This window comes from Crocuta crocuta, unplaced genomic scaffold (genome assembly GCF_008692635.1).
Source record: "Crocuta crocuta isolate KB4526 unplaced genomic scaffold, BGI_CrCroc_1.0 scaffold204, whole genome shotgun sequence".
Lineage (NCBI taxonomy): Eukaryota > Metazoa > Chordata > Mammalia > Carnivora > Hyaenidae > Crocuta > Crocuta crocuta.
Window position 1 is genome coordinate 906,551 of NW_027529603.1, and position 143,282 is coordinate 1,049,832.

General features: G+C 43.2%; 4 protein-coding genes across 10 annotated transcripts in view; 2 read left to right on the forward strand and 2 right to left on the reverse strand.

Moving 5' to 3' along the window:
- BAG1 (BAG cochaperone 1) overlaps positions 1–2,977 on the reverse strand; it is a 13,582-nt gene extending 10,605 nt beyond the window's left edge. Inside the window, exons 1-2 of one of the 2 annotated variants that reach the window (XM_077761867.1) lie at positions 2,834–2,964; positions 1,254–1,382 (exon numbers count right to left, since the gene is read on the reverse strand). In XM_077761867.1, the coding sequence (XP_077617993.1) occupies positions 1,254–1,382; positions 2,834–2,870 (166 nt within the window). In that variant the 5' untranslated portion in view covers positions 2,871–2,964. Of the gene's footprint in view, positions 1–1,253; positions 1,383–2,833 lie in introns of both variants that reach the window. The other variant, XM_077761868.1, reaches the window with a different exon arrangement.
- A 118-nt stretch (positions 2,978–3,095) lies between these two features.
- CHMP5 (charged multivesicular body protein 5) lies at positions 3,096–19,512 on the forward strand. Its single transcript, XM_077761869.1, has 8 exons — positions 3,096–3,310; positions 4,075–4,179; positions 5,577–5,623; positions 8,458–8,551; positions 8,737–8,808; positions 13,447–13,555; positions 16,077–16,189; positions 18,428–19,512. The coding sequence occupies exons 1-8, from the start codon at positions 3,242–3,244 to the stop codon at positions 18,476–18,478; spliced, it is 660 nt and encodes a 219-aa protein (XP_077617995.1). The 5' UTR covers positions 3,096–3,241; the 3' UTR covers positions 18,479–19,512.
- A 7,975-nt stretch (positions 19,513–27,487) lies between these two features.
- On the forward strand, positions 27,488–97,815 carry NFX1 (nuclear transcription factor, X-box binding 1). 5 transcript variants are annotated; one of them, XM_077761870.1, is made up of 24 exons: positions 27,488–27,576; positions 32,060–33,058; positions 44,321–44,479; positions 46,254–46,331; positions 50,785–50,890; positions 54,661–54,732; positions 56,454–56,593; positions 60,461–60,560; positions 60,644–60,861; positions 66,044–66,141; positions 69,495–69,525; positions 74,089–74,168; positions 75,310–75,418; positions 79,126–79,245; positions 81,416–81,495; positions 85,547–85,777; positions 86,827–86,900; positions 87,731–87,832; positions 88,321–88,362; positions 93,444–93,542; positions 94,364–94,430; positions 95,309–95,454; positions 96,197–96,301; positions 97,529–97,815. In XM_077761870.1, the coding sequence occupies exons 1-24, from the start codon at positions 27,552–27,554 to the stop codon at positions 97,599–97,601; spliced, it is 3,354 nt and encodes a 1,117-aa protein (XP_077617996.1). In that variant the 5' UTR covers positions 27,488–27,551; the 3' UTR covers positions 97,602–97,815. The 5 variants fall into 5 exon arrangements, with proteins under 5 accessions (XP_077617996.1, XP_077617997.1, XP_077618000.1 ...); XM_077761872.1 differs by lacking the exon at positions 27,488–27,576 and adding an exon at positions 27,611–27,628; XM_077761871.1 differs by lacking the exon at positions 96,197–96,301.
- Positions 97,816–109,371: 11,556 nt separating this feature from the next.
- On the reverse strand, positions 109,372–123,516 carry AQP7 (aquaporin 7). 2 transcript variants are annotated; one of them, XM_077761877.1, is made up of 8 exons: positions 123,239–123,516; positions 122,075–122,125; positions 118,159–118,276; positions 111,361–111,484; positions 110,794–110,931; positions 110,466–110,581; positions 110,069–110,286; positions 109,372–109,708 (listed from the first exon to the last, which is right to left on the reverse strand). In XM_077761877.1, exons 2-8 carry the CDS (start codon positions 122,098–122,100, stop codon positions 109,432–109,434), a joined length of 1,017 nt encoding a protein of 338 aa, XP_077618003.1. In that variant the 5' UTR covers positions 122,101–122,125; positions 123,239–123,516; the 3' UTR covers positions 109,372–109,431. The 2 variants fall into 2 exon arrangements, with proteins under 2 accessions (XP_077618003.1, XP_077618002.1); XM_077761876.1 differs by having other exon boundaries at positions 110,466–110,584.
- Between the last annotated feature and the right edge of the window lie 19,766 nt (positions 123,517–143,282).

A 143,282-nucleotide genomic window follows, 5' to 3' on the forward strand; every position in this document is an offset into this window, starting at 1 on the left:
GGCTTAGTTGGTTGGGCGTCCGACTTTCACTTAGGTCATGATCTCGCGGTTCGTGGGTTTGAGCCCCGTGTCGGGCTCTGTGCTGACTGCCAGCTCAGAGCCTGGAGCCTGTTTCAGTCTGTGACTCCCTCTCTCTGAGGCCCTCCCCTGCTCACGCTGTCTCTCTCTGTCTCTCTCCTAGAAATAAATAAAACATTTATAAAAAAAAATAAAATAAAAATAAAAAATAAAAATATATATAAGATACATTCTAAAATGAGTTTTATTCAGAAGAACATAGAACATTTTCTTCTTTGTGCTTTCCTCTATTTTGAAACATGGATTTCTTTTTTTTCTTTTGAGAGAGAGAGAGCAGGAGAGAAGGGCAGAGGGAGAGAGAGACAGAATCTTAAGCAGGCTCCATGCTTAGTGTGGAGCCCGACACAGGACTCAATCCCAACCCAGGATATGACCTGAGCCAAAATCAAGAGGACACGCAACCAACTGAGTCACGTAGGCACCCCTGAAACGTGGATTTCTATTGCCTTTTATAATTCCATGATAAAATGTTTAAAAAAAAAAAAAAGACAAGGAGTTGCGCTATGAAGTATAAATAAAAATGCTTCCCATTACTAAATTCTTTAAGACTGGCACCAAATGGGATATATCTAGCCCTATCAGATACCACAAATATGGGATTCCTCAGGAATGGGAAGAGAGAACGGGGATAGGATGGGGAGGTGGGTCCTGGCAGAAATCAGTATCATCTACTGGGTCTGCCATATCCAGACCCCTCGTAATTTTGTTCAACATCTTCTCTATGTCAGCACGATGCTGAGTGTTGGACACAGCAGTGTGTTCCCTCAATGTTAGTTATTCTAACAGGGAAATCAGATATTCAGCAACCATGAAAACAATTATTTAATAGTAACTTTGATAAAAGTTATACGCAGAAGTGATCAGAATTGCCACATGTGCACATGATGGGAAGAGGATCTAGTTTAGCCAGGGAACACTGCCCGTGTGCTTTCACCAAAAATGGTAAGATTTCTGCCATCCTCATGAGACTTCAACTCTAACACCTGTCCAAACGTTTCAAAGTGTCCAGTACATAGTAGGGCTTCAGTAAAATACATGTCGAAGGAATGGATGACTCAACAAGCAAATAAGAATTATCCCAGTTTGAAAACTATGAGTTACCTTTAGGTAAGGTTAAGCAGTTTTAAGTAGGCCCGTTAGCCATAAGGAATCAAAGCTGGAAGAGAAATGCCTACCCTTAAATATAAGTTTCTGGAAAGGCAGTGGGACCCCTGTGGCTTCCTCAACAACCTGGGCCAGGTCTTGAACAATTGGCTCACTCCAGCCCTGTTGCGGGGTAACATGAAGATCAAGCTTCTCATTGCCTGGGGACAGAGAAGAGTGTTTGATGAAGAAAACTCTTTCACATAAACCAAAAAAGAGCGACACTGTATTATATTTATTTACTCAGTCTTCAAGGCCCAGTTCATTTGCCACCTTCCGCAAATAGCCTATCTGTCCCCCCCATCTGCTCAGCTTTGTCTGGTAACCTTCTCAAGGATTTTTGTGTCCTCTTTGATAATAACTAGCAATCTAGTGATACCAGCTAGCATTTTAAGCACTTAATATGCATAAAGGACTGACTAGGCTCATTTCATACATTATCTTATTTAATCCTCAGAACAACCCCATTTAGGAGGTACTACCTATTAATTCCCATTTTACAGATAAGCAAACTAAGTTCAGGACCTAAATTAAAAGACCTGCCTATTGAGACCCAACTGTGAAGTCAGAGCTTGACTTCACATTTATCTGATTTCCAAGGCCATGCTTTTCATCACAAGCCATCTGCTTCCTGTGGCCTGACTACCCTGTACTCTGTACTGTACTGTTCCTGTCTCTTTTGCTGTAATGGGTGAGGGATTATTTTTCCTCCAGGTCTCTTCCACTGGGCACACCTGGGCACAAACATGGCTGGTGCTCAGCAAATAAACAATGAGTGAGTAAACTCAAACAGCAGAAAACTTCTTTTTGAACCACAAGTGCCAGTTCTTTTCCAGGTATGTGGGCAGTAAGGAGATAGCCCATGTCCAGGGCATATGCCAAGCCTTGAGCCTGCACAACAGCCACATGAAGTCAGCAGGACAGGTGTTACCAATTCTACTTCACAGGGAAGAAACCAGATGCCTGGTCACTCAAAACTGAAGGATCTAGAATACTGGTCTCCAGATTCTGAGGCCCTGGGGTCATCCCAAGGTCACTCAAAACTGAAGGATCTAGAATACTGGTCTCTAGATTCTGAGGCCCTGGGGTCTCCCTAGTCCTGAGGCAACTTCATAGATTCAGCTCTTGGGTGGACTTAGTTTGTTTAGAGCCGTGTCACCTCCAACAGTAGACAGACTCAAAGGGTTCCCAGAGCGTATGCTTGTATGCCCACTCAAACAAGGGACATAAGTTTAAACTCAGCACATACACAGGTGTCCAGACACACAGCAGTTATATATGACATGGCCAGACACAATCCTGCTACAAAGACTCACAAGAACTGCCCAGCACACACTGGCACATATAACCAGGACGACGATGTGAAGCACATACATGGACGATAAAACAAAAGGCAAATGTCTGAGACAAAATACACTGGCCCCTGGAAAGGTGTGCAGATACAAGACCCGCGCAAAAAGCCGGTCCCAAACACAAGACCTCACACTTCCAGACGTAGGACCAACACAAGAACACACGCCTTTGGAGGACACGTCGCCAGACCCCCACCGGACTTTGGTAGCCCTGCACGGAGCCCACCCGGCACGGAGCCCACCCGGCTGTCTGCGCTCACTGTGGGTGACGGTCACGCTGAGGCCTCCTGCCGCCATTTCCTCGCTCCCGGCCACCTCTTCGCTTTGGGCCACGTCTTCACTCTTGGCCACCTCTTCGCTCCGGGCCACCTCTTCGCTCCGGGCCACCTCTTCACTTCGGGCCACCTCTTNCGCCCCACTCACGTGGAGCCACGCCCCACGCCCTTCAAGTAGGCCACGCCCCTGCTGACTCTCTGCCCCCTCCAACCTTCCCGAGCTCTCCTTCCCCGGAAGGCCCAGCTGAAAATCCGGAAATAGGATGAGGAAACTCCAATAGGCACATTGCGCTTGCGCAAGGAGGGGCCGGAAGTCAAGGCGGAGGCAGAGGTGATTCCGCTTCCGTTTCTAGTTTTCCTCCAGTGTTTGGGTTTTCTTCGCGGCTGCCCAAGATGAACCGATTCTTCGGAAAAGCGAAACCCAAGGCTCCGCCGCCCAGCCTGACTGACTGCATTGGCACGGTGGGCACTCGACCACGCATAACTAGACTGAGGGATTCTGACTTTCCCGACCCCGCCCACCCTCGGCTCCCGGCTCCTACTCCATTCCATTCCTGGTTCCGGACACCTCGGCCCTCACCACCACACCTTCATTCCTGTTACCCAGGTCATTCCTGACGCCACAAACCAGGGACCCCTAAGCCATCAGTGTCTCGCCCTATTTGCACCCAACCCTTTCTGAGGCCCACTGCCGTGTTTACTTGCTCTTTCCTTCTCTTCCTACCCCAACCAGCCGTAGGCCCGCATCCTTCCCACTTCAGTCCTAACCTTTACCCCTCTTTTATCCTTCATCCCTCTCCCACGTCAGGACCCTCAACGTGATATCCTAGGTCCACATATCCGTACCCCGTATGATCTTCATAACAACAAGTTCAGAACTCTGGCCTCTCACATTAAGCCACCACCCTTTATCTAAGCAAATAGCATTAGCGCTCAGCACTAGACTATTTCACACATCTTCTGGTTGAGTTCCCAGCCTGACTAGTCTCCAGTTATAGGGGAATGTCAACTCAACCCAGTGAGTCTCAAATATTTTTCTACTCAAACACACTTGAAAGGGGCCCTGGATTATGAGAAGCTGAGGGGTGGAATATAGTTTATAAAGCTCCCCAGTGTTTCTGACTGGAAATGTCCCCCTGGTTCAGAACCACTGTTTCCCACCCTTCCTTCCTCTCCTGCTTCTTCTCATGTAAGTATATTGTGATAACTACCACTGTTTCCTTAAGGTGGACAGCAGGGCAGAATCTATTGACAAGAAGATTTCTCGACTGGATGCTGAGCTAGTGAAGTATAAGGATCAGATCAAGAAGATGAGAGAGGGTCCTGCCAAGGTAAGGGTGATGGCAGCTACAGAAGGCACTGTGACAGCCTAATTTGAGCACCTGTGGAAATAGGGCCCAGTAGTAGGGGCTGGTGAGGGATACAGAAGAGAGACTAACACTCTGGTAAGGAGAAAATATGTGACATTGTATCCTATCTATCTATCCTATCCTATCCGGATAGGAGAGGAGGGCTGGGGGTTAGCCTGGTGGAGAGAAGATGCTGACCACATGTCCAGAATCACATACATGAGAATTAACATGTTCTACTGAGAAGGTGGCAGTCTGGAGAGTAGAGCTGGGACGTGCTCAGAACAGTGAGTTGCCATGCTGGTCAGGTTAGGTGTATATAATAGACTGGTTGAGGAATGCCATGCTGGGAAAAAGTACTGAACTCAAGGCATCTGGAGACCAGTGTTCTGTCTAGCTGTGACCATCATAAAGTCACTTAATATCTTATTTTCCTCTTCTATTGGTAGAAACATAAATTACTATATTTAAGTGCATGGACTGTGGATATAGAACTATCTACTTTTTTTCCCGTTTCTGTAACTTATTAACTATTTGAGCTAGGATAAGTTATTTAGTGTCCCTGAACCTCAGTTTCCCTATCTATAAAATGGGGATAATATCTACTTTATAGCATGAGTATTAAATGGGGTAATTCATGTGACCTACATAACAGTGTGTCTGGTACATAGAAACATTATTTGTGACATAATATCTGCTTTTCCTTCTTCATTGGAGGAGACAAATAAAAAGATTTATGGAACAGTATAGAAAGGGAAGTGACAAGAGGCTTTTCTCAGCCGTCTTAGTTGGATGGCATGGAATGAAGAGTGACCAGAGGCAGGAAAGCACATCTGGACTTGAGATGAAAGCCTAAACCATGGTGGCAGTCATGAGAATGACAGGGAGTAATCAATTTGAAAGTGAGTTCTGAAAATCAGTAACAAGATGACTGCATGTAGAGACAACAGAGAGAAGAAAGGTAAGGTTGATTTAAAGCTTCTTATTCTAGAGAAGTAAGGGATTGGTGGGACCATTGTTAGTAATTTCCAAGGTGAGAACAGGTTGAGGAGTTTGGGCATGTTGAGTTTGAATGGATAGCAGGATGTCCAAGTTGGGAATCTCCACAAGGCAACTGGATATACAAAACAGGCACTATTGGGGGTGGCCATGGAGATAATATGCACTAGGAAAAGGGAATATAGTTCAGTACCCTGAAATGTGGGATGCAAAGACAGACAAACTGAGGCTTAAAGACTGTGCTTGGGAGGTGAGGAAGAGTCCAGGAGCCACCATGTCTGCAACTTTGAAGAAGAGAGTAAGTATGTAAGTCTGAGGATATGGGAGATTTTACTGTATGTTTTCTACTTCTTTTCATTAAAATCTGTTTTTCTCCCCAGAATATGGTCAAACAGAAAGCCTTGAGGGTTTTAAAGCAAAAGCGGATGTAAGTTATAAGTGTAACCTCCTTTCCTCCAGCAGGTTTAACTAAAAGGGGAATGGTCTTTTAGTCTTCAGTTTTTCATACTATTTTATAAACATTCTTGATTCAGTTACAGATTTCATTTACGTATCCAGTAATCTGGGCTTTTCTCCCCCTGCATGTTCAGTATCTGTTGCGGCACTGTCCATGCAGACAGAACTTTTTGCTACAAGAGATGTTCTATATATGTGCTGTTCGGTACAGTAGCTCTTAGCTGCATGTGGCTGTTGAGTGTTTGAAATGTGGCTACTGTGACCAAGGAATGGGAAGTTTTCATTTTATTTAATTTTAACAATTTAGGTAGCCATACGTGGCTAAGTGGCTTCTGTATTGGACTGCCCAGATCTATAGGGTTCTCCCATTATTTATTTAATTAGAGTATGCCTTTTTATTTCTTTTTTGGTTATAAAATTGAGAATCCTGAATATTTGTTCCCTCCCACTAGAATAGACTTAAGGATCCTGAATTATTTTAGGTGACTGTGTCTCTGTATTTGAGCAGAAGCCAGATAGCATCTTTGATGCTTACCCTTGTGGGCTGTCCAGCTGACCCTGACCTTCTGCAGGGCTGCAGGGGTCAGATGTATTTAGCTAATAAGGAACCAGAAAGGTTGTTGATATCTCTGTTTTTATTTTTAAAGTGCCTTTTTATCAGATAACACCTTCGTCCTTTTAGATTAGACAAAATTGGAAAAAAATTATAATGCCTAACTTGGTGAGAGTTTGGTAAAAACTATTCCCTTCCTAGTAGGTAACCTGTAGTATTTAAGTAATACATATTCATTATAGATGCTTAGAAAATTCATAAACATGAACAGAAAAAAAGAACACTTACCTAGATTCCTACTACCAGAATTAACCATTTTTAGAATGCTAATTTCTTAGAGTTTCTTTTCTCTGCTTGTGCATGCATGGTATATGTGCATATCGCTTTTTAGAAGAAAAAATGTATTGTGTATATATAGGTTGTCCTTCTCCACTTCACGTTACATCCTGAGCATTTCTCTCCTTTTAAAGGTTCTCTGAAAATGCTATACTTTTTAACGGGGTGGTGATATTCTACCATCATTTGCCCGCACCATGAATTGACCAATTTTCTGCTGGTTGGATAGATAGATGGTTTCCCGATATTGTATAAAGACCATAATGACATAAGTCTTTGAAGTAGTATTTTACTTTGAGGTAAAACTTTATTTAAAAAAAAAAGGGCATCTCGGCAGCTCAGTTGTTTAAGCATCTGATCTCATGGTTTGTGGGTTCGAGCCCAGCATCAGGTTTTGTGCTGACAGCTCAGATCCTGGAGCCTGCTTCAGATCTGTGTCCCCCTCTCTTTGCCCCTCCCCCACTCATGCTCTGTCTCTGTCTCTGTCTCTCTTTCTCTCAAAAATAAATAAACATTAAAAAAGGGTTTTTTATTTTTTTTTAATTTTTTTTTTTATTTCTAGGAGAGAGAGAGAGAGAGACAGTGTGAGCAGGGGAGGGTCAGAGAGAGAGGGAGTCACAGACTGAAACAGGCTCCAGGCTCTGAGCTGGCTGTCAGCACAGAGCCCGACGCGGGGCTCGAATCCACGAACCGCGAGATCATGACCTAAGCGAAAGTCGGTCGCTTAACCAACTAAGCCACCCAGGCGCCCCAAAAAAGGGTTTTTTATTTTTTTTTAATTTTTTTTTAAAATGTTTTATTTATTTCTAGCAGAGAGAGAGAGAGCGTGAACAGGGGAGGGTCAGAGAGAAAGGGAGTCACAGACTGAAACAGGCTCCAGGCTCCGAGCTGGCAGTCAGCACAGAGCCCGTCGCGGGGCTCGAACCCACGAACCGCGAGATCATGACCTGAGCGAAAGTCAGACGCTTAACCGACTAAGCCACCCAGGCGCCCCCAAAAAAGGGTTTTTTAAAACATATTTTGAGCACCGGGCATTATATCAGGCCAGGTGGATTACCTAATTATGGATACAAAATTAATAAAATACAATAACCCATCCTCAAGGAGTTCAGTCTACTAGAAAAACAGTTTAGTTATATGTACGCAGAGCCTTAAAAATAATCTTCCCTTGGGGCGCCTGGGTTGCTTAGTCGGTTAAGCATCCGACTTTCGCTTAGGTCGTGATCTCGCGGTTCATGGGTTGGAGCCCCGCCTCGGGCTCTGTGCTGACTGACAGCTCAGAGCCTGGAGCCTATTTTAGAATCTGTGTCTCCCTCTCTCTCTCCTAGAAATAAAATAAAAAATATATATATATTTATTAAAAAAAAAATAGTCTTCCCTTTTGCCCCAAGGTTCTCCTTCTGGGAATGTATAATAAATCATTTGAAATGTCATAATGACACATTAAAGACTATATAGTAACATAGAAAACAGCAAAGGCTATAATATTAAGTGGAAAATTAGTCTTATAACTAAGATACAAAGACAAAAGACTGGAGGCATACATCATGATACTTGAGTTAGAGTGATTAAATGGTTTTTGCCAATTTCTCTGTGTATTTAATTTTTTATAATTTTTTTAAAGTTTATTTATTTACTTAGAGAGAAACACAGAGCATGAGTAGAGGAAAGGCAGAGAGAAAGAGGGAGAGAATCCAAAGCAAGCTCTGTGCAGCCAGCACAGAGCCTGACATGAGGCTCAATCCTATGATCTTGGGATCATGACCTGAGCTGAAACCAAGAGTCGGACACTAAACTGAGCCACCCAGATGCCCCTGAAGTTTTTTAAAAGAAATTCTTATTTAGTGTTATAGATACTTTGTTCCTGAGGATTTCTTTATGGCTCACATTTACCATTCTTAATTGATTCTGAAAAGGTATGAGCAGCAGCGGGACAATCTTGCCCAACAGTCATTTAACATGGAACAAGCCAATTACACCATCCAGTCTTTGAAGGACACCAAGACCACGGTACTTCCATAGGACCTTTTCCTGTGATTTTTTTTTTTTTTTTTTTTTTTTTTTTTTTTTTTTTTTTTTTTTTTTTCTCTTTTTTTTTTAAANTTACTGTTGTGTTCTTTTCCCATAGTATTTAAAAGACCATTTCACTAACATGGCTTCTTAAACCATTGTATTCTCTCTTAACCTTTTTTTAGGTTGATGCTATGAAACTGGGAGTAAAGGAAATGAAGAAAGCATACAAGCAAGTGAAAATTGACCAGATTGAGGTGAGATATATATATATATATATACACACACACACAATATACTAGTATACTAGTTTCTGTAAAAATGTAGTATACTAGCTTTGGAAAAGATCTAAATGAATGTGAATGTGATGGGAAGAACACAGAAGACAGACTGAATCTTGGGCTTGCCATTTACTAATAGAGTAATGTTGAGGTAGGGTACCAAATGTCTCCATTTCCTTGTTAACGCCAGGATCCTAATGCCACATATGGTTATTATGAGGATGAAATCAATGAGCTGGTCTGTCTACATACATGATTCCTGGAATATAATAGGCACTCAGTGAAACCCCCCCCAGTTTCCTGTTACTTCTGACTCACTGAATGATTTTGAGTCTGTTTCTACAGTTGTAAAGTAGTGATATTGCTACCCATCTCCCAGGATGGTCACAAGTATTAATGAGGCTAAATAAGTCTGGTGCTTACCACACTTTTTGGTGTGTGTTAGCTGATTCCCTTTGCTAGTAATTCTCTTTAGATTTTTAATAATAATGTCATTAGGCTTTTAAAATTAACACGTCTTTTGAGATTGTGCTTTGGCTGGGAGGTGAGCCCTAAGCACTTGGCTCCTCTTACTTCTGTCAGGTGAACAGCCCAGATGGTGAGCAGGGATAGCAGAGGGAGTGAGTGGTGAGTGGCCAGAGGAAAGAGGCTACCTTTCTGCAAGTACAATGTGGTTTTCACTTCTATCCTTGAGTAGAATGTCTCTTTGTATGAGGGGCAGGGACTTGGTTTTGTTCAGTTACATCCCATGCCTTGAACAATGCCTGGCCATAGTTGGTGCTCAGAAAGTTTCTGATTGATGAGCAAATGACCAAGAGACTATTAAAGTAGCTAAAGCAGTTGCCCGATTTAAGCAATATTTGTTGGTTGAGTACTTATGATCTTCCTAGCATCTTACTACATCTGAAGAGGTATTCTCTGAGAGTGCTGATCCTCAGTACAAATAAGGATATTCCTCCTTTTTTCAAGCACCTCTCATTACACTGCCTGTGGCTTTCTTCTAGTCCTCCACCAGTCTCTGCTTACAGAGTTAACACTGCTTACAGTGACCTCTTCCAGGATATTTACTGAAAAAAATGTTCCACGTATGTTTGTCTTATTCGTATAATGCTGTTTGGTAATATAATGAAACTGAATTTTATTTTCTGTTTCCTTTGTTTTATTTATTTATTTTTTAATTTTTTAAAAAATATTTATTTTTGAGAGAGAGATAGAGACAGCATGAGCAGGGGAGGGTCAGAGAGAGAGGGAGACACAGAATCTGAAGCAGACTCCAGGCTCTGAACTAACTGTCAGCACAGAGCCTGATGCAGAGCTCGAACCCACAAACCATGAGATCATGACCTGAGCTGAAGTCAGACGCTTAACCAACTGAGCCACCCAGGCGTCCCTGTTTCCTTTGTTTTAATTAGAGTTCTTTACAATAAACAAAACAGAAACTATAATTTTTCGGTTGTTTTGTTTTGTTTTGTTCTGTCTCTCCATCTTTTACCTGTAGTTATCTGTCTGGTTCCCTATCTAATTATCCTTTTCCTGTCTTTTAGTAGATTTGCCCACATGGGAGGTAGAGAGCTCCTTTCTTTCCCTTTTGGTGTCTATATCTGTCTGTGTCTGTCTCTGACTGGACTATATATTTTAAATTTCATTTGTTTTCCTAAAATACTTTATAAAACATTCTCACTGTTTGTTAACTCTCATTCTTTTGTATTTTGCCTGTGTGTTTGTGTGTTCCTTTGTTTTTAGTGTTCCTATTTTTCAGTTTCTGCACATCAAATCTAGTGCTTGTATTTGTTTATATTACTTTTGTGTTGTTTATCTGATATTAAACTTGTTGATTTTTTGTGTGCTGATTTGTGTGTGTCTTTCATAAAGTCTATTGCCAGGAATCCTATTCATAAGTGATTTGGGGAGACTTGTCTTAATACGTGATAGCATGGCAGAGCTTTACCTAATTACTTACTCTGTGCTTTCACTCTCTTTTTATTTTAGTTTCAGCTAGCACTTCTCTGTACAACAGAATATTACATGTGTGCAACATGGTATCTTGGCACTTAAAAATACATAAAAGCATAGGGTTTTCTTTTTTAAAAAAGTGTTTTTCGGGCCACTTGGGTGGTTCAGTCAGATGAACGTCCAACTCTTAATTTTGGCTTAGGTCATGATCCCAGAAGCATGGGTTCAAGTCCTGTGTCAGGCTCCATGTTGAGCATGGAGGCTGCTTAAAATTCCCTCTCTCTCTCCCTCTACCACTTTCCCCTGGTTGTGTTCTCTCTCTCTCTCTCTCTCATCCTTTCTCCCTGCCTCCTTCTCTCTCAAGTTAAAAAAAAAAAGTGTTTTGGGGGGTGTCTGGGTGGCTCAGTCAGTTACGTGTACGACTCTTGATCTTAGCTGAGGTCTTGATCTCATGGTCATGAGTTTGAGCCCCATATTGGGCTCCACACTGGGTGTGAAGCCTACTTAAAAAAAAAAAAAAAAAAAAAAAAAGAAGTGTTTTTCATTTTACTTCTGTCTCCCTCACCTTTTTTTTTTTTTTTAAATTTTTTTTAATGTTTATTCTTGAGAGAGAGAGAGCACAAACAGAGGAGGGGCAGAGAGAGAGGGAGACACAGAATCTGAAGCAGGCTCCAAGCTCTGAGCTGTAAGCACAGAGGCTCGAACCCACAAACAGTGAACTGAGCTGGAGTCAGACACCGAACCTACTGAGGCACACAGGTGCCCCTGTTTCCCTCACCTTTTTTTTTTTTTTNACTAAGCCACCCAGGCACCCCTCCCTCACCTTTAAATGGAAAAACAAACCTCTAATTTGTGGACCAGGAGGAGTTTTTCAAATGTTTTGTGGGGCACCTAGGTGCCTCAGTCAGTTAAGCGTCCAACTTTGGCTCAGATCATGATCTCACGGTTCGTGAGTTTTGAGCCCCGCTTCGGGTTCTATGCTGACAGCTCAGAGCCTGGAGCCTGCTTCAGATTCTGTGTCTCCCTCTTTTTCTGCCCCTCCCCCACTCATGCTCTGTTTCTCTCTGTCTTAATAATAAAAATTAAAAAACATTAAACCTCAAATGTTTTGCATTGCTTTAAACATTCTGAAGGATAAATGGTGCCAATTTGGACTTTCTGTATTATCAACACTACTCTCTGCCTTCTCTGGAATTTTCAGCATATGATGAGCATATTGTTGCCCTGCATATCCTTAACACAATGGAAGATATGTAGTATTAAGTGCTTAGTGTTTCACATGTATTACTGCAATAAATCCTTTGAGGTATGTCTATTAATAATCTTATTTTCTGGACAAGGAAGTTAAGGCTTAGAGACTTTATTTCTCATTGAGTAAGGCAAGATTTGAGCTCCAGAGTCTGTGCTCCTAGCCATTATATTAGCTGCCCTTTATTATGCTGTAGCACTTTTCAGATTGCTTTTTACATTATTTCTGGCCTTGTAGTCTTCTAGTTAATCACAGGTAGATCATTCACAGATGACTTACACTCTCAGTCAGTTATTTTCACCAGCCTGGTCTCGGATATCAAGCCTATCCTGATAACATTTCTTTTTCTCCATCCAGGGTCAGCTCAGTACAACTTTTTGTACCACCCAATTGTTTCCACTGTTGTCTTTTTTCCCTACACAGCAGTCTTTGGCTGATTTAAGATTAATTTGCTTGTCTCTATTATTTCCTTTTCTCCATAAACTAGAAAAATGTTGATAGTGTAGATGCTGAATTTAATGTTTTAGGTAAACTTTCTGTAATGACAGAGACTAATGGGCATCTATTCTTGTAGTAGGACTTTAGATTTCCATGAAGCACCTAAAATTCAAATGCAAGATCACCAATTTAATTTTTTTTTTTTTTTTAAGGTTGTTATTGTTGTTGCTGTTGTTGTTATCGTTATCTCTATACCTAGCTAGCATTGGGGCTCAAGCCCATGACCCCAAGATCAAGAGTTGCACACTCTTCAGACTGAGCCAGCCAGGTGCCCCAATTTAATTCTTCCTTAATTTTGCTTTAAAATGTTTTTTTAATGTTTATTTTTGGGAAAGAGAAAGAGAGCGATAGAGTGTGAGCAAGGGAGGGACAGAGAAAGAGGGAGACACAGAATCTGAAGCAGGCTCCAGGCTCTGAGCTGTCAGCACAGAGCTTGATGCAGGGCTCAAACCCACAAACTGCGAGATCATGACCTGAGCCGAAGTTGGAAGCTCAACTGACTGAGCTACCCAGGCGCCCCCATTCTTCCTTAATTTTGAGTTCACATTTTGCCACCAAAAAGGAGGATTATGTGGGTCATTGGCATTCACAGTTATTATTATGAGAATCTTCAGTTTTGTGATTTTTAAATACTTCATTAAGCTCTCTCATACTTTTAATTGGAAGGGGCATTCAGAAGTTATTGAGACTTGTCCTTTAGAGGAGCACCTGGTCATGTGTTGACTAAAAACAGTCACTAGGCAAGGACTGGGTTAAGGGAAGGGAACTAACAACTGTTGAAAACTGGTATGTGGTTGTCATTTTATGTAATTATCTTTTTCAAAATCACTTCTGAAATTCAGAGGAGAGAGCGGGGTGGAGGTTAGAGGAAAATAGTAAAAAATTAATGAAAACTGTCATAACATTTCTACAAGGATTTACAAGACCAGCTAGAAGATATGATGGAAGATGCCAGTGAAATCCAAGAAGCACTGAGCCGCAGTTATGGCACCCCAGAATTAGACGAAGATGACCTGGAAGCAGGTATGTTATGAGAAAAGCAATTGAGGAGAAAAAAAGTCTTAGAGTCTGAAAGGAGCAACTACCTGGGATGATCTTCCAAATGCTAGAGAAAATTCTAGTGAGGGTTCTGTGAGTGTTAGTTTATGTACAGCCTCTGGGCAAAGAGCTTGTGAAGCTGGCATGTCAGATTTGCATGCTCCACTACCAACTCTGGTACAGATAAACTCTGGAGGAAAGTCTAGGCAAAGGTGTCTGCTCACCTGGTGCCTGGTATCTAAGCACTGCCTTTTCCCACCATTTTCATTTTGATTTTGCTCTTCCTATTTTTGGGAGCCCTCTCCCTCAGAACAACAAAGCGGATCAAGAAACAGTCACTGGCAAATACTTCGTGTGCATCTGCCATAAGCAAGGTACTGTGTTAGGTGCTAGGAATCCAATATTGAAGAAGGCAAATATGGTCCCTGTATTTATGAAGCTTCTGTCACCAGGAGTAAGACACTACTTGTTTCAAGTAATTAATTACAAGAGCACACAAACTGTTGGGAAGGAGAAGCGTGGGGTACTGTGGAGCACATAGCTGGGAGCACATAGCTATCTTATTTGGGAGTAGGGACAGACATGGGTCCTGAAGGATGAGTAGAAGTTAATAGGAAAATATGGGAGGGGTTGTTGCATGGCCTCAAGGAGAGGAGCCTTTACCCAAAGAAAATAAAAACACTAATTTGAAAAAAAGTACATGCACCCCTATGTTTATTGCACCACTGTTTTTAATAGCCAAGATATGGAAGCAACCCAAGTGTCCATCCATAGATGAATGGATAAAGAAGATGTGGATATATACATACGCATGTGTGTGCATACACACACACACACACACACACACACACACACACGCACGCACACACACACACACGCACGCACACACACACACACGCACGCACACACACACACACGAATATTATTCAGCCATAAAAAAGAATGAAATCTTGCCATTTGCAACAACATGGTTGGATCTACAGGGTATGATACTAAGTGAAACAGAGAAAGAAATACCATGTGATTTCACTTAACATGTGGACTTTAAGAAACAAAATTAAAAAAACAGTAACAGACTATTAACTGTAGAGAACAAGCTGCTTGAGGAGAGGTAGGTGGGGGACAGGAGAAATTGGTGATGGGGTTAAGAGTACACATACCATGATGAGCACTGAGTAATGTACAAAATTGTTAAATCACTGTATTGTACATCTGAAACAATATAACACTGTGTGTTAATTATCCTGGAATTTAAAAAATAAACAAAAATTAAAGAAAAGATGATAGCGACTGAGACTAAGGTGGTAGTAGCAGAAACAGAAAAGTGGATGTGGAAGGAGGGGAGGTCAAGAATGTCTGTCGGGGGCACCTGGGTGGTGTAGTCAATTAAGCGTCCAACTCTTGATCTTGAATTAGGTCATGATCTTGCAGTTTGTGAGTTCGAGCCCTGCATCAGTCCCCACACTGATGGTGCGGAACCTGCTTGAGATTCTGTCTCTCCTTCTCTTGCCTCTCCCCCACTTGTTCTTTCTCAAAATAAATCAAACATTAAAAAAAAAAAAAAAAAAGAATGTCTGTCAGTGTCTAGCATGAGTAACTAACTAGATGGCAGAACCACCTCACACTGGATTTTCTGTCACATGATTCCTGTCTCAGTTCTCCTCCTCCTCCTCTTTCTTCTACTCCTTCTTCTCCTTTCTCCTCCTTTCTTTCTCCCCCCTCCCTTCCCCTCAGCCCTTCCCCGTTATCCCCCATTCTGTTTTTGCCTAGAACCTTTTATTTTCACATTCATTTATTTTATTTCCCATCCTGAGTTTCCCCTGCTGTGTCTCTATCTGCTTTTGTCATTCTTTCTGGTCACTTCCAACTCACTTTACCATAGACTTATTTTTAAAGCTTGATTTCATGTGATGGTCACTCAGTATTCAACAATTTCATGCCTCCTTTCACTGCCTTCTCTCAAGTTCATCAATAACTGAAAGAAAATTCTTTTACATTTGTTATTGTCCAGATTTTCTAATTTGAATTGGCCAACTGATAGCTATATATAGACTCTCATGAAGACTAGGGCCTTGTAAACTTGTGGGGAATGGTTGTTTTACTTTGATTTGTGTTTTTCATAGATTTTACCACATCCGTTCCCTTGAAAATGTCTTAAGATGGTGATCTTTTATTTTGAAAATAGATACTAATCATCCTTTCCCCAGGCACCTGGGTGGCTCAGTTGGTTAAATGTCCAACTTCAGTTCAGGTCATGATCTCAGGGTTTGTGAGTTTGAGCCCCGCATCTGGCTCACTGCTGTCAGCCCACAGCGTGTGTCAGATCTTCTGTCCCTCTCTCTCTTCCCCTCCCCTGCTTGCATTCTGTCAAAAATAAAAAATTTTTAAAAACCCTTTTCCCTTTGTTTTGGAATTTATGTCTCATAATAATTTGGCTAACTTTCTTAACATTAGCTGCCAATTTTCTTCCATAACGTTTTTGAAATGTCAACTGTTTCAATCTCAGAGTTGGATGCACTGGGTGATGAGCTTCTGGCTGACGAAGACAGTTCTTACTTGGATGAAGCAGCATCTGCACCTGCAATTCCAGAAGGCGTTCCCACTGACACAAAGAATAAGGTGAAACCTTTTTCTCTTTATATTTGCTATGCAAAATGAGAAAGGTTTTATGCTTGATCACCAGTTTGGGAATCTACAAGGCAGTCTTAAGTTCAAACAGAAAAAGTCCATCCTAGTCCTTGTTTTGGGACACCTTGAAAACCTAGTTTTCTTGCATTGGACTGTGGACAGGCTGTGTACATAGTGTCACTGAGGCCCAGGAATTATCCTTGTGAGTTTGCACTGGGTGCCATTTATAGGTTTCAGACAGTATTTCCTGGAAAAGCATTACCAGCACGTGCATGAACCATGCTGGGCAGCAGTGTGAAAGAAAGTTATTATATCTTCTGTACACACTTCTTAATTGTAGGGTAGACTTTTTTTTTTCTTTCTTTTTGAGCAGCAGGCAAAAGTTTATTAGGGTCTAAGATTAGAAAGGAAGAATAGTAATGAAAGCTCTCTTTACAGAGAGGGGACATTCAAAAGTGAGTGCCCCAGGTGGGTTTTTTAAAATAGGGAGTAATAATTTCAGTATAAAACTTGATGTAGAAAGATTCTCATTAACAAGGTAAAGAATCAGGATACCTGGGTTTAAGTCTCAGCCACTAACTCACTATGAGACCTTGGCAAATCACTTAACTGTTTTGAACTTTTCTGATCCTTGCATCTGTAAAATTCAGGTAATTACAATTATTTCACATAATTGTCTAAGACCAAGTTAGATTTTGTATGTAAAAGGACTTCACAAACTGAAAGCCCTGTCCGAAGCTCATGGTTTTCATTATTCTAAACAGGTAAAATTTTGTTGCTTATGAAGTCCTGTTCACTCCATCTTAGTTCCTGGTGTAATGTGTCATTTTTTTCTCTTGCCATTTTTCCTGTTTGCCTTACCTCCTTGGTGTTTGTCTCTGAGTGTACACATTGAATGTGCACAATCCTTGAGTGAGAGCCAGTTTCACCTCTGCCTTTATTTACTGTATGACTTGGAGCAAATTAGAAATCCTTGTTTTCTCTCAGAATCTCATCAGTTTTTCCTACATGTGAAATGTGGGGGACAAAAGGTGGAGAGTAGATCATTTCTCAGGTCCCTTATAGGTAATTTCTATGAATGTGTATCTTCCCCCTACTGTCCCCTCTCTACTTCCTTGAGTCCAGGGTAATCTAACTTTTTCTACTGCTCATTCCACCCCACCCCTGCCTCTGGTCATTTCAAGGCTCCAGGTTTATAGGTTGCTTTTTTTCAGCATACCTAAAATTATTTTTTTTTAATTTTTTAAGTTTATTTATTCATTTTGAGAGAGACAGAGCGTGCAGGGTAAGGACAGAGAGAGAGGAAAAGAGAGAATCCCAAGCAGGCTCTGCACTGTCAGAGCAGAGCCCAATGTAGGGCTCAAACTCATGAAATATGAGATCATGACCTGAGCCGAAACCAAGAGTCAGACATTTAACCGACTGAGCCATCCAGGCACCCCTGAGATAATTTTTTTAAATGTTTTATTTATTTTTTAGAGACAGTGCATGTGTAAGCAAGGAGAGGGAGAGAGAGGGGGAGACAGAGGATCCAAAGCAGGCTCTACACTGACAGCAGTGAGTCTGATGTGGGGCTCGAACTCATGAATCATGAGATCATGACCTGAGCTGAAGTCAGACACTAAACAAATTGAGCCACCCAGGTGCCCCTACCTGAAATGATTTTTATCAATGCTATCTACTGCAAGTTACCTTTTCAGTACCCTGCAGCATCTATGTTATTTCTACTTTTAGAAGGTCACAGATTCCTGAGTTAAATATGCCATTGAGATATGGTTTCTTAATTGATACTAGTATCACTGTTTCCAAGTTTATAGTAAAGTATAATGTGGAAGTGCCCTGTCCTAGGGCACTGCTCCTTTAAGGATTGGGAAGCTACAAAGGATAATGGTCCACTTTAGGAATCAGAGTGAAAATGCGAATCTGGAGGCAAGGACTGACTCCTCAGCCTTTCCTCCCAGACCCCTCCTAGGTTTACTCTTTAGCGTCTCTTGCTCTTTCCCTCTTCCTTTACCCTGCAAAGGACCACCTCTTTTGAGCTTTTCCAATCTTTTCTTGGCTTATCACTTCCCCCTTTATCTTTCATGAAAATGCTTTCTAATCTTCTCAGTGGGATTTTGGTGTTCACTGATTAAACACTTGGAAATGATTTTTGACTACTAAATATTTGTGATCGTTTGTTTTACCGATTGAAAAACAGTGGCACTATACATTGCTTTCTTTTCACAGGATGGAGTCCTGGTGGATGAATTTGGATTGCCACAGATCCCTGCTTCATAGACTTGCATCATTCAAGTACATTGTGTAAAATAAACACATATTGTGGGACTAGGAAATATTCCTCTTTCCAAATTTACCATAACAGATTTATGTTTCTTTCCTTTCTTCGAAGGAAAGGTCAATTACATTGCTCTTTTATTTTTTCCGTTAAGAAACTCATTGTTTGGGGGATGCTTTCTTCATACTAAATTTTTATGTCTTTTTTCTTATGAAAGACTAATGTACTTAAAAGTATCAGTGGCTATGTATGACTTGTTTTCATTTATTAATAATAATTTGAAAGAAAACGAAGGAAATGGAATCTTTACATTCTAAGATAGTGTAACTTCACATCTCAAATTGATGATAAATTGATAAGATAAAGATGAGATTATTGGGACCGCTCATACTATGATCCAAAACCATTTTCTATTGTGGTATTGTAGGTTGGTTAAAGTGATAGCCTTTTTGATGGGTTTTATTGTGTCTTGTGAGTAAATCATTACTATGTCTGATATTGGAATGGAATTATCACTACTGTATCGTGACTGGATATTTTGATTCTGTGGTTCCCTCAGTATTACAGCCTGACTTGTAATCAATAATGACTATTTCTTGATATTTAATGTGTATAGGACATTTATTTATACTCAATAAATATTTTTCAAAAGGATATAATTTTAATATCACTTCAGCCTAAAACCTCTCATACAGGAATAATACAATTTTAATGTTGATTCAGCCTAAAAATCCAACTTAACTGCTAGCATCAGAGGAAGGAATAAAGAAGAATCCAGGCCTGGGCCCTCATCTATGGTGTAATAACTACTACGTAGCCTACTCACTTCACTAAACTTCTATTTCCTTATTAGTAAAATCATGCCCACTTCACAAGGCTTTTGTGAGGAATCATTGAGGTAATGGTCATGAGTACAGTTGACCCTTAAAACAATACAAGTTTGAACACGATCCACTTCTACATGGATTTTTTGCAGTACAGTATTGTAAATGTATTTTCTCTTTATTATTTTCTTAATAAAATTTTCTTTTTCCTAGCTTTATTGTAAGAATACAGTTTATAATATATGTACAAAATATGAGTTAATTGTTTATGTTACTGGTAAGGGTTTTGGTCAACAGTAGGCTATTAGTAGTAGTTAAGTTTTGGGGGAGTTAAAAGTTACATGCAGATTTTCGACTGAGCCCTATTCCCCATGTTGTTGAAGGGTTAACTGTACTTTACAACTTGCTATTCTTATATGAGGGATTATTAACAACAAAAATAGAGGCTTTCATTCTTTTCTTGGAAGGTGCCAGGAGTCCAAACTCCTGCCCAATTGCAGGGTCTTTAATGATTCATTTGTGCAGACTAATCTCACCCTCTCAAGAAGCCTTTGTACTAGTCATCATGACCTTCTGGAAAGCTTCCTTGGCCTCTCTATAATTTCTTACTCAGCTCTTTAAATATTTCTTCCATTATAGTTTCTTTTTTTATTTTTTTAATGTTTTATTTATTTCTGGGAGAGGGAGAGAGAGAGACAGCGTGAGCAGGGGAGGTTCAGAGAGAGGGGGAGACACAGAATCTGAAGCAGGCTCCAGGCTCTGAGCTAGCTGTCAGCACAGAGCCTGATGCAGGGCTTGAACCCATGAACTGTGAGATCGTGACCTGAGCCTAAATCAGACATTTAACCGACTGAGCCACCCAGACACCCCTCTAAGACTCATTTCTGAAATCCTCATCTCTCTGAAACACTAGCTATAATGCTGGTGTTCTTTTATCACTTTTATTTACTGAGCTCAACTATTCTTAAGGCTTTAACAACTACTAAAGCTATACTTCTATCCCAGATCTTGCCCCTGAGTTTCAGAATCCTATTCATATCCAGCTTTTTGCCTAACAATTATTTGGATGTTCCAGAAGCCCCAAAACACGTCACATTCAAGTGGCCAAGATAGCCATTACCTTTCCCTGAGACTTGAATCTTCTCCTCCTATTTTCCCTGTCTCAGGTAATGGAACCATTATCCTCCATCATTCAAAACAGAAAGCTCTTAGGGCACCTGGGTGGCTCAGTTGGGTAAGCGTCCGACTTTGGCTCAGGTCATGATCTCACGGTTTGTGAGTTTGAGCCCCGCGTCAGGCCGCATGCCGACAGCTCAGACCCTGGAGCGTATTTCAGATTCTGTCTCCCTCTCTCTCTCTCTGCCCTTCCCCCACTGGCGCTGTCTCTCAAAAATAAACATTAAAAAAAAAAACCCAGAAAGCTCCTGAGTTACATTAATGCCTGCATTTTGCCTCACCCTACACATTCAGTTAATCATCAAGCCCTGCTTTTAACTCTACATGTTTCTCAAATCCAACCCCTCCTCTCCTTTTCTCTTTCAATTCTCCTTAACCTAGACATCCATCCTATAGTCTTTTGGAATTAATGACTTGCTTTCTCTTCATGCAGTTTTGCTTCTTTGAGTCCATTCATCATAGCTATACTTATCTTTCTAAAATACAAATCTGGCCTAGTCAGTACTTAAACTCTTTCATGGTTCCCTGACACCTCCAGCAAGGCATACAAAGCTGCCTGTGACTTAGTCCCTGCCTCTCTATAATGGTTTTTGGCTTAGTTCTTTCAGAACAACATTCTTTCTTTTACAGAACTGCCTCCCCAATTATAACTGTGTGATTATTGCAGAAATACCAATTAGAGACCAGGCTGTGACTGTTGAAGTTCTTCCCTTGAATTTATTAAATGGGAACTAGGGGAAATGCTTTCTTCCCCCAACCCCTAAATTCTTTGTCAGTATGGGAAGCTTGAGATATTGAGCCTGGAGGGGAGCCAGATGAGAGACCAAATGAAAGAATCCTTATGGCACTGAGCCAGACTTCTGATCCTTGAGATTCCCAGAGTGCTCCAAGTCTCTGCAACTCTTCCTTTAATTCTATGAACTCTCTGAGAATTCTGCCAATAAACCCCTTTTTCTGCTTAAACTAGTTGGAGTTGCGTTCCTGTCACTTGCCAATAAGAATCCCAGAAATTTCTCTGCAGCCTCTCTCTTTGCTTTGTCCCACTTTTCAATGTTCAATGCTGTAATAATTGCTTCCACCACCCTCCCTTCCCCCATGCACCGTAAAGTCATGATTCCCTGCCTCTGACCATACAGTTTCCTTTTCCTGGAGATTCCTTAATACTTGTATCATTATGCTAATTCTTGCTGTACTGGGAAAAGAACAAAAGCCAGGCCTTGGTCTGTGTCAATCTTGGTGAATTTAAGGAAAGTGGAGAAGATGAATTGTGTGGCAAAGTGCCAGGCACAGCATAGCCTATGGTGATCACTCCACCAGTACCTGGCCCCAGTCAGCATCTGTATTCATCATCTCACCTGTTAACCATTAGAAGCTGAATTGAGTACTGGTTGTCTCCTTAGGTTATAATCTATCAGCCCTAGGAGTTTAGCAAGGGCGAAGGAGATTGGAATGATCTGATAAGAACGTAAAAGTTTGGCACTTCAACCTGTATTATCTGTATCCCATAGCTTTCCTTTTATATTTTCCTAGCCCATAGATTTTAATATAATAAATCTGAATATGGTGTGGGCACTTGGATTTTTAAAAGTTCCCCAGGTAGTTATATGTAGCCAGAGCTAAGAACCACTGCCCTAGGATGCCTAATCAGTTTGAATCTGTTTTCATGGACAGTCTGGGCTGTTGCCATCAATTTCTGCAATGGAAAGATACTCAATGACTGCCCTCAGGCAGAGTTTTCATCCAGGGAATAAGCTGGGAAGTATTCTCTCCTCTTCTATTTTGGGGGAGAATTTGTGAAGGATTGGTGTCAATTCTTTGAATGTATGGTAGAATTCACCAATGAAGCCATCTGGGCCTGGGTTTTGTTGGAAGCTTTTTTTTTTTTTTTTTTACTAATTAAATCTCTACTTGCTATATAGTTCTATTCAGATTTTCTATTTTTCTTGAGTCCATTTTGGTAATTTGTATACTTCTAGCAATTTTCCCATGTCATCTAAGTAATCTAATTTGGTAGTACAAAGCTGTTCAGTATATGTGCTGCCGAAGCGAGCACAGTACAAAGCTGTTCATAGTATTCCCTTGTAATTCTTTTTCTTTCTTCTTCTTGGGGCGGGGGGGAGGGGGGAGGGATGGAGCAGACGGAGAGGGAGAGAATTTTTTTTTTAATGTTTATTCTTTTTTGAGAGAGAGAGGAGACAAGAGGCTATGAAGCAGGCTCTGTGCTGGCACCAGAGACCCTGATGTGGGGCTCGAACCCACCAACTGTGAGATCATTACTTAAGCCGAAGTTGGATGCTCAATCAACTGAGCCACCCAGGCACCTCACTTTTTATTTCTTTCAGGTTGATAGTAATGTTCCCTCTTTGGTTCCTAATTATAATAATTCTAAGTTTTTTCTTTTTTCTTGTCTGGTTAAAAGACAATTTTTTTCTTTTTGTTTAGTGAATCGCTTTGTTGTGGGTTTTTTTATTTTCCTATTTTTTTTTCTTTCTGCTCTAACCTTTATTGTTTCCTTCTACTTGTTTTGGTTTAGTTTGTTTCCTTCTGCTTGTTTTTCTAGTTTCTTAAGGTAGAAGATTAAGCTAGTGATTTGAGATCTGTCTCTTTTTTTATTAATAAACTTTATTTTTTGGCACAGTTTTAGATTCACAGCAGAATTGAGAAGGTACAGAGAATTCCCACACATGCACAGTCTCCCTGATTATTGACATTCTGCACCAAAGTGGTATATTTGTTACAATCTATGACCTACATTGACACATTAGTATCACCCAAGGTCCATAGTTTACATAGAGTTTACTTTTGGTGAACATTCTATGGGTTTTGACAATGTATCCACTTTTGTATCATAGAGAATAGTTGCACTGCCCTAAAAGTTCTCTGTTCTCTGCCTGTTCTTCTCTCCCGTCCCCTAAGCCCTAGCAACTGTCCCCAGTTTTGTGTTTTCCAAAATGTCGTACAGTTGCAATCATACAGAATATAGCCTTTCAGATTGGTTTCTGTCACTTAGTGATATGCATTTATGTTTCCTCCATGTGTTATTCATGGCTTGACACCTCATTTCTTGTTAATATGGAGTAATATTCCAGTGTCTGGACTTTATTTTTTAATGTTTTGAGAGAGAGCAAGCAAGCAGGAAAGGGGCAGATAGAGAATCCCAAGGAGGCCTTCCTTACATGGGGCTTGAACCCATGAACCGTGAGATCATGACCTGCGTGGAAACAAACTCAGTTAACCAACTGAGCCACACAGATGCCTCAGGACTTTTTTTTTCTTTTAACAAGATATGCACTTTTTATTTTTATTTTTATTTAATTTTTTAATGTTTTATTTATTTCTAGGAGAGAGAGAGAGAGACAGCGTGAGCAGGGAAGGGTCAGAGAGAGAGGGAGACACAGACTCTGAAAACAGGCTCCAGGCTCTGAGCTGGCAGTCAGCACAGAGCCCGACGCGGGGCTCGAACCCACGAACCGCGAGATCATGACCTAAGCGAAAGTCAGACGCTTAACCGACTAAGCCACCCAGGCGCCCCAAGATATGCACTTTTTAATGTTTATTTTTTAGAGAGAGAGAGAGAGAGAACAGGGGAGGAGCAGAGAGAGAGAGGAGACAAAGAACCTGAAGCAGGTTCCATGGTTTTAAGCTGTCCACACAGAGCCTGATGTGGGGCTTGAACCCACAAACTGTGAGATCATGCCCTGAGTCAAAGTCAGATGCTTAACAGACTTAGCCACCCAGGCGCCCCGCCTCTGGACTTTTTTTTAATGCAAGTACTGATAGCTATAAATTTCCACCGGAGTACTGCTTTTATTGCTTGTCATACGTTTTGGTATGTTGTATGAAATAGTTTGTATAGGAAGGCAGGATAATTGTTTGCTTATTTACTTCATTTACAAGTTTTGGAAAATAATGAACATTTTCCCTAGTATGCCAGTTGTGAATTATTGCCGTTCAGTTCCAAATTTATCCTTTTTGCGTGCTCTGTGAAATGATTTGGACCTTTTTAGATATTCATCCAGGGGCATCTGGGTGGCTCAGTCAGTTAAGCATCTGATTTCAGCTCAGGTCATGATCTCATGTTTCATGAGCTCAAGCCCCACGTCAAGCTGGAGGCTGCTTCCGATTCTGTGTCTCCCTCTCTCTTCTGCCCCACCCCTAATCACACTCTGTCTCTAACTTTCAAAAATTAAAAAAAAAATTTAAAAAAAGAACATTTAAAAAAATAAATAAATATTTATCCAAGGGGTGCCCAGATGGCTCAGTCAGTTGAGCATCCAACTTTGGCTTAGGTCATGATCTCGTGGTTCGTGAGTTTAAGCCTGACATCAGTCTCACTGCTTTCAATTCAGAACCCACTTGGGATCCTCTGTCCCCCTCTCTCTGCCCCCACCCCCTGCTGTGCTCTCTAAAAAAAATAAACATTAAAAAAATATATCCTTTATCAGCTGGCAGGTATTAAGATTTGTCAGTAGAGGGCACCAGAGAGACACTGCAGGAGGAAAAGGTTTTTTTCCCTGTTTCTAGAGTTTGAGTTAGGCTTCTGTGATATAGGCAGCGTCTCCAGTGTTTTGGTTCCTGCAACTTACAGGGCTTCTTCAGCCCCTAGCCTTTTCAGTTTATGGTGGCCAACAGCCAGAAACTGCTCTTGGCATCGCCTCAGGTGGTTTGTAGTAGAGTGCCTCTTCTGAGACACCTCCCCATGATTGACTATTCCCTAGCATCCTACAAGGTAAATTTCTAGCAGCTTCTGCCATTGTAGCCCCACACCGCTTGCTTGCCATCTAGTGAGCCACAGGATTTATTTTAGAGTTCTCTTCACTTCTTTATTAGTCTGTTCCTTATTACTCCAATCTTCTGGCAGAGTTGATAAGTCTTTAAATAAATAAAACCTTCTCTGTTCAAATGACTGTGTGATTCCTCTCTGAACTGGACCCAGACTGAAACATCATGTAATTTCCAGAGGTGACAATATGGTTTGTTTGATGAGCTGATGTGTCAAAATTAAGGATTTGTGTTCAGTAAACTACAAAATTAATAGTAGAAGAGAAAACAATGGAAATGTCTAAAACTGATAAGGAATTGATATCTACAATATACAAGAAACGCCAGCAAGAAAAATAGAGCAATCCCAATAGAAAAATTGGCAGGGGGGGTGCCTGGGTGGCTCAGTTGGTTAAATGTCCAACTTCAGCTCTGGTCATGAGCTCCGGGTTAGTGAGTTCGAGCCCTGACTCAGGCTAGCTGCTGCCAGCGTGGAGCCTGCTTCAGTCTGTACCTCTCTTTCTGCTCCTCCCCCACTTGCAGTCTCTATCTTTCCAAAAAAAAAAAAAAAGACGGGCAATGGATGTACGTTAAAAAGAAGAAACTCAAAAGATCATTAAGATATGTTTAGACTCACTAGTAATCAGAAATCCAAGTTAAAACTACAATAAGATATCACGTCACACCTGTCGGTATGGAAAAAGTTTGGAAGCTGGACACTGGTTATATTTCAAACATACCTCAGATCTGTCCTCTCCATCTCATTTGCTGTCACTGTAGCCCAAGGCCACCATCATCTTCTACATTAGTGTAATACAAAAATGTAACTGATCTGCCCATTTCTATTCTTGCTCCCCCCACAATTCACTCTTTCCTTGGGTGGAAGAGAAATCTAAGTGTAGAAATCTAAGTGTAGATCCCACTTCTTTGCTTAGAACCCTTCAATAACTTCCTACTGCGCTTGGAATAAAATCAATTATCACGGCCTGCAGGTGATCTGAGTGATCTCCTTACCTAACTCTTCAATTTCATGCTGTGCCACTCTCCCTGCTTACTCTTCTCCAGCAGATACTTCAACATCTTGAACATTTCTTCATAGCCTTTGCACATACTATTCCTTCTCTCTGAATCTTCATATAGCTAACTAGCTCCTTATCTTTCCTTCTACTCAAAGAAGGCTGGCCACCTTTTCTGTAGCAGATCCCATTAAGTCTCTATCACTGTTACCCTGCTTATTTCTTTCATAATGCTAACATAATTTAAAATTATTTTACAAATTATTAATTTATAAATTATTTCGTTTCTAAACTCCTCTTCTAGACAATGCACTTCATGACGGTGGGGACCATGTTTGTCTTTTTCACCATTTACCTTCAGCACTTAAAGCACTGCCTGAAAGTATGCATTAAAACACATGAATAGGGCTCCTGGATAGCTTAGTGGGTTTAGAGCCCCACTCTTGATTTCAGCTAAGGTCATGATCCCAGAGTCAGCTCCACACTGGTTAAGACCCTCTCTTTCCCTCTGTTCCTCTCCCCCGCTAGCGCACTCCCTCTCTAAGATAACATTTAAAAATCGTTTCTTGTCCTTTTGGCTTCAGATTCTCTATCTCTCTCCCTGCCCCCCCACCCCCCGGCCGCCTCGTCTATCAAAAATAAACATTAAAAAACTTTTAATGCTGTCACTTTACAAATTATCAGCGCCTCCAAACTTTCCCTCTCATGTTCAGTATCATCTGTATTTGTTTTATTGTCATCTGCCGGTTCAAGTCCTTTACCATTTCTAACACATGGTTTATCTTTTTTTTTGGCTTATCGCTCTCTGCTTTGTAAGAGTTCTCTGTATATTAGCCTTGTTATCGTTTGTTTTGCACCTATTTCCCCGTACATTCCCTTGCAACTACTTAGCAGGGTTTGCTTTTTTAACTCCAAACCTGAACTACTCTAGGTAAGAAGGTGACGTCTGAGTAAACTCCAGCAGGCAACGTGAAGTTGGTTGGGTGCCAGGGCAACAGAGCATGGTGGCAAGAGAGCACCGCGAATCTCAACAAGAAAAACAATGACTACGCAAATTCTTCCCCCTCCCACACCCGGCGCGATCCCGGCTACCTACACCCAGGCCAGTAGGCCGGCGCCCGGCGCTTGTGTCTGACGTCACGGACGTACCGCACAGTTCACTCAGGCAGCGCAACCTCCGTGGCTGTCCACCCGGCGCGCAGATGCGAATAGTCTTGCGGCGGCGGAAGTTGAGGGCACGTGACCGGGTGACAGCCCTCTCTAGGTTGCAGGGCTCGCTTTAGGTGTTGCGGCACAGGATGGCGGAGGCGCCTCCTGTCTCAGGTACTGTCCCGGCCCGCGTGGGACGTGGCCCCTCTCAGGGAGCGGAAATTGGGTCAGTGACGAGTCCTAGGGCTCCGGCCATTCATATCGCGAGAGTGGCGCGTACTAGGGTTGGGGATAGTGGCTCGTAAGGGCCAAGCCACGCGTGTCGTGGGTACTGGGACCTCGCCGGTTCTCAACTGGGTTGTGAAGTCCCCACAGCTGGGTCTCCGGGGAGAGCGGGTTTGTCCCCGCGCCGAGCGAAACTCTGTGGGCGTCCCACCTTCAGCCCGGCCCTACTGCGGCAGAGGCCGCACTGATCTCCAACAGGCGGGCGGCGGCCAAGTCACCGCCCGTGACGATGGCGGGCTCTCCATGCGTGGCGGGTTGGCCCTTCCTGGGGCAGCAGAGCGGGCTAGAGCCGGACTTCAGTGGTTTCCAATCTGAGACTGATACGAACTCGCAGTGTGACTGAGTCTCCGTTTCCTCATCTATCAGTTGGGAGTGAATATGTTAATTCCTGTGAAGGCTTCCACTCTGTACTGTACCTGTTCGGCAATTGTTAGCTCACTTCTCCTGGAGTTAGCTGTATGTGTAAAACACCCTCATTTGGTTGTTAATGTAACATCCATTTCCATTTCCGTCAAGGTTTACTTTAGGTCTTTGTTGTCCAAACTTTACATCGCGACTCAATGCACACATGTGTAAATACAAAAGCGAACCAAAAGTTTTAGAAAGTAATGTTTTTCCTTACTATCTGCAGTATGCTCTATTTTCTGTTTTACTTGAAAAAATACTTGTCATAAGTCACTACATTAATTTGATTTCAGGACCCACTCTTAATGAAAAACAGGACAGCAATTCGCAGCATGTGGTTTGGAGTCTTAGTTCAAGACTCAACTGATTTGAGTCTTGGTTCTGCCACTTAACCAATGTTGGGGCACAAGGAAGAAAATGTATGTATTTGTGTACTGGGTGGCAGGTAAAATGTACTTGTTACTGTGGGTCTTGGTAAAAAAAAAAAAAAAATTTGTTATTTTCCAAATCCTAGTCCTGATTTAGGTATTGAGTCATCTTGGAGGGTGGGAACCATTTTAGGCTGGTGTTTTGTTATTCTCCCACACGCTTTTTCCCCCAGATCCTCAACTGGATCTATTGATCTTCCCATCCTCAGGCTCACTTCTGGCCCATTTGTACACCCTTCAGTGTTTGAGGCAAGAATGGGTGGGATTTGTTGTGAGTTACAGTTTTGGCCTCCTGTATTGTGCCCCAGGTTACCACCTCCTCCACAGCTACTATGGCATAGTCCAAAGAACTATTCCATGTTCTTATTTTAGCATCATCTCTAGCCCACACCCCCATCTCCACTCAGCATTTAGTTCTCTTGCCCATTTCTGCCCTCAAATAGCAGAACAGTTAGGGAATATATTTCTGCCCATTAGAAGACTCTCCAATGCCAACTTTGTTTCTGGACTTCATAATCTATTGGATTTTCCCCTTACTCTTCTTCACTCATCTGCTGGACAGTTAGTATTATGCTATGTTATCTTGGAATGTAAGGTACCACTTGTATCCTATTTACCAACTAACTTCTAGCTACTTAAAGTACTGAGGAAAAAAGGGAGGTGGGGTTCTCAGTTCATTGTGTCTTGAGTGCAGTTTACTGATTCCTGTGCCCTTTTTCCCTTCCTCCTGTCTCTGAAGGGTCTGAGACATTACCTTATGTCTAATGGAACACATATGTTTGTGAATACGTACTGCCCTATCTAGACTCTGTAGTTGCATCAGTTCCTTACAGCTTAACATGGAACACCTTCATCCCATCCTTTACCAAGCTGTTCTGGACAACTTTACTGACTTTTCTTCTGCCCCTCTCCCACTTTATTTCTTCAAGAAGGCGAGGACTATACCATACCCATTTGGTCTAATCTTCCCATTCTCACCTTTATGTTTTCTCTTGTTTGTGGAACATCTCCTTTGCTACCTTATGAATTTGTCTGATCCTCTCTTTGTGTTGTATGGCCCTCCACCCCACCCCCCGAATTGCCTGTGTGAAAGCCATCAGGACAAATCCTGGATTGAGTGAAAGATTACCCTATGACCTTTATGATCTCATTCAGTTCTTGAGTATATGTTTCTATGGTACCTGCTGCCCAAACTCTGACAGTGTAGTGTAAGGGTGTAGTCTCTAGGGCCATATAGCCACGGGTAGAATCTTGATCTGGTTTGTAATACCTCTATGGCCTTTGGCAAGTAACTTCCTCAGTCTCAGTTTTCTCATCAAGAATGTAAGGATTAAATGAGTCAACAGATGCAAAGTGCTTAGAATAGTGCCTGGCACATGTTAATTACCTAATTAATGTTAGGGTATGTTATTAAACCTGAAACCCACAGGCTCTGTAGTGCACCCATCTGTGGTCAGGTCTGTGTGTTTTAGAATCTGTAGCCCTAAAAGCAACAATAAAGCACTATTTTAGCCACTATGTATATGTTACTAACTTGCTTTACTCTTCATAGCAACTCTTGGATGTAGGAATTATTACTGTCTCCATTCCTTATAAGAAAATTGGGATTAAGTTACTTGCATACAGACATAAGTGATGGGCAGGTACATAAACCCATGTCTTCCAGGTCTTGTTGATTCATAGTACAGTTGACCCTTGAACTATGTAGGGGATAGGGATGGCAACCCCCTGTCCCCCTGCACATTGGAAAATTCACATATATCTTATGACTCCCCAGAAACTGAACTTCTAACAGCCTACTGTTGACCAGAAACCTTACCAATGACATAAACATTTAATTAACACAGATTTTGCATGATATATGTATTATTTACTCTTACATACTCTTACAATAAAGAAAATATGAAGAAAATGAGGAAGAGAAAATACATCTACAGTACTTTACTGTAAACAATTCACATGTAAGTGGACTTCTGTAGTTCAAAACTGTTGTTCAAGTGTCAACTGTATGATTTATATGCTACACATCATTCTGGCTTTTTTTTTTTTATGTTTATTTTTGAGAGAGAGAGAAGACAGAGTATGAGTGGGGGAGGGGTAGAGAGAGAGGGAGACAGAATCTGAAACAGGCTCCAGGCTCTGAGCTGTGAGCACAAAGCCTGACATGGCACTCAAACCCACAAATTGTAAGATCCTGACCTGAGCCAGCGTCAGATGCTCAACCTGACTGAGCCACCTAGGCACCCCTCATTCTAGCTTTTCTACTAACTAGTTTTGTATCTTTAGGCAGATCATTTAGTCTTTGGACTTCAGGGACAAAGAAGCATCTTGAGGGGGGAAAAATGAATGGGTTAAAGAGACATATGCTTAATTGTTGAGACTCAGATTCTGGACCATATTATAAAGGTTATGTATGCAAAACCTAAAATATATTCCTGGAGGGAAGAGATGGCAACTAATGTACTCACTATGTTAAGTACTATCAATATGAAATCTTGCTTAAATTTCACAGTAGCCCTTTGAAATAGTACTATCATCTTTTGTCATGGATGAAGAAATAAAGGCTAAAAGCAATATCCCTAAACTTATACCATCAATTGGAGGACCAGACTTCAAACTGATTTTGGCTGACTCCAAAGCCTGTTTACTTGATATTACACAATGCTATCTTAGAGTTTCGAAAGACCACGTGGAACCTGCTGATTGGTTCTCACCCCTGAACTGTATGCTGACCTGAAATTTTTTTATAAAACAAACACATGTATAAATAATGCCTATCGGGGTGCCTGGCTGGCACAGTCGGCACAACATGCAACTCTTGATCTTGGGGTGAGAATTCAAGCCCCACATAAGGCAGAGAGCTTACATTTAAAAAATAATAATAGGGGTGCCTGGTGGCTCAGTCGGTTAAGTGTCCAACTTCGGCTCAGGTCATGATCTCACGGTTCATGGGTTTGAGCCCCACATCAGGCTCTGTGCTGACAGCTCAGAGCCTGGAGCCTGTTTTAGATACTGTGTCTCCTTCTCTCTCTGCCCCTCCTCCCCTCACACTCTCTCTCACTCTGTCTCTCAAAAATAAATAAATGTAAAAAAATAAAAATAATAAGGGTACCTGGGTGGCTCATTCAGTTAAGCATCTAACTTTTGATTTCGGTCATGATCTCACAGTTGTGGATTGAGCTCCACATCTGTGGAACCTGCTTAAGATTCTCTCTCTCCCTCTGTCCTTCGCCTCTTGTGTGTGCACTCATTTTCTCTCTCTCTCTCTTTCAATAATAATAATAATAATAATGCCTGACCACTCAGATGAGCAGTTTTACTTAGCAATTCTTAGTAGTGGCTAATAGTGAAGCTGCTGGACATGAATGGTCAATCTTCCACAAGCACCTTGAACCTGTCACATTCACAGGAAAAGTAGGCCTTATTAAGGGCCTGTTTTATACAATCCTTAGGGAAATAACTTTTAGATATGGCCTAGAGACTTCAGGCTTCATGGTTGACAATTTCTTTACTGGCATGTCTATTTTCTTACGTCCTAGGTACTTTTAAATTCAATACGGATGCTGCTGAGTTCATTCCTCAGGAGAGAAAAAATCCTGGTCTAAATTGTGGGAGTCAAAGGAGACTAGATTCTAACAGGATTAGTAGAAGAAATTACAGTTCACCACCTCCTTGTCACCTTTCCAGGCAAGTCTCTTATGATGACATCTCTGGTGTTCAGCACAATTATCCTTTGGGAAGCAAACCTAAGAGTCAACAGACTTCTTTCCAGTCCTCTACTTCTAACAAATTACTCAAGAGCCATGGCCTTCAGAATCAACCCTGGCAGAAACTGAGGAGTGAAAAGCAACATATCAAGGTCAAGAAAGTACAGAATCTCACTGACCATACCTCAGATGCAGCTAGCTTAGAAAATGTGGCCAGGTCAGAGAGTGGGACAAACCCCAGAGAGCACAGCCCTTCTGAGAGTGAGAAGGAAATTGTTGGTGCTGATCCCAGAGGAGCAAAACCCAAAAAAGCAGCCCAATTTGCATACAGCTATGGTAGAGGACCAAAAGTCAAGGGAAAACTCAAATGTGAGTGGGGTAACAGAATGACTCCAAAATCTGAGGATGCTGGACTTGAAAATACCAAACCTTTGGGGGTTATCCACCCTGAATCTTTGGATACATCCTTTAGGAAAGGAGTATTGGATGGGTATGGGGCCAGACGCAGCGAGCAAAGAAGATACCCACAGAAAAGGCCTCCCTGGGAAGTGGAGGGGGCTAGGCCACGACCAGGCAGGAATCCACTAAAACAAGAGGGCCAACGACATACAAATGCCGGACCCAGAAACAACATGGCACCCATTCCAAAGGATAATCTTAATGAAAGGCCAGCAAAATCTGCCTGTGACAATGGGAATTTGGCAGTTGTCAACAAGTCTTCCAGAAGGGTTGACCCAGAGAAATGCACTGTAAGAAGGCAGGATCCTCAAGTAGCATCTTTCCCCCGAGGCAAACAGAACCATGTGCTAAAGAATGTGGAAACTCACACAGGTAAATCTACCTAGATGATGGAAATGTTTTGTTTTGTTGTTTTGTTTTGATAAATAATAAGTTCATACAATTTGGGAACTAGAAAGTGTAAAAACGTATGTAATGAGGGGTGCCTGGATAGCTCAGTCAATTAAAGTGTCTGACTCTTCGGCTCAGGTCATGATCTCACAGTTTGTGACTTTGAGCCTTGCATCGGGCTCCAAGCTAACAGTGTGGAGTCTGCTTGCGATTCTCTCTTTACGCCACCCCTCTCTTTCTCCACCGCCCACCCCCCCAACACACATATACTTTCTCTCTCTCAAAATAAATAAACTTAAAAAAAAAAAAAAGGTATGCAACGAAACATCTCTTTCTATCCTTGTTCATCATCTGCCTGCCTGGGTCTTGCCACAGCTTGCTCCCCTCCCCAATAGGTAACCACTTACTTAGTTTTTATATATTATAAGCAAATGCAAATAAGGAACTTTTTTCTTTTTTTTTAATTTTTAATGTTTTCTTTATTTCTGAGAGACAGAGAGACAGCATGAGCAGGGGAGGTTTAGAGAGAGAGGAAGACACAGAATCTGAAACAGGCTCCTGGCTGTTGGCTGTCAGCACAGAGTCCAACGTGGGGCTCGAACCCATGAACCGCGAGATCGTGACCTGAGCTGAAGTTGGATGCTTGACTGACTGAGCCACCCAGGCGCCCCAAGGAACTTTTTTTTCTTAACAACGAATTTAGTAAGGGATTTTTAAAATGCAGACATGGGTCTTATAGATGCTTTGTTACAAGATTTTTTTTTTTTTTTAATTGTAAAAGTACACTAAGGAATGGTAGCATCTCCACTGCCTCTCCTTGTTCCAGCCTGCATGGTCTCTTGTCTGCTCATCTGCAAAATGTCCTAACCATTCTTGCCATCTTCATTTTCTCTCTTTCAGTCCATCTCTTATACCAGTATTAGAGAATGATCTTTCTAAAGTACATATTACGGGCACCTGGGTGGCTCAGTCAGTTAAGTGTCTGACTTCGGCTCAGGTCAGATCTCATGGTTCGTGGGTTCACGCCCTGCATCAGGCTCTGTGCTGACAGCTCAGAGCCTGGAGCCTGTTTCGGATTCGGTGTCTCCCTCTCTCTCTGCCCCTCCCCCATTCATGCTCTGTCTCAAAAATAAATAAGCTATAAAAAAAATTGTAAAGTACATATTAAACTGTGTCACTCCCCTGTTTATTTCTGTTCACTGTTCACCACATGCAGATTCTGGCTTCTTTTTTACCCAGCCGCCCCATCTTATGCTGCATCAGCTCCCCACTACATTGTATTGTCTGTACACTGTGTTGTTTCACCTTTCCCTGCTGTTGCATATGTGGCTCTCTGTTTCTAGAATGTCTGCCATTTGGTTCACTAATGAATCTTTACTCATTTTTTTAAATTGCTTTTTTAAAAAATATTTATTGTTTTGAGAGTGAGAGAGTGAGAGAGTGCACGAGCGTGGGAGAGCAGAAGGAGGGGAAGAGAAAATCCCAAGCAGACTCCACGCTCAGCGCAAAACCTGACATGGTGCTTGATTCCACAACCCTGGGATCATGACCTGAGCAGAAATCAGAAATTGGATGCTCAACTGACTGAACTATCCAGGTGCTCCTCTTACTCGTTTTTCAATAGCTAGTTTGGCCGCATGTCTGGGAAACCTTTCTCACCTCCACAAATGCCATTAGTGTTAAATAGCCCTATAATGTCTTTCCCTTAAATGTACAGGTTTCAGTTAATAGCAGTTACTGCTGGAAGCCATCATTGTTTATGTGTCAGTGCCCTCCACTAGTCTGTAAGCTTCCTGAAAGCAAAGACTATTTTTTTATATCCCTATTGCTTAACATAGCTCTTAGAACATAATAGGTATTCCACTCTGTTGGAAAGTTCTTCCTTACGTTTAATTAAAAACTTCTTTCCAGTAAATACTTCCTATTCCCTGGTTCAGGTTCTGTCCTTTGAAGCAGCACAGCAACCAGTCTCTCTCACCAGTTTCCCACCTCCTCATTGCAAATCAACTCTTTTGCAGTATTTGAAGACACCTCTCATTTTGCACTGAGTATATATATTTTGTCCAGGTAAACAGTTTCATTCTTATAGCTGTTCCTTGTGGACCTTCACCAACTGGTCTCCTTCCAGTTAAATGTACATAGCCCAGCTCAACACATGAAGTCACCACCTGCCCAGGACTGTTTTTATGCTGGCTTATAGTTCTTTTATTATGTCACAGTTTCTTTGGGTCAAGAGTCTGGGTATCCCTTAGCCTAGTTCTCTGTTCAGAGCCTCACAGGACTAAAGTTTCGCCAGGGAGGCGATCTCATCTGAGGCATGAGGTCTTCTTTCATGCTCACTGGTTGTTGGTAGGATTTAGTTTTTTATGGTTATAGGGTAAGGTCCCCTGTTCTTGCTAATTATTGGCTGGGGGTCACTCTCAGCTCTTAGAAGTCACCTGCAGTTCCCCACCACATGGCCCTCTACACAACATGGTACTTTTCTTCTTCAAGGAAAGCATCTGCTAGAAATTCTTCAAATGTCTCTGACTTCTTTCTCTGATCCCTAGACTCTTTTTAAAGGGTTCACGAGATTATATCAGGCCCACACAGACTCAAGGGGAGGAGATTATATAGGGCATGCACACCTATATGTGGCAATGTTAGAGGCCATCTTAGAGTTCTGCCTAACAAATCTCTTTTGGTCTCACATCCCCACATATTCTTGAGAACACTTTATTCATATTTATTGAGTCAATACTATGTACCAAGCACTGTTCTAGGTACTGGAAATACAGTACTGGTGGGATTTACATTCTAATTGTAGTAGGGAAGGCAGGTAGAAATCACTTAAACCAATATTTAATGTCAGATTGTGGGTAAGAGCTAAAAAATATAAAGCAGGTTAAGAGGACAGAATAAGAGGGGCACTAGTTTAGATATATTGGTCTGTTTGATGAGACATTTGAATGGAGACTAGAAGGAAATGCAGAAGTGTACCATGTGGCTCTCTGAAGAGTATACCGAGCAGAGGAAGAAGCAAGTTTAGATTAGGGTGTGAGGAGGACTTTTTGAACAACAGAGAAGCAGGCAGAAGAGGAGGTCAGAGAAATCACAGGGGCTGGATTATGTGAGGCCCTTGGATTTGGTTCTGATTAAGAAGATCAGAAGCAGGTGGAAGGTTTTGGGAAAAGGAATGACATGACTTACTAGCAGCTATGTGGAGAATCAGCTGTAAGGAAGCAAGCAGAGAAATTAGGAAGTTGTTGCAGTAATTGACTTAGTTGATGATGGAGACTTGGACTAGAGGTGGTAGTGTTTGAAGAGGTAAGAGTGTTAGACTTTGCATATTTGGAAGATAAAACTGATAGGATTTGCAGATAGACTAGATGTTGGCTCCAAGAGATGAAGGCAATGCTTTAGTGTCTGGCTGGCTCATTCAGTGGAGTATGTGACGCTTGATCTCTGGGTTGTAGGTTTGAGCCCCATATTGGGTATAGAGATTACTTAAAAAATAAAATCTTTTAAAAAAAGAGAATTGCCATGTACTGGAGTATGAGCCTGGGAGAGGAAAGGGTGTTGTTTGTTTTTAAAACTTTTTAGTTAGAGATAATTTTAGATTTATAGAAAAGTTGCAAAGTAGTACAGAGAATACCCATATATCCTTCACTCAGCTTTGTCTAATATATCTTACATAACCAACTCTGGTCCTTTGTCAAAACTAAGAAATTAACACTGGTATAATAGTATAAACTAAACTGTAGACTTTATTTGGATTTCACCATTTTTTTCCATTAACATCCTTTTTTTGTTCCAGGTACCAATCCAGGATACCACGCTGCATTTAGTCATCATGTCTCCTTAGTCTCCTTTTGGTCTTAGTCTTCTTGTTGGAAAAGTTTTCTTGGTCTTTCTTTTTATTTATTTATTTAAACAAAAACATTTATTTCTGAGAGAGAGACAGCGTGAGCAGGCTAGGGTCAGAGAGAGAGGGAGACACAGAATCTGAAACAGGCTCCAGGCTCTGAGCTGGCTGTCAGCATAGAGCCCAACGTGGAGCTCGAACCCATGAACCGTGAGATCATGACCTGAGCCGAAGTCGGATACTTAACTGACTGAGCCACCCAGGCACCCTTGGTGGTCTTTCTTTTTAGAAAAGTTTGGATATGTTTTGTTTTGTGTACTCCTTGTTCAGAAAAGGTAGAGAATTTGGTTAAGTAGGGAGTTAAAAATTCAAGAAGAGATCTGGACTGGAGATTTAAACTTGGGAACTTTCAGCATGGAGTTCTCTAACAGACTAGAGGAGGTCATCTAAGTGTTTCAGTGTAGCTAAAGAAGTTTGAGGGTGGAGCCTTCCTATAACTCAGCGTTTAAAGGTTGGAAGATGAGGACCCAGCAAAGGAGGTGGAAAATAGGTAGCAATTGAACTAGGAAGTGAACCAAGTTTTAAATGTCAAACTAAAAAAAGGAATTCAAGGAGGGAGTGACCAGTTGTGCTAAATGTTACTGATTGGGTCCAGAAAGATGACAACTGCATGTTGACTGGTGGGTTTGGCACTGAGAGTTATTGGTCTTGATACGAGCAGTTGTGGTAGAGTCATGGATATAAAAACTTGATTGGAATGGAAAGAGAAGATTACCCCAAATATAAGTCTCCATGGCTGCTTGAGAGTGGTCTTTGCTAACTCTCGTTCTGTACTGAGAGAAACTAGCACTGCTTCTATTCTTCCAGGCTGTCTGCATCCCTCATTCTGTGGTAACAAGGTCCTCTATATCCTTAGTAAGTTTCTGCTCCTCCTCATAATTAATCTGTGGCCTTCTCTCAGTTCACCACTTTTTCTCACAGCCTTTCAGAGCCTGCTCTTTTTCCTTTTATCCCACTTGCCTTAGTTTCTGGAAGATGGGAAGAGCATGCTCCTCTCTCAGTGTTGTTTCTGAGCTGTTATTCTTCTACCTTTGTATCAAAATCCCTGCTCCTTTGAACTTAATGCTACATCACCTTCTGGCTACATCACCATCCAGCTCTCTCTATCTTTGTCATGTATTAACTTTCAAATATCCCAGCCCCAGCCCTCACTTATTAATGCCTCCAGCCTCTATCTCTCCTCTTCCCCAGTGGTTCTCAAAGGGCAGTTCCAGAGGAGCAGCCCTCAGCAACGCCAGGGAACTTGTTAGAAAAGCATATTCCTGGGCCTCACCTCAGACCTACCAAAGAGAAGTTCTGGGAATAGGAACCAACAATCTTATGTGATTGTTTTTTTTAGGTTTTTTTTTTTTTTAATTTAGTTTGAGAGAGACAGAGCGTGAGTGGGAGAGGGGCAGAGAGAGAGGGAGATACAGAATCTGAAGCAGGTTCCAGGCTCTGAGCTGTCAGCTCAGAGCCTGACACGGGGGTCGAACTCACAGATCGTGAGATCATAACCTGAGCTGAAGTTGGACACTTAACTGACTGAGCCACCCAGATAACCCAGCAACCTTATTTTTTAACAAGCCTCCTGGTAACTCTGATTTGAGAACTACTGATTTACCATGAATCCTGCTGTTAGTGACATTAGTGATCATAGGGATTATACCATCTTCACGTTCTTTGATCTTCTCAACCACAGTGACCTTTGCCTTTATTATACCTCTACACCCACTACTACTTTCTGACCGTAACCTCCTGTCCTGGTTCTCTCAGTCTTTTTCACCCACTGACTGTATCGTCAGCCATCTGTCTTTCTTTATTCCCTTTTGAGGCTGGGCCTTATTGTAGTTTTGAAGTATTATCCTTCTGTGAAGCCATTTGGCAGAATCCCCACCCTGGATTGATGCTGCAGTCTACCTTCTCTGCTCCATCTGGGTAACAGGATACTGTTCCAGAAAATGATAACAGTAGTACAGATTTGGTGCTGCAGCAGATTCACTCACCTTCTCAGGGAAGTCTTCCTCCTCATCCTGTTTAGATCTGTAATACTCCCCCCACTACTAGCATTCCTCATCCCTTTCCGGTTTATTTTTCTCCAAAGCACTTCCCACTATTTGATGATGATGCTTTTTTTCCATCGTTTATCATATTCCTCTACTACATAATAACTTCTTAAGAGCAGAAAACTTTTGTCTGTTTTGTTCACTGTATATCCTTAGTGTTTAACCAAGAACATAGGTTCTCAGTAAATATTTTTGTTAACTGATTTCTCCAATTTCAGTTGACTTTCAGTACTGCCTGTTTTCCCCTTAGATGACCTTGGTCAGTTCTCCTTCCCATTTTCATCTAAGACTACCCTGAATCTTTTCTGGTCGTGTTCAGACCTTCCTGCCATTCATCTCCCTCAGTCTCATTGGGCCTCCTTGCCTTCTACTTCATAGAGAAAAAGGGGAGATCATCAGGCAAAATTTTCTTAAATGTTTGCTCCCTTTAGGCAAACTCAGAGAAATCTGTGCCTATTCTCCTTTTCTTTCCTTCCACCAGCCTTTTCACATCCGTTAGTCCCAAGTTCTCAGCCTGAAGCTCTTCTCAAGTCTGTCCTGTGCCGTGAAAGAAAAACTCCCAGTACTCCTGGTAGTGTTTCCTTTCCTTCCATTCCAGACTAGTCAAGAGTCACTGCTCTGTTTTCTTTTCTCTATTTTGACTCACTTCTGAGTCCTCTGCCATCATCACCACTTGACTCAGAGAGCTACTGGTACGGTCGTTAATGCCCTCCTGTTTGCCACAGCCAGCACATAGATGTATTTCAGTCCTCATTATCCTGGGCTTCCGTTTGAGTTTGAAGTGAAGGAGTCTTTGTTGAAATGTTACTTCCTTGATACCACAAATTTCTGGTCCTCTTTGTTCTATGTGCACCCTTTAAGTTTCTCTTCCTCCACCTCTTTCTTAAATGTTGGTGTTTCCTAGGACTTTGTCTCAGCCCTCTGTTCTTACTTGATAAGATCTCATTGGGAGATTACAACTGCTCTTTAAAACCACTGCCTCTGTGCTGTGCTGACTTCTAAACTCTTACCTCTGGATCCTAAGCTCTGCCATAAGCTTCAGATTCACATAAATAAACATGGTATCTGACATATGCTTCAGACTCAGCAAAACTGCCTTGTTGACCATGCTTATATTGTATTAGTGTTTTAGAAACAGCTGCCTCACATTTAATGAGGTAACTTTATAAAGTTGCTTTAGTAGGTAACTCACCTTTAGTCTGAAGATCTAGATTTAATCAGCTTTAAACTTTTGTTCCATTTTCCTTTCCTCCTTCCTTCTTTTCTTTTCTTTTCTTTTCTTTTCTTTTCTTTTCTTTTCTTTTCTTTCTTTCCTTCTTTATTTTGAGAGAGTGTGTGAGTGGGGAAAGGGGTGGAGAGAGAGAGAAAGAGAGAGAGAGAATCTCAGGCAGGCTCCATGATCAGTGCAGAGGCAAGATGTGGGGCTCTATCCAGTGACCCGGAGATCATGACCTGAGCCGAGATCAAGAGTTGGACACTCAACCACCTGAGCCACACAGGCACCCCTCCCATTTGTTTTATCTATTCTTTTTTATTTTTGCAGATATTTTTTAAAGTAAATGCCAGATATTATTTTACCCCTATATATTTTCACTGTGCATCCGTTTTTTTAAATACCATATATATACACTTTATAATCACAGTGTATTCTTGGATTTTTCTTTAATTTTTTTTTAACATTCATTTATGAGAGACAGAGTGTGAGCAGGGTAGGGGCAGAGAGAGAAGGAGATTCAGAATTCGAATCAGGCTCTAGGCTGCCTTCATAGAGCCCAATCTGGGGCTTGAACTCACAACCTGTGAGATCATGACCTGAGCTGAAGTTGGATGCCCAACCAACTGAGCCACACAGGTGCCCCTGGATTTTTCAAATTAGGATTGTTGTAGGCTTTTTTTTTTTTTAAATAGTTATTTACTGGTGCATCTGAAAGTTTGTAGTCAGTTAACTCTTCAATCAGGTCTCTTTGTTCTTCCAATTATTTCAGTGGGTATATCACCCTCTTTACTGATATGCTATCAAAGTAGGAGTAATCAGTAGACCTGGTTATAACTGAGAAATTATGGGGAAGCCCTAATGGGAGAGAGTTTAGGATTGAAAAAGAGCCAGTGGTCAGACCAGGGCTGGCATCCAGCAGGTAAGAGTCTTGGACCTGAAATGTGATAGTTGATCAGCACAGAGCGGCTCCATGTTTATGTATGTTAAACATGTTTGGATAAAACTGAAGTATTGTTAGTGAAAGGATTATACTGTTTCTCTTCCTAGGTCTTTCTGGAATCTTTTGCTATATTAATAGCAAATATATATTAATTTCATTCATTCATACAAGTATTATTGAGTGCTCACTATGTCCTAGGCAGCACTATAGGTAAAAACTTCAGTCCTCAAGGTGTGTACATTCTATGTACAGAGTTAGGAAATAAGGTGAAATAAGTAAAATATATGATATGTAAAGTTCAAATGGTGTGGAGAAAAAATATATAGTATGGAAAAGAGATAAGGAATGTTGAAGAAGTGGGTTTCATATTTTTAAATTATGGCTAGGGACTACCTCATTGTGAAGATCACATTTTGAGTAAACACCTGAAGGTGCTAAGGAACTGAGCTATGCCGATGTCTAGGGAAGAGTTCTAGGCAGAGTGAACAACAAACTGTAAAGACCCTCAGGCAGAAATCTGCCTGCCAGTCAGGCTAGGAAGGTGGCCAGTGTGTTCTTAGAGTAGTAACCCAGAAGTGTACATCAGAGTACAGAGTATCAGAGTAGTGACCCAGAAGTGATGAAGGACATTGTAAAGATTTTGGCTTTTATAAGCTTATGATGTAGGAACCGTTGACAAGTTCTGGGCATTAGTGGCATCATCTAATTTGCATTTTAACAGGCTCCCTCTGGCTGTTGAGAATAGATGAGTAGAGCAAGGACAGAAGTAACAAAGACTAGTTAGGAGGCCATTTTAATAATCCAGGTGAATGGATAGTGGTTTGGGCCATACTAATAAAGGGTTGGATTCTGGATATATTTTGAAAGTAGAGCCAGTAGGATTTACTTTCAGATTGAACATAGGATATGAGAGAGACAGCCTTTGGAAAGGGCTTGGAAGAGCTTTGTGGGTTACTCAAAGTTCACAGTTGTTCCCACATCACTATATGTGTGTGCATCCTGGTGGTCAGTTTTCCTGTGATTAAATTTAGAAACATCACACATAAAACAATATTAACAAGCCATAATCTTATTGAATAAGAGAAATGGTAAAATAAAAAGACAACCTTCAGGGTGAAATGCAAAACAACAGTCTATCATAGGGTTCTCATGTCTTTTCCAAACTTCACTTACTTTTTTGTGTCCTTTACTACTTCTTTTTTTTTTTTTTTAAGTTTATTTATTTTGAGAGAGAGAGCACGAGCAGGGGAGGGGCAGAGAGAGAGAAACCCAAGCAGGCTCTGCACTCACCTGAGCTGAAATCAAAATTTGGATGTTCAACCAACTGAGCCACCCGAGCGCCCTTGTATCCTTTACTTGTAACTCAGTTCTATTCTGGAAGAGTCAATGGGCATTTTCTACAAAAAGTATCCTAAATGTAATTTTTACAAATTATTCCTCTGCCCCAGTCAGGCTCTTGTATCTGGTTGACTCAAATGTAATCTTACTGTCTAATGAGCTCTTACTTAACTTACCCCTTAAGAATCATCCACACATATTGTGCTAACTGGTAGGAAATATTATTAAGTTTGTTATTCAGAGATGTTAACCTATGCAGGGTAGGGTATTCCTACTTTTAAGAAAATTTAAGTCTGGTTCCTTAGTTTTTATACTATTCAATTTTGTGTTATGTTTATCTGTTATTTAAAGCAAGTAGATATGCCTTTATCAGCTACATAAAATCTTTATTCTGGGCTTTCCTGACAGCAAAAGAACTATCCCAGAAACTTAACTGAAACTTTCAAGGGAGAGAAGTTGTAGAACAGAGTAGGTGATATTCATTTATATATTCATCCATTCATTTAATAAATATTTACTCAGCATGTGCTAAAGGCCAGACACTGGAAATACAACACTGAGCAAGACCCTGGCCCTGCCTTACAGACCCCCATGTATAGTCCCCATGTTCTGTATTTCTTTTGGCATTAAATTGGACAAAGTAATCCAAGGAGAACAAATATTATGGAATGATTAAAATGCAAATTTGTGGGGTGCCTGGTGACTCAGTTAGTTGAGTGTCAGACTCTTGGTTTCAGCTCAGGTCATGATCCCAGGGTCGTGGGATTGAGCCCTACATTGAGCTCTACGCTGAGCATGGAGCCTGCTTGGGATTCACTCTTTCCCTCTGTCCCTCTCCTGCTTGAGCACTTTATATATTAAGTGCTTTAGCACAACACTTGGCATGATACATTCAAGGTTAGTTATTTTATTCTTATAACCTATTCGGACCTGATAACAAATAAAATAGGGTTATGAAGTAAATGCTAAAAATATGGCCTGAAGAAAGAAATCTCTTTTTCTCTCTCTCTCTTACACACACACACACCCTTCTACCTACCTCTAAGAGCACCTTACTAGGGATCTAGAAAGGCTTTGCTGAGATCATGTTTGAGGAAAAGTCTGGGAGTGAGTGACAGTATTAAGCAAAACAGGTGAGAGGATTCCATGATACTGCTCTCTCTCAGCAGATGCTGGGCTTCTGAAGCCAGGTTCTATTTCTCCTTTAGTAACCCTACCATGGGGTTGTGGTAAACACCGATAATACCTTTGTTGAATAGATCACCTGAAGACTTTCATGGCAACTACTAGAAGAGATGTTACCACCCTGGGTTGTTGGAATCTGTGCAGACTTAGGTTGCTTTCAGCTGACCACTGTAGCTTCATGAGCCCCTTCCTGGCCTGAATCCATGGATCTGGATCAGATTCAGAAGAGGCAAGGCAAGACAATAAACTATTTAAGAAAGAAAAAGAAGAAGAAGAGGCAAGGCAAGGTGCTGCAATGCATTGGCTTCTGAGGATGCTTAAGCTGTGTTATGAGGGACATTTGGTTACTCCATTCGGTTGCTGGGCAATTGCTTGGGAATGTTTCCTAAATTGTGGGAATCCCCACCTGAATGTCTACTTCCTAAGTCTTCTCCCTCAGTATATTCCTATTCCTTCTTGGCCTCAAACACTGAACAGCCACCTTACTAAGAATCAGACAAGATATTTAAAACCTTTGTGTTTGGATTCTTCTCTCAAATGCCTTTCTGGTCCTTGGTTGACAAAAGTAAGGAATGTTTTTCTGTGTTTGAATTAATTCTTTTGGTTTTTTAAACAGGTTCTCTAATTGAACAGCTGACTACAGAAAAATATGAGTGTATGGTGTGCTGTGAATTGGTTCGTGTCACAGCGCCAGTGTGGAGTTGTCAGAGCTGTTATCATGTATTTCATTTGAACTGCATAAAGAAATGGGCAAGGTCTCCAGCCTCTCAAGCAGGTCAGTCATTTCTCTCTTCTGAATATTCTCACTCATTTGATATATTCAGGTTTAAAACTTAGCTGTTTTTTTTAAAGATTTTATTTTTAAGTACATCCAACATGAGGCTCCAACTTACAGCCCTAATATCAAGAGTCATATGCTCCACCAACTGAGCCAGCCAGGCACCCCTTAAACCTAGCTATTTAATTCTTTTTGAATATTTCATCTGCTATGTTGCCTTAAACATGTTTCAGATGATCAGTATTAAGCTATAGATCTTAAATAAATACCCACTGGGTGCTTGGCTGGCATAGTTGGTAGAGCATACAACTCTTGATCCTGAGGTCATGAGTTCAAACCCAGTGTTGGGCAGAGAGCTCACTTAAAGAATAAAAATAAAATTTTAAAAAAGGAAAAATTTTAAAACCAGCTAACATAACAATATTAAAATATATTTGGGACAGAACAAAATCAGTCACATTTGCTGAAAATGGTAGCTTTTATCCAAGTAGCAACTATAGAAAACATTTCCTGTATAGTTTGCTTTAGAAAATTTATAGAAAGCAGTTGTTGGGTTTTGTTTTGTTTTGTTTTGTTTTGTTTTGGAAACAGTTGTTTAGTTTTACCTTAGGATGTTAAAGTTGCTTTGCCTTTAACAGATCTTCTCCATAGTATTTTGTGGGTTTTTCCCGAAGTATACTGGTATTTATGGATATTGCAAATATTGTTAAAAACATGTTTTCTGATCTGTGACTCTTCTAATTTAAGATATCTCAGGGTTCCTGACTGGCTTAGTTGGTAGACCATGCAACTCTTGATCTTGAGGTTATGGGTTCAAGCCCCGTGTAGTGTAAGACATCTGGGTTTTCCTGCATGTACTCAAATATTTTATCATCTTTTTTCTCAAGCCAAGATTTAGATAATGTTTACCCTAATATTAGAAATAATGCAACATTTTCACCACATAATGAAATGATAATTATGTGAAATGATGGAGGTGTTAACAATGCTGTGATGATAATCATATTGTAGTATATAAACTTACCAAATCAACATGTTGTAGATCTTAAAATTAAACAGGCTGTATGTCATTTATACTGCAATTGACATTAAAAAAAATGGATACCCATTTGATTACTATATCTAAAGTCCTTATTAATATAAGCCCAAATGCAGTATTTAAGCAAAGCACTCAGTATTGTGATTTTGTTTCTTTTTTTTAACGTTTATTCATTTTTTTAATGTTTTTTTTAAATTTATTTCTGAGAGAGAGAGAGACAGAGTGAGCGGGGGAGGGTCAGAGAGAGAGACACACACAGAATCTGAAGCAGTCTCCAGGCTCTGAGCAAGCTGCCAACACAGAGCCCGATGTGGAGCTGGAACCAACAAACCACGAGATCATGACCTAAGCCGAAGTCGGATGTTTAACCGACTGAGCCACCCAGGCGCCCCAATGTTTATTCATTTTTGAGAGAGAGAGCATGAGCAAGGGAGGGGCAGAGAGGGGCAAGGGGACAGAGGATCCAAAGTGGGCTCCATGCTGACAGTAGCAAGCCCAGTGTGGGGCTCAAATTCACAAGCTGTGAGATCACATGACCTGAGCTGAAGTTGGATGCTCAACTGACTGAGCCACCCAGAACCCTGATTTTGTTTCTCAAATGCCTGTGGTAGGCATAACATGAAATGACTACTGCTGCTTCAATATTACAGCTTCCTTTAGATTTAAATTTTTAAAAATTGCATGTGTTTTTGTAAGGAAGTTATTTTGGTTTCCTCTTATTTTTCTTAACAGATGGCCAGAGTGGTTGGAGGTGCCCTGCCTGTCAGAATGTTTCTGCACATGTTCCTAATACTTACACCTGTTTCTGTGGTGAGTTTTTTTTGCTTTCACTTGAGTCTCTTTGACTTCATGCTTCGTAATTCATTTTCCAGCCCAGAAGAAGTGAGGTACTGGACATGTTTTAGAAGTTACGAATACTAATAAGACTTCAAAGTTACAGGAGTCTAAACACATCGTATGCATGTGGTCCATCACACAGCTAGAGTCCCAGGCCTTTGCACTCTTGGCGACTATTCTGGACACAGGCCTTCTCATTGTGCCCACCAGGCACATGCTATTTCTGAGCTGTAGCGCTGGTCTCCTTGATGTTAGCCGACCAGATGGCAGAGGCAGGTGTAGCCATGGACTCCTTCTCACCCTTAACGGTAACAGCTTTGATATTCTAGATTTGAGGACTCTGAGAAAAGAGTAGTGTTGAAATGTAATTTATTTTAATATAAGAAATCAGTCATTGGGGTCTTTATCGTAAAGAAAGATTTTCTATAAACCAGCAGTACAAACTCTATTCTCCCTCTTTGTGGAATACTTCTTCCTGTTTTTGAATAGCTCAATTCCCCTATGTGTTAGTAAAAAACTTTCTGCAATCCAGATGCCATTCCACTGCTAGTCTATTTTCTGCATGTCTTTAAAATTTTTTTTTCTTTCCTACCTATCTTTTAATGGCTAATCTTCATTTGGTTATTGATTTTTCAAATTTTGCTTCTTAACTATCTGTCTCCCTTCTTGAACCGTTAACATTTTTGCTTCTTTCCTTGTCATCTTGCTGAAACTATATTCAGAAGTTATCACTGACCCCTTCCTGACCAAATCCAGGGCTGATTTAGAAGTTCTTAACCTTTTTGGTAGCACAACAGCCCTTGTTTTGACCATTCCATTTTTGAAATGACTAGTACTCCCTCTTTATTTCTGCATGCTTTAATTTGTTGATATTTCTTGTTTCCTCATTACTTAAATAACAACTTTCACCAAAAGTTGGTCATTGACTATCAGCTCTTCAACTTCTAGACTAAATCTTTTGGTGAACTCACCTGTCTAGAATGTTCTTCCTCATCTTTTCTTTAAATCTTCATCAATGACTCCTCATCCATTCAAGTTCTGACCTCATTCTCTTCCAAAGGAAGCCTCCCTTTCTTATGCCTTCTTCACTTTGGCCATTCTTTTATTTGGAATCTACCAATCTTATATGTTTTATTGGCAAAATTTGAGCCTTAAGAGATAATACAATAGTATGTGTTGAAGGAATGAATATTTTGGAATGTACTGGAAAAGCAACATGAGGGGTGCCTAGCTGGCTCAGTCAGTAGAACGTGCAACTCTTGATCTCAGAGTTATGAGTTCAAGCCCCATGTTGGGCATGGAGTCTACTTAAAAATTAAAAACAAGAAAGGCTACATGAAACTGGAAGCAAAGGATTCATGTAAAACTATACAAATAGGATCAATGCCAAGGTTTACTTACCTTATTTTAAAGGATTAAAAAAAATTTTTTTAATGTTTATTTTTGAGAGATAAACAGAGACAGAGCACGAGTGGGGGAGGGGCAGAGAAAGAGGGAGACACAGAACCTGAAGCAGGCTCCAGGCTTGGAACTGTCAGCACAGAGCCCAACATGGGGCTCGAACTCATGAACTGTGAGGTCATGACCAAAGCCAAAATCAAAGGCTTAACCTACTTAGCCACCCAGGTGTTCCTAAAGGATTTTTAAACATAATGCACCACAGTGGAATGAAAAATCTTTACCTTCACTGACAAATTAGATATGAGACCCTTAGAAAATAGAAGAATGTGGGGTGAAGGTCAGGATGATCTGAGCAAGGTAAAATGGTGTGGGAATGCAAATAATGGCCTTATTTTACCTAATGACTTTGCCTCACTTTATTCTTTCAGGAGACCATTAACATACTTTATTGAGAACTTATTAATGTAGCAAGCACTGTGAAGAAACAGAGGGGAATAAGACCATTTATTAACTTCCCAGAGCTTACAGTCTAAGAGCTAAGACCTAATTAACTTGATGTTCTATAAGTTCAAGGTGCTGTGGGAGATCTTTGGGGTAAATTATGATGTTGGGCTAGATGATTAAGGGAATCCTTAAAAAGAAGGTAGAATTCAACTAGGCTTGAAAACTAGGTAAAATCTTGGTAGGAGAAAAGATTTGTTGAAGAGAATAGCTTAAGCAGAAGTTTAACAATAAGAAGAATTTTGAGAAGGGAGAGTCATTGGTTATGGAGCAGGATCTGTGAAGGCAGAGATGTAGGAAAGGACTGGAAAGGCATCAGTGTGATTCTTTATGAAGATTAGTCTGGAGGGAATGAATAGAGAATTTGGGAGCGTAAACATTTTGAGTACTTGTAAGAACCCAGATGAAGAATAATAAAGGTCTACAGTGGGTATTAGAGTGGGGTAGAAAGGAGGATTTCAAAGTAAACAGGAATTAACAGCTATGGGAAAGGAAATGGGAATGGGAAAAGCAGTGGGAAAAGGAAGAACCCAAATATAGCTCCAGAGTACCATTTTTAAAATGATGATACCAAGGACAGAAAAGGGCAGGTTAAGAGAACGAGGACTGATGGGGACAGTAAATTCAGTTTAGAAATGTGGAGTTGGAGGAGCGAACAACACATCCAGTGAGAAGTGTCCAGCTGGAAGTTAAGAATATTTAAAGGGTGGCTGGGTGGCTGTTGGTTAAGCAGCCAACTTCGGCTCAGGTCATGATCTTGTGGTTCATGCGTTCGAGGCCCACTGTCGGACTCTGTGTTAACAGCTCAGAGTCTGGAGCCTGCTTTGGATTCTGTCTGTCTGTCTCTCTGTCTCTCTCTGCCCCTTCCCTGCTCACCCTCTGTCTTTCTCACTCAAAAATAAACAAACAGTTTTTAAATTAAAAAAAAAAAAAGAATGAAGAGAGATGAGTACTTGGGGATGATGGTTGCATTTGAGAGAGTAGATGAGACCCTACTAGATGAAAGGGCAAGGGGTAAAAAAAAATGTGTAACGCAGAACCCTGGCAGGAAGAAGAAAAATAACACATCATTTAGAGTGAAGGAAAAAAGGTGGAGCCATTGAAAGATGGTGCGGGAAACCAGACCACTGTATTGGAGCAAAAAAGTACAGAGGCAGGGAAGATTTTCTAATAGTCTGGAGATGAGGTTCTGGTCAATAGAGAGCAAGAGTAGAAGTAGCAGGGGAGAGGAGGTGAGGTACACTGTGTAAGGAAATTGAAAAGATTTGGTGATTAAGTAGAACATGGAAAAGGAGGCACCTTGGTGTCTCAGCCGGTTAAGCATCCAACTTTGGCTCAGGTCATGATCTCATGATTGATGAGTTTGAGCCACACATCGGGCTCTGTGCTGACAGCTCAGAACCTGGAGCCTGCTTCAGATTCTGTGTCTCCCTCTTCTCTCTGCTCCTCTCCCACTTGTACTCTGCACCTCTCTCTGTCTCTCAAAAATAAATAAACATTAAAAAAAAAGAATATGGATGGAAAAAGAGGAGTAAGGGATGACTCTAGTTTTTGAGTTTGACTCCAGTGGTGATGGTGTAGTTGATAGAAATAGGAACACTGAAGAAGGAGGAGGGGCTTACGAAGGAGGATGCTAACTTTGGCTGTAAATGGAGACAGTTTGGGGTGACCTTGGCACCCCAAGCAGAAATGCTTGGCAGACAGTTGGACAGGGAGGGCTGGAACTAAGGATTCAGGACAATGCAGAAAATATAGACTTGGGGGAAAAAAGAAGAAGAAGAAAAATGTAGTATTGGGAATCATGGGCCTTTAGGTGTATTGAACCTGAACATGAATAAGATTTCTGAAAGAAACAAGATAGAAAAGCAGAGGCCAAAGACTGGTAACATGCCATCAGTTAAGGGTGTAAGTTGCCCAAGCTAGGATAAGTTCTTCAAGGGTATGGAGGAGTCCTATGCCTCAATTTTACTCTTCCTGCCTCTGTGCTAAGTTCATGGAAGATATTCACTAAAAATTTGCAAAGTGACACTAATTATAAAATTATAGCCCTTTTATGCCCACTTCATAGCTTTAGAATTGGCAATTTCCAACTGTACAGGGGATTTATGTCCTTTCTATCTCTTCCTGCCCCTTCCCCATCTGTCAACCCATTGTTCTCGTCCCTTATATCTTCTTTCTGATTCTTACAGCAGGATATTCTCATATCCATTCAAGGGCCCATTTACAAAAAGATTAATCTTAGGTTAAATGTGTCCATTATTCAAAGTGGCATTTTCATGAGTAAAAATGACTTTTTATTTCTCTTTTCCAGCTAATCCAGAATTTAGAATTTATCATACTCAGTGAAGCTTTTGATGAGTAGCATTACAGTCATTTTTTTAAATTTTAGGGGGATAATGTGTCTGTTAGACTAATGGAAACCACACTGAAGTTCCATGCTGTCTAGCTATATTGTACTGTTTCATTAAACTCTAGGATGCACTTGAAGTTTATACCATTGACTCTCTGATCTGATATGTTTTAGGTAAGGTAAAGAATCCGGAATGGAGCAGAAATGAAATTCCACATAGTTGTGGTGAGGTTTGTAGAAGGAAACAGCCCGGCCAGGACTGTCCACATTCCTGTAACCTGTAAGTTGGAACACTAGACCCCTGGGGGTAGATACACTTTTCTCCTGGCTCGGAGAACATGTATCTAGTGGTTAGCATGTAACAGGGTGGGGTGAAGGGCAATATGATACCATTTGCTGAGCACTCACACTGTGCCAGACACTCTGCAAGAGTTAACTCATCAAATCCTTACAACAGTCTGTTGATGTGTAGATATTTATCATCTTCATTTTACTGATGAGGCTCAGAAAGGCCGAGCATCTTGTCCAAGGTCATATAGTGCTAAGACATGGTGGAGCTGGGATTTCCAAAGTCAGTGCTCCTACCACTACATTATACTGCTGGCTTCTAAGAAGAAATATCCCCCCATGATATCCAGGTCCAGAAGAGTATATAGGACAAAATTCTGTCTGTAGAGTCCTGTTACACAGTGTATTTAGGATGTGAATCCCTTTTGTACAATAAGTAGCCAGCTTGACAATGTATCCAGTCAGCTTCTAAATAATAAGAGCAGGTGTGTGGGTGGCTCAGTCATTTGAGAGTCGGACTTCGGCTCAGGTCATGATCTCACGGCTTGTGGGTTCGAGCCTCCTTATGGGTTCAAGCCTCCGTTGGGCTCTGGGCTGACAGCTCAGAGCCTGGAGTCGGCTTTGGATTCTGTGTCTCCCTCTCTCTCTGACCCTCCCTCGCTCATGCTCTGTCTCTTTTTCTCAAGAATAAATAAAACATTTAAAAATTTTTTTTAATAATAAGAGAAATAAGTGCGCCTCTGTGGCTCAGTTGGTTAAGTGTCCAACTCTTGATTTCGGCTCAGGTCATGGTCTCACGGTTCATGAGATAGAGCCCCACATTGGCCTCTGTGCTGACAGCACAGAGCCTGCTTGGGATTCTCTCTTTCTCCGTCTCTTTCTGCCCCTCCCATGCTCATGTGTGTTCTCTTTCTCTCTCTCTCAAAATAAATAAACATTTTAAAAAATCTTAAATAAATAACAAGAGGAATACCTAATACTAACAGTTGATCAGTTACAAATGACAAAATTCTACAGCTTTAACTTCAGACAATGTTTAATTCCTGGGTTCGAGTCAGTCAACAGTGGTATGACCTTGGACAAGTTACTTCTTTAAGCCTCATTTTTTTGCATCTGTAAAATAATAATATGAGCAACAATGCTTATACACATCGATCAATATTAATTAATGCATCTAAGAGGCTTGGTACACAGTCTGGAAAATGGTAAATGGTTAAGTAATGGTAACTTGCTTTTATTACCCAAATTTAAGAGTAAAACAGACATGAAACTGTTATCTTGGTGCTTTTGCTTCTGCTGCATGGAGCTGGGGTAAATGTTGGGCCAGAGGCATTGTTGTCAAGATTGGGAGTGGTGCTGGAGACTTGTCTGTGGTGGGAGAGCTGTCCAGGTGGGGCTGCGCAGCCTGACCTGCTACCTGCCAGGTGGTCAGCCCCTCCCCTTCTTTCACTGCTTCCACAGGTCCTTCTTAGAACCCAGGGACTCCTCTATTTAAACTGTTCCTTCCCTCAGTTGGCATTTTAAGTCAATTCGATAATAATGTTAACCCTCTGCATAAACTATCATTCTGAAGTCTTTAGCAGAAATGGCCCCGTCATGGCTACCAGAAAACATCAAAAGTGGTGCAGATTAGGTGGTCAACACCACGTCTGAAGGGAAAGGAGGCCCTAAAACTTGTTCCTTTGTGGCTCTGTAAACCCTTCTCCTGGCAGCTGCCCTGTAACTCCTGTCAGCAGCCCCCAGAGGTTGCTGAATCCTACTCCCTGACAATACCTTTCAAAAGAAAACCTTGAATTTCTCAGTTATATGTATCAGGACTCAGAAGCCGCAGTTGGCCCCTTTGGGTCTCTATTTTGGGTTGTTTCATAGATTAGAAAATTCTCTGGAGCAATTATTCTCAACCCTCTTTACACATTAGAATCGTTAAGGAGCATTTTAAAACACCAGTGCCCTGTCTCTTGGAGCAATTGAATCAGTCTCTGGGGGTGGCTCTTTCTCTATGATTCTAATATAGAGCCAGTGTTGTGAACCACTGCTCTAAAGGTTATAAAAACTTGGGATTGGGGCTCCTGGGTGGCTCAGTCGGTTAGGCGTCTGACTTCGGCTCAAGTCATGATCACATGGTTTGTGGGTTCGAGCCCTGCATCGGGCTCTGTGCTGACAGCTAGCTCAGAGCCTGGAGCCTGCTTCCAATTCTGTGTCTCCCTCTCTCTGACCCTCCCCTGTTCACGCTATTTCTCTCTTTCTCAGAAATAAATAAAAAATATTTAAAAAAACAAAAAAACAAAAAACCTGGGATTGAGGGGCACCTGGGTAGCTCATTTGGTTAGGTGTCTGACTCTCGATTTCAGCTTAGCTCATGATTTTGTGGTTTGTGGGCTCAGTCCCCAAGTTAGGCTCTGCACTGGCAGTGTGGAGCCAGCTTGGGATTCTCTCTCTCCCTCTCCCTCTCTGTCCCTCCCCTGCTGTCTCTCTCTCTCTCTCTCTCTCTCTCTCCCAAAAGTGAATGAACTATAGACACATACACACACATACACGCACACACCTGGGATTGATTCTAGGTCTGGGGGATATTTGTATCTGCAGTGTATCTGTCAGTTTAAAGTTATTTAAATCTGCAACCATGAACATTGTTTCACCTGAAAGGGTTGCAGCATATCATGTGCAATATAACTATTGAATGATAACAGTCATCTTTAAAGAAATGCTTAAACTTCAGTCTCATATGGATTCTGTCTGTCAAAATAGGTCACCCTAGCAGACTAGGCACTTATTCCTGGATTGTTTTTAGTGTTTAAAACTTATTTAAGAATTATCAGAGCTGGTTTAGGAGTCATATTAAAAAAAAATCCATCCAGACCACACCTGGATGTATAGGCACACCTGGTTTTTTGTACCAGATTCTTTTACCAGCTTGATTAATTAAACTTGGTTGTAATGGCCAATAATTCCCTAAGGATTGTGATTTGCCATCACATAGAATGCCCCCTGCAAACGTTTTTAAAGAAGTTCCTAAAATATTTTTTAAGTGGTTGTATTTCTAAACTAGTGTTTAAGTTACCACACGGTATCTGCTTTGAACAGAATAGTATCTATTTGAATATATAAATTCTATTTTGTAATTTTTTTTGGTATCTTTATATTATCACTCCTAGAAGAAGCATTCTGTTCAGAAGTCTAATTCTGACCTGTCACATATCTCTAAGTCGAATTCTTTCCATGAATCCCTTTCCCCTTTGTTCTCTCTTAGTGCCTTCCCTCATGTCAGCCTTCTTTTCGCTGTTCCCATTGTTAGCCCATCACCTGAATATGTACTGGCTGATAATAAATGTCTGTACTTCCCATGGACCTATTAGATTTACACTTTATTGCTTCACTCAGGTTCTGATCTTCTAAAAGATTCCAGTGCCTATCCTACCATTCATCTGAGTGGCAACTGTTCTTTCCCCCACACATCTCACTGGGTGGACTAAGACCATATATGGAAATGTCATCTTTGTCAGACCCAAATAAAACCAGTATTTTGACTTGGGCCTTACTTTCCTGGTTAAATATTCTAAGATGATAATGCCATCAGTTCTTTCTCTATGAAAACATTGTTGATATCTTTGTTTAAATAGTTTAATCAACTTTAGACAAAGGCTAAAACATTTTGTAGTAGGTTTATTTGTTGCCACATTCACAATAAGACCCAGTAGGGGCAGCTCTGTTCAGGTTTGGATATATGAGTATGCTTTATTCATCTAAGCCCTTCTCTTTCAGTCTCTGCCATCCAGGACCTTGCCCACCGTGCCCTGCCTTTATGACTAAAACATGTGAATGTGGACGGACCAGGTAAAGTTAGAACTGTAACGTTAGAATTGCACTCTAAAGACTTCACTTTCTACATTGATGATTTATCTGTGAATTTCTAAAATGAGAATTAGTTGGTAGATATAAATAAGTGGTAAGCATAAATAGTGCTTTTCTGTAAATAGTAGTTTGTTCTACTGGCCCAATCCTGTTTTGCAGTCTTATAAGTGATTAAGAAGTTGTATGCATGGTGAGATTACCCATTTCAAGTGAAATGCCAAGATGACAATGACTTTTTTCTTAACCTCTCTAGTGGATGAAAGAACCAGGATTGAACCCAGGCTTGTTAAGGTTCAGGACACAGGGGCCATTTACCTGATTTACCTGTACCTAGCATAATATCAGACATCTAGGAGGTTTTCAGTGAATATTGTTGAATGAAAGAATAAGTGATCCCAGAGTCCACCCTCTTTTCATTATCATAACAAGTTTTCCATCATCAGTGCAAGCATCAGTGGTAGTTTTGGAAGATCTCTGAGGCCTAGTAAGACCCTGAAATGATTTTGGAACCACAGGACAAAATGAGATTGAGACAATTTTCAGTGAATCTCATTTGTTTAGTATTTACTGAACTTAAAAGGATAATAGTGTGACCTGAAAGTCACATGCAAGGGCTCTGGGTTAGAAAGACCAGGTTAGATCTAGGCTCTACCACTAATTGGTTACTGACATGGGCAAGTTGCTTGAGCCTCATTTTTCTTATCATAAAATAGAAATAGTAGTGTTCACTTCCAGGAGTTGATATTAGACATGATGCTGAGCCCAGGAAACTGATTTTTGTGTATATAACAGTGACTTTTTAAAACAAAGTGGGGGATAGAATAAAACTCTTTTTGCTGGAGCACCTGGGTGCCTCAGTTGGTTAAGTGTCTGATTCTTGGCTCAAGTCGTGATCTCACGGTTCATGGGATTGAGCCCTGTGTCAAGCTCTGCACTGACAGTATGGAGCCTGCATGGGGTTCTCTCTCTCCCTCTCTCTGCCCCTCTCTCTCTCACTCTCTCTCTCTCTCTCAAAATAAATAGACAGACTCCTTGTGGGAGAGTAGACTCCAAGCTCTAAACCATTACCCTGGAAGAGACCTGAAGACAGCTGTCCAAAAACACTGACCTCATTTCCTTATCTAGCCAATTAAGTCAGTAAAATTAGGGTACTCACTGGAACAAAGCCGGAATGATATTCCCATCCAAAATCAAAGTCACATACAGTATGTTCTTAAGTATTATAACTGCATAAAGTCCCAGAGTACTGGGTTCCGGGAGAATACCATTATACTTCCAGTCTGAGTATGTGTATTATAACTACCCCACCCCCCTACAGCTTTCCTACCTCCATCTGTAAGATATTGTGGGAGCTCCAGGCTCTTTTCCCTCCTGCCTGAGAGGGGGAGTTCCACAACCTGTGGGAACGCAGAAGAAATCCAGAGAGAGGAACTTCACTTTTTCACTGGTCAGAATATAGGGGAGAAAGAAAGGCAGGGTGGGAAATAAGGAAAGCAAAGCAGAAGAAAAAAGAAAGAGTGGAGAAGAGGAGAGTAACTGAGGAAATAAAGACTGGAGGAAGGAAATAGAAAAGTGAGGAAATGGGGCCAAGAGAAAGATTTGATAGTTTGGGGGGAGAAAGTTTGGGCTTCATTGTTTAGCTATCCAACAGAAACTTGTCCAATGTTAGACTAATTCTGTCTTTACATCTGTTTTCTTTCCAGGCACACAGTTCGCTGTGGTCAGGCTGTTTCCGTCCACTGTTCCAATCCATGTGAGAATCTTTTGAATTGTGGTCAGCACCACTGTGCTGAGCTATGCCATGGGGGTCAATGCCAGCCTTGTCGGATCATATTGAACCAGGGTAAGTGGTGGGTAGCCAACCAGCAATACTTGCCTACTTTTCTGGAACCTTATTTATAGTTGTTTTGATGACATGGATTGGTTCAAGTCTATAGTCACAAGGCCTTTGTAGCTCTGTACCTTGGGTAGAAAGAATTAGAGATAAATTAATGCTTAGATGGTTTTCATTATTTTAATTACATGATATCAGTATAGTGCATTGTCCTGTAGAATTTGAACAGTAGATTTTTAAATGCCGTTTAAAAGTAACTATTTGGGAAATTAAAAATAAATAAATAAAAAGTAACTATTTGTAAAGGATATAGAAAGGCCAAAAAAAATCTTGAAAAAGAATGAACTCGGAAGACTTAAACTGATTTCAAGACTTTCCAAGTTCCAGTAATGATGACATTGCAGTTGTTGCTGTTAAAGGTAGGTTACTAGATGCATGGAAGAGACTGAAGTCCAAAAATAGACCCACAAACCTACAGTCAGTTGATTTTCAACCACAGTGTTAAGCTAATTCAATGAGAAAGAAGTCTTTTTACAGATCTTGCTAGAACAACTGGATGTATACATAAGGAAAAAAACAAACCTCAACCCCATCTTACTCTTTTCACAAAACTAATTCTTCATGGATCACAGACTTAAATGTAAAACCCAGAAACATAAAGCTTCCAGTATAAACTATAAGAGGATATTTTCATGACTTAGGGGTTAGATAAAGATTTCTTGGACAAAGCAACGAAAATACTAACCATAAAAGAAAAAAATTGATACATTGGACTTTATCAAAATTAAAAACTTTCTGTCCATCAGAAGATACCATTAACATTTAAAGTACTCTTACAGAGTAACTAAAAAAGATGAACAACTTTAACAATGAGCAAAAGACTTGAACAGATACTTCACAAAAGAAAAACTATAAATAGCCAACAAACACACAAAAGGTGCTTAACACCTTTAAATACTAAGGAAATGTAAGTTAAAACCACAGTAATATAGTATAACCATTTTAGAAAACAGTCTGGCAATTCCTTAAAAGGTTAAATATAGAATTTTACCATAGGACCCAGTAATTCCACTCCTCTGCACATATCCAAAAGAGATGGAAGTATATGTACAAAAAAACTTGTAAATGTTTGTTCATAGCAGTACTGGTCATCATAGTCAAACCGTGGAAACAATTTAAATGACTGTCACCTGATGAATGGATAAACAAATGTGGTATGGCCATATATTGGATTATTATTCATCCATGAAAACGAATGTAGTATCAATACGTGCTATGAAGTAGATGAACCTCCCAAACATTATACTTAAGTGAAAGACCAAGTCACAAAGAAATACATACTATATGATTCCTCTGTTTTTACAGTAGCCCCTGATCTGCAGAGATTCTGGGCTATAATGTATTGATACCCTATAGAGTTTTATTTTATTAAATTTCACCTTGGTGTGATGCTATTGATCTGTGTTGGCACCTAAGATAAGTAACAGCCCTATGAGATGTTTTGTGTTGTGTGCTATAAGGATTTCATATAAGGAACTGTACCATGTAATACTCAATGTTCTCTTTATGGGTTGTCTTGGGAGAAATTCCTGTCTGGCCTTAGTTCCAAGACTAGTTGTTTTTCCTTAAAGACTATTGATCTTTTTATCTTAGCAGCTTTGTATAACTACCCTAATGTTTGTCTTTATAGTGTGCTTTTTTTTTAAGCTATGGTTTACTCTGTATCTCTACCAAAGTTTTACTTTTCACATCTTTAATTTTATGTTTTTTGGGGGCACCTGGGTGGCTCAGTCAGTTAAGTGTCCAACTTTGGCTCAGGTCATGATCTCACAGTTCGTGGGTTTGGGCCCCGTGTTGGGCTCTGTGCTGAGAGCTAGTTCAGAACCTGGAGCCTGCTTCAGATTCTTTGTCTCCCTCTCTCTCTCTGAACCTCCCCTGCTCACGCTGTCTCTCTCTCTCTCAGAAATAAATTAAAAAAAATTTTTTTTTAATTCTTATGTTCTTTTGTTATATTTCATATATCCTTACATACTACCTCAAATCCTTTTTGAGATGAGGCAGGAGTTAAGTATATACTGGCAGTTTGGTCTTCACAGTAAAGACTGTGGTATGAGAGTCCCTTTGATGCTGACTGTTTTTAGTTCTGGATTCATAACTGTGCTTCTTTAGCTAATTCAACTAGGTCTTTTTTATACAAATCTGTGTGGATCCCAGTCTCCCTTTCTGTTTCTGTGTAGTTGATTGTTCAAACCCAGTGGAAGACTTTTTGTTTGTCCACAGTAAATATCTAGGAGACTGTTATGGCCATGAGTATAGTTGGTTTCTCTTCTTTATTTGTAATTCTCCTAAGATCCCTTTTAGCCTTATCTAGAGATTTAATAAGCATTCCTTCTAGGGGTTCATTCATGTGTTGATAAAAATGCTGAATAGGCTAAAGCTGGCAGCAGAGACCTTCTCCCAGACTCCTCTAGTTCCATACTTTTCAACCAGCAATGACTCTATCCAAGTCTTCTGTCACCAGCTCAATATTGCTGTCTCTTGTGCCTAAGCATAGCAGGGCTTTTTAGTATTGTACTTAGATTATTCCCTGATAGATCTGGGGCTCCATTTTGTTTTTTTGGGGTTTTCTTGTTTTTTAATTTTTTTATGTTTTTAGTTTATATTTGAGGGAGACAGAGACACAGAGTCCAATACATTCTCTCATATTTTCTCACTGCTGATAGTTTCTTTTCAAAGCTCAGTATTCTGCCTATTAGCAGCATTTTATTAAGTCTGTAATTAGCGATTCTACTTTTTCCTCAAGGAACATTCCATTTCTAATTTGAAAGAACCATTACTGAAGAAAGTTTCTCATTGTATCTAAAAACACACTTTTATTTCAAAATGTTTACAATTTTTATAGTCCCAATAAATGCTTTTTGCTAACACCACAAAGAGCGATGGACATAAGATGGAAGCTATCACTAAAATATTCTTTTTTATATATGATGTTCTTGCCCTTAAAGAAATAATAAAGGGATCTAGATTTTGTAAGATGTTAATAATAATTAATAAGAAACATGTCTAAAATCCCACAAAATTGACTGGAAAGAGCATCTCCTGACCTTGGAAGTCATTTAAAGCAGCAATAGAGTTATGGCCTGAAGTTTGTCATGACTTTATGGGTGGGTTCACCCTCTACTTTTACCAATGTAGGCATGTTAGAACTCGTTATTTCTTAAACCCTGAGGGAAGTCTATGGAAGTTGGACCAGGTTCTTTATCTAGCAAATAAGTCTTGAGTTGTTTGAACTTTATACTGAGTTTCAATAGTCAAACATGATTACTTCAAATTCAACAGTAGAATACAAATTATTAAGGATTTTATACTGTACAAATTTTTTGATTCCTTTTTAGCAATAGAGTTTTTCCAGGCATTTTCTGTGAACCCCAGTATATAAAGTACTAAATCTCTGCTGGTTGGGTTGACGTGAAGATGGGAAGGATTTAGTCATCAACTCCTCCACGACTCCACTCCCATCTTCTGTAACATCTCCAGAGGACCCCAGGGAGCCGCACAATGAATAGCTTTCCGCCATGGCCTCATGTGCCAGATAGTAGCCTATTAATTTAGAGGATTGCTTCACTTTAATGCTGCTTTGGGGATGTGCTGCAGAGGCACCATGAGATATCAACAGTCTTACAAAGCCTTTTTCACTTCTTCTATGATTAAGCCTTTCGGGTGGGTCTTAGAACTGCTGTATATACCACATTTATTTCTGCATCGGGTCTGATCAACATTAATGAATAGCATTTTGTGCTTTCTTATAGATTGTTTGGAATATTTTAAGAACCCATACAGGTTACTAACCTTTGTTTCTGAAATTGTGTCCTCAAGTATGCTACTGTGGCAACACTTCCCGAGACGTGTTATGTGGAACAGATGTCGGAAAGTCTGATGGATTTGGCGACTTTGGTTGTTTAAAGATATGTGGCAAGTAAGGTTTTATGTTTTTCTCAGTTAGAATAAAGCTGTATTTTATGCAACAATTACATAATAGTCTGTTGTTTTTCTTAACAGGGTCTTGAAATGTGGGAACCATACATGTTCTCAAGTGTGCCACCCTCAGCCCTGCCAGCCATGCCCCAGGCTCCCCCAGCTGGTGCGCTGTTGCCCTTGTGGCCAAACTCCTCTCAGCCAATTACTAGAACTTGGAAGTAGTGGTCGGAAAACATGCATGGATCCTGTCCCTTCATGTGGAAAAGTGTGCGGCAAGCCTCTGCCATGTGGTTCCTTAGGTAACTAGTAGGCATAAGGTTGTCTTTAAAAATATGAATGGAAACGTTTGCCAGCAGTGACTTCATAAGCCGAATAACGTTAAATTTTAGTTATAATATCAGAGGCTTTTAAGAATATTAATGAAATATTAATCAAATTTGTGTGGGCACTTTTTCTTTCCTCCTTACAATACACTTGTGAAAACTCACATTTGCCCAAGTGATCTCTTTTGCTTCAGGTATTTTATTGCTAACTCAGGACAGTTGCGGTGAGATACTATCCCATGAGGGTATTATAATTTCTCTTAGTAGCCTACACTAATTTGAACACGATCTATCGTTTTACTAATCCAGGGTTCATTGAGTGTTTAAAGGCATTTTCATATGGTAGGAACATGTTAAATAACTGGGTGAGATGTTTTAAGAACTAAAATTCTAAGTATAATAAAACTTTAGCCATTTGGACCACTCAAGAAATACATTTTCTATAGCTAATTTTCCCCTCTGGTTGAGGGATAAGACCCCCTGAGCATCACTTTGGATGGACAGTTTTCTAAAATTCATATTTTCTTCTTTCTTTAAATAGAGCTTACTGAAGATAAGTCTTTCCCCTTTGTTGACCCAGAGTCATCATTTTCCTGAACCTCAGTTATCGTATTATGCTGGATACATTGGTGCCCTCAGGGCTGGCTGAGGCTTCTCAGGCAATTTCCCTACACCAGTGTGCAGTTTGAATTGTTTATCTACTTGTTAAAGCTTTTGGTTGTTTATTTTCTTGGCAATGCTTTTAGCATGCCTTTGTGCCTACCATTAGTGACTCTCCCTTTCTTCTGACTTGTGGCTTCTGATTACTTGGATGTGGAAACCAGAAAAAAATTTGTTGGAATTAGCTATCAAGTAATAGTCTGAGTTCTGAGACGTTCTGAAGCATTCCTTGGGGGATGTACCGGTATAGTTTTGCAATGGCTTGGCACCTTCCCTCCTGGGTGAGTGTTCAAAGGCCATGTGTTTAGAAGAATGGAGATAGGCAACTGAGTTTGTATAGGAGAGGTGTTCCTATAACTGTGGCAAAACTAGAATCTTCAGGTTTGGTTTCCATGTTTATCAAAAAGAGAGATTTCACATTTCTTCCAAACACCAGCAGGAACCAGTAGGTACATCCTACTCTATTTTTTACAGTCTAACTTTAAAATTGTGTATAGAGAAGGAGGAATGTTCTTTTCTCATATTTTAATACACATTTCAACTGCATTAGAAAAATCAATTGTCTATTGGTTCTCTTTGCCAACTGTGAAAACGTATCTTCGGATAAACTCTGTAGAGATTAAATGACTTCGAAATCAAGAAGGATGGTGAAGGTCTTCCCTTTTCAGAAAACTCATGGATCAGTTTTATAACAATTTTATATATGATGACCAGAAGAAACCCTACCATGGGGCTAAGATATGTTGGCAATGAGAGAAAGAGGAAATGTGAAATAGGTAATGCAGGGGGCTTGAGCAAGAGAAGGATAGTAATTATCAGTATAAACCGGCCCCAGGAGTAGGATAAGAACAGATCAAGGGATTTGAGGGTAACCACTATTCCTCATCAGGTTTTTCATCATGGAAAATTTGTAAGGAATTAGGCTGACTTGGATTGAGAAGCTCAAAGACAAGCCCATGTGAAAACAAACAGTGACTCTCAAGTTTATTCAGATCTGGCTTATCTTTAGAAAGTTTGCTGAGGTCTTTTAGTATCTCACTCAGTAGGAATTTTTATCCTAGATAAATAGCTTTAGTATAAGACATTAGGGAGAGTTCTGCTTTCAGGATGGGAACGTGAGGAGCTACATGGACTCACTCCCCAGCAAAACAAATAACACTGGAGAAAAGCAGTCATTTAAAGTCTCTGGAAATTGTCCAATGGGCGTACATCAAATGAAGAAGTATTATTAAAGAAAATCTACTAAAACTCAGTAAGAACAGGAAGAATCTGTGTTGTTTAAGTCAAAATCCATACCCTCCCTTCCACTCCCAGCTCAGCTTAACAAAAGTTCCCCTCAGGATAGGTGTGCCAAGAAGATGAGGCTTCCTCTACCCTAAGATCCCAGGCAGGGGTTACCAAGTCTCACTGGGAGGAGCACACTGCCAGCATTTTTCATCCCCTCTAACTCCAAATTGAAGAGGCTAAATTTCTGGTAAACACAGCTGAGAGGTTGGGGGCTCCCTTCCATACAGCCCTACCCATAAGTCAGAAGTTTTACTCCAGTCACAACAGGTTAGAATGTTGGGGCCCCAGTCATCTTCACCCCAGCTCGCTTGTAGAGCAGAGGATCCACACTGGGAGAAACAAGCCAAGAAAACCAGAGGCTACTGTCCCACTTAGCACCAAAAGTACGTAACTGAGACTTCTCTCGGGGAGAAAGGTAATCTATTTTAAAAAAAAGAAAAGCCCCAGAGTACTCCCCAAAGAAAAGGACTTCAATTTTAAACAATGTGGAGAAGTTCAGGCCTAAAGACCCTTCAGAAAATAATAGCTCTTTTTAATAAAGGGCATGTAGCTAAACTGTAAGCCAGCTAGTTCAGTAGAAAGAACCAGGGATAGAGATAGCTAAGAGGAGTCCTTCTGGAGTCAAAACAGATTTCACAGACTTGCCTCAAAAACTGCCCTCATCCAATTTCATTGGATCAGACTGCTAAGCAATTTATGACCAACAGAGAGAGAGAATGAAGAAAAGTGAACAGCACTTCAAAGAAATGGGGGTACTTTTAAGTACACAAACATCTGTAATGAGAATGCCAGAATAGTGGAAAACAGAAAATTATTTTGAATAACTGAAAATTTTTTAAATTTATTGAAAATCTTTAATCTATACATCCGAGAAGCTCAACTCCCAATAGGATAAATTCAGAGTTCTACACCTGGACACAAGTAAAAAGCTGGAAGCCACAGACAAGGAGAAAATCTTGAAAGTAGCAAGAGAAATATGACTCCTCACATACAAGGGAACCCCTATAAGATTAGCAGCAGACTTCTCATCAGAAACAATAGAGAACACTACATGATAACAAGAAGATACTGAGATGACCTATTCAAAGTCCTGGGGAAAAACAGCTACCAACCAAGAACCTTCTGTTCATCAAAACTACCTTTCAGAAATGAAAATAAAAGGGCACCTGGTGGCTGAGTCAGTTAAACATCTGATTCAATCTCATCTCAGGTCTTGATCTCAGGGTCATGAGTTCAAGACCCCTCTTTGGCTCTGCACCGGGCATGAAGCCTACTTTAAAGAAAAGGAAAGAGAAAAGAAGAAAGGAAGGAAAGAAAGAAAGTGAAACAATTTATTGCTAGCAGATCTACTTCACAATAAATACCAAAGGAAGTTCTTCAGACTGAAAGCAAGTAAACCCAGATGTAAATTCAAATCCATTTGAAAAATCAAAGAGTAGGGGCGCCTGGGTGGCTTAGTCGGTTAAGCGTCCGACTTTCACTTAGGTCATGATCTCGCGGTTCGTGGGTTCGAGCCCCGCGTCGGGCTCTGTGCTGACTGCCAGCTCAGAGCCTGGAGCCTATTTCAGAGTCTGTATCTCCCTCTCTCTATGACCCTCCCCTGCTCACGCTGTCTCTCTCTCTCCTAGAAATTAAAAAAAAAAAAAAAAAAAAAAAAATAAACGGATAAATGTAATTGCAAAATTATAAAAGACAGTATAAAAGCATATTCTTTTTGCAGCTGACTTAAAAAGCAGTTGTATAAGAAATATGTAATTGTATTGTTAGGCTTGTAACATGTGGAAATATATCTGACAATAAGAGCACAAAGGAGGTGGGTGGGATCAAAGTTGTACTAAAGTAATGAAGTGATAGCACGAGGTAACTCAGACCTGCAGGAACAAATGAAGAAAACCGGAAATGGTAAAAAAAAAAAATGATGAATGTAAAAAACTATGTATGCTTGCTCTTTTCTCAGTTTTAATAGACTTGACGTTATATAATAACATATTGTTGGGCTTGTAACACATAGACGTAATATGTATAACAATAATAGCATAAAAGAGAAGAGAGAATAAAGCTACACAGGAGTAAGGCTTCTATATCTCACTGGAATTAGGTTAGAATAAATCTGAAGTGGATTCTGATAAGATGTGTATCGTAAGCCCTAGAGCATCTATTAAGAAAATAACCAAAAATAAATACAGTGAAATGGGGTACCTGGGTGGCTCCATCAGTTGAGCTTCTGACTCTTGATTTCAGTTCAGGTCAATGGTCTCCTGTTCATGGGATTGAGCCCCTGCTTGAGATTCTCTCTCTCCCTCCTTTTCTGCCCCTCCCCTGTTCGCACTTATACACCCACACTCTCCCAAAAAAGAAAAAAAAACACATTAAAAATATATAGTGAAAAATTCGATTAAAGGAAAAAATGTTAAATTAGAAACTGTTCGCTTAATGCAAAACAAAGCAGTAAAGGAAGATTAGATTAACAAGGTCATGAGGCATCAGATACAATCCAGCTGTATCAATAATAACATTAATGTGAATGGATTAAACTCTTAAAAGCAGAGATTGTCCAACCAAATTTTTTTAAAAAGCACAAGATTCAACTATGTGGTATCTTCAGGAAACAGACATTAAAGATAAAATTAGGCTGAAAATAAAAGGATGGAAAAAATACATCATTTCAACAGCAGATAAGAGACCTGTGGCCAATTTCTGAGTGGTCCTTGAAACAGAAGTTGTACTAAACGTATTTAGCAGAATGAATGATAGGCCTCTTATCACCAGATGGTCCCAGAGCTTGAGTCATTGAGACTATGGATCATGATTTCTGATTGTTTATGATCCCCAGATTATTTTCAGAGTCAGGAGTACTTCAGTAAAGTCATCCATGGCTACAATTTTAAGGAGACTTGTTCAAGTCTAACTCGAGACCTGAGGCCTAAAGAAAGAAGTCAGAAGATCTGTTTTTTGACTTAAGCAAAATCATCATGCACGCCAAAGGATATGCCAGTGACTGATTCTGGGCCTTGTCTGTGCCAGAAAAGGCCCAGCCTGCCAGATGAAGGGAAGATAGGGGAAGAGGCATTGACTACATCCTTCTTCCCTTAACTCTGATTCTGGAGTTAGAGGAAATAGAAGTAGAAGACCAGTGTGGCTAAGTGAACTTGGGAGGCTGAAAATGAGTACTTGCAGTGTTCATTCCTAGCTCTTTTCATTTTTATTAAAGATTTCATTCATACCTGCGAAAAGCTCTGCCATGAAGGAGACTGTGGACCATGCTCTCGTACATCAGTTATTTCCTGCAGATGCTCTTTCAAAACAAAGGTAAATCCTAAACAATGTTAGCGTTGTTATCGCAGTACCTTTTAAATTAGTGATTATGGGATGGGAAGAATCAAAGTAACTTGTTTTATTCCTGTCATACTATGTATGATTAATTCAACCCAGCCAGTATATGCTGACAGCAACCATGGATCAGTTGTAGGGTAGGTATGGGCCGGGGGGTGGGTAGCACTCTAGGCTCAGAGGCCAGTAATAGGGCTGAGGCAAGTATCCAGATAGCTCTACCAAATACAAGTGTGATAATGCTAGATGCTAGGAGAGAACAAGTGCACTGTTGCTAACTAAGAAGTTGGAGAGAACATAGTCCGTAAGATCACCCTCATTTCTGACACTCATTGCAAGAGTTTAGACAACTGCTAAATTAGAGTAGTCCACAAGACCACCCTAACTTCTGGTACCAACTGCAAGTCCAGTGTCCCTAAGACCACTCTCATGGTTTGATAATTCACTAGAACTCAACAGAACTCATAGAAAGCTGTTATGTTCATGGTTACAGTTTATTACAGGGGAAGGATACAGATTAATATCAGCCAAAGGAAGAAACATGCCGGGCAGAATCCCAAGAAAGTACCAAATAAGAAGCCTCTAATTCTCCTCTCCCTGTAGAGCTGGAACAGCGTTACTTTCTCAACATTATTTTGTGATAATATGCATGGAATATTGCCAACCAAGAAAGGCCACCCAAGTCTGGTGTTCAGTTTTTACTGAGGCTCCACTGTGTAGACATGGTTGACTGCCCATGTAGCTGATCTCAATCTCCAGTGTCACTGGAGGTCTGCCATTACTGTGTAACGCAAACTCCCCACCCTAAAGCTTATTATTGGTCTTTGTGGTGTAGCCAGTCCCCACCCTAAGACTTTTCAGTATGGCCAGCCTGTACCCTAAATCATGTTAGACTATCTGATGCCCCAAGGCCCCAGGCAAATAATGACACTCCTTTCAGACATGATATTCCAGGAGCTTAGAGATTACCTCCCAGAAGCCAATGGCAAATGCCAGACCACCCTTTCGGTAAGGTTAATTCTTCACTATGCAACTATTTTTGTCAATTTCTACTTTCTGCCCTGGGCAGTTTTGATTGGATTTTTTTGTTATAAAAAGGACATCTTACCATTTTGGAATTCATGCTCATTCCTATGTTTGTAACCAGAGACAAGAGCCTTGCTGTGGAAGTCTTTGGGAAATCCAACTTGGGGAACATAGCAACTATAGATCTGTCCTCTCTGACCCACTTTCAGTGCATATTCAGCTGCTACCAAGCCCAAGGTCTGGGTAGCAGCTGACTTGCAAATGATTTTGAGGGTATAGTCCAGAAATTGGCAGCTAGCTTACTGGGTAAGCTTTAGAGTTAAAATGTAAAAATAATGTAATTTACGTGTGGCAAAAGGTGTGTGTATGTATGTCCGCGCACAGTTGTTTTCCCTGAAAGAAACCAGAATACAGGGGGCAGTAGAGATATTTTGAATGTCAGATATAGGACCTTGAAGACTGTGAAATACTGTGATTTAGTAATCACAAATTTAGTGATGCCCAGAGGTGCCATTTGTGACCTAGAAGCACAAGCAGGGTTGGGATGTGTGAGCTAGAAATGGCTACTATTGGTTTGCTTCTTTCTCCCCAACAATCCTCTTCTCCCTCTGTGCTTTTTTGATTCTCATTCACTGTCTGTCCTCACTCCCTCTAATGGTAGATCCCATGGCAGTGAGTGTATTCATGAAAAGCTGTGTATGAAGTGAATTTTTACAAATAAAAGTTTTATTCTAAAGTTGCTGGAGGCACTCAACTATCAGTATGAATTCTGTTGAAACGTTTGACAAAGTGAAAAATCTCTTTGAAACTGATGATTATCACCTCATTCTTTAGCCAGATTTTTCAGGTAATGTCTTTGTAATGGAATGGGCTTTTCCACTGGAAGTGAGTTTTCTAGATAAATTAAACATTTCTTAAAGCTTCAGAGGTGGTTTTCTTTTCATCACTTTGGTGGGAATCTTTGAAAAATGTATGCTGTTATTTTAGTACCTCTTAAAAAAGAATATTGTATTTAAGTTTTTATTGGTAATTCATATTGCTTGTCGGGATAGGTGTGCTCTGCCTTTACCCGCAGTTATAGGTAACCACTCCAGTGTGTCATTTTGTCTCTGCATTCCAGTGTTTGCATTAACTGAAGCACTCACTCAAGCAATTTCATGAGTCACCTTTGCTTTATATCTCTAGAGAACGTATGGGGAACTTTTTCTTATCATCCAACCCAGCCAACTAATGTGTCTAAGACATCTTTGTAGCCAAGAATCTTCCATTTCTTAGACTTTTTTACTTCTGTTATCAACTGTAGTAACTGCCCTTTTTTTTTTTTTCAGAGTTATTTTCTCTAAGAAAGAGTATTTTTAGCATTTTGCTAGTTTCTAAATACCTAGCAACCTGTAAATGACATCAAAGCCAAATTCAGATGTAGATGCTGGGCAGTCAGGCTCACTCTCCCCCAGGTGACTGACTTGTTCCCCACACAGCATCCTCTCCACACATGTTATTTGGGATCATGCCTCAGCAAGTTACATGTGATAGATCTTAGGGGTCATTCATACATAATTACCAAAGTAATAAAACTGAATGCCAGAGGACTACTATATCCTACTTTGCTGCATTTCTGCGGTGTCAGGCTGCTCTTAAGTGTGTTGAGCTGTTTGCCTCTGGTACCAGATTATTATATGTTTTCAATTTTTCTGCTTTTTGTGACTTTTTCTGTCTACCTTTGACAGGCAATTATTTTTCTTTGTTTTATATATACACTTTTAGCAACCTCTCTTTCCATTCAGATTTTATAATTCCTAAACTCTACTTTAAATTAGGAAGCCAGAGGGGCGCCTGGGTGGCTCAGTCGGTTGGATGTCCGACTTCGGCTCAGGTCATGATCTCATGGTTCGTGGGTTCGAGCCCCGCGTCGGGCTCTATGCTGAAAGCTAGCTCAGAGCCTGGAGCCTGCTTTAGATTCTGTGTCTCCCTCTCTCTCTGACCCTCCCCTGCTCACGCTGTCTCTCTCTCTCTCTCAGAAATAAATTAAAAAAAAAAAAATTAGGAGGCCAGACCACAAAGATTGTTACAGTTATATTTGCATGAAGTGTCAGTAAACTGGGAGCCCCATTGTGAGTGAAGCATATTAAAAGAGACAGGGCTAACCTAGCTCCAGACAGGTGAAGCTGGTAAGTGACGACCAGAGAAGCATAGGATATTTAGGATGTACATGTTATATATAGCATTATACTATAGTTGTGTTGTTTCATTTGTTCCTAAAAGAGTTACTGTTGGTTTTTTTGTTTGTTTTTTTCCTTTTTCCATAGGAGCTTCCATGCACCAATCTCAAAAGTGAAGGTATGACTGGGAAGGGGCATGAGGGAACTTTCTGGGGTAAAAGTAATTGTTCTGTTTCTTGGTGGGGGTTTGTGTTATATATTTGTCATAATTCAGCAAAGGCACACTTAAGATTTATTTATTTCATTTTACATATTTCATTTTCTTTTACCTCAAAAGGAAAGTAAAAATCATAAATTGAATTTTAGTTAATGAAGTGCAAACAAAAAGGGGATAAGTGTAGTCATATCTGAAGCTTACTTTATTTTTTTTTCCTGCAAGCAGTTTTATTTATTTTGTTATTTACAAATAGTTTATTGTCAAATTAGTTTCCACATAACACTCAGTGCTCATCCCCACAAGTGTCCTCCTCCATGCCCATGCCCCCCTCCCCCCCACATCCATCAGTCCTCAGTTTTTGTCAGCATTCAAGAGTCTCTCATGGTTTGCCTTGAAGCTTACTTTAAAATGCATCAGATATCAAGATAAATTGATAGGTGGATAGAAAGGTGAAAAAGTAATGGTAGAATCTCAGTAATGGGCATATGGATATTCACTGTAAAGTGGTTTCAATTTTTATATGTTTGAAAATTTTCAGGGGCGCCTGGGTGGCTTAGTCGGTTAAGCATCCGACTTTCGCTTAGGTCATGATCTCGCAGTTCGTGGGTTCGAGCTCCACATCGGGCTCTGTGCCGACTGCCAGCTCAGAGCCAGGAACCTATTTCAGAGTCTGTATCTCCCTCTCTCTCTGACCCTCCCCTGCTCACGCTGTCTCTCTCTCTCTCTCTCTCTCTCCTAGAAATAAAACATTAAAAAAAAATTAAAAAAAATTTTTTTCATAATAAAATGGTGGTTGTGGGGGTGAAGGAGAATAATACCTAATGCAGCAAACTTTTTACATACTGACTCTGATGCTAGATCCCCTTAAGGCTTGGTGTGACTGTTGGATACCTGGAACAGTCTTAACCTTGAGGCCTACAATATTGTTTCTTCCTTTGTCCTTGATCCTGGCATCCCACACTATTATGATTCTGTCCTTTGCTAACTTAGTCTTTTGTTTAAGCCACCTTAAAACCTTTTTGGAAAAGTGGTAGAAGTTAAATGTATCCAAAACAAAAAGCTTTTATTCTGGCCAGGAAGAAAGCTGTTTAGGTTAGGATGCTTTTGTTTGTAGGTATCAAAAACCCAAGGAAAAGTAACTTCAGCAATCAGGGGCTTTACTGTCTCCGTAATAGGAAGTAAGGAGGCAAACAATTCCAGGGTTGGTTAATTCCAACCTGATTCCAGGACTCCAGTTCAGCTTCTCTGATTTTCTTGGTTTTCCCCTCATGGCTAAAAGTTAGCTACAACAAGTCCACACATTAGCATCTTACCCAGCAATATGTAAAGGAAAGAAGGAGATTCTTAAGTTTCCTTCTCTTCTTAAAAGCAAGGAAAACTGTCCTTAGAAGACCTCACTACACTTCGTATCACATGTTCCTGCCTAAACCCACCGTTAGCAAGGGTATTGGAATTAACAAGCTAGACTATGCTACATTCACCCCTGAAACTGAGGAGCACACAGGTACCTAGTTTTTTAACAAAATTAAGGCTCTGTTAGCCTTAAGAAGGTGATGAGTGGTTGTTTGGGAGGTAACCAGAAATATCTGCCTTACAACCACAGTCAGAATTTTGGTTATTAAAAGTATAATTTGAGGGGCGCCTGGGTCGCTCAGTCAGTTAAGGGCTCAGTCCGTTAACTTCAGCTCAGGTCATGATCCCACGGCTCATGGGTTCAAGCCCCGTGTAGGGCTCTGTGCTGACAGCTCAGAGCTCGGAGTCTGTTTCAGATTTTGTGTCTCCCTCTCTCTCTCTGCCCCTCCCCTGCTCATGCGCGGTCTCTCTATCTCAATAAATGAACATGAAAAAAACTTTTAAAATATATATATAATTTGAAAAAATTACATTAATACACTTTTAAAGTAAAAAAAAAAGGAATAAAAACAATATAAAGGAATAAGTGAAAATACACCCTAACCTGATTTTCCCCTCCTAGTTCCCCCTCCCTGATGAAAATGTTACTAGTTTGTTGGGTTTATGTCCAGATCTTTTTCTGTTAGTTTTATTTTTTTCTCCTAAACTTAGGTTTATACTAAACATACTGTTTGCAATTTGGGTTTTTTTTTCTCCCAGTAATATATCAAAGACATTTTTCTATGTCCATGTATATAGCTCTCCCTCTTGCACAGTATTTGGTATGTGGGTATGCCACAATGTAGTTCACTGTTGCCCTTTTGGTGGCCATTCAGTTTGTCTCCACTTTTTCCCCATTATGAATAATGCAGTATCCATCTTGTCCCACTTTTTAAAACTTCATGATGAAAAATTTTAACCATATGTGAGAGTAGAAAGATTAGTATAACAAACCCCTATGTACCTGTCACCTATCATCAGTAATCAGCATTTTGCCTATCTTGTTTCATTCATCCCTCCCTTCCCTCCTTTTTATTTTCACTGAAATACTTTGAAAATAAATCTTAAACATCATTTTACTTATAAACACTTCAGCACCTAGCCTATTTTTAAAATTTGAGGTAAAAATCACGTAACATAGAATGGGCCGTTTTAAAGCGTACAATTCAGGGGTAGTCAGTCGGTTAAACATCCTACTCTTGATTTCGTCTCAGGTCATGATTCCATGGTTCATGAGATCAAGCCCCATGTCAGCCTTTGCGCTGACAGTGCGGAACCTGCTTGAGATTCTCTCCCTCTCTCACTGCCCCTCTCCTGCTCACTTTCACATGCACTCTCTCTCTCAAACATGTATTTATTTTTTTTTNGCAACTATCTCAACCCATTCCGTTGGTTGCCTCTTAATTTTCTGGGTTGTTTCCTTGGCTGTGCAGAAGCTTTTAATCTTGATGAGGTCCCAACAGTTTATTTTTGCTCTTGATTCCCTTGCTTTTGGGGATGTGTCAAGTAAGAAGTTGCTGCGGTGGAGGTCAAGGAGGTTGTTTCCTGCTTTCTCCTCTAGGGTGTTGATAGTTTCCTGTCTCACGTTCAGGTCCTTTATCCATTTGGAGTTTATTTTTGTGCATGGTGTGAGAAAATGATCTAGTTTCATTCTTCTGCATGTTGCTGTCCAATTCTCCCAACACCATCTATTAAAAAGGCTTTTTTTTAATTTTTTTCTCTTTTTTCCGTTGGATATTCTTTCCTGCTTTGTCAAAGATCAGTTGGCTGTATACTTTTGGGTCCACTTCTGAGTTCTCAATTCTGTTCCATTGGTCTATGTGTCTGTTTTTGTGCCAATACCATACTGTCTTGATGACGACAGCTTTGTAGTAGAGGCTAAAGTCTGGGATGGTGATACCTCCCGTTTTGGTTTTATTTTTCAGTATTACTTTGGCTATTCGGGGTCTTTTGTGGTTCCATACAAATTTTTGGATAGTTTGTTCTAGTTTTGAGAAGTATGCTGGTGCAATTTTGATTGGAATTGCATTGAATGTGTAGAGTGCTTTAGGTAGTAATGACATCTTAACTATATTTATTCTTCCTATCCATGAGCATGGAATGTTTTTCCATTTCTTTGTGTCTTCTTCAATTTCCTTCATAAGTTTTCTATAGTTTTCATCATACAGATCTCTTGTATCCTTGGTTAGGTTTATTCCGAGGTATTTTATGGTTTTTTGTGCAATTGTGAATGGGATCAGTTTCTTGATTTCTCTTTCTGTTGCTTCATCGTTGGTGTATAAAAATGCAACCGATTTCTGTACGTTGATTTTGTACCCTGCAACTTGGCTGAATTCTTGGATCAGTTCTAGTAGGCTTCTGGTGGAGTCTGTCGGGTTTTTGATGTAGAGTATCATGTCATCTGCGAAGGGTGAAAGTTTGACTTCCTCTTTGCCAATTCTGATGCCTTTGATTTCCTTTTGTTGTCTGATGGCTGATGCTAGGACTTCCAGCACTATGTTAAACAGATGTTGAACATTCTTAAATGTACTTTGCCATTTGTAATCTTCTTTGGAAAAGAGCTCTGTTTAAGTCCTTTATCTTTTAATTGGGTTCTCTTGCTGAGTTGTAAGAATTCTTTATGTATTTTGGATCCTAGACCTTTATAGACTGATCATTTGCAAACATTTTCTCCCATTATGTGGGCTATCTTTTCACTTTCTTAATGGTGTCCTTGGCGCACAAAATCTTTCAGTTTTGATCAAGCCCAATTTGTGTTTCTTCTTGTTGTTTGTGCAACAAAATATATAAAAATATATTTTCAAAAGTATATGTGTAGGAATGATTACTTAAAACAGAATTACCATTTAAATTTTTGATAGATACATATGTGAACCAAAAGTTTATACTCCCATCCACTGAGTGTCCCTTGTTCTCTACACCTTCACCCATACCATATTGTCTTTTTTTTTTTTTTAACAATCTGACAGGTAAAAAAATTTTAGCATATCTGATTTTAATATGTATTTTCACCGTAGCTAATTTATTTATATTATTACATATGTGTTTCTTCAGCTTATAGTCATTCAAATATTTATTGAATGAATGTTCATCTCCTTTGCCTTTTTTTTTCTTTTTAATCGGCCACAACAGATGCTACATTTATGTGTGATAAGCGATGTAACAAGAAACGGTTGTGTGGACGACATAAATGTAATGAGATATGCTGTGTGGTAAGTGGACCTGTCATTAGGTACAGTCAGATTGCATTCATCCAGGGGCTGAGCATCTAGAAACCTCAGCCATCTGGAATGCAGCCCAGATTCAGAAATCACTAGGAAAGGCCCCTGAGCAGCAGTGAGAGAGCTGCCCAGAGAGACAGACCTGAGCCTTTTTAGGCCTTAGCCAAGTCAAGAAGTATGCCAGTGGAAGTATGGGGGAAGAGAAAGAAGAAAGACAGAAGCCCTCAGACTCCAGAGCCCAAGACCATCAGATGAGCATACAGTCCTCTGCAGGAGATTGTGTGCTGTCCCAACACACAGACTGACTAGTCTGGTCTTAGCATTTCGGGCTTTGGGTTTCATATACAACTTGGATCAAGTCAGTAGACAAAATGAGTGGGGCATTTTTGAAAGGAGCAGTTTTCAGTTATCTGAAGTATTCACTTAAATGAAACTAAATAAAGACAGTACTACCTGACAGTAATGTTTTACCATGTCCTGCATGTGTGTGTTTGTGTATACAAACAAGATCACACAGTGCCGTTAGCAAAGTAGTGCATGTAACATGCTTATGTATGCATATCATATACATAACTGTTATTTTTGAAGTTTACATATTGATAAGATGAAGAATGATAAAATTGTACAACATATTAAGACTTATTTTTAGGGGCACCTGGGTGGCTCAGTCAGTTTAGCATCTGACTTCAGGTTCTGATCTCGCGGTCCATGAGTTCAAGCCCTCTATCAGACTGTTACAAAGACCCCATTTCAGATCCTCTGTCTCCTCTCTCTGCCCCTCCCCTGCTCACTCTCTCTCTCTCAAAAATAAACATTTTAAAAAAAGACTTATTTATAAGTCAGTATTTGAAGACATAAAGACTTCTTCCTATTATTGAAAATTTCAAACATATACAGAAGCAGAAAGATTAGTATGAGTCCTACGTATGCAGTGTCCAGCTTCAGTAGTCATTAGTTCATGACTAATCTTCTTTCATCCACATCCCCACCTACTCCCTCTGATTTTTTTGAAGCTAATCTCAGACATCATTTCATCCATAACTATGGAAAAATTTTTTTATTAATCTTCTTGTTGTTTGTGGAAAATATAAAATGTAGATAATTTTGCAAACAAATATGAATCTTTTCCCAGGATAAGGAGCACAAGTGTCCTTTGATTTGTGGGAGGAAACTCCGTTGTGGCCTTCATAGATGTGAAGAACCCTGTCATCGTGGGAACTGCCAGTCATGCTGGCAAGCTAGTGAGTGTCTTCACTGTATACTTTTATTAAAGAGTTTTCTAGGGACCTTTGGGTGGCTCAGTTGGTTAAGTTTCCAACTCTTGATTTCGCCTCAGGTTGTGATCTCACAGTTGTGAGCGCCATGTTGGGCTCTGTGTTGGGTGTGGGTCCTGCTTAAGATTCACTCTCCCTCTCTGCACTTGGCTCTGTGTGTCTCAGAAATTAATTAATCAACTGATTGATTGATTAAAGAATTTTCTAGGAGCGCCTGAGTGATTCAGTCCTTTAAGCATCCAGTTCTTGATTTTGGCTCAGGTCATATTCTTGCGGTGGGTGGGATTGAGCCCCACGTCAGGTTCTGTACTGATAGCTCTGAGCTTGCTTGGAATTCTCTTTCTCTCTCTCTCTCAAAATAAATTAACTTTTAAAAGAACTCTTTTTCTAGAGTTTTCTAGAAGTTCAGGCATAATATATTTTGAGGGACTGATTTGCTTAGTTTGGGATGGGTTACTCAACTAAGCCTAAGTATTTCAGATACATTGTGCCTTTAAAAAAAAAAAAAGTTATTCTCATGCTGCATTGTCATCCCTGAATGTACAAAACTTGGGATGTATGCAACAATTCTAAAATGAAATCTAGTTCATTAATGGATTACTCTTAAATATCACTGACCCAAATTCTGTCCTCAGCAGTCTTCCTTCTCTGTATTATTAGCAGCAATTTGTAAACTTTTTCATCTTAGGATTTACTTACATTCTTACAAATTATCAAGGACCCTCAATGAGCTCTATTTATGTGAATTATATCTATATTTATCATATTAGAAATTAAAATGAGGAATTTAAAAAAATATTTGTTAGAGTTTTTTTTTTTAATTTAAATTTTAGTTAACATACAGTACAGTATCAGTTTCACGAGTAGAATTCAATGATTCATCACTTACATACAACACCCAGTGCTCATCACAAGTGTCCTCCTTAATAACCATCAACCATCTAGCCCATCTCCCACCCACATCCCTCCATCAACTCTTAGTTTGTTCTCTGTCTTTAAGAGTCTCTTGTGGTTTTCTTTCGCTCTCCTTTTCCCCCACGTCCCTTTCCATATGTTCACCTGTCTTGTTTCTTAAATTCCATATACAAGTGTAATCATAGGGTATTTGTCTTTGTCTGATTGACTGAACTCAACTAGTATATACATTCTAGCTCCATCCATGTCATTGCAAATGGCAAGATTTCATTCCTTTTGATAGCTGAGTAACATTCCATTGTATATATATTCTATATCTTCTTTATCCATTCATCAGTCAGTGGACATTTGGGTGCTCTCCATAGTTTGGCTATTGTTGATAATACTGCTATAAATATTGGGGTGTGTGTACCCCATACAAATCTGTATTTTTATATTCTTTGGGTAAATACCTACTAGTGCAATTGCTGGATAGTAGGGCAGGTTTTTTTGTTTTGTTTTTTTAATTGACAGTGACTTTTTAAAAAATTTTATTTAATTTTTTTAAAATTTACATCCAAGTTAGCATATAGTGCAACAGTGATTTCAGGAGTAGATTCCTAATGCCCCTTACCCATTTAGCCCATCCCCCCTCCCACAACCCCTCCAGTAACCTGGGAGCATAGTTCTGTTTCTAGTTTTGTGAGAACCTCCACACTGTTTCTCTAGAGTGGCTGCACCAGTTTGCATCCCCACCAACAGTGCAAGAGAATTCCCCTTTCTCTGAATCCTTTGCCCACACCTGTTGTTTCCTGTGTTATTAATTTAGCCACTCTAACAAGTGTGAGGTGGTATTTCATTGTGGTTTTGATTTGTATTTCCCTGACAATGAGTAATATTGAGCATCCTTTCATGTGTCTGTTAGTCATCTGGATGTCTTCTCTGGAAAAATGTCTGTGTCTTCTGTCCATTTCTTAATTGGGTTATTTGTTTTTTGGGTGTTGAATTTGATAAGTTCTTTATGGATTTTGGATACTAACCATTTATCAGGTATGTCATTTGCAAATACCTTCTCCCATTCCATTGGTTGCCTTTTAGTTTTGTTGAGTGTTTCTTTTGCTGTGCAGGAGCTTTTTATCTTGATGAAGTCTCAATAGTTTATGTTTGCTTTCATTTCCCTTGCCTTTGGTGACATGTCTAGAAAAAAAATTGCCTGGCCAAGGTCAAAGAGGGTGCTGCCTATGATCTCCTCTAGGATTTTGATGGTTTCTTATCCCATATTAGTTTATTTTTTTAGTATATGTGCTGCCGAAGCGCACATGCATATTTATTTTTAATAACCAGATTTTTAAAAAAATGTTTATTTTTGAGAGAGCAAGTGAGCATGAAGGAGAGGCAGGGAGGGGGGAACAGAGGATCTGAAGCAGACTCAGTGGTAGCAGACAGCCCAGTGCGAGGCTCGATCTCATGAACCGCGAGACCATGACTTGAGCTGAAGTCGGATGCTTAACCAACTGAGTCACCCAGGCTCACCATAAAAACAAACAGATTTTTAAAACAACCAACCTATATTTTAGTGTACAGCAAAAGTGCTTTATTTCACAGATTATGGAAAAGACATGTATTTAAGGATCAAGGTTTTTTTTCTTTACTGCTTCATCAAGGACTTTTTTATTGTGGCAATGAAAACTACAGTGATTACAGTTTGGTTCTATTGCCTTGATTTGCACTAAGACCCTGGCAGTTTTACCAGCTCTTGGTTTTGCACCATCAGTGCAAATGTCAACATAGTGGGGCAAAAAATAATATCTTAGTCTGATAATGAAAATAATTTTGGCTTTATGGACTTCCTGAAGATCTCAGGGACCCCTAAAGGTCAACAGAGTACACTTTGAGAATTGCTACATTAAAAGATTGACCTAGATCAAGATTTCCCAAAATGTCTTTGATAGAATGCTAGGCCTACTTCATTTCAGAAAGGAGTTGAGTCGGTGCTTTGGTATAAATCACACATGTGGATTCCATGACAGCAACTTACATAGCCCCTTGCCCTTTACCAAGCTGTTTCACATATATTAGCTTGTTAAATGGACAGGTCAAAGTTTGGTTTCCTCACTGAATGAGTAAGAAGCTTAGCGGTATTAAATTACCAGCCCACAGTCACTGAACCAGTAAGTAGTAGGAAACCTAAGTCTCCTGACTGTATTTATAGGACTCTTTCCACCACATTGTATAGCCTCTGGAGGGTTTGTTGAAGAGAGTACTGACTGGAGAAGAGCCGTAGGTAGAAGAATCTTGAGAGCTCTTGGCTTCCTGACTCTTGGTGACCTTGTTGAGGACCATGGCCAAAGGCCTGCCCTCTGTCTACTATAACTCAGAGTTGGAAAACTGACTCCTCTTGGGATTTAAGAGTTAGGAGAGCTCTTGACAAGGTGGGCTACTTGTTAGAGCTGTCCAGTGTGAGCCCTCATTTTGATTTGGCTTCTGAACTGTGTGTAATGAACTCAAATGTAGCTCGGTGCTTCATTTCAACTTCACATTTCTCGTATGATAAGTATTGATTATACCTATAAGAATTTTTTTGAATGGCTTCAGTGGCTCTCTGAGATTTATATTCAAATACATATTTTTATATGCTTGTTAATTACCTGTAGCTTTCATAGTCTGTATCCATTTTCCTAACTAAAGGAGTTTGAAAAACTAAAAAGCTATATANTGTCTATGTAAATACATATGTGCTCATCCTGAAAGGTTGTTTTGTTTCATTGCTGCTCCACCAGGTTTTGATGAGTTAACCTGCCATTGTGGTGCATCAGTGATCTACCCCCCAGTTCCCTGTGGCACCAGACCCCCTGAATGTACCCAGACCTGCGCCAGAATCCATGAATGTGACCATCCAGGTGGGTCCCAACTCCTTGCCTCTCCACCTCACAGCCTGTCTCACACTCTGTCATTTAGAATGTTGCATAACAGTCTTTACTGCTCTGAGGTCATGTGGTGATGGCCACCCCTGTTCCCTGTTCTCAGGGGCTGCTTCTGTGAAGGTGGGTCTGTGATCTGGGCCATAGCTGGGAATCAGCAGTGCCCTCCATTTCTTTACTCTGTGGATATCAAACACACCTGAAAGGCTGGGAGAATTTCCAGTTTATCTTGTCTTTCAGGGACTTTTTTTCTTGTTGCCTTCAGTTTTGATTTATATTTCAAAGTTGAACATCTTTTTGCAGAATTGAAAATAACTTGGTTTTTGTTGTTGCTGTTGTTAGAGAAGTAATATATGTTTACTGTATAAAAAGAAAGAGGGGCGTCTGGGTGGCTCAGTTGGTTAAGCATCCAACTCTTGATTTCGGCTCAGATCATGATCTCACAGTTGTGAGTTTGAGCCCCGTGTGTAGGGACTCTGCATTGACAATACAGAGCCTGCTTAAGATTCTCTCTTTCTCTTCTTCTCTCCTTCTCCCTCTCTCTCTGCCTTTCCCCTACTCACACGCATGTTCTCTCTCTCTCAATAAATAAATCAACATTAAAAAAGAAAAAAAGAAATGAAGTCAAAAGACTACAATTATCCATGTCACCTTTTTACACCTTAGTATGTATTCTTGGGCTTTTTACTGGGCAAAATAGATATTTGCATTTTTTTTCCATAAAATAAAAGTGTGATCCTAATTTATTTTAACTGGAATTTTCCCTCTTATTGTAATTTTAATCTCTCTTGTTATGAATCAATATGTTTCTACAATAGAAATTTGTAGTGGTTAAATTTGACAATAAACTATTTGTAAAAAAAAAAAAAAGGAAAGAAAGAAATTTGTAGTGGTTAATGGAGTGTGCTGTTATATGAATGGGCCATAACTTAGTCTCATGTTGCTGGACAATTATTTCTAATTCTTCTCTCATAAACTGCTGTAGACATCCAGCCAATAGCTACTTAATACCACCCATTTTCTGTCCAGCTTAGTCACTAGCTTTCCTCTAGGACCATAGTAGGCTCATCATTTCATTTTACCAAGTCTCAGAGGCAAACCTGAAATGACTGAAGTCACCAGATTTGATACTTACAGTAAGCCATATGAGTCAGACTGACAAATAGACAACGGTTCTCAGTTTTTTGAGTATTTTAATAGAGTGAAAGAGAAGTAAATTCCTCATGAAGTAAAACGTCCCTCCTTTCCTGGGGACCTTTGGCGGGCCCTCTCAGTTTAGTTCGGTGTTCACACCAGATGAAGTAAATGCCCAAGCCAATACTCACCCACTCCATCCTTCACAGTCACTTGCAAATGTCACAGATGAAGTCCAAATCCTGGTGGCTAATGTCCATAGTAAGACCTTAACCATTGACTAGGTGTGTTGTTTTAGCCTGCTTTTATTCAGCATTCTTTTAACTTTTCTTGAAAGTCAGTTGTATACCTGCCATGGTATCAGACACAGAGAGAGATTCAGAGGAAGAAAAAAGTAGCCCATGATCTTGAGATTCTTCTCTTCTTCCCAAGAGGAAGAGAATGGTAGTTATATGCACATAACACAACCAACCATTTCGTGAAGATGGGCCAAATAACATGGTAGCAAGCCATCGACATTAGGGAGTGTAAGACAGCTCTGGGCAGGGTATGGTCAGCCAAAGAAGGCTTTGTTGGAGTAGATGAGTTAGAATTAACTGCCTCTTAAAGGCAGCAAGGAAATTGAAAGGAATCAGAGGAATATGTCAGATGGAATGAGCAGCAGAGAGATATCTGAGCTGTGTAAGATAGGGCCGAAAGAATGAGTAGAATGGACAGACCAGGGGCTGTGCTGCAGGAGATGAGTGGAAAAGCTGCCTCCTCTGCTTCTGTGTTTGGTGTGTCTGTCCCACCTTAGTGGGGTTTCTTTTACTTACTCATGCTCACCCTTCAGCACTTTAAAATAAAGCCACTTACCTTTTACTTTCCTGTGTACATTTTAGAAAGTATTCCCAGCTTCTAAACTTAAAAAAGTTCCATGTCCTATGCCATTAAAACATGTATAATAATTTTTTGTGGCTTTATTTAAACGTTATGCCTAATTAGACATAATTCCTAATTTCCTCTCTCTCAACAGTGTATCATTCTTGTCATAGTGAAGAGAAGTGTCCCCCTTGTACTTTCCTAACTCAGAAGTGGTGCATGGGCAAACATGAGGTAAGTTTTCTCTCTCTCCGAAGTATTCATTGTTCCAGCTAGAGATTTATGATTGAATTACTTTTAGGGTTGTTAGTCTTATTGTTTCTCAAAGTAAAAATATACTCCAAGCAGAGGTTTCCTGTTGCACTTTTTTCTTTTCTTTTTTTTAAATTAAGGTATAATTTGGGGTGCCTTCATGGCTCAGTTGGTTAAGTGACTGACTTCGGCTCAGGTCATGACCTCAGAAAGCACGTGGGTTCAAGCCCCATGTTGGTCTCTGTGCTGAGAGCACCGATCCTACTTCAGATTCTCTTTCTCCCTCTCTCTGCCCCTCCCCTACTCATGTGCTCTCTGTCTCTCCCCCTCCCTCCCTCCCTCCCTCTCTCTCAAAAATAATAAAATAGGGGCGCCTGGGTGGCTTAGTCGGTTAAGCGTCCGACTTTCGCTTAGGTCATGATCTCGCNTGTACAGGTCCTTGAGCTTTGCAAAAACATTCATACAGTCATGTAACTGCTCCCATAATCAAGATGTAGAATAGTTCATTCACCCCCAAATATTCCTTCATGCCCCCTTTTTTTTTTTTAATTTATTTATGATATCTACACCCAATGTGGGGCTTGAACTCATGACCTTGAGATCAAGAGTCACATACTCTACTGATTGAGCCAGCTAGGCACTCCTCCTTCATGCCTCTCTATAGTTATTTTGCCCCCTATCTCCAGGCCTCAGCAGTCAATGATCTATTATCTGTCCCAGCAGTTTTGCCTTTTCCAGAATGTCACATAAGTGAAGTCATACAATAGGTACTATATTGAGTCTCTTTTGCTTTGATTTTTACTCTGGTTGCAATTAACTTAAACTCAGTCAATTGGCCTTGAGAACATGGGCTGTGTTTCAGAGACAACTTCTAGGTTCACCAGCATGGGAAAGGCTGCTAGCCTGCATAAAGGTGTTCTATTAAGAGCATCCCAAGAGTGGTGGTGTCTCTCCACCAGCTGCCACTCTTCCTTCCTCTGTGGCCTGTGCAGCTTCCTATCCTGGCCACTAGGTCAAGACATCTTCCTCCAGGCTCACCTGTACCTCTGCAATGCCATTACAATGAAGGGTATTCATCCTCATTCTCAACTTGTAAGCTCATATGGCACCATTAACTATAGATCCTTTGAAACACTTTTTAAAAAAATTTTTTTTTTTATAGTTTATTTATTTTTGAGACAGAGACAGAGCATGAGTGGGGGAGGGACGGAGAGAGAGGGATACACAGAATTCGAAACAGGCTCCAGGCTCTGAGCTGCCAGCACAGAACCTGATGTGGGGCTCAAACCCACGAACTGCCATATCAGGACCTGAGCCAAAGTCAGATGCTCAACCGACTGAGCACCCAGGCGCACCTTTAAACACTTTTAAAAATTCTTTATTTTAAAAACTGTATATTCGTTGTAAACAATTAAGAACATACATTCTGCAACCCAGAAATAAATACTCTTCACATTCTTGTGTATAGACTATAAGGCATATGTGATACACACTTTATCATACTCTTAAGATTATACTATTGTGTAATATGCCTTTTATTTCATAACACATTAAACAATGTTTTTGGAAACTCTTGACATCTATGACAACATGCTTTCAGTATCTTCATCTTGATGGACATATTTTTCTTCACTTATTTCCTGTGGGTGGTTCTCAAGTCATTTGTCTTTATTAGTATTTATTCTTCCTCTATAAATCTGATTTCCTCTGAGAGTAACAATTCTAAGATATCCATGTATCATCTTTGTGTTGATGGTTTATTTGGACTTCATTCAACAAATTTTTTTTTTTAATTTATTTTTTTTTAAATATTTTTATTTATTTCTAGGAGAGAGAGAGAGAGATAGCATGAACAGGGGAGGGTCAGAGAGAGAGGGAGACACAGACTCTGAAACAGGCTCCAGGCTCTGAGCTGGCAGTCAGCACAGAGCCCGATGCGGGGCTCGAACCCACGAACCTCGAGATCATGACCTAAGCGAAAGTCGGACGCTTAACCGACTAAGCCACCCAGGCGCCCCTCAACAAATATTTTTTTACATACCTACTGTGTGCTAGGTACCAGGCTAAATTCATGTGGTTCGGAAGAGAACAGGAGAGTCATGATTGCTGCCTTCGTGGAGCTTTTACTCTGGGGCAGGAGGCAAGCATTTAAACAGTGCAATAACAGTTTAAACAGTGCAGTAGCAGAGGAAGTACAAAGTACTGAGCTGGATCAAAGGAGCTTCCACCCAAAGAAGGTGCTTGTAGAGGAAGTAACTTCCTAAAGGATAATGAGACAGTAGGCAAGTAATGAGGGGAGGGGAAACAGGACACACTGTGTGCAAATCCTAGTAGTAGTGTAGGTAAGATTTTAATGATTGGGAACTACATTCTACCAAAGTTCTTCTAAAGCAGTTTTTATGTTTATTTTTTATGTTTATTTATTTAGATAGAGCATGCATGTGAGCAGAGGATGGGCAGAGAGAGAATCCCAAGCAGGCTCCCTGCTGTAAGAGAAGAGCCTGACACAGGGCTTAATCTCACAAACCATGAGATCATGACCTATGCCAAAATCAAGACCTTTAACTGACTGAGCCGCCCACATACCACTCTAAAGCAATTCTAAAGCAATTAGAAGTGTTTGTGTCCTCGACTTTGGAGGCCTTTTCAAGAGTAAAAGTTAGATGCCACTAGAGTCAAAGTATATTCTTCATTTTGAGTGTTCTCAAGAGAATTTAAGTCAATATATAAGAGTAAACTTTGTTCCCACTGGAATAAAATTCCAGCATTTTTTTCCAGGAGTAAGGAATTATGAAAGAAGGTGATTTCTAAAAATTAAGTTTGGGGTTTCATGGCCTGTTGCCCTTTAATTTTTTTTTTTTTTTTTTTTTTTTAAGAGGGAGAGAGAGTGCTTGAGCTGGGGAGAGGGGCAGAGAGAGAGAGAGAAAGGGAATCTTAAGCAGATTCCACACTCAGCACAGAGCCTGTCGTGGGGCGTGGGACCATGACCCAAGCCAAAATCAACAGTCAGACACCCAGCCAACTAAGCCACCCAGGGTCTCCCCCTCTCCCATTTATTTACTTATTTACTTATTTACTTATTTATTTATTTATTTATTTATGGGAGAGCGCAAGCAGGAGAGGGTCAAGGGTTGGAGGAACAGAACGGAGGATCTGAAGTAGGCTCTGCACTGACAGGCTGACAGCCACATGCCTGATGTGGGGCTCAAACTCACAAACTGCAAGATCATGACCTGAACTGAAGTCAGACACACAGCCAAATAAGCCACTCAGGCGCCCCCCTTTTAATTTTTTTTTTTTTAATTTTTAAAATTTATTTTGGAAAAAAAAAAAAAAAATTTATTTTGAGAGAGAGAATTACCAGGGGAAGGTCAGAGAAAGAGGGAAGGACAAAGAATCCCAAGTGGACTCTGCATTGTCAGCATGGAGCCTGATGCGGGGGTCGAGTCCACGAATGACGAGATCATGACCCGAGCCAAAGTTGGATGCTTAACTGACTGAACCACCCAGGCACCCCTGCCTCTTTAATTTTTTAAATGATAAAGCTACCTAAAGCTAAAGAGACCATGAATTGGGAGATGCGAGGGGAGTTGATTATTTGATTATTTAATTATTTTTGTGAAACAGTCCTGCCAGCAGTCTTAAAACCATGGGCCAAGGGTGTCCTCCAACTCTCAGTGCCCTAAGCTGTTTGTAAAGGGAGGAAAAAATCATCTGATCCTCCTAGTTGGTCAGAGCATTTCAAATACTCCCTAAGTTACCTGGTTTCATGTCCTTATTACCCACCCTGGGAAGCATATATCTTAAGTCACACTTGATTGCTAGCACAAATTCTTTTGGATCATAACAAGGATTATTGAATAAGTTCCAGATTTGTTTATTTTCAAGTAAATTATTTTCAGATTTTGAAAATCAGCCTAATTTTTTCCAGATAAAAATAACTTTTTGAAAATTCAGAAATGTTTGAATAGAAAGTTAAGTCACCCTACATCCCACAAGGATATAAGAATCTGGCTACTTCTATCTCTCCTAGTTACGAAGCAACATCCCTTGTCACCTGGCTGATATCTCTTGCGGATTACCCTGCAGTGCCATGCTACCATGTGGAATGCATAAGTGTCAGAGACTCTGTCACAAAGGAGAGTGTCTTGTGGATGAGGCCTGCAAGCAGCCCTGCAGCACCCCCAGAGCTGACTGTGGCCACCCGTGTATGGCACCCTGCCACCCCAGCTCACCCTGCCCCACGACTGCTTGTAAAGCCAAGGTGAGTATTCCTGGCTCCAGATAGGGCATTGACTATGTTGTGGGGCTGCTCATGTGTCCAGAGCTGAGGCTCCCAGGCACATAGTCTAATCAGAGATCATTGGTTGCAAGGAACTGCAAGCTAAGGTGGAGCAAGAGAAAGGTGGGGTACATTGTACAGATTCCTGTCTGCTCAGCTTGACCACAGTCTGTCTCTCTCCCTTAGAGCAAATTCTTAAGAGAGACTAATTGCCCACTCCATTTATTCAATAAATATATGTGTCTGTATTGTGCAAGACATCTTGCTAGGTGCTAGGGCTCTACCAGTGAACAGGAGACACGTGATCCTTTCAGTTAGATGGGACAGATACTAATTACTCAGATACTGAATTATGACTGTGGTGAATAAGAGGTTACACCCTTATAGAAGGTGCTATGAGAGCATGTGAGTGGGCGACTTTAGCCTGGTCTGAGGGATCTAAGCAGGACCTCCCTGAGGAGGTGAAACCAAACGGTGGACCTGATTAGGCCTTGGATGGTCCTGGGTTAGGTTCAGTGGTAAAAGCTTCATTTTAGGCCTGACCCTTCAGGTGGGATTAAGGATAGGAGTAGTTCCCATAAAGGGTCACTGTAAGGTGAACGGTTCTTTCCTTGTGTGTCAACTTCCACATTGTCTATTTGCATGCATGGTTAGCTTCCTCCATCGTGAAGGTAATTCACTCACTGTCTATATCCTCCGCCATGGTTTGATTTGAGAGAGACTTTAAAAGTATGAAACCTGCGGGGCGCCCAGGTGGCTTAGTCGGTTAAGCGACTTTCGCTCAGGTCATGATCTCTCGGTTCATGGGTTCGAGCCCCGCGTCGGGCTCTGTGCTGACTGCCAGCTCAGAGCCTGGAGCCTGTTTCAGAGTCTGTGACTCCCTCTCTCTCTGACCCTCCCCTGCTCATGCTGTCTCTCCCTCTCTCTCTCCCCTAGAAATAAATAAAACATTAAAAAAAAAAAAGTATGAAACCTGCCTATTCACATGGTTTCTGCATGCTGAAAGTTGCTCCATGTTAATCTTATTTCAGATAGAGCTACAGTGTGAATGTGGACGAAGAAAAGAGATGATGATTTGCTCTGAAGCATCCAGTACTTATCAAAGGTTGGTGCTGCTCAAATGTTAACAGCGGTGGATCTCAGTATACAGAGAGTATACATGTGTATATGTGTGTTTATTGTAGAATCCTTGCAACTTCTGTTGTGGAAAGTTGTTTAAATAAATTTTCCTCAGTCTAGTTTTTATGGTTCAAAGAAAAAGTACTGCTCTGTGTCCCTTTCCTTCCTTAACTTTCATTTGTAAAATAACCTTTTTATTTTTCTCCTCTTTCTTCCTCTTTCTCTCCCTTCTGGTCTTGTTATACCCTGAGATCAGAAGGGATGATGTCCTGAAGTTACGTGAATTGCTTTAATGTCCCACCACTTGTGGTGGCATAGCCAGGACCAAGTCCTGTGCTCCTCCCCTGTAGAGGGGGTTTCTGACTGTTCTGTGAATTGTCTTTGCAGCCTCCTGAAATCCTAGGACCAGGTGGTCATAAAGGGATCTGAGTAAGGTGAAGGTGTTAGGGATGTGTGTGTGTCTCCGATTAGGTGCAGAGATGTGTCATAGAGGATTTTTGGAGTATAAAGACATCAAAGTGGCTTTGACAATAGTGGGTTTTGAATGCTGACTGAATGCCAGCCATTGGCCTGGATATTTAGGGGCGATTAAATAGACTATCTCATTGCTTCCTGTAGAGCTGCTTAGAATCTGATTGAGGAGATATGACATAAACGTGTGGGTAGTTCATAATAGATGGGTTTCCAAGGCCACATGAATTGTCCAGTGGTAGATTTGACTTGAAGGAAGTCTTCTCTGTACCTAGTATTAGGACATTCCTGTGAAACTGCAGTGCCTTTTCTTCCCTTTTTTTTTTTTTTTTTTTTTTACTTCAGAATAGCTGCTATTTCCATGGCCTCTAAAATAACAGACATGCAGCTTGGAGATTCGGTGGAAATCAGCAAGTTAATTACTAAGAAGGAAATTCACCAAGCCAGGTAATTTTTTAGATGTATATCTTCTGTTAGAATTAATTTCCAGAGGGTAGGAACCATTCATTTATCTCAGTCCCCCACAGTGAACCCTTGCACACACAGTAGGTGTTCTAACAGATCATACCGGCTCCAATCCAGCGAATCTTATTCAGGATATAGCTATGACCAGAGGAGACTTTTACAGGCCTCTCTTCAAACAGTAGATAGAGGAAGCAGAGACCTAGATGTGTCCAGACCAACCCACAGAGAACAGAGAAGGAGGTGGCACTGTGAGAGGGTCATTGGAAACATTTTGGTGACACTTTGAGGCCCTTCTGAGAACTCCTAGATTGCTGTAACCCAGAGGTCCACTCATGTGTCCTTGAGAGGAACCTCATGTAGCCATGTTTTGGCCAGAATCTGCTCTGTTTCCAAGTTGAATAAGAACTTATTGTTGTGCAGAAGCTGTGAAATCTGTGCCCTGACTTTATATTTTTCATTTGTTTCTCAAGGCTGGAGTGTGATGAGGAGTGTTTAGCCTTGGAAAGGAAAAAGTAAGTCATTTCAACTGCTGTTTATCTTCTTGTCCTTGAGCTCTTGTGAAGTTAGTAGGAGGGAGCAACTGTTGAAGCATTCATTCAGCACCTGCTCTGAGTCTTTTGCTGCTCTTAGAGAGCAAGAGAAATTCAGTCATCAAGAATTGTAATGTCTGAGGATAAACCACTCAGGTGGTTTTAGCACATTTCCGAAACATGAGCTTATTGGTTTTGGGCATGGTGTAAACATCACATGCTACAGCATACTTATTCACTGACTGCAGTCTTCCTGATTCCAGTGGAGATAAGAGGCTTAAAATTTTTTTTAATGACCTTTTATGTTGAAGTATAACATACATATAGATCAGAAGTGTACAGATTAGTGAGTCAGCACAAAGTAAATACAGTGGTGTAATCCACACCCAGGTCAAGAAATAGAAAAATTACCAGAACACTTTCATATCCTCCATAAAGATAAACATCTATCCTGACTTCTAACACTTTAGATTAGTTTTGCCTGTTTTTTAACTTTATATAAATAGTGAAATCTTGTAGTTTGTATTATTTTTGTCTGGCTTCTTTTATTACATTTGTGATATTCATCCTGTTGTTGCATATACCAGTACTTGGTTCATTTGCATTCCTGAATATTTTAAGGCATTTATTTTAATAATATTTCTTAATGTATATTAAGATATTATAATTTATCATTCAACCATTAATAGGTATGTGTGTGGTTATCAGTATTGGACTATTACAAATAATGCTCTGTTTATGGGGCACCTGGGTGGCTCAGTTGGTTGGGAGTCTCTTAATTTTGGCTCAGGTCATGATCTCATGGTTTGTGGGTTCAAGCCTCACATTGGGCTCTGTGCTGACAGCTCAGAGCCTGGAGCCTGCTTTTAATTCTGTTGTCTCCCTCTCTCTGCCCCTCCTGTGCTTGCGCTCTCTCAAAAGTAAATAAACATTTAAAATTTAAAAAAATAATAATTCTCTGTTGAGAACATGCATATATTTCTTATGCAATGTATACATACTCATTTCTGTTACTTACAAACTTAGGAGTAGAATTACTGATTGATAGTTAATAGTGTTTTCATATCTGTTCAGCATTAGTCAGTTCTCCGCAGCAGTATCCAAAATAGTTGTACCACATTACACTCCCAGCAGCAGGGTAATAGTTCCCCATTGCTCTATTTTTTTCTTCTTTTTTTCTCTACATTTTTATTAGCACTTAGAATTGTTGATCTTAATTTTAATCTATTCTTATGAATTTGTAACTGGATGTCATTGAGCTTTTAGTTTATATTTCTCTGATGACTAGTGAGGTTGAATGCTTTTTATAAGTTTATCAGCAATTTGGATATCCCCTTTTGTAAAGCCTCTTCAAGTCTTTTATTTTGTAATTGTATTGTCCTTTTCATATTTGTTAGTAGGAATTCTTTATATATTTTGGATGTGAACCCTTTCTTGGTTTTCAGTATTGCATTTTCCTGCGCTTAGTGCCTTCAGTTTTCACTCTCTAATGGTATCTTTTGATAAGCAGAAGTTTCTGATTTTAATGTAGTCTAGTTTATCAGTCTTCTCCTTATATACTAATATTTTTTATGTCCTATTTAAGAAGTATTTGTCTATCTTGGTCATGATGATATTCTTTTTTTTTTTTTTTAAATATTTATTTATTTTTGAGACAGAGAGACAGAGCACAAGCAAGGAGGGGCAGAGAGAAAGGGAGACAAAGAACTGGAAGCAAGTTCCAGGCTCTGAGCTGTCAGCACAGAGCCTGATGTGGGGCTTGAACTCAGGAACCACAAAATCATGACCTGAGCCGAATTCAGACGCTTAACCAACTGAGCCACCCAGGTACCCCTGGACTGATTTCTTTTTGAACATGGTTTAAGGAGAGTTCACAATTCAGGTTTTTTCCATGTGAATATTCATGTGACCAGTACTATTATCAAGATGTCAGGGAACCTGGGTGACTCAGTCAGTTAAGTGTCTGGCTTCGGCTCAGGTCATGATCTCGCAGTTCGTAGGTTCAAGCCCTGCATTGGGCTTTGTGCTGACAGCTAGCTCAGAGCCTGGAGCCTGCTTCAGATTCTGTGTGTGTCTCTCTCTCTGACCCTCCCCTGCTCGCACTGTCTCTCTCTCTCAGAAATAAGTAAAAAACACTAAAAAAAATTTTTTTTTAAAAAGGTGCCATTTCCCCCAGTTTCTCTAATGCTTCCCTTGTCTTAAATCAGGTATTCATATTATGTGCGGGTCTATTTCTGAGTTCGTTCTGTTTCATCACACTAGTATCACACTCTCTTAATTGTACCTTTATAACAATAAAGGTCTTAATATCTGATGGTTTATCTCTTCAAGCATGGTTCTTCAAGATTAACTTGATCTTCTTGGGTATTTGCATTTTCATTTAAACTTTAGAGTTAGCTTATCAATATCTGCTTAAAAATCTACTAAGATTTTGATTGAATTGGTGTTCAATTTATAGATCAATTCGGGGAGATATGACATTTTTATAATATTGAGTCTTCTAATCCATGAACAAGGTATACCTTCCATTTATTCCTGTCTTTGATTTCTCTCAGTGATACTGTAGTTTTCTATATATAGATTTTGTACATCTTTTGGTAGATTTGTCCCTTGCTGTTTTATGGTTTTGCTGTTTTTTTGAGTGGCAATTTTTTTAATCACATTTTTTTTTTGCTCAGCCACTGCCTTTCCTCTCCCCTCCTGTATCACTTTAAAAATGTTATTTTCTAATAAAGCAAAACAAAACAAATTTAATTTTCTAATTGCTTTTGCTGGTATATAGGAATATAATTGGTGTTTGTTGACCTGTATTTGCAGACTTGCTAAATTCACTTATTTCTTATTTCATGTCCTTTTCTAATAATAGTAGTTTTATTTCTTTCCAATTCTTATCTGTTTTCTTTTTCTTGCCTTATTACACTAGCTAGAGCCTCCAGTGTTGAATAGAAGGTGGTGATAATAGGTATTCCTGACACCAGACAGCTTTAAATATTTCACCACTAACTACGTTTTCTGTTAATTTGAGAATACTCTTTATCAGATTAGGAGGCATTTGCCTGCCAGACTTCTTGGTTCTAACATAGATTGGTTAAAACGTATAGCCCTGTAAAAATGTTAACAATTGGAGAATTTAAGTGAACAATACACAGTCCCCAACTTACAATAATTTGACTTACAGTTTCCAACTTCACAGTGGTGCAAAAGCAATTCACATTTAGTAGAAACCATACTTCAGATTTTGAATTTTGATCTTTCCTCAGCCTAGCAATATGCAGTATAATGCTCTCTTCTGACACTGGGCAGTGGCAACAAGCTGCAGCTCCCAGGCGGCCATCCAGTCATGAGGGTCAGCAACCAGCACACTCACAACCATTCTGTTTGTCACTGTCAGTACACTATTCAGTAAATTCCATGACATAGTCAACACTTTATTGTAAAATAGGCTTTGTGTTAGGTAATTTTGCCCAGCTGTAGGCTAATGTAAGCGTTCAGAGCACATTTTAAGGTAGACTAGGCCAAGCTATGATGTTTGGTAGGTTAGATGTATTAAATGCATTTTTGACTTATAATATTTTGAAGTTATGACGGTTTTATCATTGTAATATTCTTGTTACTTTGTTTGAATATTTCTCAAAATAAATAGTTAAACAAAACCAGACAAATGCAGGCAAAGTATAATCCTATTTTATCTTGAAGTTTGACTTTCCAATACTGTTTTCTTTTTTTAACATTTATTCATTTTTGAGAGAGAGACAGAGTGTGAGTAGGGGAGGGGCAGAGAAAAAGGGAGACACAGAATTGGAAGCAGGCTCCAGGCTCTGAGCTGTCAGCACAGAGCCCAATGTGGGGCTCGAACCCACGAGCGGCGAGATCATGACCTGAGCCAAAGTCGGACACTTAACTGAGCCACTCAGGCGCCCCTAATGTTTTGTTTTGTTTTGTTTTGTTTTTCTTAAGTTTATTTTTGAGAGAGAGGGAGAGTGAGCAAGTATGAGGGACGCCTGGGTGGCTCAGTCGGTTAAGCATCCGATTTCGGCTGAGGTCATGATCTCATGGTTCATGGGTTCAAGCCCTGCGTCGGGCCCTGTGCTGACAGCTAGTTCAGAGCGTAGGGCCTGTTTCAGATTCTGTGTCTCCCTCTCTCTCTGACCCTCCCTTGCTCACTCTGTCTCTCTCTCTCTCTCTCTCAAAAATAAATAAAACATAAAAAAAAAAAAAGTATGAGTGGGGGAGGGGCAAAGAGAGAGGGAGAGAGAATCCCAAGCAGACTCTGTGCTTTACACCCACCATGGGGCTCAAACTTACAACCCCGAGATCAAGAGTCACATGCTCCCCCAACTGAGCCAGTCAGGGTGCCCCAGGTGCCTAGTTTTAAATACACTAATTGCAACTACTTAAAGAGAAAAAAAAATCTGAAAGAAAGTGTATTAAAATGCAATATTTGTGTTGTTAATGGAATTCTTCCCTTTATTTTCCAAATTTTCGATAAGACAATACTAATTTTAGTAATTACATGTCTAGTTAATGTGTCTGATGTTTAGGTGAAATCTCAGAGGCAGTCATTCCCCTTTTCATCCCAGATAACCCACGCTGCCACCGTCAGCCAGGTGGTTGGCTCAGACCCATGTAGATCTGTCTTGTTTATGTTCTTCTAGGGAGACAAAATCATATCTTGTCCCAAGTTGTTATTCCTTCCTTAATAATTGGCTTTACTGAGCCTGGGTGGCTCAATTGGTTAAGTGTCAAACTTTGGCTCAGGTCATGATCTCACGGTTTGTGGGTTCGAGCCCCACGTCAGGCTCTGTGCTGACAGGCAAAGTCTGGAGCCTGCTTTGGATTCTGTGTTTCTCTCTCTGCCCCTCCCCCACTCATGCTCTATCTCTCTGTCTCTCAAAAATAAATAAACAATTAAAATTTTTTTTTAATAAAAAATAATTGGGTTTACCGAAATGACATCATTAACATATAAAGAAGTTAGGACTTGGTGGGCACTTTGTGTTACTATAAGAAGTTTTCTTCTCCTTCCTTTCCTTTTATTTACTTATATCTCTCTTAACTTTCAGGAGATTAGCAGAAGCATTTCATATCAGCGAGGATTCCGATCCTTTCAATATACGTTCTTCAGGGTCAAAATTCAGTGACAGTTTAAAAGAAGATGCCAGGTATGTATGTAACTTGGTACCAACTTTCTTAATTATGGCTTACAAGACTGTTTGGTCTTTTTTTTTTTTAACATTCATTTTTGAGAGAGAGAGAGTGTAAGTGGGGGAGGAGCAGAAAGAGAGAAGGAGACACAGAATCCAAAGCAGGCTCCAGGCTCTGAGCTGTCAACACAGAGCCCAATGTGGGGCTTGAACTCACGAACAGTGAGATCATGACCTTAGCCAAAGTCGGACACTTAACCAACTGAGCCACCCAGGCACCCCAAGACTGTTTGGTCTTTTAAGATGTAATAATTAATATGTACTCTTCTGTGATTGGGCCAGTTAAAGTTTATATATCTATTATAAGAGATTATATGATGTTTAATAAAAATCCTTTTCTTGGTTTCTCAAAATTTTCCTCTTGAAGAATTGAGCATGGGGTGTAGGGGTGTGTGTGTGTGTGTGTGTGTGTGTGTGTGTGTAGGGGGGAGAGAGAGAACCCTGTGGTAGAAGTGTGGGCCTCCCTAGGGCTTGACTAGCCTGAATTCCACTTCTGGCCCCCTCACTTGTGTCCTCACTTGGGCAGTAATAGCTCTTATTTTCCTCCTATCTCCTGGCCCTCCAGAATGCTCTTTCTCCTTCCATCTTCTCCTTTCTCATATTTGTTTTCTCTTTTTCTTTTCCTTTGTTCAGTCACAGTCAATCTCTGTTATCTGACCTCTGCCATTTTTCTGCCCATGTTGTTCATTGTCTGCAGTTTACGGGCAGAGAGGGTGGGTGGAAGGGATTCTCAGAAGAGTAGGACAGATGAAATTAACTGTAGTGATTTCTCATTTCAGGAAGGACCTAAAGTTTGTCAGTGACATTGAGAAAGAAATGGAAGCGCTTGTGGAAGCCGTGAATAAGGTTGAAGTCAAAACATCCAACTGGACATGTCTCCAAGGCCAGCTTGATTAAAAAAAAAACCCAAGTCCTAGAAACACCATCAGTATAGAGTAGTTTTAAGAAAAAGTCACAATTTCTTAACAATCATTATCTTTCCCAAAATCCTAGCCATTATGACATCCATGGAAGCCTTGTCCTGGGTCAAAAAAGATCTCAATCTTTCAATCAAGTTCATTATAAATAAAAAAAATCTTAGTTTAGTGCCTAAGATTGAGTGAAGAAACTCTGGACAACCGGAGGCATTCTGTAGTGATGGTTGAATGACTGTGTGGGATACTTAGGAAGACATGATATCTGAAGGGCTATTATATGATAGGTCACACTGATTCTTTATTACCCCCAAGGCAGTGCAGAAACCCTTGGGTAAAAATGAAAAGTTGAATGACTAGAGCTAAAGAGTAATGGGATAGACTCCCACTCAAGAGAGTGAAGCTGTTGTTCTGGAGGTACCTTTAAGGGAAAAAGACTTTAATTTAGTCAGAACCAGCCTATCCCATGGTGACTCCCTCTTTATTTGCAGACTGTGAGTGAGGACAAGATACCTATATTAGTTCCACATCTAATGGAGAGGAATTTCCTTCCTACCACCAGCCCCTCCCTTTCTTCCCTTCCTCCCTACTGTTCCCAGTTCCCAGCAGGACACTAACATGATGAAGAAAATGGAATCATTGTTCCTCTCCTAACTAGGAAACCTGCACAAGTGTATTTCTCTGCTAGTGTGTCTGTATCTGGACGCTCATGATTTTTAGTGTAAAACATTTTTATAAGAAATGAAATTGTCTTGTTTTAGGTCTTTATTTAGTCATTTTATCAATCAAACATCTTTACCCTCAATACAGGGAAAGAATAGTAAGAAGAGCCACTGCTTCCCTCCCATGAACAGAGACCACCGACGGATCATCCACGACCTGGCCCAAGTATACGGCCTGGAGAGCGTGAGCTATGACAGTGAACCAAAGCGCAACGTCGTGGTCACTGCAGTCAGGTGGGTTGATCTTGTCATCACAGGAGGAACTGCTCACTGGGGCAGGCTGAACCTCAGAAAGCAGGGTCTGTCGATATTTGCTTTCCTTGCTTTCTCTCTTAGAAGAATAAATAGAAAACTTGCTTCTGGGATAGCCATTCTGGCACAATCAAAAAGTTCAATACAAAGATCTGAACCAGAGAGCAAAGCCCATGCCTCAGTCCACAGGACAGACACACCTAAAGACATGCAAGGCTGTTTAATCTGCCCCGATCTATGAGTGACACTGGAGACATCATTTCCTCAAACACAGAGAGCAGACCCTGAGGGCCTGGGTTGGGTGCCTGCCCATCACATCTGTCCCTTTTTCCCTTGTCCTCCTGACGTGATGAAAACAAGATGATAGACTCTGATTCAAGGCATCCCCCCTAAACAGTGTTTGCCATTATAGGAGACTATGGCTCTATTGTGAGCAGGGAAGTGACAGTGAGGATCTAGGCTCACTGTCAGAACCTGAGAGAGTAGGAGGGACTTCCAGAAGAAGAAAACTTGTGTATGGGATGACAGGAAGCAGGTAACAGCCCAACTGAGGTGAGTGAAAGGGATGAGGGTTAAATGAAGGTGACCATGCCTGAGAGGAGATGGATCACATTGGAGCACTCAGCAGTAGCACAGTGAAAAATCATGACTGGATTTCCAGCAATCTGCCTGTCTCCACAAACACTTCTCACTTTTCAATGCTTTTTGTTCTGACTTTTATCAGAGGGAAATCCATTTGTCCTCCTAACACGCTGATGAGTGTCCTTGAAAGGGAAATGCAGTCACGGCCTCCACCACCAATTCCTCATCACAGACATCAGACAGACAAGTAAGGATCCTTCAGTTGCTTTCCAAAGGGCCTCATCTATTCAGAAACGCCAGCAGGGGCTAAACTTTCCAGCCATTGGCAGCCTCTGAGGCCTGGTCACGGGCAGCTTTGTTCAAATAAGTAAGGTTTGACTAGGATGTCAGATGCATTTGTTCATGCCAGAGGGGTCCCAGGTCTGATGTTTGTAATGCCCACTTCCCCTCTGGGGAAGAGCCACTGGATATAACTTCCATGGTATAGATGGTGACACCGGGAAATGGATTCAGTGTGTCATGGTGGATGATTTAGGAACGACGCATGGTTCACAACAGTTATTCTGCAGATGGATGTGGAATGGTGGTTGCAGTGAAGGTGGGGACTTTAGTGTTTGGCTCTATTGAGCTCCATATAGTTTGTATCATTTTTACGACAAAAACATATATTCATGATTTAAAGAGATAAGAAAATCACTTTGGCAAGCAGCAAGTCTCAGATAGAAGCAGGGAAGAAGAACCATCTCCTTTTCCCTTCCTCTCCTTTGCCAGAAAGGAAGCTGGCTACTTTATTGTGACTGAGGCAGCATTGCTGAAACCCACTAGACTCCCTAATGCTGTTCTGCCACTCCACACAGAAGCCCTACCAGAACTTCTTATACAGACCTTCTGGGAGGGTGGGAGGGGCAGTTTACAAGGTCACCATGAGGGCCATAGCAATCGGTGTTCCTTGGGACTGGACAGGACAGCTAGGTGTTGCCCATTGGGCACAGCCTTGGCAAAGATTGTCTGGGTCATTGTGGCTCCTTGGGACCAGCCCTGCTTCACCCCTGTAAAGCAGGTGGCCTGGATTCCAGTCAGCCCAGCTGCATGTCCACAGGGACAGTGGTTTTGGAAATGTGAGGTAGTCTACATGTTATTTCACAGCCGTATCCAGTGCCTCAGCATGTCCAGTACCACCTGAACATGACTGTGTGGAGTCTTTGGCCTGTTTACACCATGCTATCTTTTGTTCCTTTTGTTTGCTTTAATTTTGTATAAAATTTTATTGTGGAAAACTTTTAGAGTAGAGAGACTGTTAATACACTGAACCACTACATGCCCATCACCAAATTGCAGCAGTTCCCAACTCATATGGGCCCCACTATCTTATCAGAGCTTTGCAAATGATAAATCAGCTGATCCTTAACTTTCTGAAGACCTCAGTCCACTTCCCCCAAACAAGAAGATTGATCATTCTTTGTTTGCTTTTCAGGAATCCTGGGAGCAGTAATTTACAGAAAATAGCCAAGGAACCAGTAATTGACTACTTTGATGTCCAGGACTGAGAAGATCAAGATGCACTTAGATAAAAGAATGATTAGGTGTGATGGAGACTCATTTGCCAGCAGAAAATCATGCTTGTTCCCAACTGCCTGGTGGACTCACACACAGCCTCACATACTGTCTTGTACTGATACGTCCAAAGCATGAGTGTATCAGAAATCCCCTTGTCCTCTATTCCGTCTGTATAAAGTGTTTTGGTACAGCCAGCCCTCTGAATAGATGGTCACTAGTGATGCAGTCGTGTATTTGCAGAGGCTCCACCATCACTGTCATTGCTCGGAGGACTGGGGAACATTGGGTTTGATTTGGACAAACCAGAATTTTAGTGTGAAACCAGCACTTAGTCATAGACTCAGTTGTCCCAGTTATTCATCCTCCTCCTAAAAATGTCAACTGCACCTCACATTTTGGATTAATCCAAACTGATCACAATCTTTGGAAAGACACAAGTGAACTTCTCAGTCCAAAATACCAAACATTGAGTTGATACACCATATCCAGAATCACACATATTGTGTTAAATCCAGCTATCTTACCTGAGTCTTCTGCCAAAAACTCTCATAGGTCTATCTGGCTAAACTGATCTTTGGGATTCTCAATGCCATCAGTTCTAGACCTAGGAGAGGGGTCAGGGTGCTTTACAGAACTCCATTTCCTAAAATCCAGGGCTGTGGCTCATACCACACCCCTGAGCCTGTCTGGTGACAGTTTAGCTATATCCGCCATGAAGGGAAAGGGCGTGTAGAGCAAGCTCCTCCTGTTGAGTTCACAGTGTGGCATGTGTGTACTGAGCAGTATAGCCCTAATTCCTCTCTGGTTGAGAAAGAGTCTCAGGTGGATTTACCTTTCCTGTGTTGCTTTCTCCCAGGTCTGCAGCAGCTATATTGGCTCTCCTTGTCTCTGAGCTCTGGACTTCTGTTTGAATATTCACAAAAGTGTGTGGACAGTCCAGGGCTTATCCCAGCAGCCCTCTGGAGGCATTCTTGAGTCTCCATTAAGGCAGGTGCATTGACAGTTACATTAGTTTGGCCCTCTCTGGCCTTGGCACCCCTCCAGCTTGGAGGCCAGACTTCCAACAACTTTCTCCAGAGCAAGCCACGAGCCCCAGAGCAACAGAAGATTTCAGAAGTGACGTCACAGAACTGGCACTTAGTTTTCATAGGAAGAGCAGGGTCACCCTTTGGGCCTGACCTAGACAATCTGCCTTGAGAGGCAGCAAGTACAGGAGCAGAAGAAGCAACTGGAGGGAAGAGATGGAAAGCTACAAAACCACCTCTATCTGGACTCACTTAGCACAGGGTCAGTAGCCCCAAACACAACAAGAAGCCCACAAGCACCTGTTACATCTCTGAAGCAGTGGTTCATTGGGTGAGCTGCATATGGAGAGCATCTCAGAATTCAGGAGGCAGGAGACCTGATTTTAGACGCCAGCTCTGCCACATAACTTGCTGCTTGGTGGAATGGAGGTATCACCTGCCTTACCAGGGTTGTGGTGAGGATTAAATAAGATACATGGAAGTGCCTGATCTATCATAGGTGCTGGAAGTTTATAAAAATGATACTTGGGGGCTCCTGGCTTTCTCAGTTGGTAGAGCATCTGACTCTTAATCTTGGGGTCATGAGTTCCAGCCCCATGTTGGGTGTAGAGTTTACTTTAAAAAAAAAAAAAAATACTTGGTATCTGGAAAATATATAAGCTTCTTCCTCCATACTATTAGCCAAGTAAAAAGTATAGAATGCTAAACAGGCCTCTTCTGGTGAATGCTTAAGTCGTACCCCATGCAGCCCTGTGCTGGGGCTGTGGCCTACTGTTTCAGTTAGTAATGCAGCAGGGACCACATCCCTGAACACATACTAATAATGGAATTGTTTGGTCTGGCACAAACAGGTCATTATTCTGTTATTAAAAGTTGGGAGCCATAAGAGGCTCCCGTGACATTGAAGTAGGAATGGGTTAACTTTCGTGGTTGGGAGAAGGGAAACGGGAGGAAGTTTTTGGACTGAGTGTTAAGATGGTAGACTGTCATTTGGAGAAGAGAGGCGTGCCAAGCGAAAGTAAATGGCATGAGACAAGCCCAGGGATGTGGTTTGCGGTGGGGGTGAGGAAGGGTGAGTTGTCCAGAGTGAGCAGTCAGCTGAAAGCACAGGTGATGAGGCTGGAGAGGTAGGAAGAAAGGGGTCAGCTGTGGAGAGCCACAAGGAGCCACCGGAGGGTCCTAAGCAGAGAGTGACAGTAAAGGTCCAGACAGGAAATATTTTAGGCTTTGTGAGTCTTATTAGAGTTTCTGTTGCAGCTACCCAGCTCTGCCATTGTGATGTGAAAGTAGCCGCAAACAATACATAAGTGAATGAGCCTGACTCTGTTCTAGTAACACCTTATTTTATAGACACTGAAATCAGAATTTCATATAATTTTTACCTATCACAAAATAATACTGTTATTTTTTTCCAAAATAATACTGTTATTTTTTTCCAGCTGTTTAAAAATTAGAAACCCATTCTTAGCTCACGAGTTGTACAAAAACAGGCAGCAGGATGGATTTGCCTAAGGACCTTAGTTTGCCCACACTCTGTTCTAGAGCAGTGTCTCAGGCAGTGTGTAGAGAAGGGATTGGAAGTTTAACTTTGAGGCAAGAGGCCCAGCCAAAAACTATAGGAGTTATCCACGTGAGATGAGGATGCTGGGGGATGGTGCTGCAAAGGGAAGAGATTCAGGAGGTCAGATAGGATGCTGGGGGTCAGCAGGGAGCTAGTGCCCCTCAGATCACCAAAGGGACCCCTGACCACCGCAGCAAAGGGAAGCTGCTTCTCATGAGTTTGGTGGATTCTCCACTGAGCAGCAGCCTTGGTCGTGAGCATAGACTAAATCCTGTGGGCACCACGACCCCATACCATTGCTCCCTTAGAATCTGGTGATCTCATTCCTCCCCCTTCCAGCCCTACCCTCTCCTTCAGCAAGAGATTCTTTATGGGGCCAGAGCTTTTCAGAGACCCAAGTTCTTATCTCTGGAATTCCTTCTGGCTTATCTGGCAGGGCTGGCTCCTTTCAGCAGTGGAGACTGCCTGATGTGCAGTGGGAGGTTTGTATCCAGGATTGGAGATGAAAGCAGCCCTCCTGATTGCAGGGTCTGTGTGAAGCAGCTCTGGATCCTGTCCAGACAGGCCAGAAAGCAGACCAGGGGAGGGGAAGAAGGAATGTCCGTATGTAAGAGGTTCAGAATCTCAAACAGTGGGCCCTGTGATTTAGGTTTGGGAGGTGAGGGGGAGGCTGCATGGTGTCAGCCTTCTTGCTTCATGCCTGAAAGCCTAGGGACCTTGTTCTCTTAATAAGAACAAGTGTGCCTTCCCTTCTAAAATTAGAGAGGGAATTCCTGGCCACATTCCCAGACCTGCCTACCTTATCTGTCCCCTCCTATGTCCTGCCATACCCATTGAGAAATTTCTCCCTCCCAAGCTCTCTACGTGGCCTCAGCACAGATGTCCTATACTATATCTCTCATGGCCTTTTAGAGCTCACAAATCTCCAGGGAAAGCTCTAAGCTAGCCTAACTCCTCAGTCTACAAAGGCCTACCTCAGAGGGGAAAGGCTCTCTGTGTCACAATGTGAGCCAGGCCGAGACTAATTCAGGCTTTGGGTTTCCCAGCCTAGAACTGCCCCTAGGCCAGGAGGGGTTTGAGTCTTCAAGGAAAAGACAACTGTCTTCCACAAACAGAATTCTCTTGGAACCTTCCCGGTGGCCCAAGCTGCCCTTGGCCCCAGGCTTCATGTGGTCATTCTAAGGCACAGCCTTGTGGGAGTCTACATAGAACCTGTCTAAACTGCTGGGACGCCCAATTGGCTGCCTCAACTCGCTCTGTGAACCCTGGGCAGTTTGCTTCCAGTGTCTGGGCACTGGTTTCCCCATCTGTCAATTCAGTAATAGTTTCAGCCCACATGCTATCTGAAGCCATTGGAAGGGTGGTGGGTAGACAGGATCTGAGAGGCTAGGATGTTCTCTCGGTATCATGTGGCATCTCGGCAGGTGAGCCTCGAGCCCATCTCAGGACCGTTCCTCAGAGGATAACTCACTTGGGGGGAGGGGGGGAACAGAGCAGTTGTGAAGCTGCTCTGGCAGCGGCTGGGTCTTTCAGTCACCTACCCCTCCCCTGCCCACCCCAGGCTTGACACAAGCGTGAGGAAGTCAAGTACTCATGCACCCACTACTTCCCAAGTCTTAGGATAGTAGAGAACAGCTTTTGAGCACTTAATATGCAACAAGCACTGTGCTCATCTCTTTTATTCCTCGAAGCCCCTTGAAGCATAAATTCTTACTATCTATCTCTATTTTGCCAATGGAGAAACTAAAGGTTAAAATTAGATCAGTTGCCCAGGATCACTCAATGAATCATTGATCTGAAATTCCTGTAAAGTCAGACTCCAAACCCTGTGTCCTCTACTACACACACAGAACAGGGACAGTTCACACATATTACCTTGGAGTCCCTGGGACTGCATTGTCTGGCAGGTCAGGACAGGTGGGAGGAAAGTTTATACTCTGTCCCAATGTGGAGAACACCCACAACCCCCAGATGATGGGACTTTTTCCTGGAATGGCCACCAGGGGGCAGTGTGTAACCCCCCCCAAACCAGGAGCCTGGGGCTGGGGTAGGACAGTGCTTACACTTTACCTCAAAAAAACTCTTACATAAAACTTGTTAGTAGTTTATAACCAGTATCTTTATTTTTTTAAGTGTATTTTTTATTTTGAGAGAGAGATCGTGCCAGGGAGGGGCAGAGAGAGACGGAGAATCCTAACTAGGCTCCACATTGTCAGAGCAGAGCCCGACGTGGGGCTCCAATTCACAAACCATGAGATCAGGACCTGAGCTGAAAGCAAGAGTCCCACACTTAACTGACTGAGCCATCCAGTCGCCCCATAACCAGTATTTAAAACTTAATCACCTTTCCAGTTGGTTTTTTAATACTGTTTTCTGTTTGTATGCATACACAATGTAAGCACAAGGGGGAAATCTAAGTCATGCAGATATCTGAAAGAAAAACATCCCTGGCAGAGGAAACAGCCATTGCAAGGGCTTGGTGGTGGAAACATGCCATGTATCTTGAAGGAGCAGCAAAGCCATCAGCTGTGGGAGAATGAATGGGGAGAGAGAAGTAGGGGCCTGGAGAGCATTGGAAGGCTTTAGGCAGAGTGAATGATACAATTTGGCTTATTTTTTGAAATGATCACTCCAGCTGCTGTATTGAGACTAGACTATATAGGGGTGACTCAGAGCAAAAAGACAGGCTGGGACATGATCGGAAGACCACTTCTGTAATCCAAGAGAGGTGACAGTGGCTCAAACCTGGGTGATGGTGGTGGAGTGATGAAAAGTGGTTGGATTCTAGATATATTTTGCAGGTAACACCTATAGGGTTTGCTAACAGCTGGGGTGTGGGTGGGATATGAGAGAGAAGGGACTCAAGGATGACTTCAAAGATTTTGGCCTGAGCATTGGGGAGATTGAATTTGGTATTTACTAAGATAGGAAAGAGTGTGGGAGAAACAGCCTTGAGGGATGAAAATCTGTCCAGTGGGTGGTTGTACATGGGATTGGACAGGAGATCTAATTTGGGGAGCTGTTGTTGGCATATAATGGTATTTACAGGCTGGTAAGATATTGGAAGAGAAGGTGAAAGAGAAGAGGTCCAGGAACTGTGCCCTGGGCATTCTGTCATCTAGTGGACAGGGAACTGAGGAGAGGGCAGGAATCAGACATTACCAGAGCCAGAGCAGGGAGTTGAAGTTGCAGGACTCAGAGCTACAGGGAAGTCCTGTGTGATGGAGGTCTCTGGAGTTTTCCTCCTAGTTGCCTAGGAGAGTCTGGGTGTCTCTTGTTTGCCCTGGCCCATTTGAACCTTCTGAAAGAAGGGACTGGAACCCAGAGTAGACGTCAGTTAATACCCAGAGTATTTGGATTCCTCAGTCCTGGGGAGATCATGGGCCTTGGCTGCCTCCTCCCTTCTAGCCATCCCTTAAACATAGGTGCTTTCCAGGACTCTATCATCTCTCCCTGGGCCACTTAATCCATCTGCAAACCATCACATACCACCCTGAGCTTAAAAGCTCGATCTCTAGCCCAGGCCTGTGTCTATCCCTGGATGTCCCACAAGTACCTCCAGTTCAGAATGTCCAACCTCCAAACTGTCCTGATATATCCACCACCTTCCAATTTCCCCTGCCCCAACACTGAGTCTCCCTAATGTCCTTGACCTTGGAGTTCATCTTCCACCTAATGTCCTTGACCTTGACCAGGATTGAGGTAGGGAATCCAGAGGAGTGGGGAGGACAAGAACACATTCTTCCTGGCCCTAGCTGGGCTGTTCCAAGGGCCTGTTTTGACCTCCATCTGAAGAATCCATATCAGCCAGTGGGGGTTTGCTTGGGTCCCTGGGGGACTCAAAAGCTCAGTCCCAGATTTATGGCCTCATCCATGTGCCTGGGTGTACCTCGCTCTGAGCTGTGTATCTTCTCTCTCTGCTCCTGACCCAGCCCCTGAATTTCTAGACCCCCTAATGGACCCAGAGCATAGAGCATCCCTTCCAGAAACCCCTGTACACACCCTCCAGCACCCACCCACCCCCTTGACTCCTGAGCACAGATGTAAGGGGAGACCATGAGTTCTGGCAAACTCTTCCTCACCTTGCTTCATCACAGCAAAATGCCAATGGCAAAACTGAAATCTGAAGCACCTCACTCCTCTGACCCTCATTATCCCCATTTTACAGATGTAGAAAGCAGGGCCCAGAGAGGTTCAATAACATGCCCAAGCTCAGTGGCGGGCACTTGAGTGTTTGGGGTTATTTGTTCATTTGGGGTCTTTGTTTTTTGAGTGTTTTGTTATTTTAACTGTACCCATATGTTATATATGCATGCTTGTAGGATATATTTCACAACTCAGAAACCAAACAAAAAAACTAGCCAGAGTCATATTGGTAAGGACTAGAATCCCTACTGTCTATCCCTTACCAGCCTCAGTTTCCTTGGATGTAAGATGGGCATGGTGATGTGAGGACCACAAGAGAATGTAGAATGAAAATAGCAAACACATTGCCCACATACCAGGCATAGCTCGTTTTATTATCCCAGCAGCCTTGTGAGGTGGGAGCTATTATTATCCTGTCTTACCTAAAGTTATACAGCTCGTGACTGGTAGAGCCAGCATCCAGCCTGGCTGCCCTCATTATGCTCTTAGGTTCCACAGTACAGGCCCTGCAGCATCCAAGAAGGCTGGGTAATACCTCTTTCCCACTTCAGGTTCAGCACAGAGGTAGGTGCCTCGCCACAGTCAGGCTGCATAGCTCTGAGTAGCCATAGCCTCCTCCCACTCAGGGCATCAGCACCCAAGCCTGACCCAAGATAGCTGCTCCCTTCTCTATCTGGACTGCAGGATCCCGTCTGAGGGAGGTGAGACAGGCTAGCCAGACTGGGGTGCTGCCTGTAGGTGCCTGTCCCTTAGGGGCTGTGCGTGGGAGTGGGAGAGCAGGCAAGGAGAGGGAGTGAGGGGCTCTCCTAAAGCCAGGCCCACCAGGCTGAGGACCAAACCTTTACCTGGAAAGCCCTGGAATGGCCTGGCCTGGGGCTGAGAGTTCTTCCTGTCTTACTCTTTCCCCATTTCAACCACAGCCTCAGTTGGGGTGGGGAGAAGCCAAGTGGGATCATGACATGAGACTTCAAAGTTCTAGAAGAAGACAGAGCTGAAACACTCTCCAGGCACCAACAAATCCATGCCTTAATGCACAAATAGGGAAATTGAGACCCAGAGAGGGGAAGGGTCCTGTCCAGGCTACACAGCAAGTCATTGTTGGGCCAGGGCCTGCGAGAGGAGACAGGGCTTCCATGACTCCTATCCTAGCCTGCCTCCTAGAGTTAAACAGATGTGTCTCTTGCATACAGCCAATACAGGAGAGACTGTCTCTCTCTTTGTGTGTGTGTGTGTGTGTGTGAGAGAGAGAGAGAGAGAGAGAGACAGACAGACAGAAAGAGAGAGAGACAGCAGAGTGAAGAGCCGAGATTCACAAGGCACTGTGACACTCACCCCCATCCCATCCTACCCTGCAGTGAGACCTGCCTTTCTCTTCCAGAGACATCCCTTGCTTCTGCCCCAAGTCTTGGCCTTACCTCTCTCCTGGACCTGCCTCAGCTTACCTTACCTACTTGTCTGATCTTATCTGCCTCCCTTCTTCCCTTCCTTTCTCCACTCCAGTTCAGCAGTGGCCCCTCGACACTCCCACCTTAGGGTCTTTCCGTGGCTATTCCCTCAGCCTGGCATGCTCTTCTCCCGGATATCCACACAGCTCACACCCTCTCCCCCTTCAGGTCTTTACTCAAAGTCACCTCCTCAGGGAGGCCTTTGGTCTTTCATTCCCCACACACTTCCTATCCCTCTTTCCTGCTTTTCCTCCTTAGTATGTATCACTAACATTCCACATGTTTTGCCCAGCATGTCAGCTCTTTGAGAACAAGAACTTGTTTATTTTTTGTGCCTCTATCCTCTGCACCAAAATGGTATCTGGCATGTTGTAGAATTTCAAACAACTTCTGCCAAGAGAATGAAAGGGGTCTGTGCACAGAAATGCTGTAACCATGGTCAGAGCTCATGTAAGCCTGACATTGAGATCAGAATCTGCAGGATTTAATGGGCAATGGGCCTAGTATGTCTATGGCAGAGCAGTAGACACCAGGCAGGTTCTTGATGGACCCACTGACTGCCCTCCTCCAAGGCCACCTCCCAGGGACATAAGGATGACACAAAGCTGAAGTGGTCAGCGAGGACCATAGCAGAGTGGGAGCCAGAAGCCTGGGGCCCGTATATGCCTCTCTCACCTGTGATTGAGGCCTTAGGGTCACTCTGCTCTGGAATACTAGGAATGAGAAAGACTAGTCTCCCCATGTTCACAAGGCCACTGAGGCTGAAAGAAGGGTAAGAGGCTTATCCAGGGTCACAGAGGGAGGCAGCTGGCTGGGACTTCCTGATATGGTCCCTTCCCTGGTCACTTCCAGGCCTGGTTCCCTGGCTCAGTTCCTCCCACTGTGGGATGTCAGACATAGTCAAGCCTCTCTCCTTCCTCCCTGGTCACCCTGTCATCAGCACATTCCATACCTATCATTTCCCATCACCTGTGGCTATTCAACTTTTAAAATATATGATGGCTACAAATGAATATATATCACAGTTATATGTTATAAAGCACAATCATATAACAAACCCATAAATTTAACTCCAACATCCAGAACTAGAAAAGAGTTATGGATGTTGGAAGTAAACATGGGATGGGGTGGACATCACAGTGCCTTATGGGTCCCTGCTCTTTGCTGTGCTGTCTCTCATCTCCATCCCTTTCTCCCTGGAGCAACCATCCCCCACTTTTCTTAAAGAATTTTTTTTAAGATTTATTTAAGTAATCTCTACACCCACCATGGGGCTCAAACTCACTACGCCAAGATTCAGAATGGTGCATACTCCACCGACTAAGCCAGCCAGGTGTCCCCATCCCTTCTTTTTTTTAAAGTAGTTTTATCACATATGTATGCCCAAAGAATATATTCCTTTTTGCTTGTTTTTCAATGATACAACTGGTATCATACTGTATACAGTCTACTGTGTTGCTTTTTATGCCTCCCCACTTTTTCCGTGTTGTTACAGGAAGCTGTTGTGCCTCAGTTTTTGCTGATGTATCATGTTCTGTTGTATGTGACTGTACAGCAAGGTAAGGGTATGCTCCCCTACTGATGGAGGGGTTTGTTTCCAGGGCCCCCTGATCACGCACATTGCACCCCTCCTCAGTCAGACCTCTTGAGGTGCCCATTCCACACCTCCTAGCTGTGCTCTCTGGACACTGTTCACTGACCCTCCTTTCACTATTCCATGGGCCCCCATGATATCCACACAACCACGACTTCCCCATCTCTGTCTTCAACTCTCTTCTGATCTCCAGACCATATTAAGGGCATACCTGTTTATTGAGCACTTGCTCTGTGCTGAGCACTATTTTCAGCAATGTACATGTTTTATTTCATTGAATATTTACAGCAACACAAATGGTAAGTAAGATTAGACCCATTTTACAAAGGAGAAAACAGAGGCCAGAGAGGTTGAGTAACTTGCTCAAGATACACAATTCTTGCCACCAGGTCTCATAGGCAACTCAAACTCAACATGTCCGCGATGTAACTTATCTTCCTCTCCAAACCAGTCTGTCTCCCCTGCGCACTCACAGAGGGCACATCTCCAATGCCCCTGAAGTCAGCCCTGACTCCTGCCGTCCTTACCCACCCCTCCCAATGCCAGCCCAGGGTCTTGTGGGCTTTACCTCAGTATTTTGCAAACCCCCTGTCTCCCATCTGCTGCTCCTCCTGGGTTATTTCCTCTCACCAGACTCCCTTGCAGTCTCCGATCTCCCCCTTTCCCAGCAGTTTGTTCCCTGCAGCTCAGGCAGGCTTGCTAAACCTCATCTCACCATGTCCCCACGTCCAGAAGAAAGCCCAGCCTCGCTGACTACATTTTTTCCAACTACAAAGTGCAGCAACCAACCCCAGAAGGGACAACTCTTGTCCCCCACTCTGCTCTGCCTCCTCCTCTGGGAAGCCATCCCTGGTCTCCACCCTGAGGCTGGGCTGTGAGGCCCCTTCTGAGCCCCACAGTCCCCTCTCCACTGCTTATCTCCTTCCTCACGATTAACATCCTCATTAGACTGTGCTCCTTGAAGACAGAGACCCAGCCTCATCCACGTCAGCATTTCCAGCGCCTATGCAGGACCTGCACACAGGAGGTGCTCAATAATTGTTGAAAGGCTGAATGTGCAAACAATGACAGGAACCATGGGTGATGCTACTCCTGGGTCCCAGAAAGCAGGGTGATAGTTGCTTGATCCCAGAGTGGGTGGGGATGCCGCACCTCCACCCAACTTCTCTGCCTGTCCCTCTGAATCCCATTCTGCAAGACCATTTCCTGTCTCTGCGCCTTTTGGAAGAACTTCCTTCTCTGCATCTTCCTTCTGACTCCGGAATTCCTTCGTGTAGGAGAGTTCTGGCACCAGGAGAAAAAAGAGTAATCCAATCCCTTACCTACTTTCAATCTACATTAGGCATTTTCAAGGTAGGGGCTGATTTTGCCTCCAAGGGCAAGAATATTGATTCTTGGAAGGGGAAGATGAAAAATCTTACTCTTTTTTTTTTTTTTATAAAGCACAGATATATATAAACCGATATATAGTACTTAAACCAATATCTAGTATATCTGTGGTATTAAAATATCATGTGATTAAGAAAGAAAATGTCTAAAAGGCGTCTGAGGGGAGCAATAATGGAAAAAAAACGGTCTGAAAAAAAGAGAGGAAAAAAAAAAGAGAAACTGATCTACTTGCTTGGACCTTGCTTTGTCTGGTCCAAGGACTAGCCAGAACTGAGAGATAGTCTTAGAGTCCTTCCCAGGACAGATCAGAGTATCCCCAGAGCTCTTGTCCTTTCCCCAAAATCATCCCGTCCCTGCCCTATGCCTGAAAGTCCACCATTCGGTGTCTGGCATCCTTTAATCTCCTCCTGTTCCTACTGGGGCCATAGGTTGGCCCTTCCCCCGTCATCCCCTGGGGTGTGGGGTCGGTGCCCCAGCTCCTAAGGCTCAACAGAGGCCTCTCAGCTCTATACTGCAGCCTTGGGCTGTGGCATAACCCTGGAGTTCCTGGAAGAATCCAGGAGGAAAGCCCAACCACAGGAGGCACCCAGGACGCAGGGGTGCCGCTGTGGGACAAGGCTCTCTTTATTGGGGTGGGGATAGGGTCACAAATCATCTTACTTAGAAGTGCTCTAAGTGGATGGGGTCACTTAAAGGTGGGACAGTCCGGACTGAAGGTCTGTTGCTGGGAGACACAGAGACAGGGCTGAGGGTCGTGGGTGGGTCCGGCATGGTCTTGGGCAGCACAGGTACTCTGCGGTCTTCGTATATGGTGGAGTCCTCCAATACCTGGGGCCTCTGTGCGATGGTGGAGCCAACGAAGACCACGTAGACGATGGCACCTAAGTAGGCACCCAGCAGCGGCGCCACCACTGGCACCCACCACCAGTCCCTGGCCCTGCAGGCAAGAGACGGGCCTGCTGAGGGGGCTGACGCCCAGGACAGCACCTACATCCATTCAGGTTGAGACAGGGAGTAGGGGCTGAGAGTAGAGGAGTGACTTCTATTCTAGCCCAAGAGTTGTCCCTGAGCCTGGGGCCCTGGTCGGCTTCAGCCTGATTCAGGGACTGAGCTGGTCTGGGACAGCATTGACATTCAGTCCAGGAGCAGGATCTGTATCAGTGCTGGTCTGGCGGAAAGCAGGGACCCGCTCCCTTCTCCCCAGGCCACCTGGAAGCTCTGCAGGTCTCTCCTGTGCTGCTCCTCACATCAGGGAACCCACAGAAGACTGACAGGGATGGGCTGGTGAGGGAAGTACCTGAAAACCTGTACACCCCAGCCGGCAATGAAAGTGAAGAAGCGGGGAGGCAGGTCCCGGGATGGGTTTATGGCATATCCTGTGTTCATGCCCAGGGACAATCCAATGACAGCAATGAGGATGCCAATCACCAGGGCCTGTGTCCCTTGCAGTGCTGGATTGTTCTCCTTGTCCGTGATGGCTAAGAGACATAGCTGGAGCATCCCTGTGACTAGCACCTGGTGAGCAGACACTGTGACAGTCACCCGGGGCCCCTAGCCAAGCCACAGAGCTTCAGCAGTGCCCCTAGCCACAACCCACTGGCAGAGACCCCACCCAGAGTTCTTGTCCTTTATGTTGTGAGGGCTTCCTTAGGTGGGGAGGACTTAAGGAGGGGAACCCACACTGAACCACTGACCTCATCCAGAAAGCCCCTCCACAACGTCATGTACTCAGGAAGATAGGTGGCAAAAATGCCAGCGGTAGCTGTGGGACCGGTCACTGTCAGATGTCCACCCGAGAATTGGATAATGGCTGCTGTGGAAACACAGACTGAGTGTGAACCTTCCTCCAGCTAAACTCCACTGGAGTCCCAGGAATAAGGCTGTAGGATGGAGGGGGTGGGGAAAACCTCCAAGGCTTTCTCTCCTAGACATGTTTACAGGCCAGGACACGGGCTGGGTCTACCCATTTTTCAGAGGAGGAGGCTGAGGCCAGGGGTGGACAACATAGGGCAAGACACTCACAGTAGAAGAGGCAGTAGATGGTGGCAGAAGCCAGGAAGGAACCCAGAAACTGACCCAGGATGTATACAGGAAACTTCTTCCAGGACATGCGGCCTAGTGCACAGCTGGTGAAGGTTATGGCCGCATTCATGTGGGCCCCTGCGGGGAGGGGCAGAAATGTCGAAGGTGTGAGAGTAGAAAGAAACAATAATAACAAATAATATGAGAGCAACAGTAACAATAATCATAATAGCTAGTTATCTATGGAGTGTACTAATTTAATCCTCACAAGGACCCTATGAGGCAGGGACCACCATCTCCATTTCACCATTAAGGAAAGTGAGAGACAGAGGAGTTAAATAACTTACCTAAGTTGACCCAACTGGTAAAAATGGGGGCCCAGGGGGGAGCTTATGAAGAGTCTGGGCAGAGAGGGTCAGAAGAAAGGGGTTCAGGGTATTCTCCCTCCTGGGGGCCAGTGAGGATGGGTTCTAGCAGACTTGGGGAAGGGACTGGCTGGAGGAGGGCAGGAACAGTGTTCAGGGGACACCTGGCCTTGCTGATCAGATGGGGCCCAGGCTCACTCACCAGAGATGTTCCCTGCCATGTGCACTCCCATGGTGACTCCGAAGCCAAAACCCAAGTTGACACTGAGGTAGCTCCCAAATTTGTCTCCTAGAACCATATGGGCCACAGAGCCAAGGCCAAACACCTGCGAAGTAGGGCCTCTGAGGGGACCACCTACCCAGAAGTCCCAACCTTACAAGAGGGCTCAGGCTGTTTGGGCTCCTCACTCCCATGCCCCCTGCATTGCCTTTGGAGACCCTTTACCATGCCCCCTTCCTCTGGAAATTTCCTTCCCTGACTCCCCTTTAAGACCTGACCAGTGAGAGATGGGTGGGGCTGTAAAAGATGGGATGTAAAAGATGTAAGATGGGAGGGCAGTGGCAATGTCAGGGGCTCTTAACGATACACCCTGGCTCCTGGGCCCCCAGACCACCCAAAGTTCAAGGAAGGGGGCAGGGCTTCAAGGAAGGCATGGCTGGTCTGGATTGAACCCCTCACATTTCACACTTCACACTTCACACTTCTCACACTTCAACCTAAACTGCAAGAGTTTCTTCAAGAGATTTCCATACTTCATGCCTGTTCTCTGCTACAACCCCCCACCCCCAACACATGTATCAGCTCTGGAAGCCAGTGGGGTTCTATTCCTCTTGCCTCCAGCAACATTTCCATTGCCCTCAGGTGTCATTTCTGAACTTCTTGCTCTTGCCCATCTATAACTGCTGGATCACCTCAGAAGATACACCCCTTTGACCCTCCCCCTTCACGAGGAGATTAGAGGCTAAAGCTAGGCCCTCACTCAACCTCCTGCAGTTCCCACCAGAATCTATATTTGCCTTCCCCTTCAGCTCTAGATCCCATGCCCAGCCTCTCTGTCCCTTTGCAGATACCTCCTTCTTGCCTGTATCTTCCACTGTCCCCTTGACTAGCTCCCACAGACTTGGGTCTCTTCCTTCCTAAAAGTAAACCATCCTGCCTCAGCCCAGCCTCACTGTCTACCTATAGACTCTTGGACACCCTCACCCTATGTGGGCCAGGCTCTGGGAAAGAACCCATTGGCTGGCTCCTTTATGCCTTCCCTTGCTCTCCCTCTTCAAACTGGCTCCTGCACATGTCCGTGACAAAGCTCTCTCTGAGGACTCTAGTCTCCTGATTTCCTAAAGGTCCCTTCAGTCATTATCTTACTGGACTTTCCTAACTTTGACCCTCTTAACCATTCTGTGCATCCGGAAAGTCCCTCCTTTTTGGTTCTACAACAATCTCTCTCCCTCTCTCTAATCTAATCTAATCTATCTATCTATTTATCTATCTATCCATCCCTATCTCTTTCTCTCTCCTTTCTCTCTCTCTTTCTCCCCCCACTCCTGTCCTCTCCTCTCCTCTCCTGGTTTCCTCTTACCTACACAGCCTCCCTCTCTACAGTTCCTCCCCACATTCTTCTTTCATCTGCCTCATGAATATGGATAACCCCAGAGCTCTATCCATGGCGCCTTTCACATGTCTCCCCAGTCACTCTTCCTAGGTCTTCTCACTAGCCCTGTGGCTTCAGATATGCCTAAAACTCCTAAAACTTCCACCTAGGAGCTAGATCCTTATCTTCAAATACCCAGTGGGAGTCTGAGTTTTTCAAAGGCATCTCAGGCTCTGTGTTGAAAGCTCACCATCTCTCAGAAAATGTGATCCTCATCCTATGCTCCCCATCTCAGTCGGCCAAGCCAGAAACTTGGAGGTCACGAATGAGAGCTTCCTTTCTCTCATTCCCGACAACCAATCAGCTCTGCTTACCTTCTATCCAAATCTTACCCAGCCTCTTCCTTGCAGCCAGAGTGACCTTTCTAACAGAAAAAAAAAAATCTGATCATGTCTGCCTCTTCTTCAAACATTCACTGTCTCCCCTCCATTTCAAGGATAAAGTCCAAACTCAATAGGCCGCCATTTAAGACCCTGTATAATTTATCCCTTCTGGCTCTCACTTTCATATATGCTCCAGTGTTCTCTATGTTCACCAATAATATTACCACTAAAGAATAACCGTATATTGAGTCCTTACATGTGTCAGGCACTTGTAAGCAAGTTATATCTATCACCTCCTTTAACCCTTACACTAACTTAAATGTTAGGTGCTCTTATTCTCCCCATTTGACAGATTGCCAATCAAATCCTAAAGAAGTTGAGTGGACCATCAAAGGTACACATTCTGCACAGAATGAGTCAGGATTTGAATCTAGACAGTCAGCTTTGCCAAACAGCCTCAAACCAAACAACCGCACTGCTCCCTGCATGCTTTGCTTTCTCATGCCTCTGTATTTTTGTGTGTGCTCTTTCCTCTGCCTGAAATACCTGATCCCAGATTCTGAAAAATCGATACTCTAAAGCCACATTCAGATGGCACCTCCTTTGACAATTCCATGTATTTTAGACACGTTGTCTCTGAGGGACCTATAGCTATCCAGGCTGCTGGGAATGGGAGTCTAGATCTGTGTCATCCAACATGATGACCACCAGCCACATGTGGCTATTAAGCATTTAACATGTGACTAGTTTAAAATGAGATCTGCTCTAAACGTAAAGTACATACTAGATTTCAAAGACTTACTAGGAAAAAGAGAATGTAGAATATCTTATTAATAATTTTATATTGGGGCGCCTGGGTGGGTCAGTTGGTTGAGCATCTGACTTCAGCTCAGGCCATGATCTCGTGGTTCTTGAGTTCAAACCCTACTTCTGGCTCACTGCTATCAGTGTAGAGCATGCTATGGATCCTCTGTTCCCCTCTCTCTCTGCCCCTCCCCTCCTTGCACTCTCCTACTCTCTCTCTCAAAAGCAAACAAACATTTTTAAATTATTCTAATGTTTTATTATTTAGTTTTGAGAGAGAGAGAGACAGAGCATAAGCAGGGGAGGGACAGAGAGAAAGGGAGACACAGAATCTGAAGCAACTCCAGGCTCTGAGCTGTCAGCACAGAGCCCAGTGTGGGGCTCGAACTCATGAACCATGAGATCATGACCTGAGCTGAAGTCGGATGCTTAACCAACTGAGCCACCCAGGCACCCCTGAACAAAATTTTTTAAAAAAATTATATTGATTACATGTTGAACTGGTAACATTTTGTATATCTGGATTAAATACATTAATTATTCAAATAAATTTCATCTATTGCATTTTACCTCTTTAATGTGGCTACTAGAAAATCTTAAATTACATATATGGCTTATACTGTATTTCCCTTGCACAGTTCTGTCCTAGAGTCTTCAAAAAAGAAAACCTGGAGAACTGTGGACATGAAGGCTATAGTGGAAGCCACCAGGGAGGATGAAGGTGAGACGTCAGTTGAGGGCTGAACCTAGAGCTGCACACGGGATGGTGTTAGAAACCCCAATTAGAGCAGGTGTCGAAATGGGAGGAGAACAAAGGGAGAATGTGCCCTAGACACCAGTGAGAAGCCAAATTTCCCAAGGAGGGTGTGGTCCCCATGGTCACATGCAGCTTCCGGGTCAAGTGCATGAAAGCCTGAAAAGCATCCCTTTGGAGGTGACAGTTCAACAGTCGGTAGTAACGTAGTGAGCACTGCCTCATCAGGCCACGGAAACAGAAACTGGGTCCCAGAGATTGAGAGGTAAGTAGGTGATGAAGAAGAGTTGAAGGGGGTTACCCGTGTAGACATCTCTTTGAGAACCTGCCTGAGAAGGGAGAGAGGGAGAGCATGATAATTGAAGGGGCTCACAGAGGGGAAGGGAGGAATGTTTTGTGTCATGCCGGTTTAGGGAGAGAGACTTCAGTATGTTAAGGGTGAGAGAGGGAGAGGCTGAAGGTGGAAGAGAAGGAAAAGGATGGAGCAAAGTACCTGAGTAGACTGGAGGGTGGGACTTGTGCAGGAGTAGAGGGTTCTCCATGAAGGAAGGGCCTGCCATCGTCAAGGGGGGGGATATGTGCATGCACAGGTAAGTGGAGTCTGGTGCTCCAGGACAGGTGGGTGAGGAGCCAGACACAGAAAATTCGCCTGGTGGTTTTCTCTGTCAAGCTAGAAATCAAGCCATTTGCTGATAAAGAAAAAAAAAAAAAAAAAAAAAAAAAAAGGCAGAGTACAAAGCAGCATTGGGAAAGTCTGAGAAAAAGTGAAATAGCCCAGGGCGCCTGGGTGGTTCAGTCAGCTGAGCATCCAATTCTTGATTTCAGCTCATGGTTTCTGAGTTCGAGTGCCACATCAGGCTCTCCACTGACAGTGTGGAGCCAGCTTGGGATTCTCCCTATGTCTATCCATCCCCCACTTGTGCATGTGCTCATGCTCTCTCTCTCTCAAGTTAAATAAATAAACTTTCAAAAAATGAAATAGCCTGGGTAGGATAGCGAAGAGTCAGTTAAGCCATGTGGGTCCCTCAAGAGCTCCATGACAGATGCAGAGGAGCCCAGGAGCAGGCTGACTCAGGACCAAGGGCAGGATGAGGCAGGAGAGGGCAGGAACAGATGGGGCATGGGGGTGGGGAGTGAGGCCAGGACAGGCTGACAGGCTTGAGGAGGGTCAGGAGGTACACGGACTGGAGCAAGCATGAAGAGTCTGAAGCCTGAGGGTCCACATTTCCAAGTAGGAGCTCAAAACCATTTGCTAAAAATAATGAATGAGTGAATAAACCCCACATGATTTCCAGGGTTGTCAACTGGCAGCCCATGGGCCAGTCCATCCAGAACACATGTTTTGTCTGGGTGACTTGGCTTTGACGACCAGAAAAATCAGAAGCTCAGGCAGCGCTGGCCTGCATCCCATCCTGCGTGGCAGCGGTCAGCTGTAGTAGTGGCAGCCACGCCTTTGCACAGGTCAGCACTCTGCAGTTAGCCACAGCTCCTGCCACTCTGCGGTGACTCTCTGGCCCCATAGCCTGTAAGTTGCAACTCCTGCCTTATGGCTCATGTCGACAGCTGGTTTTCCAGGGCTCTAATGGCCCAGCCCCTCTTCCCCCTGGTCAGTGAATGTAGCCCAGCCCGTTCAAGGCCAGCCCTGAGCACATCCCCAGAGGCTATAGAGTGGAACAGAGTGGAACGGTCCACCTCCCTTATCCTGGCTGCAATAAATGGGGCCCAAGGTCACACTAGCTTTTCTGGCAAAACCTTTGCCCTGATGACTCACTGAGCTTCCTATAACTGAAAAAGCCCCCCACTTCTTGGCACAGGCCCAACCACTGAAAATAACAACACAATGTCCTATATGAGCTTAAACCTCAAGAGTTCTTTTATAAATGTTATTTCCCTTCAATCCTCACAGCAAATCTGCCTGGCAAATGTTTCGGCTCTCATTCTACAAATGGGGAAACTGAGGCCCAGAGACTACAAAAAGCCTGAAAGTGAGGGCCTTGCCTCAGCTGGGGGGAATTAACAAACCAGGGTACTAGAAATCTTGCCTTAGTAAGCTATGGGGAAGAGAGTAAATAGAGATTAAGGGTCAAACTGTGATATTAGGTTGCATTGGATTTAATTCTAACTTAAAATGTGACTTTGGACAAGTAACTTAGTCTCAGAGCCTCAGTTTTGCCATTTGTTAAATAGGGATAATAATAGAACTTCCCTCACAGGGTTGCTGTGAGGATTTAAGAAGATACTGTATGTAAGGGGCTTGGCATCATCATGCCTGGCATGCAGTAGGTACTCAATAATAATCTCAACAAAGGGAAGAAAAACAGGGATGCGGGAAGGCACCAGTGCATGTGGGTAGTGCTTGCTTCTCCTAAGAGATCTCTGAGGAGACAACCTCCTATCTCCCTGGTTCCAAGGTTTAACAGCCCTCATGAGGCTGGAATGTTTGGTCATAAATAAATGACTTTGTCCTGGATTAAGGCTGGACACCATCCAGCTGCTGTCCTCACAGCTCAGAAGTCAAAGCAGGAGGGTGGTAATGGGGGAAGGGAAGAGGACAGGAGGCAGGGAAGAGCAGTTGAAAACACTTATTTTTTTTCTCTTTCTATATATACTCTCACTGGACAATTCTATAACCACCATCCATATTCTGATGAGCTCTAACTCCTTACTTCAGCTCAAGTCCCTCTTTTGAGCTCCAGACCTCTATATCCAACCACCCCCCAGATGTCTCCATAGGCACCTCACCTGATCGCATCCAAACTGACCTCACTTTTTGCCCTACAGTAGGCCCTCGGCTCCAGAATCACACACACACACACACACACACACACACACACACGCTTGGCACTTACCCTCATCTGCTACTTGCAAAGTCTCGATTCTTTTGCAGCTCCCTCAAGCGTGTGCTTTCTTCTTCATCCCTGGACTGGTCACCACCGTCTCTCTATCCAAGGGCAACAGCCTCCTAACTGCTTCCCCTCCCACCAGTTTCGCCCGTTCTGCTGAGACGCTACACTGCACACCAAACCATCTTCTAAAATCTAAATCTGAACACATCACGCCCCTGCTTGAGAACCTGCAATGTATCCTCACTGCCCTCAGGATTAATTCTCATAGCATGATGACACTCAATAACACTTCTCTCCAATCTCTGTGCTCTTAGTTTCCCTTCTCCCCATTTCCAGCCATGCCCCCTGACACCTGTCCCCCAGCCCATAGTTTTGTTCTGCCCCCACATATTATGATCCCTTTCTTTCTCAAAAAGACAGTGAGAAAGACAGAGCTCTCTCCTTACTTTCCTATCCTCCTTCAGCTCCCAGCTCTGAGGCTGGAGAACAGAATATGTGACCTAAGGGTCAGTGGTGGGGAGTGGGCCATGGATTGCCTTCACTGAGCCTCACCCTCCTGAGGTCCTGGGGTTCATGTCCCTTCCTTGGAGCCCACCCACCCTGTCCCACCCACCTACTCACCATCATAACATATGTGCTCATGAACTCGCCCAGGAACTCTCGCACCATCTCCTTCTGCATTATTGCTTGCATCCTTGTTACCATGGGTGACGAGACCATCTTGGAGTTGTGGGTAGACCTGGAGCAGCAGCCCAAGCCCGTTGGCAGGAAAGGGGCTCAAGTGCACTCACTGCCCATGGGCCCTTCAACTCATAGCTGAGTTAATGCATAACCCAGAGGTTACCCACACACACCTCCTCTCCCGGGGCATCTGGTACAGCTGGGAACAGAAACAACTGAGAGCCACAGGGTTGTAGCCTGGGAAAGGTGCACCCACTAGGCCATTTTGCAGAGAGGGCAGTGGGGAGCCAAAAAGTGCCATCTGTGGTGCCAGTGAGTCTCAGAGGAGAAGCAGATGGGAGAGAGCAGGCAGAAAAGTCAAGCTCAGCTGTCCCATCTATCTGTCTGTCTGACTGTGCAGGGGCCAAAGCTTTGGGAACATAGGCCAGGCAGCAGGCAAGACCTGTCAATAGGGAAGCACTCCACAAACAACACAGAGTATAGCAAAGTCTGCTCAGAGCTCTATAAACACCCCTGAGGCCTGAAACATACAACGGGTTCTGCCAGATGTGAAAGTATCTGCGAGTGCACAGGGCCCTGCAACCGGGCCAACACAGTGAGTGAGTGAATGAATAAACAAATGAAAGAGAGGAGAGAGAAAAGGAGGGACAGGGTCTTCTCCCCTGTTGTATGTTCAGTGCCTAGGACAGTGCCAAATGCAGAGCAGGTATGCAATGTATATTGTCGAATGAATGACAACTGGGGAATCCATCTGTCTTACTCTCCACTAGATCCTCAGAACTTCCTACAATGCTCAGCACATGATAGATGCTTGATAAGTATTTCCTTAATAAATGCATGTTTGGATGGATAGACAGACAAAAAAGTGAGTTATAGGCCCCATCATCCGTTGGGGGTGTGGGGGTTTGGGGAAGGAGACGAGGTCTAGAGGCTAAAGAAGAAGAGGAAGGATACAGCTACTTTTAAGTGTGGCTTTAGTGCTTGTTCAGACTGCTGACCCTCCCCCTGCTGAATGCCTGAAGCTGACACCAGCCCCTCAACCACCTCATCCTGCAAGGATAACAACATCACCCCCTTCTCCTCCCCAGGCTTCCTGAAATTCCCCTGCCCTCACAGTGAGCAGCACAGATTAAGTGGAGGAAGTAAGAAATGTAAGTCAGGCATGGATGAAACAACTTCCATTTTTCTGGCTGAGACCCTATGTTTAATCTTACCCACCTCAGTCCTTGTTCTCTCCCTACCCAGGGAGACAAAATCAAGGGCTGAGCATATGGAGGGAGATGTAGAGTTGCCTGGACAATTTACTGGCTCCTATCCCACCCCAGCTTCCATGCAGCATTATTTGGGAGTCTCCTTGTCCCTATGACCAGCCTCTCTGCCCTGAAGAAGTGCCTGTGGGTAGCCTGAGGCAGACGGGGACCCAAGAGGGTCCTGGGAAAGAACCACAAAAGTAGTGGAGAGATGACAGAGCAGGAAGCCAAGAGCACCAAGAGAATTTTCAAACCCTGGCCACATCTTTCCCACCACACAGCAGGCACAGTAAGCAATAAATAAATCACCACCAACCAGCTACTAACCCAGAGATCTACCAAATGCCTACTATGCTCAAGCACTGTAGTAAAGAACATTGTCATGATCCCTGCTCTCAAGAAGAAAAACAAGCAATTGCTATAAAGTGTGAGGACTGTTGCCACAGGTGAGGGGGAGCATTACTGGAATGCAGAGAGGAAACAACCCAGAGGCAGGGGGAGGAGGGTTTCTCACAGGAAAGGAAACAGGTCGAGAATGGAAGGCTGGCCAGATGAAGGAGCATCAGGGGAAGCAGGGGAAAGTTCAAGGCATCAGAATGGCTTGGCAGAGGCTTGCAGCGAAGGACAGTGTGTGATATAAAGATGAACTCCCCAAGGATGGGCTGGCCAGAGAGAGGAGAGAAAGTGGCATGAGGTGGTCAGAGAAGGGCACAGGGCCAGATGGCAGAAGGGCTCATGGTCCATGTTAGGGAGTCTGAACTCAACCCAGTGAGCCGTGGGGTTTGGTGGAAGATTTAAATGAGAGCACTGACTCCTCTATGGAGGCTGGGATGAGGGAGCAGGAGTGGGGGTGTGAGCAATCAAGAAGCTTCTGCCACAGACAGCCTGAGCAGAGATGGCAGCCTGAGCCAAGAAGGTGCTGTGGAGATTAGAAGACAGTCAAAATGACACAGTTAGTGTTTGACTGAAGAGGAGAATGGAGACAGAAGAGATGACCTTCGGGTTCAGAAAGAGCAGCAGAATGACAAGCAAGGTGCAGGAGAGAAGCTGCAGGCTTAGGCAGGAGCATGAGGAGTCCGTTCGGGCCATGTTGACTTTGAAGAGCCTGCGAGACATTTAGGTGGAAACAGCCTGTAAGAGGCAGTTGGTCATGTAGCCTTGTTTAGAGATACACATCGAGAGGCCACTGAATCATAGGTGGGCATTTGATAGCTGGCCATAGATGTGGCCAAGGAGAGGATGTAGAATGAGAAAAGGGCATCTAAGAAAACTGGCCTACAAACCAAGAAGCTAATGGCAAACCAGATAATTACCTAAGTAATATCTGCCAACCAAGGAGCTAATTAGCTAACAACTCACCAACCAACCCTTCAACTTACTAATTAATCTAGCAACTTAGCCAACTAACTGTCCTGTTCACCAGCTCATTTAATTATCTGTCAACCAAAAATTTATAAACCATCTGAGTCCCAGCGGTACAGTATACAAACCCCGCCTCCACCCTTGGATCCCTCCATCTAGTGGTTCTGATGGATAACTGATAGCAGGACCATCAGAGGCAAGGAGCCCAGGGTGGGAGGTGAGGCCTACAGAGGCTTTTGAGGAATGGATAGGTGGTGGCCTAAAGTGCCTGTGAGGGAGTAGAGTAGTGGTAGAAAGAATGGTGGGAGTGAAAACATTCTAGATATTAGGAGATGTGATTAGATGTGAGCTATGGGGGAGGCAGAAGTGTCAAGGACAAACAAGGTCTTGACTTCTGGCTTGAGCAGTGGCGAAGGGGATCCTTGGCTGAGCTGAGACCACAGGAAGAGTAGGCTTGGGATATGGAGGTAGTTTTCAACTGGGCCTGAGATGCCTGTGGAACTCACTTGGAAACAGAATCTGAAGCCCCAGAGAGAATCTGGCATAAAGGGGAGTCATTCATTCTCTCTATCCAAAGGTGTACAAATATCCCTGTTCTTGTGGAGCTGGTGGGCAGCAATGAAATGTAATAAGTAAGTATATTTGCATATTAGAAGGTACTATGGCCTATGGGGGAAAACAACAAGGGAAAGGAGGTGGGGTAAGCCTCCCAGAGAAGATAGCAGACATGAGGGAAGAGCATTTCAGCCAGAGAGAAAATTCCAGAAGGACTCTGAGCATCTTTGAAGGAAAGGAAAGGAGGTCAGTGTGACTAGGGTGGAGGAGAGCAGGGATGGGGTGGCGGAAGGTCAGAGAGGAAACTGGAAGTAGGTAGGCAGGGCCTTGGCCATTGCAAGGACTTGGCTTTTATTGTACCCTAAAGATCTGAGCCTGTGAGAGTGAGAGGTGGTAAGTTCAGTTCAATTGAGCACCACCTACATAAAGGCAGTTGGAACCCACTCACCAGCCCCTTGGCCCTCACCCAGGTCTTTCTGAGCCTCCCTCACCCAAGGGCCCAGCCCAGGGTCCAGCAGGGAGAGGTCCTTTTGGGCCTCATGACCTGGGGGAAAGGGATGGGAAAGAGTGGGGGGAGGGGTCAGCTGCCTTGAGGGAGAGGCTGAGAGTAGGGCAGGAAGGGCACAGGGGTGTGTTGGGAGGGGTAGGAGGATGGGTGGCTGGAGGAGGAAGATGGGTGGGGTGCTTACCGCCTTTTCCTATCTGATTGAGCCATGTTCTGTCTTTGAGATTTTTAGATCCTGCAGAGCCAAAGAGAGGTCATTAGGGCTGGGGGGCAGAGGGCACAGAGCTTGGCCCCACATTCTCATCAGACCTCAGCTTCCCAGGGAAGAAGCCACAGGGACAGGTCCTGCCAGTTCCAATCTCTCAACTCAGCGAAGCTGACAAGGAGGGGTGTGGATGTGTCTCAGCCAATGGAGAAAGGCCGTGCAGTCCCACCCCTTGTCCTCATGCTGGCCTCAGGGACCCCTGGATCAGGCCCTTCACAGGTCTTCCTGACTTTCTCCACTGTCCAAAGTGGAGATGCCCACAGCCTCCTCTCAGTGGCTCCGCCCTCACGTATGTGGGTATTATTGCTTTTAGTCTGACCTCTTGCTGCTGAGGAAAGATTCCGATTTTCCAGGGCCTTTTCCTTTTACACACACACACACACACACACACACACACACACACACACACACACAATGAGGTGCTAAGAATTCATTTAGTCCATTCTTCTAACTCAGAACAAAGTCTACCCTCTTACTTTTCTGAAAATTCCCCTGTGTATTCCCATTTTCCACCCAAATCACCACACAAATGTAACCCTTGAATTTCCCCATCCTGGAAGTCCCCCTTGTTCTCTAGCCAAATTCCTTCTAGCAACCGCACAAGTTCACGTCCCTAGCCCTGACTGCAGACACCCTCCAGCCCCAGCCCCAGCTTCTCAAGAGGGAACTCCCAGGGGAGAAACCACTCCACAAAGCCAGCAATCAAGCCATATCTTTGATCTTCTCTCTTCTTCTTTGGTCCAGTGTCTACTCTCCACACACTCCTCAACCCCTGGCCAGTACTCTACTGACAGCCCAGCCCTTACACACCCTCCCAATCTCTGCTGCTCTGCCAGTCCACCCAACAGTCAATTTACAGGTAAGGAAGCAAAAGCCCAGAGAGAGTATGTGACATGCCTGTGTCACATAGCACCTCAGAACTAAGCCAGAACAAATATCCTGGCTTTCAACTCCCAACTGAAGCTCCTTCCCCAGACAGTCCCATGGTCACCTCCTCCCCATATGGTTCCCCGGAAGTGGCACTCTGAGGCCTGGGCCCCAGGGGAGGTCCCCTGTCCCAGCCCTGCTTGGAGCCTGACTCACTCTGGTAAAGTGCCTTGTTTCTCAGCGTCCACGTTGGGGGCTTCTCAGTTATAGCAAGTCTTAGTCTTGTTTCTCCATGACTGTCCCAGGCTCTGGCTGCACCCCTAGCTGGGGCTCCACTGCCCTGTGTCCGAAGTCTAGAGTGTGCCTCTCAGCCTTTCTCAGGCGGCCCCACGTACCGCTTTGTTCTGCTTCTCCAAGGGAGAAGTCAGTGGGGCAGGGGTTTGGCCCAAGCCACTTGGGCCAAGTCCAAACACACTGCCCAAAATAGCATCCCTTCTCTGGCCAGCAGCGCCACGGAGACCAGGTTCTGAGGCAGCCCTTGTGAGGTCAGAGGTAGAGCTCAGAGTGGGTCCCAGAGGAAGGGCCTACCCTCCAAGGCAGGTGTCCAGCCCAAAGCCAGAGGAAACACTTCAGGGACCCAGGCTTGGGGAAGGCTCCAGAGGCTCCAGAGCCCCTGGTTCTGGGAAAAGCCGCGCAGAATGGGGAACAGAGGTGGGAAGATCAGAAGATCAACAGCCAGATGGAGTGGTTTGGGAGAAGACCCTAGTTCAGTCCTCAAGGAACCCCAATTCTGAAGGAGGAAAGGGAAATACGGGGCCCTCCCAGTCTCAGGGGAAGGAGAACACATAAGTCATATTTACAGGAAACACCAATCTGACAAGGGAGAGAGAAAGCCAAGCCTGGTCCTCTGGGGTCCCTAATCTGAAGGAGAGAGAGAAGAAGCATGGGTCTCATCCTTTGGGAGCCCCTGTCTGAGTGGAAAAGGGACACCTAAGTCCTATCATCAGCAAAACATCTCCCTTGGGAATGGCAAGCGAGGCGTCTATGAAGGAGCCAAAGCTGAACCAGAATGTGGGGCACTGGCCCAGGGCTGCAGAAACTTAGTGACTGAGGTGGAGTCAGGAGTGAACCGGGATCAGCTGCCATCTGAGAAGACTTCTGGAGCCAGGGAACTGCTGGGCATCCAAGCTGGGGGCAGTGTGGTATTTGAGCCAGTGACCTGGTGCTGAGACACAGGGAGTGGTTACTGATCGTCAGACTATGAGGAGACCTGCCAGGTGGATGGTGGGCAGTCAGTCCTGGGACCATCTGGAGCTGGGCAGCCCCTGGGCTGTGGGGACACCACATAGGATTTGGTTGCCCAAAACTAGCTCTGTTAATAGAACTGTCCTCTAGAGGGTGCCAATAGACCAAGCCAGTCTAGATGCGCATTTTCCAGTCCCTGCCCCAAACTGCCTGCAGGTCACTCTGCAGTGACTGTACTCAGTGTAATGAGTCCTTCCCTCAGGAAGAGAGAGATGAGATGTACCCCTGGACATTGGAGACACCTGCCTTTATTCCTTTCCTGTGTGTACTGTCAAGGTCAGGATGAGGTAAGAATCAAAAGCGAAGCTGGGGTCTGGGATGAGGTCAGAGTTTGGGTACAGTAGGATTGGGCTGGGATCAGGTTAGTGAGGGATAGAATTGGGATCCATATCAGAGTCAGAGCTCATTTACTAGGCTGGGCACTGGAGACTCACATGTAGAGAAGACACAATCCTATCTATCTCTTGGGAGAGATAAACAGCAGATGACTTAGTATACACTGTGATAAGGTAGATGGTATATAGGCAGTAACTAAGCTAACCTGGAACAGGGCAAGAATCATCTAGAAGAGATAACAGGGAAGCTGAGTCCTTCAAGGTTAGCGAGAGAATGTGGGAAAGTGGTGGTTATTCGGAGCCATTTGAAACCCAGTGGGCTTGTGAGAAAACAAAACACATTCTGTGAATAGCTTGCAGAAGACTAGAGAAGTGGCTCAGTCCTGACCCTGGGCCTCTGTTTCCTCATCTGTGAAATGGGGTTGGAGGATATGAGGTCTTCTGACCCAACTACTTTTGGCATCCAGACAAGGCCCAGGAAAAGGCTTATGAAGGCACAGCAGCCCAGTAAATCAAAATCTTATTTGGTAGAAATGATAAATTGGTTGAAAAAGAATTGGTAGGGGCACCTGGGTGGCTTAGTGGGTTAAATGTCAATCTTCAGCTCAGGTCATGATCTCAGGGTTCATGGATTCAATCCCCACATCAGGCTGTCTGCTGTCAGCACAGAGCCTACTTGAGATCCTCTGTCCCCCTCTCTCTCTGCCCCTCCCCCACTTGCACATACACTCTCTTTCAAACATAATATTAAAAAAAAAAAAAAGAGGGGTTGCCTGGGTGGCTCAGTCAATTAGGCATCCAACTTCAGCTCAGGTCATGATCTCACGGTTTGTGGGTTTGAGCCCCGTGTCGGGCTCTGTGCTGACAGCTCAGAGCCTGGACCCTGCTTCGGATTCTGTGTCTCCCTCTCTCTCTGCCCCTTCCCTATTCATGCTCTGTTTCTCTCTGTCTCAATAATAAATAAACATCTAAAAAAATAAAAAAAGAGGGATGCCTGAGTGTCTCAGTGGGATAAGCATCCAACTTCAGGTCATGATCACATGGTTCATGGGTTCGAGCCCCACGTTGGGCTCTGTACTGACAGCTCAGAGTCTGGAGCCTGCTTCAGATTCTGTCTCCCTCCCTCTCTGCCCCTCCCCCACTCATACTCTGTCTCTCTCAAAAATAAACATCAAAAAAATTTAAAAATTTAAAAAAAAGAAAGAAAGAAACCAGGCGTAGAGTTCAAGCCTGCCACTTTCCAGTATGAGCTAGAGTTATCAGGGAAGGCTTCTTAGAGGAGCCAATCTCATTGGCAGAAGTTGGAAGATGATACTGAAGAGATTTGCACATGTGAGAAGTATTTGAGGGTGTCTGGGTGCCTCAGTCAGTTGAGCATCTGAATTGATTTCAGCTCAGGTCATGATCCCAGGGTCGTGGGATCAAGCCCCATGTCAGGCTCTGCACTGAGCATGGGTCCTGCTTAAGATTCTCTCCCTCTCTCTCTCCTTCTCTCTCTCTCTCCCTCCCTCCCTCTCCATCTCCCTCTCCATCTCCCTCTGCTCCTCTCCCCAGCTGTCCCTCTCTAAAAAAGAAGAGAAGAAGAAGCATTTGTGTGTCTGTGTATGTCTATATGTATATGTGTGAATGGGCAGTTGTGTGTGTGCACCTACCTATCTGTGTCTGATCTTGCATGTGAAAACCTCTCTGTGGGTGCGTGGGTGTACACACACACACACACACACACACACAGAGTCATGCACACATGAACATGTGCCCATTCCACTGGGTTAATATTTTCCTGCCTGCGTCAGCCTAGTCCCAGTCAGCGGGCAGCTCACTGCAGGAACGTGCCCTATCTGATCTGGTCAGGGGCTGTGGACCTGGCACAGGGGGCTTGAGTGGGCAGGGAGCCCATCTCAGCTCCCCCAGAGAAGGCTGCTCTCTCTCGATTCTCCTGTTCCGCCTGAGAAAGGAAGCAGGCCCAGAGGCCAGGCAGCCCCAGTGTGATGCCTCTTTCCTTCTCCCAATGCATACTGGGGCTCCCGAGGGGGGGGGGGGCAGCCTCCTTGCCTGCTTCCAGAAGGGTAAAACCAGCCGCTCCCCAAGTACCTCCCACCTCCCTCATCTTTGCCTGAATCCTGAGGCCTCCCCGCACACAGAACCTGAGGAAATGCTCACAGGGTGCCCCCCTTCAGCAGGAAAGCAGCTTTGATATGACTGGGCCAGCCTGTGCGAAGGTGGGATTTAATTTATAGCTTTCCAAGAACACAGTGATTGTATGTAGAGCCTGTAGAGAGGTCTCTGTGGACAGGGACTGAGATGCAGGCACCCACAGGTGTTGAGCCTCAGCCAGGAAGGCTCAGGGAAACACAGAGAGCCCAGGCAAGGTGGAGCCTTCCCAGTTCCCAAGCCTCTCCCAGTGTCAATGGAGGGTCTTCCCATGCCTAAACTGGTCCTCTGGACACAGCCTAAGATCCAGGGTGATTCAAACCCAGATGTCCTGGCACCTAGCCCAGTGTGAGGATGCCCTAATACACCTTTGTTTGGGAGATCCAAATATGGAGCACAGAGGGAGAAGGACGACCCCCAGGAGGAGGAGGACCACCAGGGCGGCAGTGGTTCCCCACGGTGCAGATTTTGAGGCTTCCCGCCTCCCTCAGGCTCCATCTCTGGGCAGTCTCCTCGCCACCCTATTAGCACATTCTGATATTCATGGCCCTTGCCACTTTTGCCTTTGTGGGTCCCTTCCTCCATTAAAAAAAAAAATTAAATTAAAATTATGTTATGTAACCATGTTGTTCTAAAGACAGCTATATCAATGTTGTGTATTAAAAGAATTTCTTCAACCAACAAGTTCATGAAACAAAACATCTTTTTGTGGGCCCTTAAATAGAACATCTTGGCAGACATGGCACCTTCCATTACCAGTGGAGAAGTCAGCCCCACACATCCTCAGCATCCTATCCCACCGCAAAAAAAGCTGCCTTCTCCCCAGGCCTGCTCACTTGGCACCCCACTGCTCCAGAACAAATGAGCCAACATTCTTCTCTTGTCCTCTCTCTCTCTCTCTCTCCTTCATCTAACAAACATGTCTACCTTTCCCTGCTTCAATCCAACCTCATCAGAACTTCTCCCAAATCTGCCCACTCTAACTTCATCAGTCTTCTTTTTATGAAGTATTTTAAAGTTTATTTATTTTGAGTGAGACAGCAAGCAGGAAAGGAGCAGAGAGAGAGAGGAAGAGAATCCCAAGCAGGCTCCATGCTCTGAGCAGAGGCCCAACTCGGGGCTCCGTCCCACAACTGTAAGATCACAACCTGAGCCAACATCAAGAGTTGGATCCCTAAACAACTGAGCCACCCAGATGCTCCTTTATTGAGTTTTTTTTTTAATTTTTTTTTAATGTTTTTTTAAAATTTATTTCTAGGAGAGAGAGAGAGAGAGACAGCGTGAGCAGGGGAGGGTCAGAGAGAGAGGGAGTCACAGACTGAAACAGGCTCCAGGCTCTGAGCTGGCAGTCAGCACAGAGCCCAACGCGGGGCTCGAACCCACGAACCGCGAGATCATGACCTAAGCGAAAGTCGGATGCTTAACCGACTAAGCCACCCAGGTGCCCCGAGTATTTTAAAACAAATTCTAGCATTATGTCATTTCACTCCTATATTCTTTAATAATTCTTCTATACAATGTATGAATATTTTCTTAATCACGATGGCAGACCCAACAATATGAACAATTCCATGGAATTAGTGAGTACCCATCATTATTTCAAAACATCTTTTTGCATTAATTTGTTTGAGTCAGGATCCAAACAAGGTCACACATTACTTTGGGGTAAGTACTCTCTTAAGCATGAACTGTGCCTCTTTCTCCCTCAGATCTATCTGTTCATGTCACTGACTTGTTTTGTAAATATGGTTCTGTGGGAAGTCCATGTTCTGGATTTGTCTGTTTGCTTCTTGTGGTGCCATTTAACTTTTCCTCCATCCCCTATATTTTTTAGAATATTCAGGAAGTTAGCATTCATGGTGTGATTTTATTTAGGTTCGGGTGGGGGAGGGGCGGGCAGAGGATCCTTTATAGACAGTGCTATGTGCCTTCCTTTTGTGTCCTATCCAGAGATAATATTCAGTTCCTTAGTGATGCTGACCAAACAGTGGGTCCAGAGAGTGGCAGCCTGATCCCTCCATTATCAAGTTCCCGATCAGTCATTCACCTTTTGGTTTCATTCTTTGATTTCTGCCTAACTCTCAACTTCAAAAACCTTCCACACTAGAAAAGAAGGGGTTGGATAATGGTGGGGTGTCAGGTACCAGCTTAATTAGAGCAAAAACAGGAGTCAGGATCGGGGAGGCTTTATGAGAAGGTTCAAAGACTTAGGTGGTGACAGAAAAGAGCAGTGGAAAACCCAGGAACCTCCTGTCCTGGAGCCTGAGTCTTGGGCTGGTTTGGGGTTAGGCTATTCACAGGGAGGGGCTCCCCCATCCAGGTGGTGTGCTATGGTTCATAGCTCAGGCTTTATAACTAGGCAGACCTGAGCTTAAATCCAGTTCAGCTTCTTTTTAATTTAAATTTTAGTTAACATACAGTGCAATACTGGTTTCAGGAGTTGAATTCAGTGATTCATCACTTCCATACAATACCCAGGCACCCAACAACAAGTGCTCTCCTTAATGCCCATTACCCATCTAGCCCAGCTCCCACCAGTTCAGCTTCTTACCTGGTGCTGGGTGACTTTGGGCAAGATATTTAATTGCACGTCTTCATCTGTATGATGGAGATATACTAATCTTCATTTTGCAGGGTCGTTAGGAAAATAGATTGAGTTGATATACGACATGGCAAGTGTCTGGTAGAGAATAAACACTTTATGGAGAGGATGCCTGTTTGTGGAAAAGGACCTGCACCCCACCCCATCTGCCCTGACCAACTCTTGCCTGACTCCAGGTCCAAGCTAGAAGGTCTGACGGCAGAGTATATTGTGCTCATTCCACAGACAGCAAGACCAAAGCCAATGGTCTTCCACCCAGATTTTTTTTTTTTTTTGAGAGATATAAAGGGCGCAAGTAAGCAAGGGGCAGAGAAAGAGAGAGACAAAGAGAAGGAGAGAGACAAAGAGAAGGAGAGAGAGAGAAGCAGGGTCACCCAGGACTCGTGTTTTACCTGAAACAGGGCTCGAGCTCACCCAATGTGGGACTCGAACTCACAAACCATGAGATCATGAGCCAAAGTCAGAAACTTAATGACTGAGCCACCCAGGCTCCCTTTATTTTTCTTTTTTCAATTTTTTCAAAGTTTATTTATTTTGAGAGAAAGAGCGAGAGAGCACTGTGGGAGGGGCAGAGAGAGGGAGAGACAGAAGCCCAAGAAAGCTCCATGCCATTAGTACAGAGCTGGACTTGGGGCTCAAACTCACAAACTGTGAGTTCATGACCCAAGCCGAGATCAAAAGTTGGACACTTTAGGGGCTCCTGGGTGGCTTAGTCGGTTAAGCATCTGACTTTGGCTCAGGTCATGACCTCACGGTTCATGGGTTCGAGCCTCGCGTCGGGCTCAGTGCTGACAGCTAGCTCAGAGCCTGGGGCTTGTTTCAGGTTCTATGGCTCCCTCTGTCTCTGACTCTTCCCTGCTCATGCTGTCACGCTGTCTCTCTCTCTCTCTCTCTCAGAAATAATAAAAANTGACTGCCGGCTCAGAGCCTGGAGACTATTTCAGAGTCTGTATCTCCCTCTCTCTCTGACCCTCCCCCGCTCACGCTGTCTCTCTCTCTCCCTCCTAGAAAGAAATAAAAATATTAAAAAAAAAAAAAAAGCTGGACACTTTAACCGACTGAGCCACCCAGGTGCCCCTCACCCAGATTTCAGGCTGCTCCAGCCAGGTGTGTCTGGTCTCTTGGCCCTTCCCATTGCAGCCTGGCCGCTCAACAATCTGGACTTGACTCCCTGGTCGCCCCCTTGGGTCTGGAGGCGGGGCTGCCCCAGGCACCCTGCAATCACTAATTCCATCAAACAAGCAGTCAGCTCACAAAGTTATCTGGGGGATTCAGGCGTGACAGGGCCTGGGGCAGGCAGCCTCCTAGGGATTCCCCAGCTTGCATAGCAAAGTATGCATAGGTGCACAACAGATATATGTTAAGAGAGCTGAGCTCCACTTGCCCTCAGTGGGAGAGAAATAGGTTGTCAGGGAGAACGACTATACCTGTGGGTGGGGCAAGGGGATGTGTTTTGAGAATCCCAGAATTTGTGGCTCCAAAATCCTGAGTCCTGGGGCAAGCAGCTTGAGCAAGGCAGAGAGCCATGAACTTTTCAATGCTGCTCCTGTTCCAGATTGTTTACTCCTTCCCTGCCTGTTTCCACCCACAACCCTGGCCCCAGGTAGCCTCTCACTTGCTTTGTGAATCAGCAGTAGCAACTGTGGGGTGGAGGATCAGAAGCACCCCCTCTCCCTAACCACCACATCCTTTTTACAACACTCATTAGTCTGGGCACTAGCATTCCCTGCTGATGATTAACTTCACTCCTTTGACCAGAATCCCCTGGAGGCACCACCACGAGCCCCCTCCTCAGACACCCCAGAAGAGATTGGCAGGACCAGCCTTAGCACTAGGGTGCTGCTCTGAGGGGCGACACATTGCTCCATCCTGCCCAGCCCACACACCTTCATTGTGGCTTCCAAGTTTTCTTTTCCACATCATCTGTTGCAGCTTCCTTGTTTTGTTGACTTTAGTGCTGTTTGCTCTGGCTAAGCCTACAGCCCCAGCATGGAAACTGTGAGCTCAGGAAGTGTGAGCCTGAAAGACAGCAAGTTGGGGGTAAGGACAGAGAGGGGATTGGGGGTGTGGAGAATGAGAGAGGGCATTCTGTGAGCTTGTTCCCAACCTTAGTCTAAGGGCACTGCTGTTCACCTCCAGGAGGCAAGCAGGGCTGGGAGGTGCAGGGATGGGTAGACAGACTTTCCCAGCCTCACCAAGGGCAGGTCTTGGCCTGTGGTGTTAATTGGTTTTGAAGCTCAGCCCCAAAACTCTGAACACCTCACTTCTCCAGGAGGTTTGAACACCCCTTGTAGGGCAGACTGCAAGTCCCCCGGAGGTACCTGCTTTCAACCCTTAGTCCTTCAGCTGAACAACACAGGGAATGGCACCCTTCCCCTTGTGAAGCCCCCAGGACCAAGCCTTGCAAACTTTTCAAACACCTCCAGAAGCTTCTGTTACCCAACAGCCTTGAGGGGTGGCCCTGCAGGGATTATTGCCTCTCCACATTTTACAGTGAGAAAACTGAGCCCCAGAGAGGGTAAAGGGACCACTCCAAAGTCACTAAGAGAAAGCGTGGAGTAGAACTGAGGCTTCCTGGCTGCTAGCCCAAGCTCTTTGTCCCACTTCAAGCACCTCTCGGATCATGGGGCATGATGGAAAGGCGGCACCAGGCCCCGGGCGCTGGGGCAGGGGCCAGCACACCCAGACGTGGATATGCACGCACACTGCATGCCAGCACACACAACACCACCCTCACCGAGGGCATGGGCAACCTGGGATTGACATGCTTTCCTCCTATCCATACAGAGTATACACCACTGAGACCCAGAATTCTTGCCTTCCTGCCTGCAGAGGGGATGAGAAAAAGCTTGGCTTGATGCCCACCTGTCACACTCGCTTCTCCTGACCTACCTATGTGGAGTGTGGGGTGTGCATGCGCTCTCAGGGTTAGCATGAGGGAGCTACCCTGGCCTGCAGCCAGGGGCTTAAGGGATAAGCTTAGGGAAAACCACTGCTGTCACCATGGGCTTAGAATGCCCGGTGCTGCCAGCTGGTCCAGCCAAGCCCTCCTCGGGGAGGATAAGCTGTCATCAGAGAAGCCTTCTCACCTGCCACCCACCCAGGCCTCCTCTGATGGCTCACCAGGTTCTGAAGCTGCATTCTTCTTTCAGGGAGCCACCTGCACCCATGCGCATGTGTTCTGGGAAGAGCTCTGAGTTCACCCATCACCCCTGCCTCATACTGCACCCACCCTCCACACCTATGGCCCACAGCTTTGCACAACCCACATGGGCTGTTTGTGTCCAGGTACCTACCGGCCTGCATGTACATGGGCACACATCTCAGACTCAAGCAGGTAACACAGCATACACCCTACACAGATGAACACACAGGTGTTCCACTCTCTACTCCCCCTGCCCCTTCCTGGACCAGGGTCATATGAGGGTAAGAGGGTGAGTCACCTGCCAACCTGTGGGGCCTGCTGAGCCAGCAGGATGGGAAGCCCCAAGCTGACAGATGTGGCCTCAGGGAACCAACACCTGATGTGAGGCCTGCCCTGCCACCAACCTCCAGCAACCCCCAGTCCTCCACTTCCACAGAAAGACACCTCTACTTCTTCAAAGTTCAATTATATAAACATATATAATGTATATATATTTTGAGAGAGAGGGAGAGAGAGCAGGAGAAGGGCAGAGAGAGAGAGAGAATTCTAAACAGGCTCCACACCAGCAGCACAGAGCCTGACACGAGCCTCAAGCTCACGAACCATGAGATCATGACCTGAGCCCAAGTTAAGAGTTGGACACTAGGGGCGCCTGGGTGGCTCAGTCGGTTAAGCATCCGACTTTCGCTTAGGTCATGATCTCGCGGTTCGTGGGTTCAGGCCCCGCGTCGGGCTCTGTGCTGACAGCCAGCTCAGAGCCTGGAGCCTGTTTCAGAGTCTGTGACTCCCTCTCTCTCTGACCCTCCCCTGCTCACGCTGTCTCTCTCTCTCTCTCTCCTAGAAATAAATAAAACATTTAAAAAAATTAAAAAAAAAAAAAAGAGTTGGACGCTTAACCGACTGAGCCACCCTGGCTCCCCATAAATAATTTTTTAATTTATATGTATCTGCAGCTGAGCTGCCTGTCGCTGTGCCTCAAGGGCTACAATCAAATTTCTGCTATTAAATACAGATGCCCTGTGGGAAAAACCAGGATGGTAGCAGGATCTAGCCTCTCTCCTCTCCCCTGTCCAAACCCAAGGCCCGTCTCTATGCCCTCCCTATCAGTGATAGTTCACACCTCTCACTCCTCTAGGCTTGCATAAGCTTGAGCCAAGAGCCAAACTCTGGGCCTGGGAAATCCCTGTCCCCCATTGCCCTCTCCCACCTGCTCAGGGGTCTATCCTTGAGAACAGGAGCTCCCTGAAGATATAGGGCAGTCCACAGAGAACTGGATGATTCTCACCTCTTGGGTGAGTGTATCACCCAGGAAATGGAGGAAGCTGGGAAAGCCTGCCTCCCTTGGCTCCTTGTAATCTATTATCACTGACTCAAATCCTGTTGATCTGAAGACTGTCACCAAGCTCCTACTATATTCCAGGTGTGTCTATAAACATACAGTCAACTTTGCGTGTGCATCAAGATTAAGAGACATCACTCTAGGCCTCACTATCTTTCTAGTCTGAAACTGTGGCATATAGTGGTTGAGAGCATGGCCTCTGAAGCCAGATTCCTGGGTTCAAATCCCAGGTCTGCTGCTTGCTAGTTATTTCATCTCTCTATGTCCCAGTCACCTCGTCTGTAAAAAGGAGACAGTAGTGTCTACCACATGAAGTTGTTGCAATCTATTAAATGACTGAATAACTCACAAGAAATGCTTAGTAGAGGAGCTGGCCTAAAATAAGTGCTAAGAGTTTGCTCCTATTATTCTCTCTCCCTCCTTGAATTCAGCATCTTATCATCTGTCTCTAACAATGGAGTCTTCACATAGCTGTCAACATGATCTAAACACAAATCTGATGAGGTCTCTCCTGTACTCAAAATCTTTGCATGGCTCCCATGGCCTTCAGGATGGTGTGTGGTTCCCTAGCCCTGCTCAAAAGGCCCCTCACATCCACCCAGTGCTCCAGCCTCTCCATCTCCCCTCTCACCTTGTCTTGAACACCTGGACTCCCTTGGGCCCTCTCTTCCTAGGACCATCTGTCCCATGACGTGCTGATAAATGCTTAACAACTGGCTCTCTGAGAAAAAAACGTGTGCATCTATCTACATATAGGAGTTTATTATAAATGTTATTGGTATAAAGCTGTAAAATAACACATTTTACAAATAACACTAAAATATACAGTGACCTTTATGGTAAATTCTACAATGCCAATTACTTTATTTAATACTTTCTTTCATTTTTGCCCACTCTCATATCTGTAGTTAGTTCGGTTGCAGTTCATCCACGATTTGACAAAATCAGACTATGAACAAATGTCTGACTACTATCTGATTCCAGAAAAAGTCTTCACATCCTTGACTAATGAGTATAGTTCTGATGTAAATGTTGGTTGATATTTTTATTTATATTAAAGGGTAAGACAAAAGTAAAAGAACAAAGATATGTGTTGAAACTTTACTTACTTGCCAATGATATAAGTGACCTTTTTTGCTGAATTGAATGATAGTTCTCAAATATTGGAAGAATGTTTCCTCAAGGTTTTGTGTTATTCACAATGTAGTGGCTACAGACATGACAAACTTTTTTTTTAAAGTTTATTTTTTATTCATTTTGAGAGAGAGAGCGTGTGCACCGGGGAGGGGCAGAGAAAGAGGAAGAGAGAATTTCAAGCAAGCTCCGCTAACAGCGCAGAGCCTGATGTGGAGCTCGATGCCACGAACTGTGAGATCATAACCTGAGCGGAAAGATCCCTGCTTGGGATTCTGTCTCCCTGTCTCTCTGCCCCTCCCTTGATTCCTCTCTCTCTCAAAAATAAGTAAACATTTTTTAAAAATAAATGATACAATTGATATAAATAACTTCAAGAATATACACAATAGTAAAATGCAGTAACAATTAGAACATGATGAATTTATTACCTTTGTTTTTTAATAATTTACGTAATTACAGGTCACCTGGGTGACTCAGTCAGTTAAGTGTTCGGCTCAGGTCATGATCTCACGGTTCTTGGGTTCGAGCCTTGCATTGGGCTCTGTGCTGACAGCTCAGAGCCTAGAGCCTGCTTCGGATTCTGTGTCTCCCCTTCTCTCTGCCCCCTCCCACTTGTGTACCCTCTGTCTCTCTCTCTCTCTCTCTCAAAATAAATAAACATTTTAAAAGTTTACAGGGGCGCCTGGGTGGCTTAGTCGGTTGGGCGTCCGACTTTCGCTTAGGTCATGATCTCGCGGTTGGTGGGTTCGAGCCCCGCGTCGGGCTCTGTGCTGACTGCCAGCTCAGAGCCTGGAGCCNAAAGCTTTATTTATTTATTTTGAGGGAGACAGAGAGAGCACAGTGAGGGAGAGGCAGAGAGACAGGGAGAGAGAGAAAGTCCCAAGCTGGCTCCATGCTGCCAGCACAGAGCCTGACATAGAGCTCCAACCCACAAACCATGAGATCATGACCTGAGTTGAAACTGAGTCAAACACTTAATTGAATGAGCCAGGACCCCCTAGTTTTTTTTTTTTTAATTTTTTTAAATGTTTTATTTATTTCTGAGAGAGAGAGAGGCAGTGTGAGCAGGGGAGAGTCAGAGAGAGAGGGAGACACAGAATCCGAAGCAGGCTCCAGGCTCTGAACTGTCAGCACAGAACCCGACGTGGGGCTCGAACCCACGAACTGTGAGATCATGACCTGAGCCGAAGTCAGATGTTTAACCGACTGAGCCACCCAGGCGCCCTAAGGCTCCCCTAGTTTAATTATTAATAATGGCTGTGTGTGGTAAGCACTTTGCAAAATATCTGCAAACTTAAAAATTAGCTCTTGTGAACCTGTGAGAGGGGGAGCTCCAAAACCTCTGCCCACAGCCTCCCTGGAAAACACCAACTGGCCCTTCTAGAATCAGGGTCCCATTACTCTGCCCTGACCTTCCCCAGGCTGGATGTGGGGCCTCGTGGGTCCCCACAGCCATGTGTGCTTCTCTCTTTCATGGCCTGTGAAGATCAAGGTACCTCACTTATTTTCAAGCTTGTTTTCCCTTTACATGGGGGTGGGTGGGAATGAGCAACTGGACCAACAATCTTATTCACCTCTGAATCTCTGGGGCTTAGAAAATGCCTGGCAGATAGAAGGCACTTGATAAATATTCGTGGAATGAAACAGAGAGGAGCTGAGGAGCCTTGCAGAGGGACACAGGGGAAAAGAGACAAGATTAGGGAAGTTGGGGTGTGATGAGAGGGTCTTGAGTCCAGGAACTCAGAATGTCTGGGAAAGTAGGGTGAGAATGTTCCCTAGTTGTCTTGGGAGCTTTTAGGCAAGGATGTCTGCATGTCTGTTCACGCTAATGCACCACTCTGCCCCCAAAAGGTCCAGGCTCCCCATCTGGACCCCACTCAGCCCAAATTTCAGCTGAGTTTTCTCTTAGCTTCCAGGACAAGTTATAACAGAGACTCCCTAGTCCTCAGTGACCGGGTTAGGGGACACTTTGTCTTTGATAGGCAAGGCCTGAAGAGATTCTCCCCATTTCACTGAGAAACAACTGAGTTCCAGGGCTGGCGGGTGTCTGACCCAAGGGTTAAATGTCCCAGGGCTTCCTCTTCAGTTATGAATTGCCCCAACTCTGGCTGAAGGCTGCAGGCTACCTTGTTCCCCAGCTCATCCTGTCCATCTGCTCTGCCTACTAACAAGACAGTCCTCGCTCCCATGGAGGGGCTGAGTGGAACACCTCTTCCCCTCCTTCCTGGGAAGCATCTCAAATAACAAGGCACCTCATCTCCCTGATTCACCATCACCTGCCCCTCCTACAGTCTTACCTGAATCCCTCCTGCTTTCATGATACCTCCTTTCCTTCCCAGAAAGGGACTTTGGCTCCCACCCTAGAAGTGAACTCACCAAAGGGCTGTTCTCTACTCCCCAGCCCCTCCCCAGCCCCATGACAGAGCTAGGAACCTAGCCCAACCTAGCTCTGTCTCTGCAGTTCCTGAAGGCCGTCACCAAGTGAGGGCAGCCAGCCTGCTGGAGCCACCGCTCCCATCCTTGACCTTTGCCTGGAATACACCTCATCTACCCACTTTCCACGGCACATGCACACACCACATCCTGGTGCCCAAGCTCCACTGTCCACCTGTCCAGACTTGCCTGCTGTCCTGCTGGCTGAAACACCCAACCCAGTGAGTCCTCTGTGGTAGAATGTCTCACTCAGGTCAGAGAGGAAGAGAAAGAGAAAGCCTCAGGGGACAACTTCCCATCATGCCTATGGCTGACATCCCTTCCTTAGCTTGGGAAGCTCCATGAAGGACCCCAGGGACCAGGTTACCAAATGCACCAGTTTTATGAATGGCATAGTGAAGCCCCAACAGGGAATTGAGGGTGTGGGCCCCGAGAGCCAGCCAACACCTCAGGGGTGTTAGTCAGGGACAGGACTTGAGCAGGAGCTGGGACCCTATGCATAGTCTCCTATCCCTGTCTCCTTGTTGCAAACCCAGAGGGCCCCACTGAGGAATCTGGGAGTGCCAGAGGAGTCACAGGTGGGTCCCACCTCTGGTAGAGGACAACCTTGCCTAGCAGAGTTTTGAGAGGTTGGACACCTCTAAAATCATCCGCAGCTCAGTGCTAAAGGGAGGAAAGGGGACAGACTTACCCAGTAGTCAGGGTTTCTTACCAGTGGCATACTAAATGGGGACCAGATAGAAGCAATGCTCCCTGGGGACAAGCGATAGGGTGCATCAGCAGCAGAGAATTTAAAAACAATAAAACTGACTAAAAGTCCTCCTGGTTCTGGGGTACCTGGGTGGCTTAGTCGGTTAAGCTTCCGACTTCGGCTCAGGTCGTGATCTCACGGTTTGTGGGGTTCGAGCCCCACATCGGGCTCTGTGCTGACAGCTAGCTCAGAGCCTGGAGCCTCTTTCAGATTCTGTGTCTCCCTCTCTCTCTGACTTTCCCCTGCTCATGCTATGTGTGTGTCTCTCTCTCAGAAATAAATAAAACATTAAAAAAATTTTTAAAGGGGCGCCTGGGTGGCTTAGTTGGTTAAGGGTCCGACTTTCGCTTAGGTCATGATCTCGCGGTTCGTGGGTTCGAGCCCCGCGTCGGGCTCTGTGCTGACAGCCAGCTCAGAGCCTGGAGCCTGTTTCAGTCTGTGACTCCCTCTCTCTCTGACCATCCCCTGCTCATGCTCTCTCTCTCTCTCTCTCTCTCTCCTAGAAACAAATTTTAAAAAAAATTTTTTTTAAAAAGTCCTCCTGCTGCTTCTCATTCCCATCAGCAGTAATTCTAAACAATGTTAGTAATAAAATACTTCCCCCAGATGGGATGTGCTACTCCCACTGTCCCTCCCCCCACTCCACTGTTCCCAACTCCAAATTCACCGCCAAATTCTGGTGCGTGAATTCAGATCCACATTATTTCTTAGATCATAAGACAATTTAATCTCATTGGAGAATTTATGGGTCCTTTTAGGACATCTTTTTCTGATTTCTACTTCTGAGCATACTAGAAATATTAACGAATTCCTACTAGAGTACTTGATTTGTTACTCATTCATTCATTCATCGACAGCCGTGGAAGCCCTACCAAGTGTGAGGTGCCTTGATATGCCATGGAGAACAAGTCACAGTCCCAGAGCTGGACGACTTACATGCCACATACAGAAGCTGATGAGTAAAACAAGAAGGTACAATGCAGATGTGAGAAGTAATAAACACAGGAGCCTGTGGGAGTTGAGAAGAGGTGACATCAGGGGTATCTTCCTGGAGGAAGGGACATCTACTCTAACAACTGAGAAGTGAGAAGGTGTTAGCCAGTCAAAAGAAATGTGAGGCAGAAAGGATGGTTCTCCTACCCACTCCTTACCCCTCCCTCCCCGAGAAGAGACAACTCATGCAAAGGTCCAGAGAGAGCCTAGGTACTGCCAACAGCAAAATTCTGTGTGGCTAGACTGGGTGGGAGCGCGGTGATGATGGTGGTTGACCTGAGATCCTGAGCTGTCTTGTGTTTGCTCCTGAGAGAGATGGGGAGCCACTAAAGGGCTGTGAACAGGGCAATGGCAGGCTAGATTAGCATATTAGAAAGCTTAGCTCAGAAGGCATGAATTTGGATGGGAAGAGCAAGAGTGGTGCAGGGAAATTGGTTAGGAGGCTGCTGCTTGATGAAGGCAGAAGATGTGGTGGGGGGAACAAAGAGAGTAGCATTAGGGATGGAAAAGGGGCATGGGTTTCAGCGAGGGTGCTGGGGAGTGATTGATGATGGGAATGCAGGAGCAAGAGGTGTGGGTGACTCCGGATGTCACTAGGGTGGTGCCCATCTCTGGACAAAGGGGAACAAAGGAGGAGAAACAGGCTTACGGCATAATTAGGTCTTATTTTCATATTTCTGATAAGAATTTCTCAAATTTGCATTGCTGCTTTAATGTGTCTTCAAATGTGTGAGGTTTATGATTTTGCAGATCAAGGCAGCCCCCAAAACACTCTTCACTCTGAAGAATTAAAATGAAATTTAGAGATGTGGCCCAAAAAAATGTACATTTCATTAACTCCATCACACTTTACCAATCATTCTCTCTTTCAGGCCTGGGGCTAAGAAATAGACAAGAAGCCTGGCTTCATAAGATTGACAATCTAGTAAATCAAAAAGTAATACAGGGGATGCCTGCGTGGCTCAGTCAGTTAGGCTTCCAACTTCAGCTTGGGTCATGATCTCACAGTTCGTGAGTTCGAGCCCTGCATCGGGCTCTGTGCCGGCAGCTCAGAGCCCGGAACCTGCTTCAGATTCTGTGCCTCACTCTTTCTCTGACCCTCCCCTGCTTGTTCTGTCTCTCTCTCAAAAATAACTAATAAACATTAAAAATAATAATTAAAAAAAGTAATACAGGATTGAGTGCCTGGGTGGCTCAGTCAGTTAAGTGTCAGACTCTCGATTTCAGCTCAGGTCCTGATCTCACAGTTTGTGGGATTGAGGGGGCTCTGCGCTGGGCATGAAGCCTGCTTGGGATTCTCTCTCTCTCTCTCTCTCTCTCTCTCTCTCTCTCTCTCTCTCCCTCCCCTGCTCACATGTGCACTCCCTCTCTCTAAATAAATAAATAAACTTAGGGGGAAAAAAGTAATACAGGGTTATAAAGTGTAGACACTTTCACATAAAACATTATTCTTGCTTCTTTGTTGTTGTTTTTACAAATGCATAGGTTTTATTGTCAAAGCAATAATGTCCATCAAAGGTATGTTGAAAACTATAAAAAATAAAAGCAAATTGCTCACAATTCAGAAACAACACAACACTTATGAACCCTTTTGTTCCTTTTCACTCTTTGACCTAAGTACTCTGTTGACATAATTAAAAACAGTTCTGTATAAGCCTGCTATAATGCCCTTTTCACCTAATGCCATGATTATAGAATAATGAACTCTCCAGAATAATGATATCAGTAGCTAAGAGACAAACCATTCTTTATCTCTTCCATCTTCTATCATTGGGCACTCAGCTTGTTTTCAACTTTGAAATTTTATTATTTCATTTTTTCATGCATAAATATGTATTTGTATTTCGATGTTTCAGTGGTATAAATAATATTGCAATGAAGATCTTTGGGCAAAGGCTTGGTCTACATCTCTAATTAAATTCCCAGGAATGAAATAACGGGACAAAGAATATAAGAAACATCCAGCTTTTTTTTTTTTAACCCTTTGTATATTTATCTCTCAAAACCATCAGTTTCATGGTATAAGGTGAGGATCTAATTTTTGCTTTCCAGAGACAAGCACGGATCATCTTCAGGTGTCTCCCTCACCCCCTTACCATGGCCCCCAGCTTCTTCTACTTCCTTCAGAGATCAGAAAGATAAAATCAAGAGGTGACATTGCAAGCTGCAATTCTCTTTGCCCTAATCACAAGAAAGTGCTTTTCCTTGTCCTATGAGTAACTGGCTTTCTCTAAGTGTCCTCACTTTCTGATGAGTAACTGCAAATGTGCTTCTCTGCTTGAACTTTGTCAAAAGCACTTGTGCCAAATCAGCTAAAAGGCCTTTGCAATGCTCAAAAGTAAATAAAGTAAAAGAACAGCAAAATATGACAAGGAATAACCAAGTTAATGGGTGTACAGCACTCACCACAGTGTCAGGCAATGTTTAGTGCTCAATGGGTAGTATTTATTCACTTGACACTCACTGAGCCCCTACCAGAAACCAGGCACTGTCCAGGCTCTGGGGACCTGGCAGTGGCTGAGACAGACATGGTTACTGCCTTCCTGGAGTGTCTTGTCTGGTGGGCAAGATGGCCTTAAGCACAGGACTATACAAATAAGTAGTTGATCATAAGTATTACGTGTCAAAGTACTAGGGGCCATGAAAGTGTATCATAAGGCATAGGTATAAGTCTGAGGGGACATCAAGGAATTCTAAAGAGGAAATAATAATAGTCAGTTTAATAAATGGAGATTTTAGGTCCAGGCTGAATGGACCTAAATGCCCAAATGTCACAGGTCCAGGTAGAGAAGATTCAGGGCTTCTGGCAAGGCCTCCACCCAGTACTCTTTCAACAGCCTGGGAATACTTGCTGGCCCCAGAGTCCAGCTACCATAGGGGTGAAAGGAAGCAGAGTGCCAGGGCAGAGTGTGAAGGCAAGCAATGTGGCAATTCCAGGTAGGGAAGCCCAGAGGAAGCCAGAGGCTGGAAAGGCAGGGGTACAGGCTCCGAGGTGCACACAGGTGGAGGACATCTACGCCAGAGGGAAAAGCCCATTTGGGGAGCTAGATGAGGGGTGAGTTAAGGAGGATGTTGATGATAGTGACAGGGGGAAGCAGAGATGGGCAGTGCTGGTGAACAAACAGGGGATGGGGGAAGATGATGACAGTCCCCAGGATTTAGAGGTGATGGGGATGACAGGAACAGGTGGTGACATCAAGGTGACAGGGGAGATGGGAGTGGAATTAACCAGTGACAGGGTTTGGGTAGAGGCAGTTGATAAAGAAGACAGGCAGGCTCAGATAACGACAGCCTTGGGCATGAGGCTGGGACAGGGATGGTGGCATCCTGAAGAAGGTAACACCGTGATGGGAACTGGGTCAGGTGACACCATGGTTAAGAAAGGGCCAGTGGTTGTGACGCAGGGATGATGATGAGGGTGACAAATGAGTGACAGAGTCAGAGAGGAGTAGTGACCATGAATGTGGCCCAGGGATGATAGGAAGTGTGAGTGGTGATGATGTCTGTGCTGGTGGCAAACTAGAGACACCCACTCCACCCCCTCCCCTGGGCCTGTTTCAACACCAGAACTCTTTCCTGGCCGCAGGTTCCATGACTCAGTACCACACATCAGCCAGCCCAGATAAGATCTCCAGATGCAGCCAGCGCCAAGGGGACTGGCTGGGTGCCCTTCCCTGCTATGCCCAGGCTGATCAGGGGACCCGGGTATGGAACCTTGGTGTCATCTCTGCGTCCTCCCTCCTGGGTTCACATCCACACCAGTATGAGGCCCACCAAGAACTCCTTGTATTCTCCTTGAAGAATACAACTTTTGCCACAAGTGTCTTAGCCAGGGCTTTGTCTATTCCCCCAGCTTCTTCCACAGCTGACCCCATTAGAAGATTTTGGGTCCTCTAATGCTCTGTCATAACCATTCCCTGAAAAGAGAGAGAAAGGAATTTGAGCTTCAAGGGTGGGGTGGGGGTCTGAATAATCCCATCCATCCAGCCCACAAATATCTATTGAGCCCCTCGCAGCTTACCAGAGGCTAGCTGTCACAGCCGGACCTGTGGTTCCGCTCCCTCTGAAG

Coding starts and splice junctions, on each gene's coding strand:
- CHMP5 (XM_077761869.1), top strand. CDS start 3,242: ATGAACCGATTCTTCGGAAAAGCGAAACCCAAGGCTCCGCCGCCCAGC. Junction 5,624..8,457: donor GTTTTAAAGCAAAAGCGGAT/GTAAGTTATAAG, acceptor GATTCTGAAAAG/GTATGAGCAGCAGCGGGACA. Junction 16,190..18,427: donor CCACTGACACAAAGAATAAG/GTGAAACCTTTT, acceptor TTCTTTTCACAG/GATGGAGTCCTGGTGGATGA.
- NFX1 (XM_077761870.1), top strand. CDS start 27,552: ATGGCGGAGGCGCCTCCTGTCTCAG. Junction 33,059..44,320: donor GAATGTGGAAACTCACACAG/GTAAATCTACCT, acceptor TTTTTTAAACAG/GTTCTCTAATTGAACAGCTG. Junction 69,526..74,088: donor CACCAATCTCAAAAGTGAAG/GTATGACTGGGA, acceptor CGGCCACAACAG/ATGCTACATTTATGTGTGAT.
- AQP7 (XM_077761876.1), bottom strand. CDS start 122,100: ATGGCTCAATCAGATAGGAAAAGGCG. Junction 118,277..122,074: donor CAATCAGATAGGAAAAGGCG/GTAAGCACCCCA, acceptor CTGCTGCTCCAG/GTCTACCCACAACTCCAAGA. Junction 110,932..111,360: donor CATGGCAGGGAACATCTCTG/GTGAGTGAGCCT, acceptor CCCTCCCCGCAG/GGGCCCACATGAATGCGGCC.